Below are 142,479 nucleotides of genomic sequence, written 5' to 3'. Positions count from 1 at the left end.
TGGTGAATTTCAAGTCTTTCCGAGATACTTTTTGTTTTTGAGAAGAAAGTCAGCTCACTGTCAAAGTGCATCAGGGCAAATGGACCATTTCCTGATTTTCAAAAATTAATTAAAATTATTCCTTAAGAGATATGCGAATATTTCCAACAGATCCTTGTTCAGGGCGATGCCGACTATTATGATGGTGAATTTCAACTCATTCCGAGATACTTTTTGTTTTTGAGAAGAAAGTCAACTCACTGTTTTAACCTCATGTGTTGAAATGAGGGTATCTCTTTAGTACCTTTGGCATCTTGTGTGTGGCTGGTGAGTCCAGGCCCTGGTCGAAGCTGCTGGCCGTGTCGGGCTCTCTGTACTGGGCCTTGAGTTTGCCGTAGCGTTGGCTGCAGTGACGCAGGCTCTTCCTGTGCCATACCTGCTGCTTGGTCTCAGAGTCTTCGCCGACACCGAACCACTGCGCTGTGTTCCTGGGGGAGGTAGAGAAATAAGACGGGGGGTGGGGCTTCATCCACAAGCTGTCGTCACAGTTTTTCTAACGCCATTTTTTTCTTTTCTCTTCTTCACCTATCCTTTGTGTCCTAACAACATCTTCATGGGACTTTATTATTCTATGTTTAAAGAGCAATGAGCTGTACACGGTGATGGTGAACTGCAGGACAACATGTGCACAAACACTTAAACAACATCTGAAGCAACTCTCAGTAAACAACAAAGCAAAATCAATTGAGAACCTTTTTACAGAAGTGAACAAAAGCTTATGAATCAATTGTTAAGTATTATCATATTGCATATGTAAATACTGTACATCCGCCATATTATTATTTACTACGGTGTTTAAGTCCGTGCTCAATCATGATACTGATGAATGACAATTACAGATCCTAGTAGAGCTGCAAATTACGGTTATTTTCTTCATTAATCGATGAATCGTTTGGTCCCTAAAATGTCAGAAAATGTAAAAAAACATTGATCAGTGTTTGTCAAACCGGGAAATGACGATAACAAAGAAAATATTCACATTTAAGACGCTAAAACAATCAGAAATCTGATTTTAAGGTTATCAAAATAGTTGACGATTCATTTAGTAATCGATTCAATTGTTTCAGCTCTCGATCCTATATTGCTATTTTGGTTGTGAAAAGAATTCCACAGAGGAATTGGGTTGGTGCATGAACTAAGGGAAACAGTATCTGACCATAACGCACGACTTGAAACGGCATTTTACCTGCGGATACTCTGAGACAACGACGTCTGTCGCCCGAGCTTGGATCTCCGGTCTCTGGTTAAGAAACCCTGCTCTCCGGCTCCGCTCGTGCTCTCCGACACCGACGCAGTCGCTTGAGCGCTGTCGCTTTTCTTCAGGGACGGCCGCAGAGGCTGAGAAACAAGAAAAGGAGAAAGGACATTTAAGTACACTCCCGTTCAAATGTTTGGCCTCACTTAGAAATGTCCTTACTTTTGAAGGAAAAGCACTTTTTCAATGTTAATGTGGTAAAAACGTCTGGTTTTTAATGGAATATGTACATAGGTGTATAGAGGCCCATCTACAGTGTTCTAATGGTACATTGTGTTTGCTAATGGCGTTACAAGGCTATTGGATGATGAGAAAACCCTTGTGCAATGATGTTAGCACAGCTGAAAACAGTTTTGTTTTGAATAAAAATCATTATTTCTAATCTTGTCAATGTCTTGACTATATTTTCGCTTCATTTTGCAACTCTTTTGATGATTTAAAGTCTGACTTTGAATGGAAAACACAACAAAAATTGTATAGGTGAGCGCAAACTTTTGAACGGTAGTGTAAATTTTAACTGTTCTTACAATAACAGTGTGTGGTTACACAGGATTACAGACAAGGCAATAAATTACAGGTTGCTTGGAGACCTGGATAATGATTCTATGTATAATATGACTACAGTACTTTCCGAATGAATGGCTGTAAAACTCTGGATCAGTGACAGGATTTTAATTCTTCAATTAAGTTTAACGGATAATCAGTATTCGCTCTGACGATGCAGCCAGAGAATGAGCCTTTTATCAAGCTTATTCTTTGGTGAATTAGGTTTAACAGGAAATTAAAGACAGGAATAGTAAAAGAAAAAGGTGATTGTTGTGTCAGATGTCATAAAACATACACCCAGTGTGGCTCTGCTGGAAGAAACACAAACATAGTTGAATTATCTCTGCCTAAAAATGTCATGTTTTGTGTTTTATTCCAAATTTTACTCCCAAAACTTGAATAGTGACATAATGTAACTGAAACCTGTTGCACCTGCTTGGTAGAAACAAGGCTTTAGTAATGATGTAAATACCAGAACGAGTGGGCTGGAATGACCTGCCATGTTTCCACACTACATTTGCATGTTTATTACACCGGTTTAACTGCGGCAAACTGCTCAATTAAACTCGCTCCACTTCCGACGACTCGGTGAGCCGGAAACGCCATCATTTATGTTCCGAGCGTGGAGGCCACAAAGTGTGGCCGTGTGCCCATTATTTATGTTCCGAGCGTGGAGGCCACAAAGTGTGGCCGTGTGCCCATTAACTACAAGACAGCTGTCCAAAAGAGCGTCCTACACAAGCACATGGTTGCTAAGTACTGCCCAAAGTCTTTTCCCACTCATCAGCCCACGTAAACTTACTGCTTTCACTTTTACGAGGATATTTGACAATATCAACGGTTCCTGCAACTCCTCTTTTTGGAGTCCCTGCTCGATAATGACATGCCCAAACTAAATAGAGTAAATCTCTGCAGTTACAAGCTCTACGTGGATTATCTTGGTATCAAAATAAAGATAACACTTATGAGATTCCACTGTAGATGCCTCTGTGTCAGAGTAAATGGAACACAGCATAAATGAAGAATTTTTCCCCCCTTGCCTAAGGAAATATTGCATTTTAAAGTATATATCACCTTTAAAATATGCAGTAGGAGCTTATGGAGGTCATGTTACAACATGTGGACATGAGCTGTGCAAAGTCTGATGCTGCTAAAGTGAAGCAGAGTGAAATGACAGAGGTTTTAGTAAAGAGATAATGAGGCTTGTGGCACAGCTTGGCACCATCTGTGCCATTTGAGATTTCTTAGGTACCAAATTATTAAAACACATTTAATTTTATTTACATGTGGCTATTGGTCTAAAAATAACTTGGAAGAAGAGGCTAAGCATCTTAATTTAGTGTTATACATTTAAACAATCACAAGGTTTGGCCTTTTTGCTCGAAAATGACATGCCCACTAAACTAAATAGAGTAAATCTCTGCAGTAACAATCTCCATGTGGATTATCTTGGTATCAAAATAAAGATACCACTTGTGAGATTCCACTGTAGATGCCTCTGTGTCGGAGTAAATGCACATGGAACACAGCATAAATGAAGGATTTTTTTTTCTCCCCTCGCCTAAACAAATATTGCATTTTAAAGCAAATATCACCTTTGAAATGTGCAGTAGGAGCTTAAAAAATGCACGGAAGTCATGTTACAACATGTGGACATGAGCTGTGCAAAGTGTGGTGCTGTTGAAGTGAAGCAGAGTGAAATGACAGAGGTTTTAGTAAAGAGATGTCTAGGCGTTTGGCACAGCTTGGCACCATCTGTGCCATTTGAGATTTCTGATGTACCAAATTATTAAAAACACATTTTATTTCATGTACATGTCACTTTAGGTCTAAAAGGAACTTGTTTTTAACAAAAAAGTAAGAAAACTGGCTGTAAATCGTACTGGGGGCATCAGGGAAGAAGAGGCTAAGCATCTTAATCCGGTGTTATAAACGTAAAAAGAAGCATCACGTTGCTCTTGAACCTCACTTTGAGCCACATGTTACTGAGAATATGGTACGTTTTTTTTGCGTACCTGTTTGGCAGGGTCGTGGGACATGGCGACTTCAGGAGGAGGAATGGCGATGACGAGGCTGGGCGGCTTCTTGCTCTTCAGACGGCTATCTGTCGCACCGCGGTACGGGGGAGGAGGCTCCTTCTCCTGCGACGCCATCCTGTCAGACTGCTGCAAAAGAGACGCGCGTAAAACATCCTGGTACGTTCATCATCATCATGCCGCCATAATATCATTACGATAACAATATAGAGACGTAGGCGCCGCTGTGGGAAAGAAGGAAAATAATACGATCATTTTAAAGGATTTAATTTAAAAGGAACTTTTATGGCCATTTCAGGAGCAGGAGTGGTCGAAGAAATACGCTTTAGACGACGATACATGTTCTTCATTTATCAGTGGAAATAGAGGAAGGCTCAAGAGTAAAGTGAAAGGAGATGGCGTGGGAAATGTGCAGAGAAAAACAAAAAAGGAAACTGTCCACCCGTCTGGCTCTCGTCCAGTTTAATCTCCTGAGAACAATAGATAAATAAATAAATAAATAAATACTTTCCAGCTTTACTTGCCGTTTGATTAATTTGGCAATTTCCCTAAGTGAGCCTTGAAATAGAAGTGCAACAGAAACAGTTCACTGATTGAGGGGAAGTGTTTTGTCTTAAGACGAGGAAATAAAGCTGTAGCATTGAAACGGGTTGTTGAAGAGTTTGTTTATGTCTTTGCAAAGAAAGAGAGAGATTGAAGACGGACAACGGCTCAGATACATGTTTTTTTTTTAGCCACTTCTCACGTCATGGACTTATCTGTAAAGCACACAAAAGGAGAAACATGGCCTTGGATTCCAGGAACAGAAAGATAAGCAAATCAGATCCGTGTGTGTGTGTGTTTAGAATAAAAGTGTTTTAAACTAAACTATGCAGGCACGTATGAGGTTAAAGGTGAAGAATTCTACTGAATACGAGTTATTTTCCATTAAAGGGAGAAAAGACGAGAGAGCAAAGCCGTCTGCAATCCAAAAATGTCAATAAAAATCGAGACATAGTCTGGGAATTATGTCTTAATAGTTCATAAATGGTCTAAAATGACTGTATTGGCTTAATATTGGTATATACTCTTAATGGTCCCTAAGTACAGTACACTGTTAGAAATAATAGTGCTAAGTAGAACTATATAAGGTTCTTCAGCTTGTCCTCAAAGGAGAACACTTTTGGGCTCCAGGTAGAACCTTTTTATAAAGGTTCCACCTTCAACTCTTTTGGAGGGTTCCACCAAGAAACCTTTTAAAACCCTTTATTCAGGAAAGGGGTTTTAAAGGGTTCTCTGGATCAAAATGGTTCTTACTGGAACCATTAGTGTTACCAAGAACCCTTGGAAAACCCTTTCTTCAGGAAATGGTTTTTCACAAGCAAATGGTTCCCGGTAGAACCTCAGCCCTTGTAGAAGAACCCTTTTGGAACCCTTATTTCTAAGAATGTATGACTAAATACACTCTTAGAAATAAAAGTGCTAAGTAGAACCATATGAGGTTATTTGGCTTGTCCTTATAGGAGAACCCTTTTTGGCTCCAGGTAGAACCTTTTTATAAAGGTTCCACCTGGAACCCTTTTTGGAGGGTTCCACCAAGAACCCTTTGAAAAACCCTTTACTCAGGAAAGTGGTTTTTAAGGGTTCTCTGGATCAAAATTGTTCTTACTGGAACCATTAGTGTTACCAAGAACCCTTGAAAAACCCTTTCTTCGGGAAAGGGTTCCAGGTAGAACTTCAGCCCTTGTAGAAGAACCCTTTTGGAACCATTATTTCTAAGAGTGCATTGCATCATGTCAAATGAGTAGACTTTTAAATAACGATTGGCAGCAGCCGACCAAATTCACAAATCGATGCTGAACACCTAACGTAAAGAGCTGCAACGCTAATGAAAAAGCAACTGATACGTCAGCTGTTGAGTTGTTAGAGGGACAGCAGATCGATCTCTGCGATCATCAGACCAGCTCTTCTTCTTCTTCTTCTTGTAATCATCTAGTACAGTGTTTCCCAAACCCTGATCCTCAGGGAACACTGCCCTGCCATGTTTTAGATGTTGCCCTGTTTCCAAAAACACCTGATTCAGATGAAAGATGGCATTTAAAAAAAAAAAAAAAAAAAAGACAAAAGTTGAAACATAACATTTTTGAAAAAAATGTGTGGGCTTTTTTCCCCCAAAATTTTATATTTCAACTTTTCAAAAAAAAAAATTATGTTTCAACTTTTGTTAAAAAAAATCAAAAAAATTAATATTTCAACTTTTGTGATTTTTTTTTTCAAAAATGTATTGTTTCAACTTTTGTTTAAAAAAAATGATTCCCAAAAAATTCATGTTTCAACTTTTGTGATTTTTTTTTTTTTCAAAAATGTAACGTTTCATCTGAATCAGGTATTTTCGGAGCAGGGCAACATGTAAAACATGGCAGGGCAGTGTTCCCTGAGGATCAGGGTTGGAAAACACTGACCTAGGAGATGAAGCCTGTTTTTCCTTTTGAATAAGATCCTCGGCTTGTTTTAAACACACAGTGTTTGGATAAGTCCAGACGGGATCACGGCGTTATCGTCAGTGTTTTGACGCTATGTCAACAGCGTCTGTACATTCACACGCACACACACATAAAACACGAATAACTCTTCTTCACATGTCTCGAGAACATTTGAACTTACTCATGTGCCTTCAGGTCTTTACCAATCACAGTCGAGCGCGCAACAAGCAGCCTTGCAGTCTATTCCTGGAGTTCACAATCCCTCAAGTATTTCCAGAGAATTCACAGACACTGCAGAGTGTACCGTAAAACCAATAAAGTCACATAAAGACTCGAGCCAACACATCCATTATGCCATTTACAGTCTTGAGAGCCTTGAAGATGTTGTGGCGTTGTGGTTTAAAACTCAAATCGATGCAGGACCCCGGGTGTCTGCAGCAGCAGCAGCAGGAATGGCAGCAGCAGCAGAGAAATCCGACACCATCGCAAGTCAAGAGCCCAGTTTGTACTACAGAGCGCCAGGGCACGCTTCGACAGGTCTGAGAGCGCGCCGCTGCATTTCTGCAACGCTTTCACGGCAGTGAGAACGAGAATGGAACTTTCACTTCTGCCAACACCAACTTTTCAATTAAGTCTGCTGAATATTTCAGGTTTTTTCCAGAACACCGCCCGATTCGCTCGTCTGGAGACAGACTGGAGGCTGCTGCGGTGCAGTAGTGTAGTCGGTGGGTGTGTGTGTGTGTGTGTGTGTGTGTGTGGGCTGGGGCTGGAGCTCGACCCACTTAGATAATGAAGTCGCTCGGAGTTGAGCTTAATGGACTGAGAGCTGAAGTGCTGCTGACCACAGTGAGCCAACGCCAGACAAGACTAGACACTCGCTACAGGATCCACAAAGGGAAATGAATGGGGGACACAATGAGAGTGGATTCTCCAGAGGGAAGAAAATAAGAGATGCATTATTCATATTATTAATTATTATATAAATATACATATATATATATACACACACACACACATACATGTATACACATATATACACATACATACATATATATATACACACACACATATATATATATACACATATGTATATATACGTACAAATATACATATATATGTGTATATATATACATACATATATATATATACACACACATAGATATACATACATACATATATATACATATACATACATAAATATATACATACATATATATATACATACATATATATATACATACATATATATACATACATACATATATATACACATGCATACATACATATATATATACATGCATACATATATATATATACATGCATACATACATATATATACATACATACATATATATGTATATATATATATACACATATATACATACATACATCACTTGATTGGCACAAGCTGTAAAAATGTAAATAATAAAAAAAATATATATCTGCAAATGCATTTGCAAATGTAAGATGTAAAATAAAAAGCAAAAAGTGCTTTTCCTTCAAAAATAAGGACATTTCTAAGTGAGTCCAAGCTTTTGAATGGTAGTATAACTAATATCGGTATCTGTGGAACGGTCCCGTCCCATTTAACATATATATTTTTAATTTTCAATGTCGTAATTAAGCGTGAAATAACCCCAGTGTGGACCCCTGCACGTTAGGGCTGTCACTTTAAAATTTAAATATATATATTTTGCAGTTATACAAGAAAAACCAGCCCCAACCTTTTCCAATTCCTTTTTTTTTTTTACATAATTCCCTCAGCGTATCAAAGTGAAAATGGTACGGTACAGTCAGGGTGGAGCGTAAATTTACCATGGAAGAGCCACAGAGCGAGCAGTTGTCGTCAAGTGTATAAAGAATAGACATAATCGACAGCTGAAAACTAATTGGTCAATCTTGTTCTGAGAGATTTTAGTTATTTTCATTAAAACCACAAGTACAATTTTCCATATCTGTCTGAGGAAGTCGTTAGTATGCCGCAGCAGCAGCAGCAGAGGCACTGAAAGGGACGTTTGCTGAATAAACATGGATCGCTCCTAATCATTAACCCTCTGTGCAATCACTCCCATTGTACTAACTGTACTCAGTGTTAGTCCATGTTCAATTTAATTTAAAAAAACACACACAAAACATGGCAATCCTTTGGTGGAGACATTTCATTGATTATCAAACCTCTGATGTGTGTGTGGGGGGGGGGTCACGTGTCAGGACAAGGAAGACGCCTGTCCTCGATGACATCATCCATAACTAATGTGATCACATGACGTGGAACAAGTGCCTCTGAATATCTGAGCTTCTCTGTGGTCCACTGATGGACTGACACAGGTCCTTACTCTACAACAACCAGCTGTGTGTGTGTGTGTGTGTGTGTCTCTGTGTGTGTGTTTATAAGTGTGTGTGCGCCTCCATGTATGCATGCATGTATGTATACTATGTTGTGAGTTGGCCACATCTATCCCCTTTGTGCTTGCGGGGGATATCGTGTGTCACCATGGTTGAGTTTCTTCTCCCGGTGGAAAAGCCTGCCCTGTGAATGTGTCAGTGTGTGTGTGTGTGTGTGTGCATGTGTGTGTGTGTGTGTGTGTGCATGACGGGGTGTGTGTGTGTGTGTGTGTGTTTGAATTCCCCTGAGTGAAAGCAGTGTTGTCAACCTTCAAAACCTGACGGGGCTGGTCTGTACACATTCACAAAGAGCTGTATGTTTTGGACATAAACATGTGTATATACACACACACACACACACACACACACACACACACACACACACACACACATATATATGTAAATATATGTATATATATATACACACACATATATGTATGTATATGTATATATATATACTGTGTATATGTCTATGTATATATGTATACATATATAGACATACATACATATATATATACACACACATATATATATATATATACATATATAGACATACATACATATATATACACACACATATATATATATACATATATATATACATACGCATACATATACATATATATATATATATACACATACACATACATATACACACATATATAAACATATACACAAACATATATATATATACATATATATAAATATGTGTGTATATATATATATATATGAAAAACAAAAGGTCATGCACTATGATGATTATTATTACTAGACATTTAAAAGTCATAGTAGTCCTAACAGTCATTCAGTGGTCACTGACCATGTCACACTCATACATGTGTGTGTGTTGCTGGGCTGACACTTGACCACCAGACACACGATTACACAACAACATCCTTCCTTTTGTCAGCGATTCAAGGCTTTACTTCTCGACTGATTCACACAGATTCTTCAGCCTCAGCCGTCATCAACAGTTCCTCTCTGCTGCAGTTGCACCGTGTCATTTAGAAAATAAAGCAGCGACCTTTCTTTTTTATTCTGAATCAATAAGACTTTGTTTTCCTCGTTCAAAATGATTTCTAAAAGAATAAACGAGCAAACAACGTCACTGTCTATCAATTTCTTTTGACGTCATCTGAGTTTTGTGGACTTTGTAACTAGTGCTGGGCGCGTTAACGGCGGTTAACGGCGTCAACATCAAGGCACGTTAACGCATGACGCTTACATGTTTACGTGACTCTCGATTGTTAAAACAAGTCTCTTAAGTAACGCTAAACTTTAAAAACAGAGGCACACATACGCAGCAACACAGGTACGCTAACGTTATTTGTAGCGCCGCTTTTTTCCTTTAATAAACAGACCGCTCCAGTTCCACTGTGGGCGCGCTAACGGCGCTAAAAGGAGCTAATGCAGCTAACGGAGCTAACTGGTAAACGGTGCCTGGACTCCGGTGTCGTGGCACGTAAACATGACGTCACACGCGGTCAGTCGTCATGGAAACGCGTCGTGCGCTAACCTAGTGCCTAGCACTATAAGCAACATTTATCAAGTTGCTAATTTGTAATAATTGGCCAAATAATAAATAACAGGATCAGTTTAATTTCATAGCGATCACGTTTCTACATAAAATCAGATTAAAATGATCAGATCTTGCTGTTACTGTTACATCTGTTATTTTGCATATTGTTCAGTTCTAAATAAAAACCTTTGACATCAGCGTTTTGTCATAGTTCCAGTTCATGTTGCTGATGAAATCATTGTGGACGTTTATGAGACGTTGACATGAGGAACTGACCTTCAGAAAAGCGCTTCATCACTTCTTCTTCTCATTATTATTATTATGAATAATCTCCACCAGGTTTGAGGTGCGACGTCCTTTAGAAAGATCCTGACCTGGAAAAAACACGAGGAAAACACATGCGCAACTGTTAGTTTTCATCAATTTATCAACTACTAAACATTTTTTATTTAATCGGTTTAGGTTAAAGTTTTTTTTAAATAATTAAAATGAGGTTTTATGAATATTTTCTGGTCTTTTTGCTCCATATGACAAATAAATCATTAAGACTGAATACTTGTTGTCACATTTCATTAAGTTTTATTGGTTTAACGTTCCATTTTTTTCAGTTTTATTGTTTTTTATAGAGCTCTTATTCGACTTTGTTTCATATCCTGTCTGTTTTATGTATTTTTTACGACGTGCAGCACTTTGGTCGACTGAGTCTTTTTGCTCCATAGAACAAGTAAATCATTAAGACTGAATAATAGTTGTCACATTTCATACAATTTTATTAGTTTTAATGTTCTGTTTTTACTCTTTTATTGTTTTTATACTGCTTTTAGTTGACTTACTGCTTTTGAGACGTGCAGCACTTTGGTCGACTGAGCTTTAATGAATATTTTCTGGCCTTTTTGCTCCAAAGAGCAAATAAATCATTAAGACTGATTAATTGTTGTCACATTTCCAATCAAGAGCAACATTTTCTGACATCTTTACACACCAAAGTCCTATAGGAGTGTGAAAAAGCCTCACGTTAAAACACATATTTGTGTTTTAAAGGGGGTTTCAAAAGCTCTACATTACACCCTGCTGATGATAAACCGATAAAGTTCACACGTGTGCTTTCAAAGGGTGGACAACACGTCTGCTTCGGTCTGTCGGCCGCTGCTGTTGTAATGTGTGAAGGGTGAAAACCGATCATGACTAAGCAGGCTATTGTTACTCCGGCTAAATGCCACTAAAGATGTAGGCGAGTGTGAGTTTCATTGGTGTGTGTGTGTGCGGAAACTGCCTCAGAAAATGCCCACTCATTATTCACTCACAACCATAATCCCTCCTCTCATCACGGCCCAATTAAATTTAAAATACGTTCTTCTTTACATTTTCCAGAACTCTTATTCCATTTCAAAGCCATCAGACAGAGTTTAAGCTCTAGTTTACTCTTGAGGTTTCTCGTTTCAGTTAAAAACCCGACACCGTTTTACCACCAGTTAGCAAGTCCAAACCTGCAACCCAGTGAAATAATGATTACAAATACCTCAGACTCAGACCTGTTCCCAGTGCAAAGAGGAACCTCACAATCAGCTTCACTCGTGTGCAGAAACAAATGTCACTCAACGGCAAAGCCAAACCCAACCCCCATCAGAGGTTTGGTTAAGATAAATTCTTGGCAACGAGTCGAGAAGTTACAGACGGTTAAAAACCAAGATAGACAAATTAGCAAGAGTGCCAGAGTTAAAATACGAGTACAAATACTCTTTAGAGCAAAAAGTACACACAGAAATCCTTGAATAGTTTGTTTCTCTGGGTTTCGTGGGAGTACAATGGTTAATGGATTATTACACTGGCAGTTTTATATGTATTTATATTGTTTATTGACCTCCGCCAGAAGGTACGATATGTTTTTTGCCGGAGTTTGAAAAGTCGTTGATGGATTTGGATGAAATTTACCATGAAATGTCCGCAATGTGACCAGGAACAAGAGATTAAATTTTGGACGTCATACGTAGACGCTATCACTATTTTTATCGGTATTTTGTGAGGGGCTGAGCTGCCTCGGCGGAGGTCTGCGCTCTCCGAGTGCTTTTCAAGTTGACTTTGTTTTGTCTGTTTTATTGGTTTAACGTTCCATTTTTTACTTTTACTGTTTTTTTTATACTGCTTTTAGTTGCCTTTGTTTCATATCCTCTCTGTTTTATGTATTTTTTCGACGTACAGGTCAACTTCGGTCAACTTTAACTATAATAACTAAATGAACCGTCGATAATTTTGATAATCTGGTCTTTTTTATTTGCTGAATATGTTCTGGTTTCCTTGTTTGATGACAGAAAAAGTGATTTGAGAACTTCAAAATGTTTATTTTTAACATTTTTTGGACACAAACAACTAATAGATTACAAAAACTAGAAAAGCACTCAGAGAGCACAAACCTCCACCAAGGCAGCTCAGCCGCCCACCCCCACACCCCCCATGGATCATGCCCAAAATTGAACCACTTGTTCTTGGTCCTATTGCGGACATTTCCTGAAAATTTCATCCAAATCCGTCCGTGACATTTTGACAGACAGATAGACAAACAAACTTCGGCCAAAACGGAGGTCAATAATCGTTACTTGCGAGTTGCTGCCCTGGTTTCTGAGACAACAAATCACGCACTAATGTCAAACAAGGACTGGAATGGGAGTGCAGCGGGCAACGCGCTGCTCCGGTTACTGTGGGAATGTTATTATGAAAGAAAATAGGCAGCACGGTGTTTTTCCGAGCAGCTGAAATCACGGAGCATGCACCCACGTTCTTTGTTAGCGATAATGTTTTGTTAGCGGCTTAAACGCTACTTCTTTCGATGTTTACTATGAAATCCCAACACAGCTTTCTTACAGCAGCAATAAAGGTTATAATAAAGTACTTTCTTACAGTAACAGAGCGTAAACTTTATGACTGTATTCGCTTTCAGGTTCGACAGCCGGTGCACACACAGAGCGCCAGTTCAGCCATAAAAACACAGCTGGGGCAAAGCTGTCGGTACAATGTTATCCTCTGCTTTTATTCTTATAGGTTTCCTCTTTAGCGGATCGTCTTCACAGCAACAAAAGTCCAATATTCACTGCACATACGGTCGGTTATAAAAGTTTTTTGCCGTGCTGCAAGTGCACATACCTCTTGTGCAAACACTTGCTCCATCTTGAAATGATAAAAAAAAAGCATCCATCCACTTCATTGGATCCACACAAAAATGTAACGGGTTCTCCTTCGGGCCAAGCCCTCACACTTTCAAATTAAATAGTTTTTGAATAATGGCAAAATGTGTGTTTTTCTAGAAAAAAAACTGTGCAATATTCACCCATCACCAGACGCTGTGGACTTAAATGATGCTCCATTAAACATAATAGTCATACTTTTACTATTGGGGGGGAAGCGAGAAGGTTATTCTAAAGACGCACACAAGCCTCCATCCAACCACAACTCTTAAGGTAAAAGTGGTCGATAAAAAAATGTACTTGGCAGGATGTGATGCTTTTTCTTTTTCTGGTGCTAGATAAGGCAAAAAAATAAGAAGTTAGGGGCCGTTGTTATTATTATGTTTGTTTTCTTACTTATCGTCGTTACTGTGCTTAATTAATGCAAGTGGATTTCTATGTGCTTGGATCTATGTTTATGTTTGCGGATAGTGTGTATGAGTATAAGCATGCAAATCTACCATATTATCTTCCACTGCAAGCACTCATAAGCCAGTTGTTGTTTTGTTTTGTTTGCTTTTAGGGGAGAGGTTAGGGATGGGGGGGGATGTATTGTGTATCCTCAGCATTTGGCTGTATGTTATGTTATCCTATCACCTCTTATCTGTGAGGATTGTTGGACGTGAAGTATTGTATTGTAATTTCTACAAATAAATCATATACAAAAAAAAGAAGTCGGGGCCGTTCATATCCGGTGTCTAAATAAACATGAAACTTTTGTTTATAAAACTCAGTATTTTTGCAATACCGTATCGCAATAATATTATATGATCGTGGTGTAAAAACACAAGCAAAAAGCCAGAAACAGCTGCTGAGATGACTGTTTAATTAATTCAGCAACTCACTGAATTAAATAAACTAAATAAAAACAAAATTTATCGATCACAAGTAGCACTGCATGTCCCTCAATGCAGATTTGCTGTGTCGTGCATGTGCATCACCGACTGATTAAGGAAGTTCATCTAAATCATGGAAACGCCAGTTTGATCTACTTCCTTCCTCGCAGGTCGATCAATCGATACGGGCAACGCCATATAAATTGTTACAGAAACGGCGGCCAAATGAAGTGGGCCCCGACCGATGAATCTGTCAAAATATGCTGCGTAAGCACATGCTGCGTTAAAATAGGAGAGCTTTATTCATCCTGGAGCGCCACAGTGACTCGTGGCCATCACAACAACACTTGTGCTCTTGTCTGTGCAAGCATCTGTTATCTGCGTTTCAGTTTCATTTCGCACATGAACGGCCTCTTTGAGGATGAGCTGCAGCAGTTATCTGACCAATACCCGACTAACAGCGTATTAAAATAGTGTTCCTCGGCTAAAGCGAGCGACCGTTCACCACAGAGTTTAACGGTCAAAGAAGCAAAGTACAAACCTGATTCAGTTTAGAAAAAGGTATAAAGAATGGATTTCCATAAAGTATAAAGCGAAAGAAGGTACTCCATAATCACAGCTTATGAATATGTAATATAGAAATAAAAATAATAATAATAATAACAATGTGTACGTGTCATATAGCCGAAATAAAATTTGAGAATGGAGAAGGGTAGTATTATACAAGTTCTTCTTCTTACTACTCCTGTTAAACTGTATTATGTTGACCAAAAAAAAGAAAAAGAAAGTTATTATATATATTAATAATAATATTAAGTTATTATTCGTTGGTGTTTTTTTACTTTACTTCTTTCCATTGTTGTTGTTATTCTTCACATAAACTAAACTAACAGGGACCAGTACAAGTGTAGAGCTGCAACTAACGATTATTTTCATAATCGTTTAATCTATTAATCTGTCGATTATTTTGTAGATTAATCGTGTGGTCCACAAAATGTCAAAAAAAACGTTGACCAGTGTTTGTCAAACCTGGAAATGACGATGTCTTTTTTGTCCACAAACCAAAATGATTCCGTTTTAATGATTTCTTTGTTGTGTGGAGCAAAGAAACAGAGAAAATATTCACATTTAAGAAGCTAAAACAATCAGAAATCTGGTTTTAATCGTGAAAAAAGCTTCAAACCGATTAATAGTTTCAGCTCTATACAGAAAAAAGCAGTTACCTACAAATGAACTGCAACGATCTGTATGGAATAATACACTTGTTTTTGTTTCCCCGTGCATCTGTTATCTCACAAAACCCATTCAGCGGAAAAGTGTGAGCAACACATCCTCCTCCTGCTGCTGCTGCTGCTGCTGCCTGCACGAGAACAACAACAGACGCACTCGACAGCACAGGCGTCAAAGGGTTAAACATGACTTCATGCAATTGTGTGTGTGTGTGTGTGGCGTCGTGCTAGTGCTGGTGCGACGGTGTGAACGCTGGTGAATTTCACAAGGCAAACACTGCAATAGTTTTGCAATACTTAATATTGCAAACGATCGTCCACCACCGTTGTGAGGGCCTGCTGTGCCTCCGTGTGCATCATTTTCTCATTAATCACATGTCAATAGAACACGTATTGACAGGTCGACACACTTCAGTGCATCGGTCGGCAGCACATCGGCGATAACCCCGCGACCGCTGCGGTAAAAACTGCGCTTCACAACCTACGACCTACATCTTTAGAAACAACTTCATTAACGACGTATTATTCATACCCAGACACACACGCGGACCAAAGAGAGACATCTGACGAGATTAATATTCAACAGACAGGCCGATCTGCCAGTAAACAAACACATTTTAATTTTGTTTCTGCGCTCGTATTGAGATTGAGGCAGTCGCTCACTTTCCTTATTGATTATGTTGACACATGTACACACCAATAATGAAAATGCAGACATTGTTCTGAATAATGCATCGTCTTAATATTGATGTTTGGCTGATTGGCAGAGAGTGTCGTCACTGGACGTCAGACACAGGAATAAAACCAAACCGTTAAAAAAGACTTAAAAATCCCGACAGAATACGTTAATCTCCAACACTTAGCGAGGACATTTCTAAAATCCCAACATTTACTGAAAATATTGACCGTACTGGACTAATCTATTTAATGTAAACGAGCCTAAAGACGGGCTATGACGGTTGGTGTAGTGGTTAGTTTTAGACCATTGCGTGTATAAAATGACATTACGTCAGTTTCGCGCAACCACGTTGTCGTGACCCCGCCCACATTGAGGCGGGGTCACCGACCACCGTGCCTGGAACAGTTACCGAGCCGAGTCATGCTAGCCCATGCCCATATATACATATATTATATGTTATGTAAAATACTTAAAGGCGCCATATGTAAGAATGTGGCCAAAAACGGTTACTACATTCAAATTCAAAATACCGAGGTCTTTTAGGTTTTGTTTTCTGACGTAACTGGCAACCCGTGGGTTGCTCGGCAGCCGAGACTCTACTGACTGCAACGATTGGTTGACGCCGGTAGGTGGCGCCACATGACGCCAAAACATGATTTCAAAACATAAACATGATTTGCAGTCTGCAAAAAAAAATGTTTTAATGCAAATATTTTGTCTGTACTGTTGTTGTTGGTGAGTTCAGTTTGTTATATGAACATTATTCCTGAGTCTCTGTGACATATTAGGAGGATTTTATGGCCAGTTGCTTTAGATTTATTACATAATGCACCTTTAAAGGCTGGTAGTATATTACATTTTTGCCAACATGTGTTCCTAAATGTTACATTATCAAAATATCAATACAAAAAAATATGGAATTAGACCAGAGCGCATATATTGATGTAGTTCCTTATCATTTCACTAAAACTACTTGTGACATGTCATATTTGACTTATGACAAAAACAAATATTTAAATATATCGGGATATAACTTTTGGTCCATATCGCCCCGCCCTAATCGTGACGTCATCACTGAGAGCCCTCCCTCTAAATCAGATTACTATCAACATATCGATGCTCATGTAAACATAGACGCTGTTTTTTGTTGTCGAGTTGCTCCGTGTTATGTTGTTATGTAACACAGACAGGTTTATTTATTCCTGTCGGTTTCGGTTATGGAAATGAATGGAAGAATTCCGCTGAAATTTAAATATTGTAAAAATAAACTCATGTGTTTACAGTGAACGCTGGCGTCGGCGGCGGAACACGCGGACTACGGTCAACTTTAACCACATAACGTGGTTGAATTTGACGTGAACGGTGGACGGTGGTCTCGGCGGCGGGCAGAGCAACAAAGGGCTTGTTGGGACACGCTTCCAGCAGCGGGGTAGTCGGGTTTAAAATGAAAATGACTTTAAATAAAAAGTCCTTTTTAGACCTAAAATGAACTAGGTTAACAAATACTTTTTTTAAAAAAAATTGACGTGTACGAGGCGCATTTTTGTATTGGAAGTTCGACACTTTCACAAAATCCAAAATACCGAGTCAATTTTCTTCATTTTTAGCTGCATTCGCGTGAGAAAAATACATGTAGAGTGTGAAGAGTGTTCTTTCACTCACCTCCGGGAAGAAATAAGTGACTTTTTAATTCATTCGTGGTCGGTGTGTGTCCGTAATCCGGTGTCCAGTGTCACCACTTCCCTCTTTTCTGCCTCCACTCCCCCGGTCCTCCACTGCAGGAGGAGCAGGGGGCGGAGCTACGCCTTATCTGATCCACACGAGGGAGGAGCTGCGATCCCCTGTACACGCCCCCCATCTGCTGGACAATGGTGGTACTGCTGGTGGGCGACACCAATAAATTCACATAGCAGGGGGGGGTCTGCAAGCCATTTTGGACCCCACGCCGCGTAAGTAGAATTAATCTGGAGCCGCAAAACTAATTTGAGAAACAAAATGAAGATAACAATGTATTAAATATTCAGTAGGTGTCTTTCCAAGGTAAACTTTCTTTGGAATTTGCTTTCCTCACCTTTTTAATAATGCAGCTCCAAATTTAGCACGCTTTAGAGCAAACTCGCGGCCCGCCAGTCGATGTCCTGCGGCTCTACACTTATTGTAAATTATTGAATTCAACATTTAAATATACGCTTTTGGCCAAAAAGTCATACTATAGTATGTCGTCCAAAATTGGACCAAAGTCATTCTATAGCAAAATTTGACCAAAGTCATTCTATAGCAATATTTGACCAAAAAGTCATACTATAGTATGTCGTCCAAAATCTGACCAAAGTCATTCTATAGCAAAATTTGACCAAAGTCATTCTATAGCAAAATCTGACCAAAAAGTCATACTATAGTATGTCATCCAAAATTTAACAAAAAAGTCATATTATAGTATGTCGTCCAAAATTTAACAAAAAAGTCACTCTATAGTATGTGGTCCAAAATTTGACCATAAACACATAAAACAGTATGTCGTCCAAAATGTGACCAAAAAGTCATACTGTAGCAAAAAAAAGTCATACTATAGCATGTCGTTCAAAATTTGACAAAGTCATTCTATAGCAAAATTTGACCAAAAAGACATACATTGGTATGTCATCCAAAATTTGACACAAAAAAGTCATACTATAGTAACTATAGTATGACTTTTTTGTTAATTTTGGATGACTTTTTTTTTGCCAAAAAGTCATACTATAGTAACTATTATATGACAAAAATAATGCAGCTCCAAATTTAGTATGCTTTAGAGGGGTTTCAAACTCACTTATTTTAAATGATGGTTTGGGGGTTATTTTCTGTCTTGAGCTATATATCAAAACAAACAATTTTACTAAATATTTGTCATTGCAACATCATGATGGATTATCAAGATCATTTTTTAATCACTAAACCGTTAATTTTTCCCCGAATTGCTGGGACTTTTTCCACTCGACCTGGCCCCTCCTGACCAGACTAGAAGTTCACTGGCCCCCAGGTCATTTAAAGTACTGCTGTACTTCATATATAACTAATTAAAAGTCAAAAACATTGATTTTACAATGTATAACGCTTTTGTATTTGACTGTTACCGGCTTGACAAGTTATTCACTCTGTTTAACCACAGGATCAAGAGAGATCAACACAAAACAGTAATTACATAGCTTTTTATTTTTATTATTAATAGAAGTTAATATTATTCACCAACCATTAAAATAGCGAAAATCATCCCATTAACTTAATAAACGGCTTAGTCAATATACAGCGTACGGAAACATTATGCCCATGCAGCAGAAATCCAGTGATTAAAAAAAAGTAAAAGAAATGAAATGATAGGACTTTTTATGACAACTTTCTCCATTGCTTAGATAAGGATCATTCCTCCAGGACACATCATGATATTATATTACAACAAAACCCTCTTTATAGGTCATTAAAAGCCCAAGTGTGCTTCAATTCATCGACTGTTTGAGTGCTCACAGAGCAAACTGGACTCCTGCAGGGTTAGGTGTAAACCAAGATTCACAAATCCTGTGTTGTGATGCTTCTTTACATACAAAAATAAACCAAAAGAATCCTTCAAAGGCAGATTGTTTCATCTCTGTGACGTCACGTACGCGAACTGGAATTATTTAGTGCAATTGTCTGGATTGTTTGTTGGACTGTTTTCTCCAAAAGATGACAAAACAACAAACAGCACAAATTAAAATTCAGATTACACCGAAGCACATTTGAAGCTAATGTGTATTAGAGTTCATGTAATGTAATATAAGTTTCAAAACTTGTGGTTGATGTATTTCAATGCCTCCAAAACTATACGTGTATTTTTTTTTTAAAATTGCATTATTTTGGTCCATGTCGTCAAGGGAAACAACCACAACTGATTTTGCAGTTGGTTCACTCTGTGGTCATGTAACGCTGACAATAACAAATAAGGACAAATCCATCTTTAGTGTAAAAGAGTCATTAGGCACACTGCGAAAAAAAAAAACATGAGAACGGAAAACACGACGATTTAGATCCTTGATTTGTTTTTGCAGCATAATCAACACTAGGCTGAAAATATTAACTCCACAAAAGGTTTTTTTTACAGCAGATCTGACATCGAGTCCACCGTCTACTTTACAGTCTACACGATAGGACTTCCCTCTTAACGCTCATTAGTCGAGAGAACGAGCCTGACGTATCTACGTTAAAGTGATGTAATCCTGTTTTGTTTTTGTCTGTTAGTAGTGAATATGAGCACAGAGTAAAAATGATCAGAACCAGGATTCAAGGTGCAAAGGTCACAGCTCACAGTTTGCCCCGCAGAGGCTTCAGATACTTGTGGAAAGACTCGTGGACCTGTGGACGAGAGGAAGGGAATACAATGAGCTAAAATCATGCAATAAATGAACATAATCACCAAATAAACACACGCATACAAAACACATCTTAACGACATTTCTACAAGATTGTCATTTATCTCACGTTCATGTAACAGAAGGATGTAATAAGACTCTCACCTCAGTCAAAATTCTGCATATTTCTGTCAATATTTAAGTCCTTTATTTATTGTAAGTTAGTTTTCCTCTTACTATATTAATTAATTAAATAATGTATTTATGTATGTATTTATTTAATTAACTTATTATTTAATTAATGTATTTATTTAATTATTTAATTAACTAATTATTTAATTAAATATTTTTCTCTTACTATATTAATGAGTTAATTAATGTATTTATGTATGTATTTATTTAATTATTTAATTAACTAATTATTGAATTAATTAAATAATTAAATATTACTGTCAATATTTAAACATTAAAGTCCTCTATTTATTGTAAGTTAGTTTTCCTCTTACTATATTAATTACTTAATTAATTAATTAAGTAATTAATTAATTAACTAATTCATGTATATTTATTTATGTATTTATTTAATTAATTAATTAATTAATTAATTAATTAATTAATTAATTGAATGGAACACTGAATCAGCTGCATGTCTGTACAGAACAGTACTTCATCATAAACAATCACAGAACACATGGATTCCTTAAGAATCAACTAAAACATTTCATGATCCATTCCAAAGCATTAATGGGTGTGGTGCTTCTCATTCCAACCTATAAAACACATTTATAATTGGCTAAAAAGAAAAAGGGTCTGAATACCAATTTAATAAATGAATGAATATTATTTCACTGTGGCATCACTGACTGACCTCTGTGGCGTTCAGGGGAGAGCTGCGAGCATATTCAAACAGGTTCTCGTAGACGTTGCCGTCATAACGTCCCAGCACTGAATTCAGCTTATTGTCGTCGATGTCGAACGAGTCGACCAGTGCCACAGCGTTGGGTCTCAGCTGAGACAGAAGGTCCTTTATACGGACAGAGATCTGCAGCACCTGGGGCCCTCTCAGCAGTCCAGCCTGAAAGAGAAAGGAAAAAAGATGTGGCTGAAAACATGCTGCTGTATCTCACACAGTCATCCAAGAGTAAGAAAATAAACACTGACCAGGAGGAAATCTCCAGAGTTCTGTTGGATGCCGTGCAGGGCGTAGAGCAGAGCCAGTGTTGACAGTACTGAGTGTATCGCCGTGTCGTTGATCTCTCCAAGCTTCTCAGTGAAGAGCTTCACGACAACATAGTGACAGTGCGCCTGCGGGCAAAAAACACAGGACATATAACAGAAACAAATGAGATGGAAAGGAGTCATAATATAGTATGTCGTCCAAAATTTGACCAAAAAGTCATACTATAGTATATAGTATCCAAAATAAAATAAAAAAAAGATGAAAAAAAAAAGATCCAAAATTTGGCCAAAAAGTAAAAAAATTAAAAATGTCCAAAATTTGACCAAAAATTAAAAAATAAAAAATTGTCAAAATTTTGACCAAAAAGTCATACTATAGTATGGCGTCCAAAATTTGACAAAAAAAAATTAATACATTAGTATGTCGTCCAAAATTTGACCAAAAAGTTGAGGGAAAAAATGTACAGAATTTGACCAAAAAGTTGAGAAAAAAAATTGTCCAGAATTTGACCAAAAAGTAAACAATTTAAAAATTGCCCAAAATTTGTGCAAAAAGTAAACAATTTAAAAATTGCCCAAAATTTGTGCAAAAAGTAAACAATTTAAAAATTGTCCAGAATTTGACCAAAAAGTCAACAATTTAAAAATTGCCCAAAATTTGTCCAAAAAGTCAACAATTTAAAAATTGTCCAGAATTTGGCCAAAAAAATCATACTATAGTATGTCGTCCAAAACTTTACCAAAAAGTCATACTTTAGTATGTCAAAAAAGTCATAAAATGAGGGGATAACTGAAGCTTAAAATGACTAAATGACAATGACTGAAAATTTGTTACATATGAGATTTAAGAAAATATAGTATTAATATTAATGAAGACGATCACAGCAGGCTTCAGAATAGTATTTAAACAATTAAAGTGACACACACACACACAGGAACAGAACTTACATCTGAGGCTCGGACCAGGTCAGTGGCGCTGCAGTTCCAGGCGTCCGCCTGGCTCTTCCTGTTCTGTAATTCCTGCTGAATGCTCTTGGCTGCCAGCTGCACTAAACTACAAACACACATTCACCTGAATGAACCAAAAAGCTGGGATTGTTCAAAACGTGATATCTTTTTATGAGAAACGACGCCTTTGGACTGCGACTCGGCTCCGTTCCCGTCTCTTACTTGGCAGCTCGTAGCTTGTAGACCTCCACGAGACTGGCCAGGTCATTGATGTCGACCACGGTTGGTCTGGCGGCGACGGGCTGCGGCTGCACCCTCCTTTGCTCCGAGTCGCTCAGGTACGACACCGAGCCGCTCAGCTGCTGGCCGGCTTTAGCCTGCTGGTAGCTCTTCACCAGGTATCTGCACGGATAAACGGTTCGAGAAGGTCACGCACAGTGAAGGCTACACAACAAAAGATGATGTTTTAAGCCCGTATCAGTTGTAGGTTATTGAATTACCTCGCCGTCTGCAGCATCATGACCGTGTTCTCCCCCTCGTAGGTGCACATAGGTGTGAGCTCCACGTAAATGTCGGGCAGAGCACTGCTGCACGAGTAGCCGTGGCCGCCGCACGACATACGGCACACCTCCACGGCGCTGTTGGCCGCCCACGTGGTGAAGGCCTTCAAACCCGCAGACAGAGCGTGGAGCTGAGGATCGACAGACAGAGACACTACGTCAGTCTCAGCTAATCAGCGACCATACATGCATGCATACATGCATGAATATGTGGTCCCTACCTCAGGCATTTCACTGAAGTCTCCCTGGCTGATGTCTCCGCTGATGCGGTGGTAGGTTTCTCTCATATACTGGCCTACAATAGTGAAGGCGTAGGCCATAGCCAGCAGAGGGAAGAGCTTATACTGCTGAGTCTGGTAGTCAATGATCTGCGGCTCTGGCTCTCTTTGGGATGGAAAGACATACATGATAGCAAGACTTCTACAGGTTGTAATGTAAATAATAAAGATATTCATCTTTTTAAATGACTGACCCAGGCCGGATTTCAGACTGGTGGCGTACAGCGCTGTAGCGGATGGCGATTGTGCAGGACTTGGCGAGGCTCTGAGCTGCCTCGCCGACAATAAGCGAGCGGATGAACACCATGGTGCCGTAGGTCAGTTTGGCGCTCGGTGGCTTCATGTAGGTTCCGTCTGGGTCCACCTGGTTGTGAGAAAGAGTCATTGTAAGTCTGTGGGGCTCATTTTTCTTTCCCAGGTGCAAATGTGCACAAAACAAGACATGGCTACCAACGCAGCCATGTCTTTTGTTTGTTGTACAATTCAGTTTGAAAGCAGCGAAAAGTATGTTGTAAACATTTGAACAAAAAGTTAAAAAAAAAATTGTCAATTTTTTTTACCAAAAACTCATACTATAGCATGTTGTAAACATTTGACCAAAAATTCATAATTAGCATGTCGTCCAAAAATTGACCAAAAACTTAAAAAAAAATATGTCCAAAAAATGTTTTTAAAGTCAAAATTTTGACAAAAAAGTTTTAAAAATTGTTTTTTTTCAAAATTTGACCAAAGAGTAAAAAAAAAATGTTTTTCCAAAATATGACCAAAAAGTCATCATGTTGCCCTTTTGTATGTTGGACAAGTTGCCGGATGTGCGGTTTCTGCAACCCGACACAGCTGCTTTATACTGTACTTGCAAATCTGCACATCTGTCCTTAAATATAGTGACAAACTGCTATTCGCAGTATGCCGCTACAGTGAATCAGGATATTTGCAAACAAATAAAGCATCTGTTTTTCTAAATACATAAACACTTCTCTGTCAGTGATTCCCTCACGGTAAACATCACATTTATACATACAAACCTTGGCATATTTCATCAGCATGTTCTCCCGCGGGATTCGTACGTTGTCCAGTTTCAGGAAGCCATTGTCGACCTCGCTGAAGCCAAACTTGGGGCCAATATCGCCGACCACAATCCCTGACAAAGACGAGACGGATAAATCAGGATATGAAGAAACACTTCACTGCTGAGGATTTATGTGTGAGTATGCTCGTTACCTGGCAGGGGTACATGCGTTTCCATGTCACGGATTGGTACGAGGAAAGCGTGCAGACCGTGGCAATTCCCCTGAGTGTGAAGCTGGGCAAGGACGATAGCATGGTTTGAGGTCTTTCCAACTAGAACGAGAGAAAAAGAGAGTTCGGTTTTTTTTTTAATTGTGATGCACTTTTAGCATTGGCATGTCATCCAAAATTTGACCAAAAAGTAAAAAAAATTAAAAAAAACGCCCAAAATTTGACCAAAAAGTACAAAAAAATGTTTTCCCAAAATTTGACCAAAAGGTAAAAAAAAAGTCCAAAATTTGACCAAAGAGTCATACATTAGCATGTTGTCCAAAATTTGACCAAAAAGTTCAAAAGAAAATGTTTTCCCAAATTTGACCAAAAAGTCGTACTATAGTATGTTGTCAACATTTGACCAAAAAGTAATAAAATAAAATAAATCGTCCAAAATTTGACCAAAAATATTAAATAAATTGTCCAAAATTTGACCAAAAAGTCATACATAAGCAGTCATCCAAAATTTGACCAAAAAGTTTTTAAAAAAAATTCAAAAATTTGACCAAAAAGTCATACTATAGAATGTTGTCAAAATTTGACCAAAAAGTAAAAAAATTTTTTCCAAAATTTGACCAAAAAGTAAAAAAAAAATTGTCAAAATTTGACCAAAAGTAAAAAAATAAAATAAATTGTCCAAAATTTGACCAAAAAGTCATACACTATTATGTCAAAAAAGACGAGGGGATAACTGAAGCTTAAAATGACTAGATGACTCCTAAATGACACGCTGCAAAATAATGTACTCACGTCCTCCGGGCCACCATTTAATCGAGCTGACTGTGGGACTGTTAATGACAAACTCCTGTGTGGCTGGATCATATGTGGCAGTGGTCTCCAGACCTCGAAGGTGTGTGCCTAGAGAGAGGCAACATGTAAAAGCCCACACACACACATAGAATACACAGTGGGACATCATACAGAATGCATTAATATACAGTATGAACATGGAAAAAATAAACGACAAATAAACAACAAAAGCATGTTTAGCCCTTGAGAGTTTGAAATGTGCATCGATGTTAAAATACTACAAACATAAAGCAAAACGACGTATTTGACAGATCCAAAAACATCTGGTGATTCAGTTCATGCTCTACATGATCCACACAGTTTTCCCACAGACTCAGTAGATACTGCTCTGTAGACAAAGACAAATGTCAAGCCATGCGACAACAATCACGGAGAGTTAGTAAAGGCAACGTTGATCTCAAAAGCACAACACAGTCTATTCCAGAGATTGTATTTCTTAGTGGGTCAGGCTACTCTCTGTCCCCCTGAAAAAGGGGTGTTTTCAAAGTCAGCGCCACAGATGGTTACAAGAAGTTATGACCATTTGACTTATACACTACCGTTCAAAAGTTTGGGCTCACTTTTTGAAGGAAAATCACCTTTTTTCAATTAATATGACACATTTTGAGAAAGAAATTTAAATGCTGAGAAAAAAATAGATTTTTTTTTTAATGTTTAGAAGAAAATTTTCAATTTTGAGAAAAAATTAAATTTGAGAAAAAAAGTAATTTTGTAGAATAAAAAACAAATATTTGAGAATAATAAATACATTTTGAGAAAAAAAAAATTTGAGAATTTTTTTTTAAATTTTGAGAAAAAAAATTAAATTTTGAGAAAAAACAATTTTAATTTTGAAAAAAAAAAAATAATTTTGAGAAAAAAAAATTAAAATTTTGAAAAAAAATAAATACAATTTTGAGAAAAAAATTTTTAAATGTTGAGAAAATCTTTTTAAAATTTTGAGGAAAACACAACACAAATTGCATAGGTGAGCCCAAACTTTTGAACGGTAGTGTATACACAAATGATACTAATAAGAATACTTGTGTTCGACAAACAACAGACTTTCTTAGTAAAGTTAGTTAATGGAGGGTTTAGTACACATTGATGTTAGAAAATAAACATTTGTCTGACTTAAACATGTATCATCGGTCTACATTTAAGTGGCGCTGGCAAGCGTTTGGTGGCTCTTCAAAGCTAAAGCTACGTCCTGTTTATTGATGATGGATCAGTGTGAAAAGAAAAACAGGAAACCAGCTTGATATTTTTGGACTGCGCTGTTCGTTTTTTTTGTTTTTGTTTTTTTTACCGTGGCCCATCTCAGTTTGAGCGTAGGTGCCGACGATCTCTAGGTTCCAGGCGGGCATGAAGAAACGGTCCATTTGATCTGAGGTGGCCTGGTTGAGCAGTGTGGGGATGAACATGCCCAGGTGGAGATCCAGGGGCTCTGGCCTGTTGCGGTGCATACATCTAAGCCACGCAGAAAGCAGGTGGTCACGTGGTAAAGGCAAAGAGGGAGATACAGTAGATGCATCATTGTTTTTTTTGATGGAAAGATTAAAGCAGTGGGATTGCAGATGATAGAGAAAGGGGTGACAAAAAAATGAAGACAACTTGAGAGCATGCCGTATACATTGGTGATTTGTTTACATCAATCATTTAGATAGAAATCGTCAGAGGTTTCCTTGACACATGCACTTTGTGTTCAGACCTGGGATCAGACTTCTGCAGGTGGAGTTTGTGACCCATATATTTACCCATCGACTTGTCGTTTATCGCCTCCTGACGGCTTCGCTAGCTTAGGTGGACTTTAGGGTTTTATTAGTGTGTCACTACAATCCACGAGACAGACAAAGTTCACATGTGTTAGGACAGAGGTAGCTGCAACGATTAGTTGATTAATTAACATGTTGGAATATTAAGAAAATGATTATGCGTAACTATTTTTGTTAAGTGATTAAAAAAAAGTTTTTTTACAAGAAGAAAAACATCCAAAGAATTGAAGGTTCCTGCCCCTCGAATGTGAGAACTTGATATGTGGGTTAGGCCTTTGAGGCAAACTGTTGGACTATGTAAATTTGACTATTTGGATAACATGATCATTACGTCACCTTGTGTGTGGTAAGACACAGGGATGAGTGCTGTGTCAATAAAAATAGCAATAAAAACATCCCATGACGACTGACCGGAAAAAGACGCGCATGACGTTAGCTCCGTTAGCTGCATTAGCTCCTTTTAGCGCAGTTAGCGTGCCTACACTGGAACTGGAGCGGTCTGTTTATTAAAGGAAAAGAGCAGCGCTACAAATAACGTTAGCGTACCTGTGTAATGTGTATGTGCCTCTGTTTTTAAAGTTTAGCGTTACTTTACAGACTCATTTTTAACAATCGGGAGTCACGTAAACATGACGTCACACGCGTCTTTTTCCGGTCAGCGGTCATGGAAACGCGTTGTGCGTTAACGTTGATAAAAGGAGCTAATGCAGCTAACGTCATGCGCGTCTTTTTCCGGTCAGTCGTCATGGAAACGTGTCATGCATTAACGCGCGCTAACCTATTACCCTTCGTTAAACGCGTTAACGAAGGGCTTCAGCTTGAGAACATTGGCACCGACCTCTGCCAAGGCAGCTCAGCCAACTACAAAACAGCGATAAAAATAGTGATAGCGACTACGGATCACGCCCAAAAGTTCATCACTTGTTCCTGGTACCATTGCGAAAATTTCCTGAAAATGTCATCCAAATCCATCCAGAAAAACAAACAAACTCCGGCGAAGACATAACCTCCTTGGCGGAGGTAATTAAACAGCCTAACGTTCAGCTTGATCCTGTAAAAACACAGGTAATCTAAATATCTACTATCTACTATGACTAAACCCAAACTTATAACAACATCCACTTTAGTTTGGTGCACGTTCTCCTGCGCCACAGATTTCTCAGGCTCTCAAATTAACAAAGAGCATCATTCAGAGTCGGAGCCTCATTAAGGGCCTCGCGGAGCAGATACTTCTGCAGCACATAATACAGCTTCTCCCGCTTTTGATTCATGATTGAATGAAAAGGACAGGGTTTCTTGTTCTCTCATGCGCTAATCAAACAACAGAGGAAGAAGAGAAGAGAGCGGGCAGCTGTGACAGAAAAACCGATACCAATACCGATATCACAAACTCAAAGTATCTTCGATACAGACACCAAGATTAAAGTGAAGCCTTTGCAATTCATTATTGTGTTTTTGAAATCTGTCACACACTTTAATCCCTGAGATATAGTTATATATATGTGAGTTTACCAGGGCGGAAATCATCATTTATGGGTGTTTTTGAAAGTCAGTTGTCAGAAAGCACATGCAGTGATTTAGATTTAGAATTTTCCACAGATTTGGATCTGTCAAAAACACATATAACAAATCATCCGAGCTGTACCCGGCACAGTCTGTTTTAAGCTTCTCCTGTTCCATAATAATGAATTTGGGCTAAACATTTAAACAAATGAATTATAAACAGTTATAATATGTGTTATATATGTGTGTGTTATTACAGACTAGGTCCAGGACTGACCATGACCCAGCTCAGTTTGGGCATATGTGCCCACGACTTGGAAGGACTCTGCCAGAGGCAACCATTTCCTGGCCTGCTGGGGGTCGCACTGGCCGTACAGGGACGGGAGGAACATGGCAAAGTGTAGGCCCATGGCTTCGTGTAGGTTTCGTCTCGCAAAACTAGGTGAAGGAAATGATGTTGGTGATACACAATTGAGGTTAAGACTTGTCATACACCAAGTGACTGACGTATTAAAAGGGATAGTCCAAACCAACGTTTTTCGCGTCTCCGATACCGATATCACAAACTTGAGTATCTTCAATAGATATCAGAATTAAAGTGAAGCCTTTGCAGTATGCACTCCGATCCCTGTCTGGAATCAACATGTTTGAAATCTGTCACAAAATCCTTGACCTATAGTTATATATATGAGTTTACGAGGGCAGAAATCATCATTTATGGGTGTTTTTGAAAGTCAGTTGTCAGAAAGCACATGCAGCTATTTAGATTTTGAATTTTCCACAGATTTGGATCTGTCAAATACACGCATGATAACAAATCATCCGAGCTGTACCCGGGCACAGTCTGTTTTAAGCTTCTCCTGTTCCGTAATAATGAATTTGGGCTAAACATTCAATTATAAACAGTTATAATGTGTGTGTGTTATTCCAGACTAGGTCCAGGACTGACCATGACCCAGCTCAGTTTGGGCATATGTGCCCACGACTTGGAAGGACTCTGCCAGAGGCAACCATTTCCTGGCCTGCTGGGGGTCGCACTGGCCGTACAGGGACGGGAGGAACATGACAAAGTGTAGGCCCATGGCGTCAGGGTGGTTGCCGGTTGCAAAACTGGGTGAAGGGAACGATGGTGATACACAATTGAGGACTTCTCTGACACCATGTCACTGACGTATTAAAAGGGATAGTTCAGATTTTTGTGTCCCCAAACCCTCACTCATCCGGGGGTGTGTGTCATACAACTTAATCCGAACTATCCCTTTAATGTAATTTGATCACTTTGTTATAGACGTCTCAAAAAACAAACAAAAAAACAATGCGGCTGTTAATCTCACACATACAAATGATTTACATGTCTGGATGTTGCGCTGAATCATGGTTGAGTTTGTAATATATCATATTTCAACAGTGACGAGGTAAATAATCTAGAGCTGCAACTAACGATTATTTTGGTAATCGATTAATCTGTCGATTATTTTCTCGATTAATCGATGAATCGGTTGGTCCATACAATGTCATAAAATGTTAAAAAACGTTGATCAGTGTTCGTCAAACCTGGAAATGACTTGAATGTCTTGTTTTGTCCACAAACCAAAATGATTCAGTTTTAATGATTTCTTTGTTCATGTGGAGCAAATAAACTAAGCAAATATTCACATTTAAGAAGCTAAAACAGTCAGAAATCTTGTTTTAATCACGAAAAAAGCTTCAAACCGATTATCAAAATAGTTGCCGTTTAATTTAGTAATCGATTAATAATCAATTCATCGATTAATCGTTTCATCTCTAAAATAATCCTTCTGAGAATCTACATCACGCACACGGACGAAGCTCCAAAGTGAAGAAACACGGCACACACTTGACCAAAACACCCCAAAAATTGCACTTGTTGCCCAGTTGGAACACAAATAGCACCAATAATAATAAAATACTAATTTTGCATCATCATAATACACCTTAAGGTGATATTTTCTTTAAGTATTATTATCCATTACAACTGGTAAAACGCTCTCATACCCTCTAGCACAGTTATAATCTCACAATGAACTTTGCTCTCACTGAACCTCATCAAGGCCTCAAACTCAAAACACGTTCAAACTGCATTCATCCAACACCCTTTACTCCAGTTTAAGGACGAATTACATAACTTCAAATACTGACAATACTATACTTGAAAGTGCAGTTTGTTTTAAAATAAATACATGTAGTATGTATGTATTTAAGTGTAGCATTAAGTGTACAGTACATAGTCTGTTACATGTAGTTTTTGGCCATACATGGTGTATATTAGTATAAAAAACATCAACATATATGTTGTATGCAAACACACTTTGAGGCGTAAAAAACATATAATTAAATTACTCAGATTTTTGTGTTAAAAGAGAATTTTAAAACCACAACTGACTGGTTTGTTTATCTTTCATTGAGGAACAAACCACACATCTTTATCTCGCATATTTTATGATATTTAGACTCATTTGAAACTAGCTATTTCTTAGCTGTGATATTCCTGAGTTTGCACCGTGTGCCTTCTAACCACTCTATGTTTACTTATGAAATAAAAGTCAGGATAACATTATTATTAAATACAAAAATATCCCCCCACATTTTTTACCAAAGTCTGTGTGTGTGGAGCGCCGTGTTAATAACGAATGTTTTACCTCTTGTAGTAGTAGATCTCCTCCGGGTCTGTGATGCCGTGCTGCCGGAGCTTCAGAATCATGTTGACACTTTTCCGAACAGCCTGATCGTAGCGTTCGCTGCGGGACAGGAAGTTTGGATTCTCCTCCTTAAACTCGGGATCGTTGAAAACCAGCGACTCTAGAGTGGAGATTAGAAAACACAGGCACCCGTTAGACTGTAAAGCTGGATATACGGACATTCAAGACGAGGGGATGGAAAATTAAACTTAAATGTGTATGGATGTATAAAGATGCACTGAATATTCAGGACTTACACCAAGTAACCCATCTCCAGCTTGGACTAACACTGGAACCGAATATAGTATGTACTTTTGACAATGATTCAAAGCACATAGTTGTTCTTATTCCCAGCACACAATGAATTGCACCTTATGTAAAGTTAATGTATGTCAGAGAGCTCATCTAACTTGCAATGCACCTGTAAACCAATAACCATATGTAAAATAAACAAAGACAAACACAAAGCTTTATTGTACTATGTCGTATACTCCTATGGGGGATTAGAAGTTCAGCCTCTATTATTATCCAATCCAATCCAACTTTATTTATAAAGCACTTTAAAACAACAACAACAGCTGAAACATAGTGCTGTACATTAGAGATAAACAAATAAAACATACAAACGTGTGACCTGATAGACCTAAGAACAAACAATAAAACAAGAAAAATACATCATAAAAAAAACATTATGGGATGTTTAGACCAACTGGTCGACCCTCTTTGCCAATGTCACATTACTGATAAGTTATTTTACCCTGACATTAACATTGAACATACTATAACCAACGCCGAATTTACCACAACAACATAAACCACCAGACCGAGGTCATATCACAAATAACACCTTATATCGGCCCTCAGCTGAGATAAGGTTTAAATTTACGTAAAACTTTGGGTGCAATTCAGCAACACTGTGGAGGAAAGGTCAGCTAACTGTGTAGCTAGCAGCAAAATAGAAAAAAAAAACATTGTTTGCTAGCATTTCTCTGCACGTTAACACGTGTCACTGTCAACAATAACTGCTCTTATAATATCAAGTGTCGCCAGTGGAGAGTAAATTAACCCTTAATGAGTAAACTCACCGATTTCTCGTCTTCTTTTCGTCTTTTCTGGGCCTCGGTCCAGAACGTTGATCAATTTCTCAACGTCAAAAGTGGCATTCTGTCGCTCTTTGACAATATCGGGATTCATGGCTGTGTACCGCACAGAGAAAACAACACGAAACGTAAAAAGAGAGCGATTAAAATGTAAAAGTATAGTCGTTCTTCTCCTTCTTCTCCTTCTTCTTCTTCTCGCTCTACCGCACCTGACAAACTCTGACCACGGAGAAACGAGTTGCTTCTGCGCAGGCGCAGACGTGGTTGTGGCGGTGGGCGGAGCCTGATTTGTCACGTGATACGTATCCCGGAAGCACACACTTTTCCCCCAAAATCGGAGTTGTTGTTGTTGTCGTTGTCTAACTCTTTCATTTGTTTTGATGTTTTTGTTTTAACACTATGCTTCCTGCTGCTGCAGTTTTTCATTTTCCATGGGAAATAGTTTCTGGATCCATTCAGGAAGGAGAATCAGTGAGAACATTTGGCCGGTGGGTTTTATTTGTAAATGTTGATTTTATTCAAATTTTTTGTGCCTATGGAATCTTTCAATGTGCATATTAGGTATATATATTATACATAATCTATGTACTATGAGTACATAATAAAGTCGAAATTAAATGTATTCTGTATTAGCTTTAATTTACCCTATGTTAATTCCATTCCTAACTATGTACATTCTGGTCTTAGATAGATAATATGTTGTTTTTCCTCTGTTACGTATGGATTTTGACTAACTTAATACAACATTTCTGCCACCAAGTTCAACATTTCAATAGCAAAATGAATGCAGATTAAAAAGTAAAAGTACTATGAATTGCAAAAAACCTGCTCAGTAAATACATTTTATATTTTCCAGACTTGTCAGCTATCAGTCTGAGGAGTCCAGAGCGACGCTGTCAGCTCAGCATGCATCAAAAGAGCACAGCGTGGTTGTCCACACGTTGTTTGTGGAGCCCTTTAACCCAATAATTGGGGCCCAGTACATCGTTCTGGGTGAAACGGAAACTGCCGAGGGTAAGGATAAACTTTATGATCTCTCATAAATAACCACTGTTGATGGAGCAACTAAATTGAAGCATGTGTTACCTTGTTGAGTGACGCAGGCAAACAGGTACATAGGTAAATAAAGGCGTATATCTGATAAATGCTTAAATGCTGTAGGTGGAAATAAAACAATTATGTAAATTCTGTATTTTTCCGTTTGAGCTCACGGCAGGTAGAATCGTGTGTGTTTTTCCACCTCAAACTTTTGACAGGAAGTGACCGCAGACGTCTTCACCTAGTGTGTTATTTTCATGAATGAACTCTCGATCGCTATGCTTATTGAATTACCTCAAGGACTTTCTGCTCTCTGCCTACCTTCACTTCTGTCTTCTCATCTTTTCCAGGCGTTGGCGTAATGATCCGTGCCCGTCTGCTGAACTGTGTTGACGGTGTAAACATAGCCCTTTTACAGAAAGCCATCAATGAGCAAAGAGGATTCTTCAAAGAGAGGGAGTGTAAGCAGACTAAGGATGCACAGCCTGCAGATGCAACCTGATCAGGGAGTGAGTGTTCACTCGTCAAACTTTTTAGTTCAGTGTAAAATACACTGGATTACTTTTGCAAGTTTATGTGGTCTCTGTGTGTGAATAAATATTTTCTTGTAGTTATTTACTTTATTTTATTTACAGAATTTCATGTTTGTTAAATAAAGAACCGAGAAGTTATTCTGGATCTGTGATTTATTTCATTTTTAGTTCAAAAGTAATGTATACTAATAGCTTTTCAGTTATATTTTCTAACGTTCTCATTTGTGTTGCAAGTTTGTCATTCAATATTACGTGTTACAATAGGTATGGCATAAAGAAGTCATGTTAAACAGATTCAATGTAGAATTACTTCACTAACAGATCAAACACTGCATAGAGCAGTTAGTTTAGTTTAAAAAGGAAAACAGGTTTATCTTATATCGACCTACAGCCTTTTAAATGATAGATGATCTAACCCAAGTAGCATGAAGGTGCAGAAAGCTGGGGGTAAAAGCATGTGAAAATGTGCGTTTCATTTACAAGACGACACAGTGTAGAAAGTGAAGCAATCGAGGCTCTTTGACCATTATAATTTATTTTTTTATTGATATTTGTTTCTTAATAAAGTATCAAACAAGACTGAGTATAAAGTGAACAGTCAAGAATAGCCCATGAATAATACAGGATCAAATCAATCTTGGAAAAAGAGAATTGCACCATGTCCCAGAATCCCTAATACAATAATATCAAAGATAAACTGCATTATTTTATGTTCTGTTTTTTTTTTTTTTTTTTTTTTTTTAATTAGACCAAGTCAGATACATTTGGTAAACAAAGGCAACTCCGCAGCAATCATGTTAGCTAGATAGAAGCAGGAGAAGACATTTCCTGAGTCAAAATCTTCATTGTAATTAACGTCGAGATTCATATGTCGTCATTTTTTTTTTTTTACCACAAAAACAAAACAGACTAGATAATTCAAAGCATGTTGTAAACATATCTAAAATCTTGCGTATCTCGTAGAGTTGTACGTTGGAGTGTAACGAGAATCTTTGGAGGAGGCGGGCAGCATCGGTAAGCCCGATGCCAGGTCCGTCTTACAGCGATCCAGAGCTTGTTTGTAGCTGATCTTCTCCTTGGTGATCGGGTCGACGAGATCTTTAATGTGGGTCGACTCGGCCTGCAGCTCCCTCAACATCGTGCTGTCGATCATTTTTGACCCGATGGCGTCCAGGATGTTCAATCTGCGGCCAGTGTTGGGATCGACCAGGCCTCCGGTCAGGTGCTGTGCCTCCATGTAGCGCATGGAGGTGTCCTTGTGCATCCATCCCTTCTGAACGGCCTCACCGAGGGACAAACACTCTCTGGTCACTGGGTCCTCGATGCCGGCGAAAGCCTTCTGGGCGTTGAGTAGCCTCTGGAGTTGGCTGTCCTCAATCAGGCCTCTGGTCGCTGCCTTGTGAACGGTGTACTTCTCTTTGCTGTTGATGTCGATGATTCCGCCGGTTGCGGCCTGAGCCTCCAGCAGCCTCTGGGCGGTGGTCGGGTCGATCAGTTTGCGCAGGGTGGCGCTGCGAATCGTAAAGCAGGTGTCAGTATTTGTGTCCATGACTCCAGCAACTGGGTAGATTTCTTTAGCCGAGGAGAGCTCCAGAGGGGCGGACTTCACGGTTGTGGTGGACTTTGGGATGACTGAGTTAAAGCCGAGCTGCTTCTTGTTGTCACCCGCGACGAGCAAGGCAAACTCCGAGATGGGCATTTTCCCTTGTTTGTATTTCTGCAAATCGTATTCCGTCAGCCTCCCTTCCTTCATGGCCTTTTCGATGGAATACTGCTTGCCGCTCTTGCGATCCTGCAGCACCGACGTCTCGCCGTCGGGTCCCTGGGACGTGGTCTCCTCCCAGTCGCACTCCAGCTCCTGCAGATGGATGTACTGTTTGCGATCGATGAGGCCCTGCAGGTAAGCGTCGTAAGGGGACATGTCTTTGCCCGTCTCTGGGTCCAAAATGGTGATTTTGGTGGACACGTTGGTCTCTTTGGTCCTCGTCTCCGTGTGGTCGTCGTTCTGCAGCGTCAGCAAGAGCTCTCGAAGGGTGCTGTCTCGGAGGTGAATCTTGTCTTTTTCGTCCAGGATCTCCCTCTCCAGACGCTGCACGTCAGACTCCATCTTGATGCTCTTCTTTCTGCTCGTCTGTGTTCTCTCGCTCATCAGTCGGGTCTGCTGCTGGTACGACAGGGTGGTGTCATGTTTCTTGGTCTCGAGTGTCCTGAGCTCCCTGGTGAGGTTGTCCCTCTCCCGGTCCAGGGCATCTCTGTTCATAATCAGTGTGTTCTCTTCCCTTGAAGTGGTCGACTTGGTGCTCGACAGGAAGTTAATTTTATCCCTAATGCGTCTGATTTCATCCTCCACGTCCTGTCTGGCAAATCTATTCTGAGACACCTGCTCCCTCAAGCGATCCCTTTCGCTCTCGACGGCCTGGTCTTTCTCAACACGGACAACCTCTTTGTAGACCGTCTTCTCAATGGACTTTTCCCTCTGCAGGATCTCGAGCTTGACGGTGATGTTTCGGATGTCCCTCTGGAAACGCAGGATGTCCCTGGTTTCATTGTCTATATCTGATCGGACTGTATTTGTCAGCCGGTCCAGTTTGGGATCTCTCTCAACCTTCAGCACCTCTTCGACGATTATACTCTCCTCAACGGGAGGCGGAGCGTTCTCCAGCTGCGTGATGCGCAGACGGATCTCCCGGAGTTCAGATTCAGCGTGAATCCTTTTCTGGCGCTCGTCGCTCTGTCTGAGGATCCTCTCTTTGTCTTCCACCATTGCTCTTAGCTGCTGCAGCTCCAACTCCAGCTGACGCCGACTCTTCACTTCGTCGTCCAGACTCCTGCTGAGCCGATCGTGGTCGACGATCTGCCTCGGGTCCTTCTGCATACGTATGACCTCCTTCACGACCACCTTCTCCTCAGGTCTCTGCCTCTCCAGCTGGATGTATCTGTTCTGCAGATCGAACACCATCTCCTCCGTGGTGCGCCTCACCTGCGCTTCGTCCCGTACGTCTCTTCTCAAGCGGTCGGCTTCTTTCTCCAGCAGCGGATCGGCTTCGTACTTGATGAGTTCTCTGGTGACGAGTCTGGTTTCTATCTTGGACTTCTCAGCCTTCCACTCGTCCCTGTCTTTCCTGAGAAGCCTGACCCGCTCCTGCAGAGAGCTGTAAGAGGTGTGCAACAGGCTCACCTGATCATTTAGCCTCCGAATCTCTCTCTCGTTTTCAGGGCTCCTCTCCTCCTTGACCACCTCTTGGAGAACCTCCTTCAGCTCCACCTTGGGCTTCTGAGCTCGAAGGACGTTCACATCGGTCGTGACCGTAATGAGCTCCCTCTCCAGATCAGAGCGCTGCCTGTTTGTATCTTGTATATCTTTTCTGAACCGCATTATCTCCATTTCCGTGTTTGGGTCTATCCGGTAGATTTCGTTAACTATTTCCTTGACCTCCACTTTCGGTTTCCAGTCTTGAACTTCCCTGTAGCGGCTGTGGAGCTCCATCAGTTCGTTGGACAGCGTGGTGTTGGTAACCCTCTCGTCCTCCAGGCCTGTTCTAATCTTGCCAGATTCCGTGATGAGTTCAGGGTCTTGTTGAATCTGTAGCACCTCCTTGGTGATGATCTTAGGCTGAATATTTGGGATGATTTGCTCAAGGGCATTGATCTGACTCCTTGTTTGGAAGATGTCGTCATTGAGCGACTTAATCTTGTTGCCCTCATTCGAAAGTTCCACCTCGAACACTCGCACTTGTTTCACCATCTCTGGATCCTGCTCGACTCTCACCACTTCCTTCTTCACCACCCTCTGTTTGATCGGCGGCTGCTTCTGCTGGAGAATTGTGATCTCCGTCTTCATCTGAACCTCTTCCCCACCTCGCACTCGAAGTTCGTCCCTCAACCTCGCCAACTCGTCCCTGAGCTTACTGGCCTCGACGTCCAGCTGAGGGTCTCTCTCGAACTCGGTCACCTCTTTGGTCACCAGTTTGGGGGGAGTGTTTTTGATGGTGTCTTCCAGAGATGTGATTTTCTTGTTGAACACTTCGACGTCGGTGTGCGTGGTGCTACGCCTCAGCGACTCTTCGCGCAGACTCTTCTGCAGGTCGAGCAGATCGCTCTCCAGTTTCGGGTCGCGGTAGTACTGCAGCACCTCCTTCTCCTCGATGCGCTCCACGCCCCTGCGACTCTTCAGGGACAACATCCTGTCTTTGAAGGTTCTGAGGTTCGTCTCGGCGTGAACGGTCCTGTCCTTCTCCTCCTGCAGCTCTTTCACCAGAGTGCTGACCTCATACGCCGTCTTTTGCTGGTTTTCAAGCTGCACTTGCTGATGAGCCACCATTTGAACTTGAGCCTCATTTTGCTATAGAACGACAGAAAGAAAATGGGTTTATTTTGCAACCATTGGTAGAAGCACCTATCGACATTGAAGCAGTTAAGCCAGAGGGTTGCATGACGTTTTTAATGCTCCTCTATCTGAAGATTCTAGTATTCAATGCCTGATTAAATGATGATTTATTGATAATTCATTAATTTAGGGTGAATTCCAATTCCTTGCTTAACCCTCAATCTCAAAAATGTGCGCTCCCTCTAGAGCAAGTGCTGTCCCGATTCTCAGAAAAATTAAGTTGAGGGCCAAGTTTAAGGGCTGTATCGCCCTCAATATTGAGATTTTCCGAGACCACCCTTGGGAGCAAGGGCTACCCAGAATGCATTGCGCGTTTTGACATAACAAAGATGGCATCGAAAGCAGCGAAACGAGTACGCTACAAATGAAGTGTTTTCTTTGTTAATAGAGATATAAAAATGATGAAGACCCATATTATGGATTACTGACGTCATTGTTGCGTAACGTTTATTTTTATTTTACGATCTTTTGTGCGGACAAGCGATGGTTTGCTATGGTTTACTTTTCAATAAGCCGTGTGGTAACTGTCAGCTGAATATGTCCGTGGTTGTGGTATTTGTATGAGTATCATCTTATAACTAACTGACAACCTAATAACTTGACCGACAAACGGATCGTAATAAATAATCGTGACGTAAATGCGTTCTTCTTCTTCTTCTTTTTTGGAGTTGACAGACTGGAGTTAACGCTTTCGCGTTATTCTGCCCCCTACAGTCTGAAGACGTATCTGCATTTAAGGGGCGTCCCATTTCTAAGTGACAAAATAACCATCAACACTTGGTTTTGAGGGCCAGTTAAGATTAAGGGTTGAGCTTGAGGGTTAAGATAGGAATTGGAATTGGCCCATATATTTATTTCCCCATTGTCTTACTTGTGAAATGATATTCCTGGCCAAGCCCATCTGTTTTTGGCGTTGGGTGTTTTCAGCCGTCGCTTTGGCGTAAAGGTTCACCAGATCCTTTTCCTAACAACAAACGGAGGCAAAAAAAACGTCAGACACCAACCACAAAAAAATATATTTTTAATACATTTAAATGACAGTTGAAATAAACTGTTTCGGTTACCTCTCTTTGCACAGCTTCAGAGAGGGTGAGCACTCTCGGTTTCTTCGCAATGGTGGCCCCAGAATCCTCCAGTGTACCGTTGTATTTGTCCACGTTTGTATCGTACTCCTGCAAAAGAACGGGAAGAATTAAAGCAATCGTAGGTCATTCATTCACTCGTTTACACACGTTGTTATTTCATCCTTACATCGAGCAGGTTCTGCAGGTCCATGGACACGTCAGCCAGTCTGTCCATGTCGTCTCCCTTCCTCTTCAGGTCGTCCACTACCCTCTGCAATGACGTTCATTACGTTAATTACTGCGATACAACGCGTTCACATACATCGTATAAAGTACGTTTTGTAAAGTTCAGGAGAGATGGGGGTCTCACATCCTGGGAGCTCTGCTTCGACGCGACCTGAGACAGGTCATCGGTGGAGTTCATCTGGTTCGTCGGCAGCGTGTTCAGGAAGGAGTTGAGAGACTTGGACGTGGTCTGGAACTCCTGGTTCTTGGTCGCAGCTTCTTGTAAGAGGTTTTCTCTGATGTGAGATAGGGGTTTTTTTTGGAGTTAGCATCGCATCAAATGTCTGGTGGTTACCGCACATTTTTTTTTTTAAATCATTAATTTATTGTTAGTTAGCGAGGGGACCGTTTCTATGTTCCCCGGGTCCTATGTTCCCCGGTCACATACAAAGCGGGGAACATAGGACCCGGGGAACATAGAAACGGTCCCCTCGGACCCTTTCTCTAAAAAAGGGTCCTATGTTCCCCGCTGTTCACCCAAAGGGTCCTATGTTCCCCGCTTTGTATGTTCCCTGCTTTCACCCAAAAGGACACAGGGAACATAGGACCCTACCACTTACCCTTACCCGTACCCGTACCTGTACCCTAACCCTAACCCTACCCTAGTTTACTGTCCACTTGGGGGGGGGATTTGCACTGTCTCACTTTGTGAAACTCATGCTTGCATATAGTAACAGAAGTAAGTGGGGCTTCAACCTGAAGTCTTTTAGGTTTTAAAGACAAACTTATCATATTTAAAGTGTAGTTATTGTTATATGCAAAGTGTACAATCGCCTACAATCGATTGCATGAATTGTTATTTCTCATAACTCCATGTTTTTCGCTTTTAAAGGCGCCATATGTAAGAAGGCGGTTACTACACTCAAATTCAAAATACCGAGGTGTTTTAGGTTTCGTTTTCTGACGTAACTGGCAACCCGTGGTTGCTCGGCAACTGAGACTCTACTGACTGCAATGATTGGTAGACGGCGGTAGGTGGCGCCACATGAAGCCAAAACATAAACATGATTTGCAGTCTGCAAAAAAAATTTTTTTAATGCAAATATTTTGTCTGTACTGTTGTTGTTGGTGAGTTCAGTTTGTTATATGAACATTATTCCTGAGTCTCTGTGACATATTAGGAGGATTTTATGGCCAGTTGATTTAGATTTATTACATAATGCACCTTTAATATTTATATTGAAACATAGAGTCAGCTCTTCTAAGGCGGCATTTCGGATCACTGTGTTTTAATAAAATATATCCGAGACTAGGCCTGATTACACTTCCGTGCACCTGCTGTTCCAGAAAGCTGATGACACTGAACAGTGACTGGCCTCACCTCTCCTTCAGCTGGTTGTTGACGTTGGTGTAGCGGGTCTGCAGCTGCTTGGCTTGCGTCCTCTGGCGCTGGATGTCGGGGCAGTATTCCTGGTAGCCCTGCTGCAGGGAGCTGCACAGCTGCTCCGTGGTCTCCAGATCCTGGCTCAGCTTCTTCATGTCGTCCTGAGCCGCCGTCGCGGCCTTGCGCTGGTACTGAACGCAAGAACACACGGTACGCGTCAAGACACAGTCGATAAGCTTTTTTTTATCTGGGTAGGGGGGTGACGACGCCCTCACCTGAATGTCGTTGATGCTGTTTGGGATCGCGTTGTGCTGGTCGGGGATCGGACCGGCGTCGCTCAGGTTCTTCTCAAATCCAGAAACAAGACTGTCCACCGTGTTCAGCTGCCTCTCCAGATTGAGAGACGCGTGCGCTCTGGGCGTGATAAGAAAAACAGAATGAGATGGTGTGGAGCTCTGCACCTGTGTTCACAAACAAAAACTACTATAGACTCTTTACTTCTTGGTGTAGAGGTCAGCGAGCGCAGCAATGCTGTCGTGCTTGTTGTTGGCGGCGCTGAATTGGAGCGGCAGCGCCGAGGAACCGCCGCTGGACATCAGCGGCTGCAGCTCGGCCTGCGCCGCCTGCTTCTGCTGCGCCAGACTCTTCAGGGCATTGGCAGCTTGCTGCAAAGCAAGAAACGTTCATCCTTTCATTAATATGCAATCATCAAGAGGGATGCACCGTAATGTTCTATGCCAGGGGTTCACTGAGGGCCACATCAGCATCACGGTTACCCTCAAAGGGCCAAATGTAGCCGTCATACAGACTAAATGTAACCAAATATAACGTAAAATAAAGGTAACTACTTAGTAACATATTGCTAAATAACCTTCTGTATTTCTAACTTATTCATGTTACAAATGATGGTGTTTCTTGACAGCTCGGGTGATTTCTTCAGCCACAGTAAAGCTAGCTTTCACTAGCACCATCGTTTTTGGTTGTGGCTTTTTTTGAACACATTCTGCTGCGATCGCAGTCTCAATCTCAACGCAATCGCCATGCATTGTGGGAAATGTAGTTTATGGCCAATGCACGCCTTAAAGGTCACATAGAGTGGTCCTGTTGCACATATATGTTAGTTATGGAGGTCTACTTACATACATTCACTTGTTTTTATGCTCAAAAACCTCCTAGTTTGTAAACGAGCCGATAGAAATCTCTCTTTTCTGACGCTGTTTGCCAGCTGCGATCTTTCAGACAATCTCTCGGACCCAGAAGACAGAGTCTTGTGATTGGCCAATACATATCAGCACACCCGCTCTCAGAGGCGCAGCAGCTCCCCCCTCTGGAACGGTGGATGCACTGCTCCTCATTATCAAAACATTGTTTTAACAGTGTTTAAGAATAACTTCTTCACGACTCCCCGCCGCAGTCCCTTTGACGACCTTTGACCCAGAGTCAGAAGACACTGTCGCTCGTGAAACACCTCCACAACGGACGTTATTCTTCTTCTGTGGTTCAATGTACGCAACCGGATGTGCCCGGACTAGTGCCCGGAGCAGGAGGATCTGCTGTTCAGGAGAACTGCTGTTTACGTAACCGGACCGGGTTTTTTCAGAGATCTCGCTGAGCCCGAGATTACAATAAAACACAGCGTTCTCAGCAGTGGCTGAACTGTTTGTTTAGAACCTTCAGGGCTTCATAAACAAGGTAATGACGCAGATACACACTAAAAAAACAGCTTTAATAGGAACTTCTGGTCTAGGTCCGCTTTAAAGCAGCATAGACCTCTTTTAACACAGATTTTTAAGACCAATTAATCACTCGCGGGCCACATAAAATGACCCGGAGGGCCACATCTGGCCCCCGGGCCTTGAGTTTGACACATGTGGTCTATGGGATTACAAATCAATTGAGAACCAGGCTTGTTTTTTGCAGAGACTTCCATTCAAATGTGGGTTTGAGTTGTTGCCCTCTAGTGGCGGCTTCCGACACATACCTTCTGGGCTTCTGTGTGTGGTTTTGAATGTTTGCGTTGCTAGTTAGCTAAGAGCTAAACATTCGTTCATTAACCGTCTCAGCTCAAATCGGTGGTTTATTTTCCGCGCTCACCTCCTGCTCCCTCAGTCTTTTGGCCAGGTCTCCGGCCGGGTCACTGTGGCTCAGTGGGGTTCTCAGGCGGCTCAGCATGTTCTGCTCAGTGTTGGTCAGGTCGTTGTCCAGTTTGTCCAGCTGCTGGGACAGAGCTTTGGCTGCGGGGTCCACGGGCGCAGAGGACAGCGGAGCTGCACACAAGAACAACAGGGGAAGATGAGCTGACCGATGAAATCAATGATTTATACGACTGGGATGTTTCATCAGAAACTGATTTTGCACATTACAGCTGCTGCAAAACACCAAAGAAGAAGAATATTTAAATGTGTAGAGAATGACCTGATTGCAGGGACCTGGAAATATCTGCTTTGTTGTTCTTCAGCGACGCCGACAGAGCTGCTCGTCTCTTCTTGATGTCGGTCAGTTCACCGCCCAAACTGACGCAGAGGAACAAACGCATGTGCTGCATAAACGCCATGTTTTGAAAACATTTTTTTTTTTTTTAAATTGGCCTTAAAATTCCAGCTTTGCTTCACTTACAGATCCACCTTGTCGATGGCGTCGGGGTCAGGCGGCGGGATCTGGAAACAAACCCCCGGGAAGGTTTTGGTCGCTCCGTTGCTGGACAGGACGTTCCAGTTTTCGTCCGAGTTCGTCTTCAGGGTCAACTTCTCGCCTCGCGACAGAGAATCCTGGACATTAAAAAAAAACGGCGAGTTTAGACGATGAAGAAGAGCCACCGCTGAAATGATATCCGTGTCTGAACGCAGAGCTCTAACCCTGTCCATCTCCCAGTCGCACAGGGACTCCACGGTGACGAGCCTGCTGGGCACGACGCGTCGCTGCTTCAGGGGGGGAATGGTGGTGCTGCGGCGCCTCAGGTCGGCCAGCAGCTGCTCAGAGTTCTGCACGGCCTTCTCCTCTCCCTGAGGACCGAGGGTGGAGAGGGACAAAAGAATGGTTATCTTCGTCAAATACTGTACTTAGAAATAAGGGTTCCAAAAGGGTTCTTCTACAAGGGCTGAGGTTCTACCTGGAACCATTTGCTTCTGAAAAAACCCTTTCCTGAATAAAGGGTTTTTCAAGTGTTCTTGGTAAGGGTAATGGTTCCAGGAAGAACCATTTTGATCCGGAGAACCCTTTCAAACCACTTTACTGAATAAAGGGTTTTGAAAAGGGCTCCAGGTGGAACCCTCCAAAAGGGTTCCAGGTGGAACATTTATAAAAGGGTTCTACCTGCAGCCAAAAAGCGTTCTCCTATGAGGATAAGCCGAAGAACCTTATATGGTTCTACTTAGCACTTTTATTTCTAAGAGTGTACTGAAATATTCTACTCAGGTAAAAGTCTCACTATTTTGAACAAATTTGACTTAAATACAAGTGAAGGTCTCACTATTTACATTTTCTCTTCCATATGTTTCCAAATTGCTACACTCTTAGAAATAAGGGTTCCAAAAGGGTTCTTCTACAAGGGCTGAGGTTCTACCTGGAACTATTTACTTCTGAAAAATCCTTTTCCTGAAGAAAGGGTTTTTCAAGGGTTCTTGGTAACACTAATGGTTCCAGTAAGAACCATTTTGATCTAGAGAACCCTTTAAAACCCCTTTCCTGAATAAAGGGTTTTAAAAGGGCTCCAGGTGTAACCCTCCAAAAGGGTTCTCCTATGAGGACAAGCCGAATAACCTTATATGGTTCTACTTAGCACTTTTATTTCTAAGAGTGTAGTTAGTCATACACTCTTAGAAATAAGGGTTCCAAAAGTGTTCTTCTACAAAAGCTGAGGTTCTACCTGGAACCAGAAGAAAGGGCTTTTCAAGGGTCCTTGGTAACACTAAGGGTTCCAGTAAGAACCATTTTGATCCAGAGAACCCTTTAAAACTCCTTTCCTGAATAAAGGGTTTTAAAAGCGTTCTTGGTAACACGAAGAGAACCTTTTTGGTTCCAATCTGTTTGTTCAAGTTGGAACCAAAAAAGGGTTCTCCTATGAGGACAAGCCGAAGAACCATATGTGGTTCTACTTAGCACTTTTATTTCTAAGAGTGTAGTTAGTCATACACTCTTAGAAATAAGGGTTCCAAAAGGGTTCTTCTACAAAGGCTGAGGTTCTACCTGGAACCATTTGGAAAAAACCCTTTCCCAAAGAAAGGGTTTTAAAGGGTTTTTCAAGTCTTCTTGGTAACACTAATGGTTCCAGTAAGAACCATTTTGATCCAGAGAACCCTTTAAAACCCCTTTCCTGAAAAAAGGGTTTTAAAAGTGTTCTTGGTGGAACCCTCCAAAATGGTTCTCCTATGAGGACAAGCCGAAGAACCTTATATGGTTCTACTTAGCACTTTTATTTCTAAGAGTGTAGTTAGTCATACACTCTTAGAAATAAGGGTTCCAGAAGTGTTCTTCTACAAGAGCTGAGGTTCTACCTGGAACCAGAAGAAAGGGCTTTTCAAGGGTTCTTGGTAACACTAAGGGTTCCAGTAAGAACCATTTTGATCCAGAGAACCCTTTAAAACCCCTTTCCTGAATAAAGGGTTTTAAAAGCGTTCTTGGTAACACGAAGAGAACCTTTTTGGTTCCAATCTGTTTGTTCTGATTAGAACCAAAAAAGGGTTCTTCTATGAGGACAAGCCGAAGAACCTTATATGGTTCTACTTAGCGCTTTTATTTCTAAGAGTGTAGTTAGTCATACACTCTTAGAAATAAGGGTTCCAAAAGTGGTCTTCTACAAGGGCTGAGGTTCTACCTGGAACCATTTGCTTCTGAAAAACCCTTTTCCCGAAGAACGTGTTTTTCAAGGGTTCTTGGTAACACTAATGGTTCCAGTAAGAACCATTTTGATCCAGAGAACCCTTTTAAACCCCTTTCCTGAATAAAGTATTTTAAAAGGGTTTTCAACTGTAAAACATGAATATAATAACTTTAAATGCCTAAATGATCCGTGTTCTCCATGTTTTTCCCTTGTACCTCGAGCTGCAGCAGCGTCTCAGAGTTGGTCTTCTTGCTGACGGTCTTCGGGTCCAGGCTGTTGTTGAGTTTGGTCAGCGTCTCCGACAGTTGGTCCGTGTCCATTTGGTACTGGAAAACAGATTGAAGGTGATCGGGTGAGACGACGGAACCTCTGGAGCGAAAACAGCTCAGATCCGAGGAGAACCGAGTCATCGCAGGTGTCTTATCCTAAGTCACGGCTCTGGTTGCATAAGAATATGTGAGTAATTAAAACCTACTGAGTTGCTACTGTACCTTCTTATATTCCTCCACGTTATCCAGATGCGTCTCTTGGCAGATGCACAGGTTCAGGAACTTCTGCCACTCGCCTCGTACGGAATCTCTCTGAGTCTGTGTTCCGTTTAAAGAGTCACGATCGTCATGAAGGTTTTAAAACACGACTTTAAACACCGATAAGATAAAAGTTTGACTCGTACCTGTATGGTGGCACTGGCCGGATGCTTCAGCTCAATGAGTCGATCTCCTTCGTCCTGCAGTTTGTTCACCTCGGTCTCGTGCGACAGCAGACTGTTGTTCTTGAAGTTCTGATCGACAAAAAAACCACGCACCGTTCAGACTCGCATCGGTACTACGTTCACAGACGTTCTATCTCGTCAGCGACTGACCTCGTATTGCCTGCGGACGTCGGACGGATCCACCATGCGGTCGCTCCAGTCCTGCCTCTTGATCTTGTCCTGCTCCTCCTTCAGGAAGCCCAGCTCTTTGTTGCAGCCGTGCATGTATTCGCGGAGGCTGTTCAGGTAGTGACGGCGCCACTTGGATTTGTCCTGTGTGGGGAAAAAGATGGAAAAAGATGGGAAAAAAAGTGCAGACATTTCAAGTCTCCTTTAAACGACTTCCTTTCATCTTTTATATTCTGTTGCGAGTGTCGTTCCCGTCTTTGATTTGTGTACAAATCCCAGAGCGGGAAAGTGATACCAAACAAAGATGGGATGTGCACACGTTCCATGAGGGTAATGGAGGGAAAAGAAGACGCTTCAGGTGATGATGAAAGGCTGCGAGTACAGCTGCGTGTTGTGTTCAAGGACACGCGGTTATTAATAAATACACAAACAGGAGATCGTCCTTTTGTTTACGCCACACACACACACACACACACAGGGTCACGTAAAGGCACAGGTGTAAAATGCAAAGACCTGGACTGAACTGTACAATGTGCACCATTTTATTTTGCTACTACATCTATACACATATATACACATACATACATATATATACACACATATACATACATATATATACATATATATATATATTCACATATACATATATATTTATATACACATATACACATATATATATATATATATATACACACATATATATATGATTTCATATTTTTCTATTTAGATTCACATGTGACAGATGTCAGATGATATTATTTCAGACAAAAACATGGTATTTATACACATACATATATGCATACATATACAAATACACATAAATATATACATACATATATACATATATACATTTATACATATATATGTATATATATATTCAATTTAGATTCACATGTGACAGATGGCAGATTATATTATTTCAGACAAATACACGGTATTTATATACATACATATATACACATATATGCATACATACATATATACACATACATGCATGCATATACATATATATATATATATATATACATACATACATACACATATATGCATACATATACATATATATACACACATACATACATATATATATACACATATATACATTCATACATATATATGTATATATATATTCAATTTAGATACACATGTGACAGATGGAAAATTATATTATTTCAGACAAAAACATGGTATTTATATACATATAATATACACATATATACATATATATACACATATACACATATATACATACATATATATATATGTGATATCATATTTTTCAATTTAGATTCACATGTGACAGACGTCAGATGATAATATTTCAGACAAAAACGTGGTATTACTGTAGTATTATCTCCTTGCATTAGAAATAAGACGCATTATCACAACATTACCATCATATTACAAACGTATTACCATACTATTACTATGTTGTTTGTATATTATAATGTAAAGTGTCACATAGCTGCTAATTATCATTTAGTAAAATAATGAAATCTGAAAGTCTGTTTCATCCAAATCTAAAATAAACAGATCGTTTCATTCATCTTGTGCATTTTCTGTATTTTCTATCATCACAAAACTGGCTGAGTGAGTAAAATAAGCGAGTACTCACCAGTAAACCGTTGTATTCTTTCTTCAGGGCCAAGTAGTTGTCCTGAAATAATAATGGAATAAAAAAACACAGTTTTTACAAGAGGCTGCTGCAAAACACGACCGTGACGTCTGCGGTGTTTTCATGTCAACACTGGGTTTGGCGTTGGCTCTCTCTCACCTTGCTGCCTGCAGAGCTGGCGTTGAGCTGAGCGTTGTAGGCCTCGAGCTGCTTGTGCAGGATGTTGTGAGTGGCGATCTGCTTCTCCAGATCCTCCATGGAGGGCCCGAAGTCGTCCACGTCCACCTGTTTCTGTGAGACGCCGCAGGGGGGGAAAGGTGACAGGAAACAACGCGGTTTAAAGGGCGTATACGCTGACGTTCTTCTGTTGTGTTTTCATCTCGTTTGTGCCTGAACCTCTCGATCAGCGGTGTCATCGGCATAATTGTTACCCTCAAAGGGCCGTGATGTAACCGTCGTACAGAATAAATGTAACTAAATGTAACCAAATATAACTTAAAACAAGCTCACGTTATGGAAAAACTTGCGAAATGCCACGAAATTCACCAAATCCAAGATGGCCGACTTCCTGTTGGGTCGAGTTCGTGGTGTGAAGAGGATTTTTTTTTTGCTCGTCTCAGGCCGGGCAATATAACCACCGAATTTCAAGAAATTTGGCGCAACTAAATTTCGGCCCGCTCCATAGTGGGCCTGACCTGTGGGGGGCGCTACTGTTTTCAATTTTCGTCCGTTTTCACGCACGTTCAGGGGGGTCAAATTCAAGTTTCCGTGGAGAGAAAAATAATAATAATCAATAATAAAGGTAACTACTCTGTAACATATTGCTAAATAACGTTCTGTATTTATAACTTATTCAAGTTACAAATATGATGCATTTGCGGGTAACGCAATCGCCGTGCATTGTGGGAAATGTAGTTTATGGTCAACGGTCAGGGTATGAATACACTGACTGTCATTTCTGTGATATAGTTATTGCTTTGAATCATGTATATGTGTATATTCTACTATTCTATTGTTCTTTTTTGTGTTTTTCTGACTTTTACTTTTACTTCTTCTTATTATTATTATTATTATTTACGACGCCGCGTTCACTTACTTGCTTCTGGCTGAAAACGGGCGCCCAGTCGATTCTGGGCATCAGCGACACGTCGTCGATCTGCTCAAAGATCTCTCTGTAGAAGGCGCAGTCCTTCAGCCAGCGCTCGTGCAGGTGGATGACGCTGATAACAAGGAGCAAAAAGAGCTTTTGGTGAAACGGTTTTCATGATTTAAAGTCTCTCTCTTCTTTATTTATTTGATTGTTGGGATCGCGAACACCTTCAATTCAAAACTCATGTCGGTATCGGTCGAAATGTAAACAATCCAAAATACAAATCAGCAAAAGCATCTTATGATGTCTTTGAAATTACTCAGCACAACTAATATCGTTAGATAATGGAGTTTGTGATATATTAGACACAAAAAGACAGTTGAAATTCACTTATAATATATATATGTATATATATATATATATATGTATATATATATATAAATATATAAAAATCTGCTTTGCCTTTATTTGTCGTTCTATCCTGATTTTCTTTAAACAACAGCAGAGATTGTGTCCAAATGTCAAAAACTGGTAAACCTTTGTCATGTGCACACACACACACACACACGCACACACATGCTGCTGCTTCTGTTTTTAGATTTGTGAAGATGAATGAATGAATGAGTGAGTGAATTAATGAATGAGTGAATGAATGAATGAGTGAGTGAGTGAATGAGTGAACGAATGAATGAGTGAGTGAATGAGTGAATGAGTGAATGAATGAGTGAGTGAGTGAGTGAGTGAATGAGTGAACGAATGAATGAATGAGTGAACGAATGAATGAGTGAATGAATGAACGAATGAGTGAACGAATGAATGAGTGAACGAATGAATGAGTGAGTGAATTAATGAATGAGTGAATGAATGAGTGAGTGAGTGAATTAATAAATGAGTGAGTGAGTGATTGAATGAATGAATGAGAGAGTGAATGAATGAATGAGTGAACGAATGAATAACTGAATGAATGAATGAGTGAATGAATGAGTGAATGAATGAATGTAACTGACTCGTCCTCGATCTCTTTGACCTGCGGGTGTTTCATCTTCTTGGCTCGGTCCACGTCCAGAAACAGATCCCTGAGCAAACCCTCAGCCTCGCCCAGTTTGTCTGAGATCTCTGTCTGATGCTGAAACGGCAGCTCCCTCTTGTCGTTCTCCGCATCCTGGTGGAAAGAAGAGAGGGAAACTTAAGCATGATAGTGTGTGTGTTTGTGTGTTTGTGTGTGTGTTATTCTTGGTTATTCTGGTCCTGCTTCCCTCACCACAGTCAGCAGATCCTCTGCCCGGAGGATGTCTTTCTCCACCCGGTCGGCATTCTCCTGCATCTGAGCGATGAGGACGGCCAGGCCGCTCGTCTGGCTCCTGAAGAGAGTGAAAGGATAAGGAGCAAATATGATCAGATGCTGCTGGTTTTTTTAGGTGAAGGGTCTTTAAAATAACACATCAAAAGTATTTGTCAGGTGGTTTTTGACGTTGCCGTTTGTTCATCCCTTGGTTCTTCATTAAAGCTCCACTGTGTAACTTCTGCTAACGTCAGACTGACTGTTATCAGACGACCTCACTCGTGTTTCAGAGAACCATCAGGGTCAAGTCAAGCTTTGCTGCAGTCAGAGGCGCAGCTTGTGAACAGGCAGGGCAGGTAACCACTTAGGGCCCCCGAGCTGATAGGGGGCCCCCGATACTCGGACCCTGAGGGCTGTTTTTACTGAAATGTGCAGTGACCAGCCGCCTCCCCGTCCCCCTTTAAAAAACAATGGGCGATTTGCAATGACATCTCAGTAGTAAACCCCCCTAAAGGGGCCCCACCTCCCTAAAGGGGCCCCACCTCCCTAAAGGGGCCCCACCTCACTTTAACCTGTGTGAAGTTATCATTCTGCAAGTTGGAAAATGAAGAGGATTATTTACAGTGTAATGCATATCTTTTTTATTCAGTTTATATGTTTTTTTCCAGTTATTTACAGTTTTTTTATTGTTCTATATATTTATATTGTTTTATAATGTGGGTTCTTTACAGTGTAATGTTTTTTTTTAACTCATTTTATATAGTTTTTTAAAAGCTATTTACAGTATTTATTTATATTTTCACATACTTTCATTTATTTTGAAAAAAAAAAAATATTTTGAACTCATACATTTTTTCATTGGTGTCAGATTATTTGTAACATAATGGTGATGATGGAAGAAAGGGCCCCCCTGGAGTATGTTTGCTTAGGGCCCCTACAAACTCTAGAATCGCCTGTGGCTGCAGTGTGGCTGATATTCTGTCATAAAAATGTTTTAAAAAAAGACCAGAAAAACTATCAAATATGTGTGTTTTAATACACACTTTAACCTTTTTACAGGATTTCAGACAATGTTGTCAAACTAGTTTTCAGCATTATCACATTTTTTTGAGGCGGGGGGGGGTCAAAAATGCATTCTTCATCATCATCATCAGACTGATTTTTATCAAGATCAGGAAACTTTCTACAAAGCGAGGGTCAGCGTGAGGACGTGTGTGTGTGTGTGTGAGCTGTGTTTCAGCGAGCCACACCCAGAGAGAGCGTTTCTGAAATGTTCAGAATTCCCATCGTGCCTTTGCCTCGTCACTCCCTCCGTCCACATTTCACCCGAGAGAGAAAAAAACGTCAAACTGGTAAAACTGCGAGACGACGGCGAAACTACGCCCGTAAAAAAAACTTCAACAAGAGGCGTCTTTGTGACCGGAGCGAGTCGTCGTGCTCAAGTGTGAGACTTTTAAAGGTTTAAAGGCCTGAATCTGCAGCTAAATACACTTTTCAGCAGCTTTTCCTCTCTGACAAAGACGTATCGCATTAAAAAAAGCACATTAATTCATCTTTTCCATCTCCATATGCAGCATTTATCTTCTAAAAGCTAAAAAACATCAGTATATCGTTCCTTTCTCCTTTGAAAACAACACATTCCACAGAGTATTTCATGCATTATAGACATTTAAAAACAGCCAATCCTCTCATAGTTTACACCAGAGCCGTTTCTTGCTATATGCGGACTATGCAGCTGCATAGGGCCCCCGCAGCCACCAGGGGGGGCCCCCAAACTGCAAACTCAGACTCAGAATTTAAAGTACCTGTCTTTATTTGCATGTATTGGATGCATTCATTCATTATGCATATATTTGCAAAGCGTGTAAGTGTTTTGTCGAGTAAATCGACCCCCGGATACTTTGAAATCTCGCCTAAGAACTCATTTTTACTCCTTGGCTTTTAATACAGCGTGAGAGTTGTTTGGTCTCTGTCTGGCTTTTACTGCATTTTTATATTTCTTAGTGTTTTATCTGATCTTATGATTATGTTTTTTTGCCTTTTATATGCTTTTAATTTATTGTATTTTAACTTTTAACTTTCTTTATTTTACCATTTGGTATCTGTTGCGCAGCACTTTGGCAACTTTGTTGTTTATAAAATGTGCTATACAAATAAAGTGGATTGGATTGGATAAATCAGAAAAAGTTGGGAATCTCTACCTCGAGTTTGAAAAAAAAATAGGGCCCCCCCCCCAAATAGTATCTCGCATAGGGGCCCCCAAAAAGCTAGAAACGGCCCTGATGACGAGGACGCTGAGGTCCATTGAGGGTCGCAAGCCCTTTAAAAATAGGGGCCCCCCCAAATAGTATCTCGCATAGGGGCCCCCAAACAGCTAGAAGCGGCCCTGGTTTACACAGCGATGGATTGCACAAGCGTTTTCATTCATTCGTTCACTTTAAAGTCTGCAGAAATAACGCAGATGTCACTTTATTTGACCGCGTGCCAAAATGTTTCCCTCAGAGAACAAAGACGTCTCTCACAAGCAGGTCGTCGTGTTTATATACATGTAGATTTAAAAAACTATGATGATGATGATGATGATGATGATGGTGATGATGATGGTGATGATGATGATGGTGATGATGATGGTGACAGGGCCACAGAGGAATGTGGAAAACCTGTGTTTCTTCATGAGCTGATTCTGGTTCAGCGAGTGTCTCTGACAAAGGCTTTTCCACCTCTGACTGCTCTCACTCAGCAGGAGAGACAGGTATGTGCACATGCACACGCACACACACACACACGTACATACACACACACACACACACACACACACACACACTCATTGTCACTTGTGTAGAGAAACTTTGTCGTTATCGTTGCTCTGATCTGAGCGAAACCGTACGATAATGTGACTTTTAGGAGTTTTGTCAGCGTTTGTTTATTACGTCGTCACATCGTGACACTTTAATGTCGTAACGTCAGAGCTGCGGCTAATATTAGATTATTTTACGTAATTGATTATTTTCTCGATTAATCGTTTGTTCTCTAAAGTGTTTGTTTTTGTCCACGAACCAAAATTATTCACTTTTTAATGATTTCTTTGTAAAGAAACGCAGAAAATACTTACATTTAAGAAGCTAAAACAATCAGAAATCTGGTTTTAATCATGAAAAAAAGCTTCAAAACAATTCAAAGATGATCAAAATAGTTGACGATTCATTTAGTAATCGATTAATCGTTTGTTCAGTCGTTTGATCAATGATTTCTTCGTTATGTGGAGCAAAGAAACAAAGAAAATATTCACATTTAAGAAGCTAAAACAGTCAGAAATCTGTTTTTATCATGAAAAAAGCTTCAAATCGATTATCAAAATAGTTGACGATTAATCGAGTAATCGATTAATCAATTAATCGTTTGTTCTCCAATGTATTTGTTTTGTGCACGAACCAAAATGATTCAGTTTTTAATGATTTCTTTGTTTATGTGGAGCAAAGAAACGCAGAAAATATTCACATTTAAGAAGCTAAAACGATCAGAAATCTGGTTTTAATCGTGAAAAAAAAAGCTTCAAAACCGATTAATCGATGATTAAAATAGTTGACGATTAATCGAGTCATCGATTAATCGCTTCAGCTCTAGTTCATGTGTTTAAAACAGGATTGTGTGGAAGATCAAGATCAAAAGCGGTCGCGTTACGTCTTCATCGTCAAATCAGTGCGATCTCAAACGCCTCAGGAAGTTGCATGACAGGCCACGCCCCCCTGGTCACGCCCCCTGGTCACGCCCCCCACACACACACATCACTGTGATTGTGTGCTACTATGAGTTGTGTAGAGCGAGATGTTGCCTTTAATTTCACTGTCAAACTTTATGAAACGGTGCAAACGCTGCCTTTCAATACATAAATATGTATTTATATAGATATACATATTTATATATATATATATATCCGATAACTGGATAACCTACATCTAACCCTGAAGAACGCTCCTCTTTCCTTGGAACACTCTCACGTTTCCTCCTCGTTCACTGTTTGCATTGTGAATTTTGAGAAGGCCACAAAAAAAAAAAAAAATCTGCTTCACCAACTGTGATTTTTTTTTTTTTAACATGTGTTAATGACTCGTTATTAATTCATCTTCCTTAGCGTGATGCTATCGTGACGGACAATATTGTAATAATAAAAAAGGTGTGCGGTCATGTGACCAAAGGTGTGTCTGCAGAACTCGAGAGGAGAGAACTTGACCTTCAATCAGAATCTGACACACACACACACACACACACACACACACACTCTTGTACTCGCTGCTTACTGAGGACCAGTATTTCCACTTTATAAATCAAGACACTTCTAGACTGCTTCTATAAAGAACCTACTGGGTGCAGTACCATAAAATGTCTGCAGGTGGAACCAGGTTTTTGTACCGAAATTGAGGACCTCTGTTTTAAAAAAAAGTATATTCCTTAAATGTTTACAATTTAAGAAAGTGATTTCGATGTAAACAAAGTGAGGATCAGGCAAAATGTCCTCACTTGGTAAAAATGACCTCACTTTGTTGGTTAAAAACCCTCACTGGTCCTCAGTATGCCACAAGTACAAACACACACACATTCTTGTACTTGCCACACACTGAGGACCAGCATTTTCCACTTTTTAAATCAACACAATTACAAATATCTGCTTCATGAATGACATCTATATATATATATATATAAAAAAACACTACTGAGTGCAGTACCATAAAATGTCTGCAGGTGGAGCCGGGCTTTTGTACCAAATTGAGTTTGTTTAAAATTTGACTGTTAAAAAAACAGTAGTATAGCACGTTTGTACAATTTAAGGAAGCGATTTCAACGGAAACAAAGTGAGGACCGGCACAAAAATGTCCCCACTTTGTAAAAATGACCTCACTTTGTTGGTTTAAAAAAGCCCTCACTGGTCCTCAGTATGCCGCAAGTACAAACACACAGTCAGGTTTCTTCCAAGATTTCATCTTTAACACATTTACGTAAGAATATCTTTTGTGTTTTTGACACTTTTTAAATCATCACCTGTGGATTTTCAGAATAAAATCTGAGTTTTGACGTCACAGAACGATGGAAATGTCAGATTAAAGCCGTATATAAAGGGGGGGGGGGGGGGTGTCACACCTGTTTGAAAGCAACACCGACAGAAAAGCAGGTGCCCAGCCCTCATCATCATCATCATCATCATCATCATCATCAGGTGAAACCGAGGAAATAGAACTGTTAATGCACCAATGAATGAATGAACGAATGAATGAATCGATCAGTTTTTATCCGATCAGGTGAAAATGAGCAGAGTTTTCCAGCTTATTCTGCACATATTTTTTGGCCGACTTAGTCGTCTTTTAACTCCCGGTGTCGAATTATGTAAGACGTTGGACGTTGGCCCTTTAACTCTGAATTCACGAAGAGCAGATTATGTGATTATCTCCAGTCTGGGGACAGATATGATGTCTTTAGACGTGTTGAAGTGTTATTTTAAATGCTTCAATCTTCCCGACTTCCCTTGTGCACAGTGTCCGACCTCATGTTGACAAGGTAAACCTGACCTCAGGCTGTGTCAACACCTCACTAATCTAATGCTCTGTTTTAACCTGGATTAACCTCAGAGACTCAAATCAGGGAAGAATTCACCTGCAAACTTCACCTGTTCTTCTTTAAATAATAAAACAAGCTGCAAAATAACAAGAAAGGAAACAGAGAGAGAAAGAAAGAAAGAAAGAGGACAAAGCCACGCAAACAAGAAACATGACACACGTGTGAGCTCTTTAAGAACAGAAGGATAGAGTCACCTCACACACACACACACACACACACACACACACACACACACACACACATATAATATAATCTTAATATAAAGACTCACTTGCTGAGCTTGGTGCTGTCATTGGTTTCCTTTTTCTTAAACATCCTGCAGGTTGTGTGTGTGTGTGGGGGGGGGGATGAGTCGGGATCCCACAGAAATCTCTCTTGCTCTCGGTGTCTCTTACTCCTCTCTGTGCCTCTGTCTTCCTCTTCCTCTTCTTCTTCTTCTTCTTCTTCTTCTTCTTCTCTCCGTTCTCCCTCTGGTTCGTCTCACACTCACTCAAACGTACACATGGAACAGCAGCAGCAGCTCCTCCCAGACAGGTTATCCTGTGTGTGTGTGTGTGTGTGTGTGTGTGTGTGTGTGTGTGTGTGTGTGTGTGTGTGTGTGTGTGTCACCGCCCAGAAATCCACCCTCACAGACTGGACCGACCTGTTCCTCACACTCTCCCTTTCCTCCCACCCTCTTGGTCCTGCCCTTCCTCTTTCACCTGATCTCTCGTCAGCTCAGCAGGGGCTCAGCTCAGGGGGGGCCCGGCTCGGGGGGGGGTTCAGAGGTCCACATGGACGCGCAGGTCAAATCAGGGTTCAGTTCGATTCCTGCAGAATCGTAAAAAAAACACAAAACACGCACGTTTTAATAGACACAGGGTGTTGTTAGAAGATCCTATTTAAAGTACAACAAAAGTAGCTTGTTTTAAATGTAGTCAGAGTAAAAAGTTACTTTAATAACAAGCTTGAGGTTCTTTCTTGTGTCGTGCAGAAAAGAAAAATGTAACAAAAAATGTTTTAATTAAAGGCAAAACCTTCACAATTTAAAGTGCTGAGAAAAATAACATTTAAATATGTAAACACACATGATGTGTCAGTCAAAATGGGTCAAAGGTCACAAATGCTTTAACTTTCTCACTCACTCAGGGACTTTAACGCCAATTCACCTGTCCTAATCATTCACCTGTCCTCGTCGTTCACCTGTCCTCATCATCGTTCACCTGTCCTCATCATACACCTGTCCTCATCATTCACCTGTCCTCACCATTCACCTGTCCTCATCATTCACCTGTCCTCATCATCGGTCACCTGTCCTCATCATTCACCTGTCCTCACCATTCACCTGTCCTCATCATTCACCTGTCCTCATCATCGGTCACCTGTCCTCATCATTCACCTGTCCTCATCATTCACCTGTCCTCATCATCGGTCACCTGTCCTCATCATTCACCTGTCCTCACCGTTCACCTGTCCTCATCGTTCACCTGTCCTCTTCTTTCACCTGTCCTCATTCACCTGTCCTCTTCTTTCACCTGTCCTGGTCGTTCACCTGTCCTCAATCACCTGTCCTCATCGTTCACCTGTCCTCATCGTTCACCTGTCCTCACCGTTCACCTGTCCTCATCGTTCACCTGTCCTCTTCATTCAACTGTCCTCATCATCGGTCACCCGTCCTCATCATACACCTGTCCTCACGTTCCCCTGTCCTCGTCACTCACCTGTCCTCGTCGTTCACCTGTCCTCGTCGTTCACCTGTCCTCATCGTTCACCTGTCCTCATCGTTCACCTGTCCTCTTCATTCAACTGTCCTCATCATCGGTCACCCGTCCTCATCATACACCTGTCCTCACGTTCCCCTGTCCTCGTCACTCACCTGTCCTCGTCGTTCACCTGTCCTCGTTGTTCACCTGTCCTCATTCACCTGTCCTCTTCCTTCACCTGTCCTCGTCGTTCACCTGTCCTCGTCGTTCATCTGTCCTCGTCGTTCACCTGTCCTCGTAGTTCACCTGTCCTCATTCACCTGTCCTCTTCCTTCACCTGTCCTCGTCATTCACCTGTCATCATCGTTCACCTGTCCTCTTCCTTCACCTGTCCTCGTCGTTCACCTGTCCTCGTCGTTCACCAGTCCTTGTCGTGAACCTGTCCTCATTCACCTGTCCTCATTCACCTGTCCTCATCGTCGTTTAAAAAAAACATTAAAAAAAAGTGAAACTACTTTAAAAAGTACACATAGAACCTACTGAATTACAGTAACAGGTGTATAATTAATGGGTTTGGAAGGTTTATATAGACACAAGGTATAATTAAGATCATATTTGAAAAGTAAGTCATTTAAAATGAGTAGGATTCTTTAAAAAGTTATATAATGACACCATTTTATTAAAGCCCCCAAATTTGTAATATCCTTAAAGAGACAGTAACACATTTCAGTGGTTATAATAGTATTCTAATAGGGTTGTTATATTATGGTAATACTATGTTATGTCTATGGTAATCACCAAGTATTAACGCGGTAATGATGAGCGGTTGCATTCCAACTTTATGATATGGTAATTATCATGACCATATTATTATGCTATATTATCATATTGTTAAGATGTTTTACAAAGTTTAACACTCAAATGCATTTTCTCCATGTTAGATTATGGGATGTATATTAATAACGTTTGATAGTGACAGTGACACGAAATGACACAGTTTAACTTTGTGGATTTAACGTCTCCTGATGTAAAATTGCTTCTGTGGACTTTGGCGCGGGGGGAGTGAGTGATTAACAAAAACAGTGAGATTAACATATTCTTACAGGTGACAGTGACAACCACTACGTCATACAACTGGCATTTCAAAATAAAAGCCTAACGAACCCTCAGATCAGGCTCAGACTGACGCGACAAACCCGGACGCTCTGTGTGTTCAGTCAACACCAGATCACGAGTGTCTCTCGGCCTCTGGACCTGTGAGACACTCCATTACATCATGCACAGAGAGAAAAAAAGAGATGCCACAGTGTCGATGATAAAGAAAAACAACAATAATGGCTCCATACATACTGCAGGGCGCTCGCTACGCATCAGCATCCACAGGCATGACAATCATTCAGGATCAGGGCGTCTCTTGCAGCGGATCGACAAAAGGAAACCGTGGTGCGGAATGCAGCCGGGCGGCTTTCTCTGGAGCGGAGTGGGGAACAGCACATTTTTCACGGGTCCAGTCATCCTGTCTCTGTGTCTCTGGGTGCGTCCGCCTGTCTGGAAGAACAGATACTGGTTATTTACTGGTTATTTACTGGTTATTTACTGGTTATTTATGGAGGATGCACGCGTGCATTTGTACTGTAATGATGCACAGAGCGGTGGTTTTTAATGAGGGGCAAAAAATCCTTGTTTTTATAACATCTGAAACACGAAGATACTCTCACTACACTCTTAGAAATAAGGGTTCCAAAAGGGTCCTTCTACAAGGGCTGAGGTTCTACCTGGAACCATTTGTGGTTCTGAAAAACCCTTTTCCCTGAAGAAAGGGTTTTTCAAGGGTTCTTGGTAACACTAATGGTTCCAGTAAGAACCATTTTGACCCAGAGAACCCTTTAAAAGCCCTTTCCTGTATAAAGGGTTTTAAAAGGGTTCTTGGTGGAACCCTACCTGGAGCCAAAAAGGGTTCTCCTATGAGGGTTTTTCAAGGGTTTTCTAATCCCCCAATAGCCTCCTAACGCCATTAGCAAACACAATGTACAATTAGAACACTGGAAATGGGCCTCTACACTCTTAGAAAAAAGGGTTCCAAAAGGGTTCTTCTACAAGGGCTGAGGTTCTACCTGGAACCATTTGCTTCTGAAAAACCCTTTTCCCGCAGAAAGGGTTTTCAAGGGTTCTTGGTAACACTAATGGTTCCAGTAAGAACCATTTTGATCCAGAGAACCCTTTAAAACTCCATTGCTGAATAAAGGGTTTTAAAAGGGTTCGTGGTGGAACCCTCCAAAAGGGTTCCAGGTGGAACCTTCATAAAAAGTTCTACCTGGAGCCAAAAAGGGTTCTCCTATGAGGACAAGCTGAAGAACCTTATATAGTTCTACTTAGAGTGTGTATTTAGTCATACACTCTTAGAAATAAGGGTTCCAAAAGGGTTCTTCTACAAGGGCTGAGGTTCGACCTTTTGGAGGGTTCCAGTTAGAACCTTTTTAAAAAGGTTCTAACTGGAGCCAAATTGTTGTCCTATGAGGACAAGCTGAAGAGCCTTATATGGTTCTACTTAGCACTTTTATTTCTAAGAGTGTATTTAGTCGTACACTCTTAGAAATAAAGGTTCCAAAAGGGCTGAGGTTCTACCTGGAACCATTTGCTTCTGAAAAACCCCTTTCCTGAAGAAAGGGTTTTTCAAGGGTTCTTGGTAACACTAATGGTTCCAGTAAGAACCATTTTGATCCAGAGAACCCTTTAAAACCTCTTTCCTGAAGAAAGGATTTTAAAAGGATCTTGGTGGAACCCTCCAAAGAACCTTATATGGTTCTACTTAGCACTTTTATTTCTAAGAGCGTGCAGAGTTTATTTAGCAGCTGTTCTGGAACCTTTCCTCCACAGTCCATGATTTATATCCAGTTTCATCTCAGTTTTTGTCTCCTCAGTGGAAAACAAAAAGGTTCAGTGAGTTCCAAAAAGAAGGAATTCTCTTAAAATATCAGACTTTTAAATAAACTACTGCACTAAATCCAAACAAATGTGTAGAAAAGACAAAGGCAGAGAAGAAACTAAAGGGTGATTGAACAATAATGTGAAAGAAGCTCAAGAGCAGTCAGAGCAAATATACTCACATTTCACTTAAGCTCTTTTTCGACTCATATTTAAAAAAACAAAAAAAAAACCAGGAAGCACAAAAGCTTCATCAGAGCATTAGACGTGTAGAGTTCCACTGGTTTAAGATCAGCCAGAGCTAAATGTGCAGGAACTGTGGAACAAAAGGAAAAGAGAGGACTGATTCAGAATCAGTGTCATGCTGGGTACACACACACACACGCACGCACGCACGCACACACACACACACAGGTGTTTCCAATGTCACAATCACACAACAGGTCGAGGGGAAGCTGTCAATCAACGGCTGTGACCACGCCCACGTCAGGTTCGATCAGACAGTACCTGTCGAGTATCTGAGCGGAAAAGTCGAAATAAAAGACTTATCGTAGTATAATTTTCTCATGTAAAACGTTTTAAAAGTCTCTGTGTGTCCAGGGTGTGACCTCAACTTTCACCCTGTGTCACCTGGGATTGGCACCAGCGACCCCTGTGGAGGATAAGATAAGATTAGACGAATGGTCGATATCACTAATTGGCTTATGTGTGTGTGCAGAAATGACTCATTCTAATTCTAAGAGGATGAAAGAGGGTCTCATTGATATCTGATATTAAAATAATTCTCAGTGATCTGTGTTCGCACCTGATGTTTAAATGCTTCCTGGTTCTTGGATTTTTTTTTTTAGACTGCAGCCCATATTGGATTTAGATCAGAATCTGATCTTCCTGACCGACTGTTCACATTATATAGTGATCAGAATCCGATCAGCGTCTCGTCTCCCAAATGGATTTCCATAGTTACAGGCCACGCCCCCCTGGAAAAACAACTTATCTTAACAAATTAAAGGTCCATATGTCCATATGTGGTTTGAATCAGATTTGCAATAAATGGGATCTTGTGTGATTTTAATCTGTCCACAATATGTAAGTTCTTAAAAAAACAATTTGGGCTGCAGCTGTCTTCGCACGGACTAAAATGTTTACCCGGTGATGAGGGATAATATTGTGGCAGCAAATAAAAAATCAACAACAACAAACGGTGAAGCTCCATCTTTCTCAGATAATCTCAACTGAGGACAGTTTCTAATCTGTCCTTCATGTAGCTCAGACACAGCGTCCTCGCGCCACCTCTGAACGTGGTTCTCGTGACTGGATCCGAGGACAGATTTCGAACGATAAAACCAACCTCGGTCATTGCTGATAGTTTTGCTTGACAGAGCCCGTATTACATCATTTTTGTTGACAAAAACCAAACAGATCGACAATCGGTAAAACTTTAAATGGGGGAATTGTGTCAAATCATGCATGGTCGGCATATCATTTTATGAATGAAATTGATTTAACATTTTCTGCGCAAAAACAGTAGTAAGAGAAACTAAAATATACGCAAAATATCTGATTTTAAAGGTGATGAAGTTTGCAGGAGAGCGTCGGAAATGAACCGTGTGCTGCGAGAAAACAGCTGAGCAGCACAGTGAGGGTGTGTCAGTCACACACACACACACACACACACACACACACAGTCAACAAACACAGTATGGCTGACTGGTTCACCAAAGTCAATATGAAAGTCTGACGAACGTTTACTGTAAACTTCTGCCTTTACTTCAAAAAGAGAAAAAGTTAATCTGATAATATTTTCCAATTAGTGAAGTGCAAAGACAGAAATAAAGTCAAGCATCCTGTTTTATTATTAGCACGAGTAATTTGCTTATATAAGATAATGAGTAAGGCAAAAAAAAAAAAAAAATCATAATGTCGGGTTGTGTTTACGTAAGAAACGCATTCATGAAAATGTACATATGTAAAATAAACCTAAACAACATTCACGCCCTGCTGAGGAATCTGACGCAGCCACACCTGACACTGATGCTCACACACACACACACACACACACACACACACACACACACACACACACACACACACACACACACACACACACACACACACACACACACACACAGATTCTTCCGTCTCCTTTTACTCACTTAACCACAAGGATTGAATTTACACCTTGTTCCTTTCATTCATGTTCCTGGGCCCAGATAAAAAAATATAAATGTCGCAACACGTTTCCACAAAAGACTCATAAATCATAACGTAGAATCATAAAGAAGGACAAGTGTTTTTTTGTTGCAAATATATTTAATGACTAACCTGGAAACTAAATAAATCAAAATCAGATCATACATTTATCATTTATCATGACTGGTCATAATAAACAATAATAATAATTGTTTTCCAGTATGTTTTTGGAGGTGAAACAGCACCTCTTAATCTTAATTCATCAACATAAAACAGAATATATGGATAAAATTAGAAAGAAAAACATGAACGTGCGACCGATGCTACGGAGGAGCGACGTGAAGATGGTGACCGAAACATCTTCAAGCTCCTAAGATTAGCATTAGCTAACGCGTACATGGAAATGTCAAAATAAAAGCATGACGGAATAATAATAATAACACAGTCGTTTTGAGCGTCACAGATTCTACACCGATGCAGTTGGACCCTTTGTCGTTCGGTACCAAACGTGTCACGGTACGACACATCGATTCGTCGATTTGAAGCTTTGTTTTCATGATTAAAACCAGATTTCTGATCGTTTTAGCTTCTAAAACGTGAACATTCTCTTTGTTTCTTTGCTCCACGTAAACAAAGAAATCATTAAAAAACTGAATCATTTTGGTTTGTGGACAAAACATCGTCATTTCTCACGTTTTTTTTTTTTAGCATTTTCTGATGATTTTATGGACCAGGCGATCGATAAATAACGGTTAGCTGCAGCTCTAAACCACTGATATTCATCGGTAAGAAATTCATGTTCCTCCTGCTGCTTTATTCCCGTCCATCACACAAGCTCACGCATGATTAATCACCATTACCGGCCTTTAATAGTTTCTTTTTCTTTCTTGAAGTCGACGAGGAGGGAAACGCCGCGGTAAAAGGTAAACGAGCGTGACGGAATGCAGCCGCGCGGCGATAGACGTTTGATAAAAGCGGCGGTCGCAGCTCGCTAACTATCTGTGGTATTTAAACGAGCCGAGTCTGCACTTTGTGGCTATTTGTGTTGAGCAAATCAAAACTGTTGACGTGAATAAACGAAGGCGCTTTAAAAACAACAACAATTAAATAAAATAAAATAATAATAACAGCGATGCCAAAGAAGCGTTTTTGAGTTGAAGGTTGTTTTTTTTTCTCGACTGACCACTTTGGCTGAAGGCGACAGGGACCACGACGCGGGAAAACCTGTGAAACCTGAAAGTCAGAGACGTCTCTACAGCTGTGATTAACGAGGGAGTCGGTATGCTAGGAACCCACGCGGCGTTGATGATGTCACTACTAAAAGGTGGACTTGGACCATATTGCTTATTTAAGACGCTGATTCCAATTCCACCGCGTTTCTATAATCCTTCCTAAGAACTGCAAACGGAGTTCATCTGGCACCACAAAATCAAAAAAAAATAAAGTATAATTAAATTATTGTAATGACTGACTGAACCAACACAACGCAGACAGGGCCGCGTGGTTTCTCTCAGGGTTTTTGATTTAGCTGCCGAAGCCAAAGATGCCCTTGATGTATCCGGTCAGGCCGCCCTTGCCCTTCTGCTCCACCTTGTCGTCCAGCGGCGGGAAGGCCACGTGGTTCAGAGCCAGGTCGAAGAACAGGGGCTTGCACGGGATGGGCTGGAAGTCGGGAGGGAACTGGACCAGGTGCGGCTGCTTGCCCACGAGGGTGGGGTCGAGGCGGAAGGTGTCCAGGTGGTCACAGAGGGGCTGCGTTGGTGGAGAGAGTCATGAATGAATCATCGATACGATTACACTTTTTTTTGTCCCAATACCTCACATAACCCTATATTTTGCGCCTCTGATGCAGGCTTAAAACGAAGTGGAAAATGAAATTACCCATGATGCTTTGCGATTTCAGCAAGCCAACTGATATTTTTCAACAAAGATGGCGGCCACATCTGCAGAGGAACATTTTCGTAATATATTTTCACAAATAAGCGCATTACAATGTCAAAACGTGTTGGAATATGTTGGTTTGATATACGTCCACAGGAGCTTTGAACACTAATGTCAGAAAATAACTGACCATTTATGAAAGCAGCTAGCGAACTAGGCAGCTAGCAAACTAGCGAACAAGCTAGCTAGCGGCTATTTGCTGAGTGCTCCGAGAGAGTATGCCCGTCATGAAGAGCTACATGACGGGCATGATGCTTTGCGAATTCAGCGAGCCGGCTGATCTTTTTCAACAAAGATGGCGGCCACATCTGCCGAGGAACATGTTAACGTTGTAATATATTTTCGCAAAATAAGCGAGTGACAATGTCGAAATGTGCTGGAATATGTTGGTTTGGTATACGTCCAAAGGACGGTTGAGCTTTAAACACTAACGTCAATGAAAATAACTGCCGATTTATGAAAGGAGCTAGCTAACTAGGCAGCTAGCGAACTAGCTAGCTAGCGGCTATTTGTGTGTGCTTCGAGAGAGTATGATGCTTTGCGAATTCAGCGAGCCGGCTGATCTTTTTCAAAAAAGATGGCGGCCACATCTGCCGAGGAACAATTTAACGTTGTAATATATTTTCGCAAATAAGCGCTTTACAATGTTGAAATGTGCTGGGATATGTTGGTTTGATATACGTCCAAAGGACCGTTGAGCTTTGAACACTAATGTCAGAAAATAACTGACCATTTCTGCATTTAGCTAACAAGCTAGCTAGCGGTTATTTCGAGAGCGTTTGCCCGTCATGAAGAGCAACATGACGGGCAAACGCTCTCGAAGCACTCGGCAAATAGCCGCTAGCTAGCTCTGCTGCATCTGGGTAGTTTTGTCAGAGTTTTGGATGCGCGTACCGGCGTTCACGTGAACACGAATACCCTGGACTTGTCAGATTTCGATCAAATTCGCGATATAGCGCTTACGAGGACGGAGAAAAACAAACAGCTGGATCCGCCAGCATTCCACCGGTAGGTTAGCACGTTCGCTACGTTCAGTGCGCTAATTTGCATGTAGTGGTGTCCCAATACCACTTCCCTCAACGAGGGGAATTTCAAGGGGGAGATATTGGGACGGAGCCAAAGTTGTTTAAATTCACAGGCAAAATTTGACCTGACTTACCGTGTTGTCTTTGACGTGCTGCTGAGAAGGAACTTCAGCAGTCTCCTCGGTGTCTAAAACACAAACGTGTACACTTCATGTAGCAGAACAGACAAAAAAACACTTTACGTTTACTCATACAGTAAGAAAAAGAGTCCCTCTCACCTAAAATGGCAGCAGCCTGAAGTGAGTATTTCTCAGCGTTGACGTCGGCGATCAGCTCCTGAACGTCAGGCAGATCCTACAGGGTTCAACAACGGATGTTAATGATGATCACTGTGCTGCAGCTCTTTCCGTTAGTGCACGCTTTACCGTGTGAAACCAACCTTGAGGCTGTTGTTCAGGCTTTTGGCTTTAGTCTGGACCTCTTTGGCGTATTTCAGCACTCGCTCATAGAGCACTAGAGCCTCGCTCCACTTCTTCACCAGCACGTAAGACTGGGCTATGAAGAAACACCTGGACACAGGAGGTGGAATAACAAAGCGTCATTTATCAGAGGTCAAAAAGTGGCCCTGCAAACAAAATGAGTGACGTGTGGTCGACTGTGAAGAAAGATGGGACACCAACTGACAAAAACGTCCATATTATTGTACTAGCCGATGCCGTTTGTGTCTTTATAAACCCTAAACGTCACACCTGTAAGCCTTGTAGACCAGTGTCTTCAGGGACACCTCCTTCTGGAAGGTGTGGTCGTTCTCCAGACCCTGCAGGGTGGACAGCTCAGCCAGACTCTGCACACGGGACGGTTGACGAAGCGTTACGAACGACGCGCGGCCAAAAACATCATTTCATCACCTAACGTTCCTGACGTTTACCTGCAGGATGATGTCATAGAGGCGGATCAGGTCCTGTGGACGAGGACCCCTCTTGTTCTCGTCGGTCTCGGGCTCCTTCAGCTTGGCCTGAAGGGTGTGAGCCATGCTCTCGTTCCTCTTCACCAGAGTGCACAGCTTGATGTAGGTCAGGTAGCTGAGAAGAGAAAGAAGCAGCACATTATATTATATGAATCACTCACTCACAGACAAAAGGGCCCTGGCTACGTGCTATCATTAGCTGTAATTAGCCGCTAGCAAGTACCAAACCTGACTGTACCATGATGGAGACACCAGTTTCTCTTTCTCTTACCTGTGCAGGAACTGCAGGTTGGATACTTTGCCGCTTTCCCTGTCCCAATACCTCCCCTAACCCTACTAGCTAGCTAGCGGCTATTTACAGAGTGCTTCGAGAGCGTTTGCCCGTCATGAAGAGCTACATGACGGGCAAACACTCTCGAAGCACAAAAAGCGCAAATAGCCGCTAGCTAGCTCTGCTACATCTGGGTAGTTTTGTTTTGGATGTGTGTGTAACGGTGTAATGGCTCACAGACAAAAGGGCCCTGGCTACGTGCTATCATTAGCTGTAATTAGCCGCTAGCAAGTACCAAACACCAGTTTCTCTTCTCTTACCTGTGCAGGAACTGCAGGTTGGACACTTTGCCGCTGTCAGCATCAGAGCTTCTCTCACGCTGTTTCTACAAGGACAGTAAAAAAAGAAGAAGAAAGAAATGTTAGCTGTACGTAAAACGAAACTTATATAACTTTGCGATATTAAAGAAACCAAACAAACATGGCGTCTTACCGCCTCGCTCTTCAGTTCCTCCCTCACAGCCTGGATGGTGTCTCTGCACTCGGCCAGCAGCGTCTCGTACAGATGCTCTTTGGTCTCCTCGTTGGCAGCCTGTGTGACGCAAAACAACAGCTACATTTAAACATCATTATTACGTTATATTATTACAATATGTCGTCTTATGTTTATCAAGATGTTGGGTAACCAAGTAGAGACATTCGTTCATGAGCCTTGTTTTGGTTATTTATTTGGATTATTTTATGTCTGTATGTTAGGGAAGAGGATTAGGGCCACACAGGAAAAACATATTTGAGTTCTGTGTTTTAAAGTCAGAATTCTGACTTTATTCTCAGAATTCTGACTTTAAAACACAGAATTCTGACTTTAAACTCAGAGAAGTCATACTCTATACTCAGAATTCTGACTTTATTCTCAGAGAAGTCTGACTATAAAACTCAGAATTCTGATTTTATCCTCTGAATTCTGACTTTATTCTCAGAAGTCTGACTTTAAAACTCAAAATTCAGACTTTCTGACTTTGAACACAGAATTCTGACTTTATCCTCTGAATTCTGACTTTATTCTCAGAAGTCTGACTATAAAACTCAAAATTCAGACTTTCTGACTTTGAACTCAGAATTCTGACTTTAAAAAATAGAATAGAATTCTGACTTTATTCTCAGAGAATTCTGACTTTATTCTCAGAGAAGTCTGACTTTAAACTCAGAATTCTGACTTTGAACACAGAATTCTGACTTTAAACCCATAATGCTGACTTTATCTGTATTCTGACTTTATTCTCAGAAGTCTCACTATAAAAAGCAAAATTCTTTCTGACTTTAAACTCAGAATTCTGAATTTAAACCCATAATTCTGACTTTATATCCTCTGAATTCTGACTTTAAACTCAGAACTACGGGTACCCAGAATTCTGAGAATATGGTCAGAATTTTGAGTTTAAAGTCATAATTCTGAGTTCAAAGTCAGAATTCTGCATTTTAAAGTCACTCAAATATGTTTCCCCCTGTGTGGCCCTTATCCTCTACACTAGTATGCAAAGACAAAACATTCACTCTTGTTTTCCTGTTCAAAAAAAGTGGGGTAAACAGGTTTTTTACATTGACAGGAATTTTGGAGTTCTTTGCATTTCAACATTTTTTTAGACAACAAACCTGAACCTGGAGGTGTTGCCTCCAGATATGTAGCACAATATTGTAAAACGACGACCGTCGAGAATTAACAAAACGTAGGGACAAGCACAATGATGTTCCATCCGGTTACAGCTGCACAACCATGCAAACCTTTCTTTCCTTTTCTTTTCTTGCACATGAAGTAGTAGTAGTAGTAGTAGTAGTACAAAGAGCAACAGTTAACGCTGGAATGTGACCGTGGCGTACAAGGGGGAAAGACGGAGGTATGTGGCTCGGCAGGCTGCAGATGCATTCCTGCACACAAACTCCTCTGTAATCAGACACGCTGCAGTTTCAGGGTTCAGATCTTTGTTCACCTGACCTGCCTTTCATTGACACACTTGTGCTTATACGAGTTATGCTGCAGTAAATGCTAAGGTTTGCGTTGAAAAGACGCCATTAGCATAAAAATGTCTGTGTTTCTCGACAAAGACACAATTCAGATCTCGTAAATAAAAAAAAATACGACGACACTTCATTTGAATGACATGAATTGACACATTTGCAGCTTTAAAGAGCGAGCTAATCCTCCGGATGCCTCAGCGCGGAAGAATGTTACGATGAAATTCCTCACGAGGGATAATTGGTGAAAGATCAAGCCCGCTAGCGTCCACCCAGACAGCTGATGTTATGTGCTGCTGCTGCGGCTGCTGCTTACACACTCATGCTAACGACCCGGCAACGCCTCGCGCGACCAGCTCGACCTGTTCTTCGGCGTCTTCTGTTGTTCAGGTGCAGGGTTTAAAGAGACTACAGAGTCAGCCGGGTGTCGATGGAGCTCTACAACCGTGATTGATGGCGTGACCCAACCCCAGGGTTTCCTGTCCCCGTCGGGGCCAAGAGAAGTGGGTTAGGCGTAACGCCTGGGAAAGCCTCGCATTTTCATACGTTTGACATGCTATCAGGTAGCATGTGAGGTCACTACTTAATGATTAAAACAAATGTTTCAGTCTCTGTGTATATTAAGGGGGAAGCACCATTTTGAAGCCTATAGTTTCACAATTTGAATTTGAGCAACTGGAAGTTCATCACCAGCTTTTATGGGACGATATTTGCTGTCAAACTGGCCACCTATTATTTTTGAATGTCCCATTTTCCTGTAAATCGTTAGCCTAATAGCATAGTTGCTAAGTCATATTTGAACAATTTCAGAAAACAAGAAAAAACACATTTTTTAGCAAGCACATTGGTTAAGTTAGGCAGATATTAAAATTACCAAAAAAATGACTTAGGCAATTATGCTATTAGGCTAACGATTTACAGGAAAATTAGCAATTCAAAAATAATAGGTGGCCAGTTTGACTGCAAGTATCATCCCATAAATGCAGGTGAACCAAAACTTATTATAAAACTAACATTATGCACTATTGATTAAATCTCCAAGTAAATGTTAATTAATGTTATAAATCCAGTGTAAATCCAGGCTAATTTTCCCAATTAATTTCAGATTCAGATTAGTTTGAACAATGATGTTCAGATTACCAGACTGAAGCTATTTTATTATACCGTCTATACTCAGATCTTTTCTTTCTTTCCAGGGCTGTGTGGACGCAGCGATCTGATTATCAAATCAGATTTGTGTCACTTCAGTATGTGGTTCTACATCAGATTAATTCCCAATGCATCTACGCGACTCGAGTCCGAACTGGGGGCCACGTCAAACGCATTTGCCGAGCGTCGTTGTCATCGACCTGCGGCAGCAGTGTGACAAAATCAAACAATGAAGAGAGACTTGTAATCTGATTGCATCCATGCAGTCTTAATTATTTACAGTATCTTAAGTGGCTCCAATACAATTCAATTACAGCACTATTACTTTAACAATGACAAGCGGCAAAACAGTGGAGCGTGAAAGACGTTTCAAGAAGACAATACTGGTCTGTCCACAGAGCCGTGCTGGGTGTAGCCCCGTATTCATGTGTGGGATGAAATGCACAGAATGCAGTTGTGCGATGAGCCAGGCTGCATGCCAGAGACCTGAGTGACTGTGGGTGTGACAGGTGTGTCAGGTGTGTCTGCAGGGTGTGTCGAGCGTTTCGGCATAAGGGAAAAAAAAAAAAAAAAAAGCAGGAGGAAGAATGATGAGCTGCTGGTGTCACTGAGGAGAGACGTGTGAGACGGTAAAGAGGAGAGTGCCACCTACTGAGCGTTTGAAGGACCTGTACGTGGTACAAGGATATTGTGTAATAGGTTGTGATCTTAGGTGCCACAGATCTAATCCTGACTGATCTCTCATTTCACTCTGACACAAAACAACCAGTACACTGAAACCAGAAGGGTAAACTGGATGTAAGTAAGTGCAAGCGTTTCTCATTAATTATCTAGAGTGTAGTGGCGTACCATGGTCTAATTTGCCCCACCAGTTTCATAATAATAAACAAAAAATATTTTTCTTATCCAGGTATTTTGCCTTCAAATGCTAGTTACCCTGTGTTGCTGCATTGCAGATCCATGTGCAGTGCTATTATGATGTGTTTTGATGCACTTGTTTACACATTCATTCAGTGTTATTGTATAGGGATTTTGGAGCATATTGTCACTAATAGGGATGGGGCCGATCCGATCCGGTCCGGTATCGGGTTCCGATACAGACGTAATTGACGTACATTTCTTTTTTAAAAAGACAGTGGATTTGTTATCCTAAGTTGATTATTTATATTAGTTACACATAAATTAATGTGCAAAGGAAACTGAATAATTTCAACCATATACATTCTAACTTAATTTATTTGCTTTTTTATTGCTGATATACTTTTGTTCATGTACGCTTGTTGACCCAGATATGAACTAAAGCCATTCAGTCTAATTCTTACTTCACCAGTATTATGTTTATCACGCACCAAACAACATTATAAGTAATTAATAAGCATTTATAACTTGTACAAATACATAATAATAATAATAATAACAATAATAACAATAATAATAATAATAATAATAATAATAATAAAAAAAAGCCAGTGGTATCGTGATACTACCCGGAACCGTGATACTTTGTCTGGTATCGTACCGTGGTTACTCATTTTGGTATTGTGACAACTCTAGTAATGATGCACGATCCGTTCAGGAAATCCCTTCCACAGTTTACAGCCAGCGAGCATTATTAAAGCATTACATTTAGATGGATCCCACTCGTGCGGCAGAACTGTGTGTTCTCGTAGTATTTACGTTTATGACATAAAGTCGCTAGATTTGTCACTGTATTTAAAAATAAAAAAAAAATAAAGTCACCAGGCGTCTTTGCTGTAAAGTCGTACATATTATACTTGCCTGTATAAAGGAGTTTATTTATTATTATTAAAGCCTTGTATAAAAGCAACAATAATGATGATAATAATATTATTTGTCTTCCGTTTTTTGTTTGCCTAGATTTGTCTTATTTTTATCTTAACCTAATATGCACCTTATTTACATTCACTCTTATCTTATTTCTTTCCATGTACAGTTTTTATAATATTTTGTAATTGCTTATCTGTATACGAAGCTGCTGGAAACCATGTTCTCTCCCCACTGTGGGATAAAGCTATCTATCTTATCTTATTTAAGCAAACGGAGCATCCATATCGGAATTGTATCGGTAATGGCAGATATCCAAATTCAGGTATCGCATCGGAAATGAAAAAAAGTGCATCCCTAGTCACAAAAGTGGATTAAAATGACATAATAACAATCACACTAACCCTGCACCAAGATGATGCTCAACGTACATGTATAGTTTGAGCTTTAGATAACTTGACAATGGAGTCAGTTCATCTGAGCAGCAGCTACTTGCCTGAGCGATGGCGGCCTCGTTGTCTGCCAGACCCAAGAGGAAGATCCGGGCCTTGTCGATCTTGACGGGCACCGTCCGCCCTCGCCACACCACTTCGCTCATGGTGGCTGCCTGTTTGGTTCTGGCCTGCGTGATCAGGGACTGAAGAGGGAAAACGACCAGTGAATGAACATTCCGTGTCACAAACCGAATACGACAATCTCCAATACATGAACCAGAAAAGCTAATTTTCACCTCCAGTTTCTCAGCCATCATGCCTCCTCCTCCTCCTGTCAGTCTCATCTGCATCAAGTCATTAATAGCATTCTGGTCACCTGCAGTCGGAGGGGAAACAACCAGTTAACTGTATGTAGGAGGACATGAGACCCTGGACAATATCTCAGGATGACTTCTAAACTGCGATGAATCAGTACAAGAGTACCAGTTTTGTGTACTCACCAATGTTGTAAGCACAATAGCGGATGTTCGGCGAGATCTCGTCCACGCGCTGACGGTAAAGAACGGCCAGCTCCTCAGTGAACGCGCTCGCTAGTTTCTCATAGATGGTCCTGAAAAGACAACGATGGGGTTGTTTTACATTTTTTACAAACTACATTAAAATCACGACTAAAAAAGTAATCGTGATAAAACTCACTTGCACTTGTTGAAAGCTTCCATGGCAAGTTTCCACTCCTGCAGCTCGAAATCCACCATGCCACTGAGGTACGCAGTGTAGGCCTGGAATCAGATATGATAGTGATTATTATTATTGGCTGTTGTAAGCATTCGTTTCACATGTTGATGCTTCTTTAAATAGTTATTCTGCATAACAACATTGTCTGTAGTTATACGCATCAAAAGGTTGAAAAGAAGTTATCATCTATACACCCACGATGTGCATTAACTCAAAAGTATCAATAGCTGTTCTATAATTTATAATAGCACGTGCTAAACGTATAATAGCGCTATATAAATAAATCATTGTAGTATTTCTATTATGACGCATCTTTGCATCCAGACTAACTAACTCACGGTGAGCGTCTTTCATACCTGTGCCTCAAGTTTGGTCTTGGCATCGACACGAGGGCTTTCGCAGAGCTTCTCCAGCTTCTCGCTGTGTTTGGCCGCCTTCCGCAGACGCGACATCAGGTGGAAGCGCTTGCGCGGCTCCGTGTTGGCCTCCTGCTTCAGCTGCATGGCGTAGCTCCACGCACGCTCTGCCTCCATCAGAACCAGCAATAAATACCTGATGGCGGAGATGATGGGAGTTACATCACAGCGAACACACACTTGAATATGTACATGTGTTATATCCCTTTAAGGCTAAGAGCGCTATTTACTGGACACATTCGTCCACAGCAACATCTCTCACCTGCTGTCAGAAAGCATCTCCACTGTTATTTTCTTCCCAACAAACTTGTGTCTGTTTCCCATCTTGAAGCCAAGAGTCTTGCGCAGGCGCCGGAGCCTCCGGGAGCAGTAGCCCCTGGGAAAATAGAAAAACACAGTCACATATTATTAATCTTAGTTTTTCAGAATTACCTCCACCAATGAGGTTTTGGCCACATTCGCTTTGGTAATTCAGGATTACATTCAGTGGATGAAGGTTATGAGGTTATTCAGAGTTTCAAAGAGATTTGGATGCACTTACAGATTCAGGATTTTTGAAAAAACAATAGTTAACCTTGAAGGAAGGGGAGCGCATTGACACTGTGGGAAACTGGGTGTTTTCTCTAGTTATTCAATAAGCTCTTAGTACTATGGATGATATTAGAGCTGAAACGATTAATCGATGAATCGATTACTCGGTTTGAAGCTTTTTTCATGATTAAAACAAGATTTGTGATTTGTTTCTTTGCTCCACATAAACAAAGAAATCATTAAAACTGAATCATGTTGGATTGTGGACAATACAAGACGTTCAAGAACACCGTAATTTCCAGGTTTGACAAACATTTTCCTACATTATGGATGAAACAATTCATCGATTAATCGAGAAAGTAGTTGACAGTTTCATCGATTACGAAAATAATCGTTAGTTGCAGCTCTAGATGGTATTATTGTTCCATCCGTCGTGCTAATTTGGTAGTTATTAATATTCTGATGTTCATATGTGGTCATGCTTCATCACTTTTTATATCAACGAAAATTAAACTGAACCATGAAAAAAATGTGTATTGCAAATATAAAAGGGTGATATTTTCCAAAAACTAACTGCAATAAGATAATTTCTGCAAGTGGTTGAGACCTAAACCATAATCATCCCTATCAATACACCAACTGTCTGATAGGAACCATATGGCAGCGTAGATTCCCATGCTTACAGCTCCCTCTCAAATTGCAAAATAAGAATTTATTCCAAAGACACACATATTGTAATATATAAAAAGCATAATTTAATCACTATTTAGAGGGACAATTGATAGGTGTGGTCTTTGAACGTCTCTGCATGAACAACCATAGAGTAATAAGCAGGCATCTATGCAGAAATGTGCACTTATATATTAAAATGTAGGTTCACCTGTATCTCTGGTAGTCTCCGTGTCTGAGGCCATGCTGCTGCTGAGACTCCTTGATGATTTGCAAGACTGTGGTTTCACCGTTAAGGAGAAAGCGTTTTTTCCACTATTATCACTGGCTGTATACTGTCAGTGGTGTTAGCATTGGTCTGCTGCTAAAATTCAAGAGGTTATAACAACAAAAAACAAACAAATCGACGAAATAAAACACACACTACTCATTATTAACTCGGTGTACCTAAGTTGACGTGACATAATTGAACATTTTTGCCTTTCCTCTCTGCTTCAGTATGACACGTCGCCTAAAAACGTTATCCCCCCACTACCCGTGCTAGCTTGGAAGCTAACGCTAGCTTTTGGAAACGAACACACATTCGCTGTGGTAAAATTATAAAACAATAATAAAAACAAATGTCATTTCTGGTGCCAAGAAGGATACTCTCCAGTCCAGTCCCTCCGTCTTGTAAATTCTCCTTATTTTCATCCGTGGGGGAAAGTTTAGCTTCGTTTTGCTTGTCTGCGGCCATGTCTGTATGCTAAAGGCTAAGCGGCAGGAGCACACACACACACATGCACAGTCAGGAGTTGAGCCAACAGGGACGGGCTAGCCTGGTTCTCGTTGCTACGTTCAAAACCTCGCGAGATTTGGCAACTTGACCTGTGGTCACAAATTAAAGTCGTATTCAACACAATTGAAACATAAATATGTTTGTTACCAAGTCATAATTATGAGTTTAATAAATATATAAAATAATAATAATAAAAAATCATCACTATTATAGATTTTACAACATGAGAAACATCAACCCATTTAATGCACAAATAAAAACTTTTATTTTTTTACTTTTACGTAGAACATACAATGAAAATGAATTGCAGAACATAGTTCAAGGATGGAAACTGAGGTAGCACGATATCCAGACTGCCGTCACTGCACGTCTCTCTTCAGATTTTGTCTGCAGCAGAAACGTGTCTCGAGACAAAGTTCCTAATCTCAGAGATGTGCATGGTTTCCTTGATGGTGGTGTCTCTGCTGCGAACCTGAAGGAGGCCGCTCTCCATAGTGCTCTCGCTGACCACCACAGTGAAGAGCACTCCCATCTCGTCGTATCTGCAGAACGACGTGAGAAAACAGACATGAGTCCACAGCGAGAGAGAAACATCACTGCATTCATCACAAACACCTGATAGCACTTTACTTGGCATGAAGCTGCTCCATCGATGTCGGCATCGTTTCAAGGTAGCCAGGCCACACAGTGATCTTAGACTCTGTGAACTCTTGGAGAAGGCCTTCACAGACCTACAAAAGCACATATGTATTCATCAGTTAACATCATTGTTTCCCAACCCTGGTCCTCAGGGAACACTGCCCTGCCATGTTTTAGATGTTGCCCTGCTCCAAAAACACCTGATTCAGATCAAGCATTCCATTTTTGAAAAAAAAAAAAATAAATTCACAAAAGTTGAAACATGAATTCTTTTGAAAAAAAATGTTTTTAACAAAAGTTGAAACATTATTTTTTTTTTGAAAAAAATTTTTTGGACAAAAGTTGAAACATGGTTTTTTTGAAAAAAAACCCATGTTTTTAACAAAAAAAAATGTTTTTAACAAAAAAACATGTTGTTTTTTTTTAAATGGACAAAAGTTGAAATATAACATTTTTGGGGAAAAAAGCCCACACATTTTTTTCAAAAATGTAATGTTTCAACTTTTGTACATTTTTAAAATAAACTTATATTTCGACTTTTGTCATTTAAAAAAATGTAATGTTTCAAATTTTATCCCAAAAAAACAAAAATGTAAAGTTTCAATTTTTGTGATTTTTTTTTTTCAAAAATGTAATGTTTCACCTGAATCAGGTGTTTTTGGAGCAGGGCAACATCTAAAACATGGCAGGGCAGAGTTCTGAGGATCAGGGTTGGGAAACAATCAGCAATTAACTGTCAATCATTGATGTGTACAGTTTTCTGACCTGTCTCAGCTCCAGCGTCGCTCCTCTGCCGATGTCTAAAGCCACTTTTATTGGAGCCAATACTGGATTCAACTTCATAACCTGAAACGAGCAGAGAAATTATACTCGACGACAGAATTATACTGTTATAAGAAAACAATTTGTGCTATAAAAACCATCATTACTTGTCTCTGGTGCAGCCTCTGCTTGCTGTCTTTTTTCTTCTGCAGCTGCAGCGAGTTGGACAAAAAGGCCATCGCGCCACGGTCCATGTTCCCGGTGACGGAAACGACATGAGGCACGGACTTGCGCTCATTTCGACACTGAAACATACGCAATAAACAACAACAATACAATAACTGCTTAGTTTTTCATACACTTAACAAATGTATGTCAACAACCAGATCTTAATAATCAATCAAAATATTATTTAAGACAGTTTCCCAACTGTTTCCCAACCCTGGTCCTCAGGGAACACTACCCTGCCATGTTTTAGATGTTGCCCTGCTCCAAAAACATCTGATTCAGATGAAACATTACATTTTTGAAAAAAAAAAATCATAAAACATGAAACATGAATTTTTTTGAAATTTTTTTTTCAACAAAAATTGAACAATATATTTTTGGGGAAAAAAAATCACAAAAATGTAAACATTAATTTTTTTGAAAAAAACTTTTAACAAAAGTTGAAACATTAAATTTGTGTTTAAAAAAAATCACAAAAATAGAAAACATTTTTTTAGAAAAAAATGTTTTTTTGAAATTTTTGAAAAGTTGAAACATGGAAATTTTTCCCCACACATTTTTTTTTCAAAAAGGTAATGTTTCAACTTTTGTCCATTTTTAAAATAATCTTATATACTTTGTCATTTAAAAAAATGGATTGTTTCAAATTTTGTCCCAAAAAAAATATTTAAAAAAAAGTAATAGAATATTAAAATTGTATAAAATAGTAAAAAAGTCAAAAAAAATAAATTTTTGTTTCAACTTTCTTTTTTTTTCAAAAATGTAATGTTTCTTCTGAATCAAGTGTTTTTGGAGTAGGACAACATCTAAAACATGGCAGGGCAGTGTTCCCTGAGGATCAGGGTTGGGAAACACTGATTTACGAGACTCCATGGGTGCTACATTGAACGTTGCAATGACAACGCAAATATTCAACAAAAGCAGTGTAATAAACACAGACTCATGTGTGACTCATACTAAAAAAGGGTGCGTCACAGCAAACCAACCTGAAGTTTCGATCGCACACCTTTGTGCGTCTGCAGCAGCTCAGCGTCTCCTCGGCTCCACAGCGTCTCCAGCGGCTCTTGTCCCCACGGGAAATTATAGACGATTCTGACGCCACGGGCCGCCGCCTCCGCCGCGAGTTCTCCCTCCGGGACGTCGCTGCTGAAGTCGGAGGGAGTCAGTGAAAACTGGATTGCAAGAAAGGAAGGAAACGAAGGGAAAACGTGAGTTGACATGACTTTTTTTTTTGTGAAAAGCACCAACTTAAATACTGACTTTTCTCCACCACTTCAGCCTCTGTCGAGCCCAGTGATCGAGCCACTGTGCAGATGTGCGAGGAGAGCAGAACCACGCCAGAGACGTCTGGGTGACCTCCTCAGCACTGCCAGCAAAAAGGAAAGAATTATTATTTATAAAATGTTATAAAATATGACACGAGTATTAGCTAGGACTGCAAGTATCACCTCAAACCACTGAGGACACTTTGCCCTCTAGTGGTTAAGCAACAATAACATGACATAACAGTAATCCAGTGTTTCCCAACCCTGATCCTCAGGGAACTCTGCCCTGCCATGTTTTAGATGTTGCCCTGCTCCAAAAACACCTGATTCAGATGAAACATTACATTTTTGAAAAAAAGAAGTTGAAACATGTTTTGTTTTTTTTACATTATTTTTGACATTTGAAACATTCCATTTTTAAAAAAATTTTTTTTAAATGTGTGGGCTTTTTTCCACCAAAAAATATATAGTTATATTTCAACTTTTCTAATTAAAAAAAAAATTGTTTAAAAAAACATTTTTTTTTTTCAAAAACAACAACCCTGAGGATCAGGGTTGGGAAACACTGACCTAATCTGATCACAGATAATCTGATATGCAGACTTTGTACCAATTGTAATGCCAAATTTGAATTATTTAATCTCTTTAAAATACAATGTCATACAACATACAGTGTACTCCCAGAGATGGATCAATCTGCTTAAGATTTAAGATTTGTCAAATCTAATGTTTTACTGATGAAAAATAGCACACTAGAGCAACACACACACTGTGCATCCTTGTGACGCCAAAGTCTCACTTGGAGAATAATAGCATTTTATATTATACATTTCACAAGCTTGCTTCTACACCAATAAAGAGGCAAAAAAATTGAAGACAGCAAATGAAACCTCACCAACCAGAAGCGTCTGAAGGCTGGAAGCACAGATTGGTCTCAGCCAGGCCAAAGGGCAACTTCCTGTTCACCAGCTCCAACAACGGCACAAACTGCTCCAAGGCACCTGAGAGAGAAGAGAGGCATTAAGGTCATGGACCAAAAGACAAAATGATTAGATTCTGATGGTGACCTGGACACAGAATTGGATTAAAATGGGAAAAGTGCAGCAGTTCACCTTGAAGTAAGTTAGTTCTCACAGACGGGGACCTCTGAAGGAGCGTTTGCACCTCCTGGACGATCTGCTCCTTACTCAGCTCTTCCTGTCCAAGTATTTGTTTCAGTCTTTCCGCTTCAACCATCCTCAGTGCTCTTCCTCCTCCTCCTCTTCCTCCATCAGTGTCCGAGTCCCTCCTGCTGCTCACAGTGTTTATCCCAAACACCTGAGCTGACGAGGAGGTCACAGAGCGCCACCACTGTTCCAGCAGGTTCCTCCTCAGCTCCATGCCCAGAGGCCCATAGCTGCAGCTCACGCCGCGGCGGAACAGCTCCACGTTGGCGTGACCGGGTGAGACGAAGTGTCTGTCCACGCAGAGCTGCAGCAGAGTCCTGACCTGAGGAGGAAATTCACTTTTACATGTATTGAACTATAACTGTATATTAAAGGTGCACTATGTAATAAATATATAAAGCAACTGGCCATAAAATCCTCCTAATATGTCATATAGACTCAGGGAATAATGTTCATATAACAAACTGAACTCACCAAAAAACAACAGTACAGACAAAATATTTGCATTTAACAAAATCTTTTGCAGACTGCAAATCATGTTTATGTTTTGAAATCAGTGTTTTGGCGTCATGTGGCGCCACCTACCGCCGTCTACCAATCATTGCAGTCAGTAGAGTCTCCGTTGCCGAGCAACCACGGGTTGCCAGTTACGTCAGAAAACGAAACCTAAAAGACCTCGGTGTTTTGAATTTGAATGTAGCACCCGTTTTTGGCCACAATGAATAAATAAATGGAGTTTTGTAACTTGAAATATTCAAAACATTAGAAATAGAACAGGTCCTGACCTGATCAGCATCCACGCTGCCTGACGCACTGCAGCGCCCCCTAGCGTGCCACAGTGTTCGTGTCGACAGGACATGTTTGACGCGCACAGGTAACATCAGCAGCACAGGTGGGTCCACATGTCCAAAGATCGTCTATTAAAGCGATGAATCCTCACGGTATAAAAAAGCGGACACGCTCATGAGAGGCTCCTTCCATTCAAGTGCTCCTTAACTGGTGACACTGGCACATAGTAAAATGAGCTCGGCTTCGCTCTTTCGAGTTAATGTTCTTTTAAAAAAACAAAACAAAAAACGAACACACACAACCAACAAGCTGCTTACGTTTACAAACCGCGAATTTTATACGCAGTCGTTTGCAACTCACGCTCAGTGAGAAAACTTTAAATTTCACAAGACAAACGTGACCCGGAAGTTTAATTTTAACATCCGGGTTATCACGCGTGTCCAAACCGGATGTGACGTATTAAAACATTAAAACTTCAGCCCAGGTCTATTGTATAGGAATTTAGTTATTTTTAAACTGAAGGAAATCTATATTTGGATGAATTTATGTCAAAATACAATGATGGCCCTTATTCAATAATTTAAAAAGAATCAATATATTTCGTAATATTTTAGGCACAATATATTGTTTTAACAGACTTGTGTGAATGAACAGTGTAACAAATATTCTTCATCTTAAAAAAAAACTCCACACACACAATATTTCAATTTTTTTTCATGGGCCACACACCCCCCTTTTTTTTTAATGTTCTTCATTAACATCACTTTCAACATAACACCAACTGAATACACTGCATTACCTAGTAAAAATAAATTACTGAGGAATGTAACAAAAACAGTCAAGGAAAAGTGCAGCAATCATAAGTGCACAACAGGAGAAGACTTTAGGACTCCTTTTAATGCTCTGGGTTTACTGAATAATTCCAACCCTGCTGTAAGCAAAACCAAGTTAAACATTTTAAAGTATCATAACAACAACAACAATAATAATAATAATAATAATAATAATAATAATAATAGTCATACCGTAAGATTCAAGACTGATCAAAAATCACATTGGTTCCCATATACTGTGCGTATGTTATTTCTACTGCGGGAAAGGCGGCGGCATGGGGTAGGACCCCATTGGCGGAGGGGGCGGAGCCTGTTGAGCCTGTGGCTGCGGCGGCTGAGAGTTGAACGCGAACGGCGGGTGGTTCATGCCGTTCTGAGCGGCCCTCTGCATGGCCCCGAACTGAGGGGGGCCCTGAAAGCTTTGGTTACCAAAGGCACCCACCTGATTTGCCGGAGCGCCGAAATTACCCTGTCCATTGCTGTTGCTATAATTGCTGTTGCCATAGCCGCCGCCAGAGTTACCACTGTTGCCTCCATAGCTGCCACCATTCTGGGCCTTGCTGCCGCCAAAGGCAGGTTTGGGCCCATTGCCGAACCCTCTATCGCTGTCCCTATCCCTGTAGCTACTACCACCAAAGTTGCTCCTCCCACCCCCAGAATACCTATCGCGGCGGTCATCCTTGTAGCCACCTCTTCCCCCCCTTCCGCGACCTGGAGATGAAGAAAATTGAATAAAGGAGAGAAGGAAGTCAGTCTTAAAACTAGTACACAATGATTAAATATGCTTATTAACGCCAACATGTGTCAGATCTTACCTCCTCTGTCCTCTGCCATCTGGATCAGCTTGGGGTTTATGGCCTGGTTAGCCTCACGGAGCACAGAGATCAGGTCACTGGCTTGTTTCATGTTGTTGGGGGTGAAGAAGGTGTAGGCTGTGCCCGTTTTTTGACTTCGGGCAGTGCGTCCAATGCGGTGGATATAATCCTCGGAGGAGTTAGGGTAGTCATAATTGATGACAAATTTCACATCCTCCACATCTGTGAAAGTGTTGCAGTGTGGCAAAACAAAACATCGAGGCCACACAGGATTTTGCACACCACAACAGCCAGATCAAAGGGAAAAGTTAGCAACTGCACAGGGATGGGGGAAGAAAATGGTCATCGCGCTGTGGAGGAAGCCAATTAGTGCAACAACATAATCGTGTACACATCTTTTCCATGGGAATACTACTGTGGGAAGAGAGAAACGAAGCACACTCCAATTGCTTAACATAATCAAAAAGATCCAAAAGACATTCACTCTCCCTTCTGTTACCAAGGGAGACAGAAAAAAAAACAAAAAATGATTTTAGTCTTACCATAAAGGAGTATGCATTCACTAGTCCTTTCCCAATGCAGCGAAATCCCCCACAAATTGTCAAGTGACATCCAGGAGCTTCTATGCAGTTGGGCCTCGATATGCACTGGGACGTCCTCATATGCCAATATAGGACCACTGACACTGGTACATTTTTGCAGGTCCATGTTTCCCAGTACACTCTCAAAAGAAGCTTGATTAAAGGCCGCACTGCACGTCTTGCCAAGACAAAATAGACTAAGTTCTAATTTGAGCAGGGGCCCCTCAAAAAAATTAAAGGCCCAACCACTGGACTCTGTAGGACCCCCTCAGCGAGCAGAGAACAATGCCCCCACACCCTTCAGTCTCATCAAGGCAAGATCTTCCAAGAAGCCAATGTTCACTTGAGAAAATGTCTCTCGTTGGCAGGTCTCGACATGACTATAAAACGCAGGCGAGGGAGGAACTTTGGTTTGAGCTGTCTCACTCTCTTTCTCCTCAGACTACCCCCTACACACATGTGCCAGGTCTCGTCAATTTGCAGAGACAAAATATTTCAAACTGCTCTCTCCGTTTTCAAGAAATCCAGCACTTTGACGGGAAAAGAGGACAACTGAAGGATTAGACGGGCTCCCAAAAGCACCCACGCTACGTGGGACCAGCTCCGAAAGGTTAACAATCATTGTTCCAAATCTCAAAACAAGTGACTTGCAATACAGCGATCTCTAACACAACAGCATGCAAGGCAAAAGTCACACCATCAAGCATATATCTTTTTTCTTTTTCTTTTTTTTTTTTTTTGGAGTTGAAAACAGCTGGATGGCGTTTGTTGGGTGAGATCCATGGACGGAGAACAGATGCGTGTGTATTTCAAAAACATATCAGAGACAAAGGCTTAGCCACACAGCCTTTTGAAGATCACTGGCACACAAGAGCTTTCACCTCTCTAGGCCCACTGGGTGGCAAGCCAGTTGAGCACTTCCAATATGTCATCCTTCTCCCTCTCGAGGCCTGGGACTGTCATGCCTAGCGCCTGCCACAAAGACTCCACCTTCAGGTGAGAAAAACTCAGAAAATGCATAGAAAAGTTAAAGAAAGCACAACCACTTTCTTTAAAAATAAGTGCGACACTGATCAGTCAGCGGTGATACTCAACAGCATACTGACCTAAACCGCGGGAGGCCACGTCTGTAGCAATGAGGATCGGAGCTTTGCCATATCTGAACTCTGAGGAGATGGACAGCAGTTCATTTAATTTCAGAGCAACTTCACTTTTTATGACTGAGGAATCAATGCAACGTCATCCTCACCATTAAGGACCCAGTCCCTCTCCTGCTGGCTCTTGTCTCCATGAATTCCCATTGCGGGCCACCTGTGACAGATGAAGCTCAGTTCAACTTAAGTGGACTTGTGTCTACAGGGCCGTTTCTAGCTGTTTGGGGGCCCTATGCGAGATACTATTTGGGAGCCCCTATTTTTTTCAAACTCGAGGTAGAGATTCCTAACTTTTTCATATATTCTGTGATGATGCAGCAGGTAACAAGGTAGCATAACAAGGTGGCATAACATAAAACAGTTTTAACCCACGATTCAAAAACAGTAAAAAATAATAAAATAACTAAACCTACTTCTAAATAAATATAATGGATTATAATGGAATTTTTACCTGATTACCAAACAAACACTTACATGCTTTGCAAATATATGCATAATGAATGCGTGCAACACATGTAAATAAAGACAGGTACTTTTAATTCTCAAAAATATAATAAAATATGAGTCTGAACTTGCAGCTTGGGGGCCCCCTGGTGGCTGCGGGGCCCTATGCAGCTGCATAGTCCGCATATAGCAAGAAACGGCTCTGTGTGCCTAATAACAATTCTTTCAAACGCGCTTTAAAATGGATGGAAATTCCTTACCCATCTCTTCTCATCCTCCTGGTGAGTTCATCACAACGCCGTTTCGTCTCCACGAAAATAATGGTCTTGTTCTCCTTTTCGCTCATTATCTCCTCCAGCAAACGGATCAGTCTGATACAGAACACAAAACACACGGTTGAGTCAAAAAAACATTTTCTCTCACCGTTTGATCGACGAATACAAATAACGGCGACTGACTTGTCCTCCTTCTCCATGTCATTGCAAACATCGACTATCTGCAGGATGTTGTGATTAGCACTGAGCTGCAGGGCTCCGATGTTGATCTGGACATAGTCCTTCAGGAAGTCCTCAGCCAGCTGCCGAACTTCCTTAGGCCAGGTGGCGCTCCACATCAGAGTCTGGCGGTCTGGCTGGTAAGGACAAGAGAAAAGACTCATCGTTGAGCTTCGAGATATATTGGACCAGTAGCGTGAATACTGCAGCGGTAATAATGCCCATGTTATCCTTGTCAGAAGGACTGCCACGTCATAGAAAACAACATCACTTACCCTGATTTGCTCAACTATCTTGCGGATCTGAGGTTCAAATCCCATGTCCAGCATGCGGTCAGCTTCATCCAACACCAGGTAGGTGCAACGACGCAAATTAGTCTTACCGCACTCCAGGAAGTCAATGAGACGACCAGGAGTGGCGATGCAAATCTCAACGCCTACAACATGAAGAAGAAACAACATCAATCAGTAACTTCACTGAACGCAGAAATGACATTGATACCAGGCAAAGGTTTAGGTACACTTGCATAACAGCAAAGACATGCCAAATGCAATGATTAATAGTGAATGTAAGAATTAAAATAAAGATGTATACCCCTCTCAAGGTCCCTGATCTGTGGTCCTTTGGGTGCACCACCATAGATGCAGGTGCTCTTAAGACGGGAGGCCCTGCCGTATTCAGCTGCCACTTGCTGCACCTGCTGAGCCAGCTCACGGGTTGGTGCCAGCACTAAGCACTGAAGAAAGACGTAGAATATGCTTTTTAAATAAATAAAACTAAATCAGATATATAAAACACAAGTATGTTGGGCATTTACTGCAACTTTTGGATCACAAAACTGTTCTTACAACCAGGTAACACATACAATAGAATGAAAACAAACAAATGTACTGGTTTCTAATTTGTTGTTCGCACAATATCAAAAGGGTAATTATTTAAGGTGTCCATATTATTCTGTCCTATTAAAGACAACATGGTATCACAAACTCCAAATGCAGATGTTGTAGCTGTAGTACTTACAATTGGTCCGTCTCCATGCTCCAAGAATGGCTGATGTTGGATGTGTACAATTGCAGGCAGAAGGTACTACAAAAAAAAGAAAAAAAAGATATAAATATAGACAATTTTAACTCAATTTCTCATCTTGTATATTTATTTTGTGCTATTCAAACTAAGCTAGTAAAGGGGATGAAAATGAAATGACATAAAAAACACTTACTGCAAGAGTTTTCCCAGACCCCGTTTGGGCGATGCCAACCATATCTTTGCCACTAAGAGCAACTGGCCACCCCTGAGACTGAATCGGAGTTGGTTCAGTCCAGTTTTGTTTTCCAATTACATCCATGACATAGCCTTGAAAAGCAAGACGAGAATGTTCCATCGATTGATGTCAATAGGGACGATGAAACGGTCGCATGTTTTCCTAAAAATGCATGAATTTCAACTCACTTGGAAACGCCGCTTCGTGGAATTTAACAAGTGGTTTGGGGCATTCTCTGCCTTTGACCGTAACTTCTTTGTTTCTGCGGTACTGCTCAACATCTTGCTGGGGTTGGGAGAAGAAATGTAAAAATACCATTAAAAAATGCAAGAAGGCATAACAACAAAGCCTTTGATTAGCAATTTAAAATATAGTAATTATCTTTTCTTAAAATTAACTTATCTCTAGGATTGTCTATTAAAAAAAAAAAAGAAGGAAAAGACCCAATGGGAAGCCATTCTTACAACTGGTCTGTGGGTGACATCTGGGTGTTCCTGGTAGAAATTCTTCTGAAACTTTGGAAGTTCATCGAGGTTCCAATGCTTCTTTCGCAGCCTCTCACCAGGGTTACCAAACTTTCCCGGAGGAGGTCCACCCCTACTGCCTCCACCACCACCGCCGCCAAAACGAGGGGGTCCTCCACCATACCTAGGGTAAAATGAACACAGAACATAAAGTATAAACAAATATTGTATTGTTTCTAAATTCAAGAGGCCAGTAAACCGACATGGTTATTTCTATTCAACTTGGAAAACTGTTCAGTTTATGGCCACAGTGCCTTGCAGACATACTGCCAACACGGTCATATGTTTCAACAGTTATTATCTAAATAGATTCATTCTTAGGGATGGCACGATACCGATATCTCAAATTCAACCTGGAGCTATATCCAGACAATAATGTATATTAAAATATACAATTGCACCGATTTGTAAATAGTGCTGAAACAATTATTCAATACATTTTTAAAAGTATCGTCAACTTGTTTTTAAGCGTTCCGTTCTATCAACTTCTGAAATGTGAATATTTCTGGTTTATTTGCTCCATATAAACCAGGGGTTCTCAAAGTTTTGATACCTGAGGGCCAATTAAGAACCCAACCTTGGACTGAGGGCCACCAAAGGAAAAAAAACCCAGAAAGAAATCCCATTTGTAATCATTTTAATGACCAGATTGCAGTTCTACAGTTTACACTTATTGGTCTGTATCCAGTAATGTCCAATAAACATTTCACAAGCTTAGTAGCTTCTGGATTGAAACCATCAACTGTAATTCATTGCGGGGGCGCCAGAAATGTTTCTGAGGGCCGCCATTGGCCCCCGGGCCTCACTTTGAGAACCAATGATATAAACAAATAAATCAAACTAAATAAGTTGGGTTTGTGGACAAACATCGTCATTTCCAGGTTTGAGAAATGTTTATCAATATTTTTTTCCACATTCTATGGACCCAACAATTGCTCAATTAATCGAGAAAACAATTGACAGATTACTCAATTATGAAAATAATCGTTAGTTGTTAAACTTCTGATGATGATGATGCTGCTGAGGTCCATCGAGGGTCGCAAGCCCTTTAAAAATGGTGGTTGCAATAATTCAAAATATGGGAATAATTTAGAATCCCCGTAATAAACCCGGAATTCTTGCATATAGATTCTTTGAACGGTTAAATGCCGCATTTTAAACGAGTATAATGAAAGAAAACACATATTATTTGAGATGTAGAGAGTGCGTTCTTCTTTCTTTGTAAATACACGGGGATCCTTCGATGTCAACGACAGTAAAAACAAATATGGCTATATACTTAATTATAGAAAGAGTTACGAGCCACTGGTTGAGAGGGTATAATTAAAGACATTGCTCCTGGAAAACGAGCCGTCGAAAGGGGGGACACGACTGCGTCACAGAGCCAGACAGCAAACCTCCACAGACACAGACGTCCGCTGCCATTTTACCTCTAATCGGCAGAGGATCAGATAACGCAGACAGGGACGCCAAACAGCATAAAAAACAACTTCTTCTCTGAATACACGTCCTCGTATATAGCTAAATGACGAATAAAGTCACCAAAAACACCGCAGCGGACCTGTTCCGACAACACGGACATGACAGCGTCAACACCGCCTAGCCACCGCTTGCTAAGCTAGGAAGGCTAACACTAGGAAGAAACACCGCGGCGGACTCTTTGACTCACCCTCTATCTCTGCCACGATCCCTGTCTGAAAAGCCAGGCATGGTGTAGCAAAACACGGAGGGCAAAACGGGCTTCGTCTGAGTCCTTGTAGCCGGCAAAACAACACTGCAGATGAGCGCAGGAGATTGTGGTCGGCACCGAGAAAATAAAAAGAAAATGCCGGCAGACAAAAGTCTGACTGAGAGACGGATGTGACGTCACGCGAGGCGAATAACTCGCATGGTATCATTGCGCGTCACTTGTCAACATCCATGGCACTATTTTACTTCCATAACACTGGCAAAAAAGATCATATATGTATATTTAATATAAGTTTTAATAAAAGAAGACGAGAAATGAAGGTTTTATAAACATTTTCATTGGAATGATGAGTCCTTTTAAGTGTTTCAAACTAGTGCATGCATTCTCTTGCCATTTATTCTTAATTCTACACAAAGCAACATTCCACATCCATCAATAATAACTTCACATTTTTACAAATATCCAGAGATAATTATGTTAAAAATGAATGCACAGCAATATTAATTTAATCATTGCTTTTTGTTGAATTATTAAAGGTGCATTATGTAATAAATATAAAGCTAAACTTGCCATAAAATCCTCCTAATATGTCACAGAGACTCAGGAATAATGTTCATATTACAAACTGAACTCACCAACAACAACAGTACAGACAAAATATTTGCATTAAAACATTTTTTTTGCAGAATGTAAATCATGTTTATGTTTTGAAATCATGTTTTTGGCATGTGGCGCCACCTACCGCCGTCTACCAATCAGCCAGTAGAGTCTCAGCTGAACAACCACGGGTTGCCAGTTACGTCAGAAAACGAACCCTAAAAGACCTCGGTATTTTGAATTTGAGTGTAATAACCGTTTTTGGCCACATTCTTACATATGGCACCTTTAAATAAATATTTATCCTATCAATCAGTTCTTTTTTTAATCTCTCTTTATAGGACACAGTGGAGAAATCATTAAAAAAGAATAAAAAAAGTAATTTGTTTCCTCTGTGATCGTGTTGTTCCAGCCACTCATTCCTTGTCTTGATCATCACGTAAGAGTTTCCTACATCTCCTGGGCTTTGGCTCTGTGAGCGAAGAAGAGACATCAGAATTAGCCCTGTTGTTTTCACATCAGATATTCAGTTTTCTAAACCTGTAAAGGTGAGAAAATGTCCATTAAACATTCCCTCAGTGTGATGTAACGACAGATACGACAATAGAGTATAAGCAGGAACTCACGACAAAACGTCTTCCACAGTAAATCTCTGTCTTCTCTGAGGTCGGCGTTAGTGGAGTTCAGTTGGTCTGTCGTTTTCTGCAGATCGGCGTAAACTGACGACAACTGCTCTCTATCTGTGTCCCACTTGGATTTGTCTTTGTTCACTGTTGCAGCAAAGACAAACAACAACAACATGAACTGAAATACTCCCTCGCTGTATGTTGCATTAAAGGCGCCATATGAAAGAATGTGGCCAAAAACGGTTACTACATTCAAATTCAAAATACCGAGGTCTTTTAGGTTTTGTTTTCTGACGTAACTGGCAACCCGTGGTTTCTCGGCAGCTGAGACTCTACGGACTGCGATGACCGGTAGATGGCGGTAGGTGGCGCCACATGACGCCAAAATATGATTTAAAAACATAAACATGATTAGCAGTCTGCAAAATATTTTTTTTGAATGCAAATATTTTGTCTGTACTGTTGTTGTTGGTGAGTTCAGTTTGTCATATGAACATTATTCCTGAGTCTCTGTGACACATTATGAGGATTTTATGGCCAGTTGCTTTAGATTTATTACATAATGCACCTTTAAATTGAGTGTTGTTGTGGCTCCAAAACTGTGGAATTACATTGATTTATCGTTTATATGTATATTTATTATATGGTAAAATCACATGTATTTAATTTAAAGGCGCCATATGTAAGAATGTGGCCAAAAACGGTTACTACATTCAAATTCAAAAACCGAGGTCTTTTAGGTTTTGTTTTCTGACGTAACTGGCAACCCGTGGTTGCTCGGCAGCTGAGACTCTACGGACTGCGATGACCGGTAGACGGCGGTAGGTGGCGCCACATGACGCCAAAACATGATTTCAAAACATAAACATGATTTGCAGTCTGCAAAATATTTTTTTTGAATGCAAATATTTTGTCTGCGCTGTTGTTGTTGGTGAGTTCAGTTTGTTATATGAACATTATTCCTGAGTCTCTGTGACATATTAGGAGGATTTTATGGCCAGTTGCTTTAGATTTATTACATAATGCACCTTTAAATTGAGTGTTGTTGTGGCTCCAAAACTGTGGAATTACATTGATTTATCGTTTATATGTATATTTATTATATGGTAAAATCACATGTATTTAATTTAAAGGCGCCATATGTAAGAATGTGGCCAAAAACGGTTACTACATTCAAATTCAAAATACCGAGGTCTTTTAGGTTTTGTTTTCTGACATAACTGGCAACCCGTGGTTGCTCGGCAGCTGAGACTCTACGGACTGCGATGACAGGTAGACGGCGGTAGGTGGCGCCACATGACGCCAAAACATGATTTCAAAACATAAACATGATTTGCAGTCTGCAAAATATATTTTTTGAATGCAAATATTTTGTCTGTACTGTTGTTGTTGGTGAGTTCAGTTTGTTATATGAACATTATTCCTGAGTCTCTGTGACACATTAGGAGGATTTTAAGGCCAGTTGCTTTAGATTAATTACATAATGCACCTTTAAGTAAGTCAAGAATCAAGAAAATAAAACCCACTTTTGACTCCAATGCCGATGATTCCAGCCAGGAGGAGAAGACACGCTGCTCCCAGAGCCACACGACAACTTCTGCCCTCACAGTTCCTCTTTCTCGGGTTTTCACTCATCACAGACACTTCAAAACAAAACAAAACAACAGGGTCAGAATTATCATCCTTAAAAAAATACACTGAATGCATGGTCGACCGTACTTGCAGGTCCTGGTACATTTGAGGACACGCTCTCCACCCAGGGATTGTCATATATTCTCAGGCTCTCTGCGCTCACGTAGACGTCCACTTCCCTCCCCTTGTCGTCCTGAGCAAAGCGAACCTTCTTGATGACGCCGGGCTCTTCGTACACGTGCATCGTTTTTCTGAAGCATTCAAAAATAATAATAATAAAAAAAAAATTATAATAATGAACAAATATTAAATGGTGATATGTAAAAAAGTTGCTTGTTCTGAGAGAGGTTTGACAGTTGGACTGATGATGATGTGACAGAGAAGAAGAGCAGAGCGGAAAAAGGGGAAGTCAACGCTTCCACCTCAGATCATCAGTGACAGCTCTGACATTTGATTTATTAAATTATTAAAAATTATTATTATTATCATCAGCTCGAGATGTATGGAAGCAAATAAGCGCCATTATCCAAATTAAAATGCATGAACAGAAATGCTTTTGCATTTTTCAAAATGGAGCTGCATTTTGTGGCTCATAAATAAAACGGATAATCAACATTTCAAAATGCATTTTCATTTTTCAAATTCAAGACCGCTCATTCTGTGACTTAATTAAATTGATAAAGAAAATGACATTTAACATTTCATGTTTCAAAACATCCTCCGGCAAAAAGGTAACAAAACTCTATTTGAAATGTCAAATTTGAAAATTTGACAAAATGCATTTTGAAATATTGATTATTCATTATTATTTATGAGTCACAAAATGGAGCTCCATTTTGAAAATGAAAAAGCATTTCTGTTCATGCATTTTAATTTGGATAATGGCACTAATTTGCTTCCATAGAGATAACAGTCAAGTTTCAGTGCTTATTTATTAAGTGAAAAGCAAACGCACAGATTTATATGAGATTTAGAACTTACTTTTATTAAATGTTGATGATTTTATTCCACCCTTCAGTGTCCTTTGACATTCTAACCTCATTTATTGATATATTTCGTGACTTATTTTAGCTACGGATTCACTTATCAGTTTCATTACATGTTATTTGTTATGTATTTAATTTCTCTTTTACCTGCTGTTTAGGTCACTGATGAGTATTTTAGTCTCTCCGGTGTTTTCCCTCAGCAGCTGTTTGCCATTTCCATGATAGCGCTTCCTCATTCCTCGATTCCTTCACTCTTGCTTTTCCTTGATTCCTCACTTGCCGTTGAGGAGCAGAAGAGTAAACATTTTTATTCATGAGTGGGAGTTAATGGTCATCAGCACACAAAGTCAAGTTTTTTATGAATGATGTTCCCATATAGAGGGGAAACAGTAGGGCTCAAATGAGTGGACACCAGCGTGATTGACAGCTGGTATCGTCCAATAGGCGACTGTCAATGTGAGATTGTTCAAAACTGCTGCAAAACTGTTGGCTGTAATTGAAATGATCTGAGTCACGTCCTCAGATCATCTGATCCACACTGAAGTGTCAGAAATCCACTTACACAACTGATAAATGTGAAGAATAACACATTTATTTTGACAGGAGAAAGCCATAATAGTTCCGTTTGTTACACACTCGACACAAAATACAAAAAAAACAGATGTGGGAACAATCCAAAAGTGAATCGTACAAATTCATCAACGTATTTTCCCGCAGACTACATATTCATCAGTGCAGCGGTAGTCTTCACCAATGGAGACGTCAGGATTGGGATGGAAGTACAGATTCTGAAATTTCTGTAAACAGATTTCATCTGGAGATCCTTGATCTGGCGGTCCAATTGGCTGGATCCTAGAGATTATTATTATATTATTATTATTATTATTAGATTTATTTCCATAGCTTTCCATACATTCATTTTAAATGTACCACAGCCATAAATAACAACGTGGGAAATGTCTTACAATTTGTCGACCACTGTTCCCTTGAGCCATTTTCTAAAACGGGTCCTTTGCTCTTTGTTTAGTTTATCATTCCAGACAAACTTCATCCTTGATCTTCGATCTGTCTACAATGAGAAACATTGAGATAACTGTAAATTATGCATAATCACACACACGTCAGAAGGAAAACTTAAGATGTAAATATATATACTTAAATACAAACAGTCTAAACTTTCTCTATTCCATTATTTCTGTTTCAGCGCCTCGTTTCCATCTTGCAGTTTTGCAGAAGTGACCATGGATCGTTCTTCCCCTTTTTTCAGTCCACAGACTGTATAATGTCCTCATATTAGAATATTAAAACACTGAAGAGGAAGCAGGTTTTTATGTTTCATGCCATGTGTACGTAGTTCGTTTTCCTCTCACCTGTTTCTTTAGGGTGGAATTAAAAAACAGCTCCGCACCGTGACTCTCACAGAACGACTTCCTGTCAGTGATCGACTTATAAGGCCAGATTAAAAAACAGCCACTTCCAACCTTCTTCCAGTCAGCAGGACAGGACAAGTTCTCTGTTCAACAACAACAACACGGCAAATTCATCTGTCACAAAAATGCACGTATTATGACAATAAAGTCCAGCCAAGCTCCGGAATTCAAAAATTGATATCATAGAAAAATGCTTACAAAAATGCTTACAAATGTAATATATATGTTCTATCTATCTATCTATCTATCTATCTATCTATCTATCTATCTATCTATCTATCTATCTATCTATCTATCTATCTATCTATCTATCTATCTATCTATCTATCTATCTGTTAGCTTTAAGTTATTTATCTGTCTATCTATTAGCTTAAAGTTATCTATCTGATAGCTTAAAGTTATCTATCTATCTGTTAGCTTAAAGTTATCTATCTATCTATCTATCTATCTATCTATCTATCTATCTATCTATCTATCTATCTATCTATTAGCTTAAAGTTATCTGATAGCTTAAAGTTATTTATCTATCTGTTAGCTTAAAGTTATCTATCTATCTATCTATCTATCTATCTATCTATCTATCTATCTATCTATCTATCTATCTATCTATCTATCTATCTATCTATCTATCTATCTATCTATCTGTAAGCTTAAAGTTATCTGTTAGCTTAAAGTTATCTATCTATCTGTTAGCTTAAAGTTATCTATCTGTTAGCTTAAAGTTGTCTATCTATCTATCTATCTATCTATCTATCTATCTATCTATCTATCTATCTATCTATCTATCTATCTATCTATCTATCTGTTAGCTTAAAGTTATTTATCTGTCTATCTATTAGCTTAAAGTTATCTATCTGATAGCTTAAAGTTATCTATATATCTATCTGTTAGCTTAAAGTTATCTATCTGTTAGCTTAAAGTTGTCTATCTATCTATCTATCTGCTTGAAGTTACCTATCTGTCAGTGTCAATGTTGTTGTACTTGATGTCTCTATTTATATGTATTTACCGATCAAACAACGATCAGAACGATAACGATTGTATATTATAACCAACAAACGTCCAAAATGTTAAAAATCAATATGACAGTAAATCTGTATTCTTATGTCCACTCACTGATCTGCTCTTGTAATTTGTCTTTCTCTTCGTTGAGGTTGTTTTTATCGACCCTCAGAAGGTCAACGTCATTTTGCAGCTGGCTCGTCTTTAGGGTCAGGTTCACGTGGCGACTTTTCATTTCATCGTTACGCGTCCGAAGTTCGTCTCTCTCCGTGGTCAAGTTGGCGTTGATCCGTTTAATTTCATCGTAATCTGCCCTCCGGCTTTCACCGTGAATCACTGCCACGGCAAGAAGTCCAACAGGTTAGCAATCGAAAACTCACGTACACGTATTTAGCGCTTAAAGTCGGTCATTTTTTTGGAAAACTTACCAAAGACCACCAGGACAGCGACTGCAGTGAATGCTGCCAGTAGGAGAAGACACAGCAGCAGCAGATAGACAGTGGTCGGCCAGGACAGGGTTCCCCTAATCGGAGGTTCATTGACTGAAATCAAGGAAAGGACACACAATTAATGGCTTTATATAGAAATAAGGGTTCCAAAAGTGTTCTTCTACGAGGGCTGAGGCTCTAACTGGAACTATTTGCTTGTGAAAAACCCTTTATTCGGGAAAGGTTTTTCCCAGATGTGGCCCGCCACGTCATTTTATGTGGCCCGCGAGTGATTAATTGGTCTTAAAAATCTATGCTAAAATAGGTCTATGTTGCTTTAAGGCGTGCGTTGACCATAAACTACATTTCCCACAATGCATGGCGATTGCGTTACCCGCAAAATGACGGCATCCCGCCACTAGATCACAGTGTATCATTGTATATGCATCATGTGACGAGTGATTGAATTGAATAAGTAATAAATACAGAAAGTCATTTAGCAGTATGTTACGGAAAAGTTACCTTTTGTTTATATTATATTTGGTTACATTTATTCTATATGACAGTTACATCTGGCCCTTTGAGGGTAACCATTATGCTGATGTGGCCCTCAGTGAAAATTGGACACCCCGGATCTAGAGAAACCTTTAAAATCCCTTTCCTGAATATAGGGGTTTAAAAGGGTTCTTGTTGGAACCTTCCTGGAACCTAAAAGGGTTCTCCTATGAGGACAAGCCGAAGAACCTTATATGGTTCTACTTAGCACTTTTATTTCTAAGAGTGTATGCATTTGTCAAATCAGTAAATCAGATTATATCTATGCTTCACAATGGTCTTATACTATAATACTGGTTGTATTCCAGTAAAAACAACTGAGGACCCAAATACAGGTTGCCAAAATGAACAAAACAAGTCAAAAAGGCAAAAAAAAGTAGAGTAATAAATGGGCCTTACAGGTGAAGTAAGTAGTTTATAGTGCCATCTAGAGGAGAGGCTGAAATTTACAACAAAGAACTGCTCCTCTGCTCACCCCCTCCCTTCCCTGAGCGCTACGGTATCCTCAGCTGGTCAAATGTCGTCCTCGTCGTCTTTCTCCGTGTCAGCAGATGAGGTTCGTGAGGCGAGGGAGAGGGGCGGAGCTACCGCAGCCGTAGCAGACAAAGCAGAGAGAGAGGAGGCGGGACTTCCTGCTACATGTAAAGAGACGCTTGATTTGTTCTCTCGCGTTTGTCCTTACAGGCTCCCGTAGAAACATGGCGTCTCGCTGCTAACAGTGGCTATGCAACCGCGGCCCGCGACCGTGTTATTTTACATGACTTTTTTAAAACACTACGAAAATGAAACAAAAAATATTATACAGCGACTAGACAATGCAGGAGCACATAATATGTATAAAAAAGTGGATTGGGTCATATAAACCCATAAATACTACACAGTGTCCCTTTAAGACAAAAAACAGTCACGTTGTAATGTTTTGTGGTGACAAAAGAGCTTGAATGTCCTCCTGAGCAGACAATCGCGACACGAAAGCAAAATAAATTGGTTTGTAGAAGTATTTCTGGTTCAACGACAGAATCCAGGTGAGCGGTGCAGACTGGAAGCATTTCACGGTCATCACCAACATCTCACACCATTCTTGTTATCTGACAAACAAACAAACACACACACATACGTACTTTGCTGTTGAGCCGTGGTGGTGACGTCTGGTAACCCTGGCAGCTCCGCTGTGCAGCCGTTGTCGTTAATCGTCACATTATCTGTGTTTCTGCAGGAATCTGCTTTTCTGCCGTCCTCCTCCTGCTTCTCGCTCTTCTTAAATCGAACTTTCTTGTTGTGGTCTGGGGTGGGATAGACGTCAGCAGACTGTCTGTCTGCTCCTATTTTGTCACGGAAAAAATCAACCTTTATCAAACGTACACTGCAATCTATCAATGCATCTATCTGTTAGCTTAAAGTTATCTATCTATGTATCTGTTCGCTTAGTTATCTGTTAGCTTAAAGGGACACTGTGTAGTATTTATGGGTTTATATGACCCAAAATCCACTTTTTTATATTATTTGCTCCTGCATTGTCTAGTCGCTGTATAATATTCTTTGTTTCATTTTTGTAGTGTTTCAAAAAGTCATGTAAAATAACATGGCCGCGGGCCGCTACTGCCTTGCCACGACGCCATGTTTCTACCGGAGCCTGTAAGGACAAACGCGAGAGAACAAATCAAGCGTCTCTTTACTTGCAGCGGAAGTCCCGCCTCCACTCTCTCCGCTTTGTCTGCTATGGCTGCGGCAGCTCGGCCTCTTCTTCGCCTCACGAACCTCATCTGCTGACACTGAGAAAGACAACGAGGACAATATTTGACCGGCTGAGGACACCTTTCGCGCTCAGGGAAGGGAGGGGGTGAGCAGAGGAGCAGTTCTTTGTTGTAAATTTCAGCCTCTCCTCTAGATGGCACTATAAACTACTTACTTTACCTTTAAAGTTATATATCTATTTATCTGTTATCTTAAAGTTATCTATCTGATAGCTTAACGTTTTCTATCTATCTATCTATCTATCTATCTATCTATCTATCTATCTATCTATCTATCTATCTATCTATCTATCTATCTATCTATCTATCTATCTATCTGTTAGCTTAAAGAGATATTTCACCGCTGGGAGTTAAATGTCTACTAAAAAAGGATTTGTCTATGGAGTAGAAATGTGAAATAATATTTGAAGATAGTGCCTTCTTGGCCGAGAAAGGCAGAAAAATTTATTCATCGCTCATGTACATAAACGATAACAACTCCCAGAATGCTCTGCGCGCGGCACTCACTTCCGGCTTGAAATCCCGCAGCAGCGATGACAGCGATGATGGAGAGTGGTGTTGGGTAAAGTTTATACAGCTCACGTCTTGATGAATTAGTTGGCGAATAGTACATTACGGATCTGCAAGTCACACCGTTTCTTTCTATGGTGCTAAATTGTACCGGGACGTGCAGTAAAAACAACGAAATGACAAGCAGTAAGTTCCCATTATTTACCGGTAAGCTAAGCTAAGCTATGCTAAGCTATGCTAAGCTTCTTCACCGAATGATTTACGATCTCCATTTCGAACAGGAAGACGTCAGTGAGAGGTAAGACTGACGCTGAAATTCCACTCTATTTCTGCTCATAGTATACAATATGATATAGTTGTCGGCAGTGAAGCGACAACGTAAAAGTACCTTTGATAGACAATTACACACACGTGATATACACGTAAACTGCAAAGTAAAGCCACCTTGCTTTCGCTGGAGAATAATGTCAGTGTTGTCAGACGCCTATATAGACAACAGTATAATGTTCACAGCTCACCCGGTTGGTATATTTTGCTGAACGGTTTGTTTTCCTGGAAAAAAAAGAAGTAAAATCTTCGTTCATATTTTATGTGTAATTGTATTCCTTGTCCTTTACAGTTGAAGCATGGTTTAATCAAGTCTTGGAGAAACTCTTCACAGCATCCAGCTCTGCTCCTCTTCACCACTGTGTCCTCCAGCTGTCCCACATCAGATTCTGACGCCGCTCTGCACGTTTCATTATTTATTTTTTTATTTTGCATATTGCGTTAGACATGCTTTTAGATTTGGCTCCTAGTTGATTTTAACTTTATACTCTTGAATATGATGGTAAAACGTTTTCCTTTGTGAACAATAAAGTTATTTTTTCACCTTCACACCTTGCATGCATTTGTACACTTGTGTAAAGTAAAGAGTTGAGTAGGTAAGCAGAATAGTGACTGATTTTGTTATATTTTTATACTAGACAAGTTAGATTTACACAATAAAAATGATGTTGTTGTCATCAGTAAACAAAGTAGCTCCAATTCTGAAGTGTTTATCAACCCTTTTCTCCAAATTAAATCACTTCTCATCTAATAATACTGTAATGGAGGAACACTAAGGGCTAGAAAAGAAACCACAACATATATGAATTTACATTTTAAATATTAATAGTCATAAAAAGACAAATCAGACTTGGCGTGCAGCTCGGCCAGAGCTGCTAGCCAGAGCAGCCATTCAAAACATAAAGATGATTTGCAGTCTGCAAAATATTTTTTTTAATGCAAATATTTTGTCTGTACTGTTGTTGTTGGTGTGTTCAGTTTGTTATATGAACATTATTCCTGAGTCTCGGTGACATATTAGGAGGATTTTAAGGCCAGTTGCTTTAGATTTATTACATTATGTGTAATATATTGATATATATTATTACTGGGTTGTGGGTTTACCACTTATTATACTGCAGGGAGTTCTGACAAGGTTATGTCGTCATATTATGTGCGTGTGTTTACGGAAGCGCACATAGGCTACGTACTTTACGTACGTTGGTACGTGTGTTGTTGATATCCGAGTAACATCCACGCTGGTGTCCCGTGTCCCTCACTACACGACTAAACTTAGAGACGAACCCGAATAAATTACAGTGGCGACGAGGATGGGATTCCTCCTAATGTCAGAGAATCCCTGGGAAGAAGCACAAAGCCTGACAAGTAGATTCTAAACTTGTAGCTCTTAAAAGAAGAAGAGGCTAACGAGGAAGCTAGCGTGAAGGCTAACGCAGACGGAACTACACACCGCCGTGGCTGCTTTTCCAAATCGGTGCGCTTGGTGGATATAAAGAGGGACAGGAAGATTTTGAATCTTACCTGGAAAGACTGGACATGTGGATTTATTGCAAACGATGTGCCGGACGAAAAACGGGTCAGTGTGTTCCTTGCAGTAATAGTAGCTGAGGCATATCGACTGTTGAAAAGCTTGTTAAGCCCGGATAAACCAAGCACCAGAACGTACCGACGGCTACACTATACTTCTCCGACTGCGTATGCGTTATCCGTCTGCGTCACCACTTCTGCGTCGTGGTGACGGACACTCGCTGCAATTTCCCGCCCGATCAGTAGGGGTCGCTGCGCAAGGTTGTTGTGCTTCTGGCTACATTGAGCAATGGCGTCCGAGAAAGAAAGAGAGCGAAAGACTGTTGTTGTTGAAACAGTGGCCGTTTCTCACTTTTCTGTGTCACGGAACGCAGTTTTAAGATAATTTGAGGCGAGAAATTGGCCATTTAGGGTCTAAACATGTGCTGTGTGTGTATAGATATGACGTATTTATAGTTTGGCAGCGGCGTTATCGGCGGGGATCAGCTCCGCCTCTGTCAGGACGCCCGGAGCGCACTGAGAGCCGGCACAGAGCAGCTTAGCTCAGCCTGTCCTGAGGACCAATCGCAGCTCTTGCCGTCTCCGTAGTCCCTCGACGGAGTGACGGACACTTAAAAAATATTCCGTGCACCCGGAGACGACGCAGAGGCTCTTCGACAGTCTCTGCGTCGACGCAGAGTCTCTACGTAGCCTACGCAGAGCACTTTACGCAGAAGTATAAATTGGGCTGAAAGCCCTACACCCATTGTAATTGTGGAAAAAGATTCCGGTTCCAGAAAAGAAATCAACATGATGGTGAGTCAGTTGCTGACTATGTAGTTGCATCCAGTCACACAAGTGATAATAAATGTAAAGAATAACTCATTTATTTTGACAGGAGAAAGCCATAATAGTTCCGTTTGTTACACACTCGACACAAAATACAAAAGACACAGATGTGGAATCAATCCAAACGTGAATCGTACAAATTCATAGTATTTTCCTGCAGATCACATATTCATCAGTGCAGCCCCAATATTTACCAATGGAGACGTCAGGATTGGGATGGAAGTACATATTCTCAAATTTCTGTAAACAGGTGTCATCTGGAGATCCTTGATCTGGCGGTCCAATTGGCTGGATCCTAGAGATTATTATTATATTATTATTATTATTATTAGATTTATTTCCATAGCTTTCCATACATTCATTTTAAATGTAGCACAGCCATAAATAACAACGTGGGAAATGTCTTACACTTGGCCAAACAATGTTCCCTCGAGCCAGTTTCTCAACTGGGTCCTTTGCCAGTTGTTTAGTTTTTTAGTCCAGACAAACTTCATCCTTAAGCTTTGATCTGTCTACAATGAGAAACATTGAGATAACTGTAAATTATGCATAATCACACACACGTCAGAAGGAAAACCTAAGATGTAAATATATATACTTAAATATAAACAGTCTAAGCTTTCTCTATTCCATTATTTCTGTTTCAGCGCCTCGTTTCCATCTTGCAGTTTTGCAGAAGTGACCATGGATCGTTCTTCCCCTTTTTTCAGTCCACAGACTGTATAATGTCCTCATATTAGAATATTAAAACACGGAAGAGGAAGCAGGTTTTTATGTTTCATGCCATGTGTACGTAGTTCGTTTTCCTCTCACCTGTTTCTTTAGGCTGGATTCAGTCAGCAGCTCCGCACCTTGACTCTCACAGAACGACTTCCTGTCAGTGATCGACTTTGAAGGCCAGATTAAAAAACAGCCACCTCCAACCTTCTTCCAGTCAGCAGGACAGGACAAGTTCTCTGTTCAACAACAACAACACGGAAAATTCACAAAATGCACATATTATGACAAAAAAGTCCAGCCAAGCTCCGGAATTCAAAAATTGATATCATAGAAAAATGCTTACAAATGTAACATATATGTTTTGTACACTGTACCTTTAAATAAATGAGATACATAAACATTGATATATATTTTTTAACAGTTTTTTAATCTATCTGTTAGCTTAAGGTTAACTGTTATCTATCTATCTATCTATCTATCTATCTATCTATCTATCTATCTATCTATCTATCTATCTATCTATCTATCTATCTATCTATCTATCAGCTTAAAGTTATCTATCTGATAGCTTAAAATTATCTATCAATCTATCTGTTAGCTTAAAGTTGTCTATCTATCTATCTATCTATCTATCTATCTATCTATCTATCTATCTATCTATCTATCTATCTATCTATCTATCTATCTATCTATCTGCTTAAAGTTATCTATCTGATAGCTTAAAATTATCTATCAATCTATCTGTTAGCTTAAAGTTGTCTATCTATCTATCTATCTATCTATCTATCTATCTATCTATCTATCTATCTATCTATTATCTATCAGCTTAAAGTTATCTGTTAGCTTAAATTTATTTATCTATTAGCTTAAAGTTATCTATCTGATAGCTTAAAGTTATCTATCTGTTAGATTAAAGTTGTCTATCTATCTATCTGTTAGCTTGAAGTTATCTATCTATCTATCTATCTATCTATCTATCTATCTATCTATCTATCTATCTATCTATCTATCCATCTATCCATCTATCTATCTATCTATCTATCTATCTATCTATCTATCTATCTATCTATCTATCTATCTATCTATCTATCTATCTGTTAGCTTAACGTTGTCTATCTATCTATCTGTTAGCTTGAAGTTATCTATCTATCTATCTATCTATCTATCTATCTATCTATCTATCTATCTATCTATCTATCTATCTATCTATCTATCTATCTATCTGTTAGCTTGAAGTTATCTATCTATCTATCTATCTATCTATCTATCTATCTATCTATCTATCTATCTATCTATCTATCTATCTATCTATCTATCTATCTATCTATCTATCTATCCATCTATCCATCTATCCATCTATCTATCTATCTATCTATCTATCTATCTGTTAGCTTAACGTTGTCGATCTATCTATCTGTTCATATGTCCATATGTAGGCTATTTACCACAACGATCAGAACGATAACGATTGTATATTATAACCAACAAACGTCCAAAATGTTAAAAATCAATATGACAGTAAATCTGTATTCTTATGTCCACTCACTGATCTGCTCTTGCAATTCGTCTTTCTCTTCGGTGAGGTTGTTTTTATCGACCCTCAGAAGGTCAACGTCCTTTTCCAGCTGGCTCGTCTTTAGGGTCAGGTTCACGTTGCGACTTTTCATTTCATCGTAACGCGTCCGAAGTTCGTCTCTCTCTTTTCCGGAAAACATACCAAAGACCACCAGGACAGCGACTGCAGTGAATGCTGCCAGTAGGAGAAGACACAGCAGCAGCAGACAGACAGTGGTCGGCCAGGACAGGGTTCCCCTAATCGGAGGTTCATTGACTGAAATCAAGGAAAGGACACACAATTAATGGCTTTATATAGAAATAAGGGTTCCAAAAGTGTTCTTCTACGAGGGCTGAGGTTCTAACTGGAACTATTTGCTTGTGAAAAACCCTTTATTCGGGAAAGGTTTTTCAAACGTACTTCGTAACACTAGTGTCAAAAGCGCACGTGTTAAACTCAAGGCCCGGGGGCCAGATGTGGCCCGCCACGTCATTTTATGTGGCCCGCGAGTGATTAATTGGTCTAAAAAGTCGTTGTTAAAATATGTCTATGCTGCTTTAAGGCGTGCGTTGACCATAAACTACATTTCCCACAATGCATGGCGATTGCGTTACCCGCAAAGTGACGGCATCCCGCCACTTGATCACAGTGTATCACTGTATATGCATCATGTGACGAGTGAAATTGAATAAGTGATAAATACAGAAAGTTATTTAGCAATATGTTACGGAGTAGTTACCTTTATTTTGTATTATATTTGGTTACATTTAGTTACATCTGGCCCTTTGAGGGTAACCATTATGCTGATGTGGCCCTCAGTGAAAAGTTTGATACCCCTGATCTAGAAAAACCTTTAAAATCCCTTTCCTGAATATAGGGGTTTAAAAGGGTTCTTGGTGGAACCTTCCTGGAACCTAAAAGGGTTCTCCTATGAGGACAAGCCGAAGAACCTTATATGGTTCTACTTAGCACTTTTATTTCTAAGAGTGTATGCATTTGTCAAATCAGTAAATCAGATTATATCTATGCTTCACAATGGTCGTATACTATAATACTGGTTGTATTCCTCAGGGTAAAAAACAACTGAGGACCCAAATACAGGTTGCCAAAATGAACAAAACAAGTCAAAAAGGCAAAAAAAAGTAGAGTAATAAATGGGCCTTGAGACAAAAACAGTCATGTTGTGTTGTTTTGTGGTGACAAAAGAGCTTGAATGTGCTCCTGAGCAGACAATCGCGACACTTAAACAAAATAAATTGGTTCGTAGAAGTATTTCTGGTTCAACAACAGAATCCAGATGCAGACTGGAAGCATATCACCAACATCTGACGGCGATGCATCGCCCAACACTGTGAATAAAAAGGTCATCTTGTTATCTGACAAACAAACACACACACATACGTACTTTGCTGTTGAGCCTTGGTGGTGACGTCTGGTAACTCTGGCAGCTCCGCTGTGCAGTCGTTGTCATAAATCGTCACATTATCTGTATTTCTGCAGAAATCTGCTTTTCCGTCGTCCTCCTGCTCCTTCTCGCCCGTCTTAAATCGAACTTTCTTGGTGAGGTCTGCGCTGGCATAGATGTCAACGGACATGCTGTCACAGTCTCTAGCCTCTGCTCCTGTTTTGTCAAGGAAAATCAACCTTTATCAAACGTACACTGCTCTCTGGGACATGCAAATTACTGACAGCTGAAAGTGATAGGCTTGTTTTGTCAGAAATATGGTAGTGAATTCCCCTGAAGGTAGGAGGAGTAGGAAGGAGGAAGTAACAACAAATCTATCCATCTATCTATCTATCTATCCATCTATCTATCTATCTATCTATCTATCTATCTATCTATCTATCTATCTATCTATCTATCTATCTATCTATCTATCTATCTATCTATCTATCTATCTATCTATCTATCAGCTTAAAGTTATCTATCTGATAGCTTAAAGTTATCTATCTATCTATCTATCTATCTATCTATCTATCTATCTATCTATCTATCTATCTATCTATCTATCTATCTATCTATCTATCTGTTAGCTTAAAGTAATCAACCTTTTAGCTTAAAGTTATCTGTTATCTATCTATCTATTAGCTTAAAGTTATCTATCTGATAGCTTAAAGTTATCTATCTATCTATCTATCTATCTGTTAGCTTAAAGTTATATGTTATCTATCTATCTATCTATCTATCTATCTATCTATCTATCTATCTATCTATCTATCTGTTAGCTTAAAGTTATCTATCTATTTATCTGTTAGCTTAAAGTTATCTATCCGTTAGCTTAAAGTTATCTATCTATCTGTTAGCTTAAAGTTATCTATCTATCTGTTAGCTTAAAGTTATCGATCAGTTAGCTTAAAGTTACCTATTAGCATAACGCTATCTATTTCTATATCTGTTTCACCGTGTTGTGTTACTTATTGGAAACACAAGTGCATGCACATTTTTAAGACTAAAGCACTGATGTTAGTTGCTTATTAAATCCCACAAGCTTTAACTTTCAGTGGAAATGTACATGAAACAAACTGGTTGAGCCAAGACAAGACAGCTGCAGAAACTATAAAACAATGAGCTGAAAGGTGCAAGACACGAGCCACTGGGATCATCATCATCATCACAAATAAAACCTTTAAAATAAATTAATAGACTTTTAAGACCGAGTTCCTGATCTCAGAACAGTCTGATTTTATTCAGTGCAGTTATGAAGCTAACTGGAGTAATCCTGCATTATAATACAGACCGCTGGTGTCGGCAAACACCAAACAAAGACGATTGAATTATCTGAAGTCATCTCGGGCCTCTGAATGTTATCAGTCTATCTAAAAACAAAGGGACTCATCACGTCCACATTCTTAACTTGAACACATCACTGTATGTAAACCCAGGTCAGCAGATAAAGAGACGGAGAGGCCATGTGTGAAGGTGTTGAGAACAAAGCGAGAGTGTGCTTTAGTGTTGACACATGACCAGGAGCCACAAAAATAAGGAGCCACCAGAGCAACAACACAATTGAGGCCTATTTCACACTCACTCAGTCACTTATAAATTACTACAAACAAAAAAAAAAAAAAGGTAACAAAGATCATTTATGGCAAAGAAATACTTCAAAAAAAAGAAAGAACCCTGCTTGACAGAGTCAGTGTCTCTTCATTGTCTTGATTTGTCGTTTTTGCTTAAACGCGCTCACACACACACACACACACACAAGCACGGACTAACTGCCTTTCACCAAAAAAAACAAACAGTAAACACAACTTGAGATATTAAAAAAAAATCAAATAAAAATAAAGCAACAGTTCATCAGTGGGGCCTGACTCAGAAAACTGTTGCCTGGCAGCCAGCTCATCACCTGGACACACACAGAACAGTGAGGACAGACTGTTCCAGGTAAACAGTGGTAGCATAAGGGCCCCCTTCATATTACGGGGGGGTGGGGAGTACAGTCAAAGTGTGTGATTGTCTCTGGGTTTAGGCCGACACACCAAGTGTGCAGAGAAACGACAGGGATGAGATAATGGATAAGACGAGTGACTTTTCTTGTGTGGAAGAAGTTTCCACTGGAGTTCCGCGTCATCGTCGCCCTCCACAGCCTCTAGTAAGGATCCAGAGCACCAAAAAAAAAGCACTGGGGGTGTATTTTTTTTTGGTGGAGCGTGAAACGCAGGCAACATATTAAAAGTGTTTGTTTCTCCACGGTCAGAACGACGCCGCGTGCCTTCGATTAGGGAGCGAAACAAAGCGAGGAAAATTCCAGTTGTAGCCCAGAACTCGGTTCAAGAGTCCAGTCTCCAGGTCTGGCTCCAAAAGCAATAACGCTGCCCGTCGCTGGGTGTCCTCCGACTTTCCACCACAGGCTTGACAGTGTGTTCAATGGCGACTCCAACGCTGGATTTGTAAACAAGGGTGTTTCATGGTGGATGTGGTTACGTGTGGGAGAACGAGGATGGACGTGAAAAAATCGTTGATGCTACTCTGTAAACAAAAAAATTGGGTGAGGGGTGTCGTCAGCCACTGTGGTTCTGTGACGAGAGCTGGGCAGCGGTGGTGGTTTAAGCTCGGCTGGAGTCAGGCTAATCCGGTCTGAAGATCGGGATCTTAGGTAGAAACTCTATTAGGATGACCTACAGACAATGAGAGACAAAGCAACGAATCCATACGTCAGTCCAAACTGTGACACAACTGTGACGGCACTACCGCCAGACAGAAATATGCAATAATGTGATTAAGTGGCTGCTTACGAAACATGCTATTTATAGTTGTTAAATGAGAAAAATCACAAGATGTACCATGAAAAAAATACACAGAAATACCAAAAACACAGCCTCTCAGTTTACATGCATGTTAAAAGTCTTTTACACATAAATTAACGTAAATTTTTGTCAAACTAAGACAATAATTAGATTTTCTTAAAGGTGCCATATGTAAGAATGTGGCCAAAAACGGTTACTACATTGAAATTCAAAATACCGAGGTCTTTTAGGTTTCGTTTTTTTGACGTCACTGGCAACCCGTGGTTGATCGGCAGCTGAGACTCTACTGACTGGTAGATGGCGATAGGTGGCGCCACATGCCAAAACATGATTTGCAGTCTGCATTATTCTGGAGTCTCTGTGACATATTAGGAGGATTTCATGGCCAGTTGCTTTAGATTTATTAGTCTGACTAACATACCTAGATCATGTGAGTCATAGTCCGATTACTCCAGCACGTATACGCTGAGACCACAGGTGAAATCAGGGTGAATAAAATGTAAACATCAGACCCTCAACTTTTTGTATTAACAACGAACAGATGAACAAACTCTTTTCCACAGAACATACTTACATATTCCATCATATTGTTGGTTTCACACTTCCTTTTGCTTAGTCTCCAATGCAAACACAACTGCAAAACAGAATGCAAAAGAGGAACGGGGGAGTTTGCAAAACATAATACACCGCAGTACTACGTAGAATAGGTGCTCTTTGTCTCTGCTCACCTTGTGGTAAAGTCTGCTGTTCTCCCAGTCCAGCAGTTTCTCTAGAGATCGTCTCGTCTGTCAACGCAAAGCCACAGTCGTATTCAAATAAGTTATGTTTGGTTCTTAACCAAATGTTTAGAGCTAAAGATATCTCACCCTCTTGCTGAGGCAGATGACGGGCCACAAACTGAAGCCCAGTGTGCAGCAGCAGCACAGGCAGCCGCACAGGAGCCAGCGCACATTCACCGGCAGCGTCTTCTTCAGGCAGCCGTTCACACGGTTGATACTGGCTTTAAATTCCTCTGGGGCAACCTAAAGGAACCACAGTTATATGTACATTTAATACTATTATATGTATTTACAAAGAAAGGCCATTGTGATAAAATTAATCAAACGTGAGAATGGGTCTGCACTATAGTTAATGTCAGCAGGAAAATACTCACCTTTCCTGTAAGTGCTGAAGGAAATTCGGACTCAAATTTGTTACTAAGCCCAAACCTGCGGAGGAGAGATAAAGAGATAAATAAAATATGTTTTCAGGTGTCATCAAGAAATCACAACGGTGTTTTCAACAATCATTCAACAGTTTCTGTTAATGTAGCCACAATTTGTATAATTATAAAGGGATAGATATTAAATTACAGGTACATGATGGTGGAGCAACACACTAGGACTAAACAGGATCACTGCCAAACTGAAACTACGGTAAAAAATCAGTTATTACGTTCCAGGACAGTGCTGCAAAATCAGTTAGGCATCAGTTAGGGCAACAAGACATTATTATTTGTCAATAAATTTAAACTGGATAAGGAAAAAAAACCAATTTATTTCTATTCTAACCTCCACTACGAGAGTAATGCTTTTATGCATCTCCATATTTGCAGTCTCGCCATTAAATGTCACCAACTCTCACAAACTGGACCTTTAAATCTTAACATTATGTAGGATTTATTAAGACTGTTATTATTTATTATCACTCTAGTTCAATATAAACATTGGCAAAACGCTGCTTAATTACTATTAAATTGATGTGTGATTGATTTGTTTTCTACACACAGGCACCAGTTATATTAAATTACTTAATTTAATTAACTATTTTAAATTTGCCATCTGTACTTTAAGTGAACATCCCTGTTCCACAGTTTGGACACTTACTTTTCTGACATTATTTGTTGTTTACGTGGTTGTAAACATATTTTAATATCAATGGTAGTTGCTGGTTGAATGAAGGTTATACAAATAACATAAAAAGGTTAAGGTAAATAAACAAAACTGAAAGCTAAATCAAAATCAGCCACTCCTCGTCTACTCAGTAGCTTAGCTCAGTGCTAACTTTAGCTAGCGGGGCTATGGTAGGTCACCGGCGGCGGCTAACTCAGCTAGCAGCCTGCTAACCGCGGAGCTCCGCCGCTGTCGGTCCCGTCACGGTAACGGCGAGGTCGCCGCTCTGTGACAGTGAGCCACGCCGGTTGCTTACACAGTGACGTGGCCAGATCCCCGCACCACCACCGGGTCCGGAGCGTACTTGAGGAGCTGCTCCTCCGCGGCCCTGTCCTCGTCCTCCTCTTCCTCCTCCTCTTCGTAGATCTCATCAAAGTCCTCCATCATCGCACGACTCGGCTGCGCGCTTCCCGGGACAGACACCGGGAGAGACACGATGCCGACGGACGACGAGAGACCTCGCCGAGGAAAAATCACCGGGAGAGAACCGTGAAGACAAGTACGATAAAAAAAGGAAGCCCAGTCTGTCCCCGAAACGATTTACTTCACATCGTTCAGATCCGAAACAAAACATCAACATCCGCCGCAGTAACAGCACGACACCGGAAGGGGGATGTACACGCTTACGTTTTATTTTGTTTTATTTTATTTTATTTCAATGTATTTTATTTTACGTGATCCATCTATGACAAACGTTTTTGTGCTGCTTAGTACAGGCTGTGTACCAATATTCTAATATTTTAATCCAGTGAATATTAAATGGATTAAAATAACTTAAATCTGTCAACGTGGGGCTAGTTTGTTAGCTTGACCATAGAGTGGATATCTGTGACAGTCAGTATATAAACGCTTAAAAATAAATTTAAATAAATACATACAAAGTAAATTACAAATACATTGCTTTCAATGCTTCTACAATTACGTACTATTACCTTAAAATTAAAAAAATATACAAAAAACAATAATATCGTCTTGGCAATACTGAAACGGAAGTTGAGCAAGGTTACTTTCAAAATAAGACGTGAACGCCGGCAAGTTGTCACAGTTGTCCTTCTTTTTAACCCAAAATGTCCCAGTTTTTGCCGTTTTGGCTCAAGTGTAACCTATATATAAGGTTATTCCGATTGTTCTACACATCGGCAGAATATTTTAATCAAAATACTTTCCACCGCGAGTCATTGTGTTTTATTTTTGTAAGGTTTGACCGGAAAAACAACAAAGTTAGCCTGTACAACCATAGCCCGTCTCGTTTAAACTTCTACCGCAAGAAACCACACCACAGCGGTTGTTTACGCGTTGTCGTCTAAAAATAAGTAAATAATGTGATTTACATTTTTTATCAGTCTAACGCGATACGTTTAACGAAGACTGGAGAATCTGATGAGACAGTACTTCCTGGTTCGGAGGCGTGGAGAGCGAAGTAAAGCGTCGTTGGTGCGTCTTAAATCTCCCCTTAGGCTAACACGCTTTTTGTAAAATGGCAAAAAGACATTACTTAAAGATGCTGTTTCAGGTCGTTAAAGGCTTAGTTCCGGCCGTCACCTGTGGAGTTGTAACCGTGATCCTGTCGTCGTGTGTCTTGTTTGGTATTCAAACGTACTTCCACTTAACCCAGCGGCTCAGCGTCGGTGCCTCCGTCTTCAAATACGGACACATCCACAAGCTCTTTATTCATCCTTTCTATCACAAAACCTTGGATCAGCTTCTCCTGCACGCCACAGCCCTGGTGTTCCTCAGCGGCAGCTTGGAGAAAGGTTTCGGCACGGTACGGTTCCTCTTCGTCTTCCTCTTGCTCTCCACCACCACCGGCTGCTTGTACAGTATCCTGAGCCTCGTGATGCCTGGGAGCAGCCAGGCTGAAGGCTTGGTCCCTGTGGCTCTGGCCTCTGTGGCTCTGACTACAATGCACACAAAGATGGTTAAAGGATTCCTGTGTGGAGTCAGTTTCCCCACCATGGTTCTCCCCTGGGTGCTTCTCCTCCTCATCACCGTCCTCGTTCCCCACTGTGTCCTTCCTTGCAACATCATCGCTATCCTGGTCGGGTGGACATTCGGGAAAGGATGCTTCTCTCTCCTGAACATGTCCGAGGCCAGGGCTGGAGCTCTGGAGAAGAGGATGCCTTTCAGGTTGCTGAAGAGCATCGGCGGCGGCACGTTTGTCCCCGCTTCCACGGAGGAAAGAAGGAAAACTCTGCTTCCACGCATCGCTCCGACACCTGGGTCCTACCCGGTCCAGGCTTATGCTCCATCATCCAGCATTAAAGCCACCATAACATATGAAGGCTGGCATAACTCGGCCAGTGCTCTGTCTGGTCCCACGCCACCTCTCCATCTTCATGGACATGGGCCAACACATGACTCTGGGCTGAATCATGGCCATAATCATGGTCATGGCTGCAACCACAGCCACCACGGACATAGTCATGGTCAGCTTTAGTTATATTCTCTTACTTGGATGCTATACGACGTGCTGCTAACATATACATGAGCCCTATTTTAGTACTACAGATGTATTTGCTACAGCTGCATCTCAATTCTCGGTAGTAAAATAAACTGTCAGCTGTTAAGTGACTTTCGTACACAAGTTTTTTGTAAAATACATTTTCTTTTGCATATTTTTTTTGCTTGTATAAACTTTAACATGACATTATATCCTGTATAGAAACACGACCATGTTAAATAAAGGACAAGGAATAATGAGATATTGATGCAAAACAGATAGCATCCTGCTGATACCATAGTCAATTTTTTTTATTGTTTGCTATTTTTGTTTATGTAACACAACTTGTTTGCTTAGAGAATGCAATTTGCACGTGAAAAGCAGTAAAGAATTAAGTACCGACATTAAATTTTGGGTTTGTTATTTACATTTAATGCTCCTGAAGTATCATTTGTTTTAAAATATTGCAATCAATAACAAAGCACAGTGTTGGAGAGTATAATTCAAACATGTTTGGTTTAATTGACTCATACTGATACCGGACTCACAGAGCTTCATGGCACCCGAGTGAGCTGCACATGTATTATTATCACATCAGTTCAGTAAAGGACTCATTCCTCCCAGGTGTCTCCGTAGACGTTCTTTTTCTCTGTAAGAAAAAGAAAAAAAAAATCACAGATCACAGCATGTGTTTGTTTTTTAACACACATTTGAAGTCGTGCCTTACCATTATTCTTGGGTCTTTCTCGTTCCTTCTCGGGTGTTGATCTGTGCAGCGTCTCAGCCTTCTGGGTGAGTGTGACTTCATAGTTTTCTCTGTTTTTCAGCCTCAGGTCCTCATAGAAGATATTAGGCTTCTTCTGAGGCTCTTCCTCTTCCACGTACGACTGGGCTGAGGCTGACGGGAACAGAGACGGAGGGTTCGAAGGATGAAAAAAAAAATTCTATAGCTGTGTAGCGTGCATAAGTTAGCAGGAGGTTTGATATTTTCGCTGGATATTCGTTTTCGAAAGACATTTTCCCATTCTGATTGCTGTAGTAGTTGCCAATGGTGGACAGCTACTTACTACAGGTGAAGTTTTGTTGATATCTGCCATTATTGTGAAATAGTATGAAATTAAATATTTAAAATATTAACCAAAAATCAACAGACAGACATTTTCCAATTCTGATTGCTGTCATAGCCAATGGTAGACAGCTACTTACTACAGGAAAAGCGCTGTTGTTAAATATATAACTTCACAATAATGGCACATATCAACAAAACTGCAACTGTAGTAAGTAGATGCCTACCATTGGCAACTACTACAGCAATCAGAATGAGAAAATGTCTATTTGCAAATATCAAACCTCCTGCTAACTTATGCACACTTAGCTGTGTTTACATCTCACTCTCCACTGTCCATCTCATTTGAGTTCAAACTCAGTTCAAACGAGGGCGAATACGGGGGGGGGGGATACCTGGAGAACTGAAGTCATCTGCTCTGCTCGTGTGCGCGGGCGGCTCCTGACTGTAGCCGTATTCATCGTCTCTGGTGAAGCCGGCCATCTGGTTGGGTGCCTCTGCTGACGGGTCAGACTGGGTCTGAGTGTCTGGGTCGCTCAGCTCTGACTGAGGACCCGTGGAACTATGGATGGATGGAAACAAATCAAGTGGTAAATGGGTGGCGACAGGTAAATGCATACACGCAGTAAAAAAAATAAAGTGTATGTGATGCTCACTATTGTTGACGACTCCTCTGTCTGAGAACTTCTCCCAGAGGGGAGTTCTCCAACCTCTTGAATTTCTCCTGGCATGTCTTCATGTACGACATCTTCCCAGCCACATAGCCACATAAGCCAGCGACTGGTAAGACAAATACATTATTTACACATACTGATAGAGGCACAACCATTATATACGAATGTATACAGTGTGTATCTGCTCAACATTCAAGAACTTACAGGCCAACTTTGGTATAGATCCAAACCGTGGAGAAGCAGACAGAATCCCTACAATTTAAAACAGGAAAGTGATATTTAAACATTTAGTATGAGTTTGCATTTAATTAACCGGCGTTTGGTGGTTAATTCATTGATTTACCTCTGGAAATTAGGCCCTGAGTGACAGCCATGCCAGCCACAGAGAAAGGAACCGCTGTGAAAGAAGCACGTTGACGAGTCAAGCGGCTTAAATTAGAAAATTCCACCATGTACTTTTACAACAATAATGCGATTTGCACATGCAAAGACATCAGACTTACACCTGTACCAAAAGCTCTCGTTGTTGCATTGTTTAAACACTGTCTTCTCATCTTCTGTGGGGACGTAGTCCAAGCCTACCGGCTGACATCACACACATAAATAAATAAACAAACACTATCACAAACTAATTTCCATGAAAATCATAAACTAAAGAATTATTCAGTCAAAAGTTAAAACAACAATTATACAAAAAAACAATATAAGAATCAATCAAAACTATTGTGACCCAAGTGAAAATATTCATGATTTCCTCCAATCACGATTGTCCCGATAATGCCATTTATTTTATGTACCTACAGTAATTGTTACTGTCTTTTATTTTGGGTTTTTTCCTCACCACTACTACTGCTTTCGTGTTTCTGCAATGACTGCATTTCCCTATCATGGGATTAATAAAGTTTTATCTTAAATCATGGAGAAGTTCCCTCACAGAATAAGTAATTTGGAGAATGCATGTGAAATAAAGTGGAATATGGTCGATGGCAAAGTGTTAGAGAATCGAAATTGATCAAATAGAGATGTTGACTTTGTTTCCCTATTACTTTTAATGTATTTGTTTATATTTCCTTTTCTTGTATTCTGTTTTTATTCAGTTTAGAGCAGTGTGGACAATCATATTGATACATTACAGTACATAAAATACAGTATAAAGGGATATAACAGCAGTATTAACCCAAAGTCCCAAAGTTCATGCTAACTAGCATGCTAACACGTTAGCACACAGTAAGCTCCCTGTATGTGTGTGTGTGTGTGTGTACCTGTGCTCCTCTGCGCTGCTGCTGCTGCTGCGGCTGCGGCTCTGAATAACCCGACGTGGTGGAGGACATGTTGACGTGTTAACGCGTCACCTTTCACTGTATGAGGAATAATAACGAACTGCAAAACACCGAAACCTTCAGCGCACGGCACAGTGTCATTGCCACAGTCAACACAGTCAGTGACGCAACCCGGAAGTGAAAGAAAGCACGGGGATTTGTAGCTTACGTGCAGCTAAGGAGGAGTTGTTTTCATTTAAGGCGAACGCTTACACCGAACAACGGTGGTAAATTAGTATTTTTTATTTAATTACCTACCTATTACATACATTATAAAACTGTTTTATTAAGGGTTCAAACTCCAAACAGAGTAAGCGCATAATTGAGCTTTAAACCGGATGTCTTATTTTGAAAGAGCTGGGGGGTCATTGTAAAAGCATTGAAAAGCAGACTTCCGCCCCCTATTGGTCATACAAATATCGACACATTATTTATGAAATAAAAAACACTCTTTCCCATTCCAGTAACTGGCCTTACTACACATATTACATAGAAATACACTGTTTTAAGACTACTTCATATATCTTTATATATATATAGATATATTAAGGACAAAAATAAATAATAATAATAATAATAAAAAAAAAGTATATATATAGACATATAGCGCTATCTATATATATGAATTATATGCATTTGATAATATTTCATAGGATTGTCATTATGATTATAATGTGTGTCTAATTATGTTGTAATAGCACTGCATGGTGTCTAGGTGATGCTGTTGCACTTAAGAGTGCTGACTTAAACCTTCATGTTTGCACTCAGTCACAACCCTGTGTCGGTTCAATATCCAGGTCCAGGGAGGAAGAGACCGAGAGGAAATAGACAAGATTCCAGTCAGAAGAAGTCTATAACATTCACTGATAAACCTCTTAGTCATGAAGATGTCATTTGTTGTGGCGTGTGTGCGTCACATTTGAGTGAATATTATCGAACTTTTCTCTTTCCAAAACAGCAGTGTGGATTAATTAGCTCTGTCCTTAATCAGTAAACATACACTCAACAACTGCTTCCTTATAGATCTCTTATCAGCCAATCACATGGCAGCAGCTCAATGCAATTTAGGCATGTAGTCACGGTCAAGAAGACATGCTGAAGTTCAAACGGAACATCAGAGTTTTTCAGAAACTGCAGATCTACCATTCTTGAGGTAAAAAAAGAGGTAAATATCAGTTCTATGGGCTAAAATGCCTTGTTTTTAAAGTCGTCTTTTCCTTTCACCCCAACCGGTCGAGGCAGATGGCGGCACATCTCTGAGTCTGGTTTATGAAATAACATGGAAAAACCTTGTAATTTAAAAGTATGTGAAATGAGCAATAAAATACTGTAAATAGCTTTTAAAAACTATATAAACGTTGTAAAAAAAATACATTACACTGTAAAGAACCCACATTGTAAAACAATATAAATATAAAGAACAATAAAATACTGGAAATAACTGGAAAAAACATATAGAAACTGAATAAAGAAGATATGCATTACACTGTAAATAATCCTCTTCATTTTCCAACTTCCAGAACGATAACTTCACACAGGTTAAAGTGAGGTGGGGCCCCTTTAGGGAGGTTTACTACTGAGACGTCATTGCAAATCGACCATTGTTGTTTAAGGGGGACAGGGAGGCGGCTGCTCACTGCACATTTCAGTAAAAACAGGCTACGAGTGTCGGGGGCCCCCTATCAGCTCGGGGGCCCCAAGCAGTTGCCTGCCTTCCATGTTCACAAGCACAAGTGTTTCAATAGAGAACTGAACATTATCGCTTTTATAGAGGTAAATTTGGCGCCGTGCCACCGTAGCTCAGTGCAACTGAGTGTCACCAGTGTTTGGAAAAGGGTCATGACCGGGATACATGAAGTTAAAGGCGCCATATGTAAGAATGTGGCCAAAGACGGTTACTACATTCACATAAATTCAAAACACCGAGGTCTTTTCGGTTTCGTTTTTCTGACGTAACTGGCAACCCGTGGTTTGCTCGGCAGCTGAGACTCTACTGACTGCAATGACTGGTAGACGGCGGTAGGTGGCGCCACACGACGCCAAAACATGATTTGCAGTCTGCAAAATATTTTTTTTCAATGCAAATATTTTGTCTGTACTGTTGTTGTTGGTGAGTTCAGTTTGTTATATAAACATTATTCCTGAGTCTCTGTGACATATTAGGAGGATTTTATGGCCAGTTGATTTAGATTTATTACATAATGCACCTTTAAATAAAGGGCACTTTTGCATTTATATCAGGGGTTCTCAAAGTTTTGATACCTGAGGGCCAATTTAGGAACCCAACATTGGACTGAGGGTCGCCAAAGGAAAAAATTTAATGACCAGATTGCAGTTCTACAGTTAAGCGTTAAGTAATATAAGCGTTAATATAATGTAATTTAAGTATTAATACAATAACGCTTTATAATTTACTGGGTAATTACCCAGTATTTTGGCCATTGTTCTTACCTTCTAATTACAGGTTAATACCAAGTAACACATTTCTGTTACCATATATTTACTGGGTAAATAGCTAGTAATTGGGGGCTGTAGCTACCTGCTTATTACCAGCTTATAACACAATAATACACTAAAATTCACCATATAGAAACCAGGTAAATACCCAGTATTTTTGTTTACACTTATTGGTCTGTATCCAGTAATGTCCAATATACATTTAACAAGCTTAGATTAAAACTATCAACTGTAATTCATTGCAGGGCCGCCAGAAATGTTTCTGCGGGCTGCCATTGGCCCCCCGGGCCGCACTTTGAGAACCAATGATTTAGATGGAAAAGCGCAGACAGACAGACAGTTGGACTCGCTTCACATTGTCAGGTCACACTGTCTGACTCAAACTCTCCAGTCTCCACCGTCACCATCATTCGGGCCTAAAACTAAAAGTAGCCCGTTGGTATCTTTAAATATTGATCCGTGGTTCAGTCGTATTCACCGGATCGATCGGGCCGCAACCAAAATATCAACTCTGATTGTCTGATTGACACACTTCCTGTGTGTGTGTGTGTGTGTGTGTGTGTGTGCCATCCCCCAGTACCAAGCACATGTGGTCTATGTGCGAGTGCAGCCGTCATCCCGGTCACCGCTCTCCACCGCAGCATCTCTCCGAGGCCTCACTAGACTTCTTTAGATACCGCAGATTGGACATGGAGATAAAGTTAGATGCAAAATCAGTGATTTTACAGGCTGATAAGTGCGGCCGTAAGCAGACTAGGCTACTCCAGCCTTATCAGGTGCAACGTTGAGCCGGGGGGGGTGAGGGTGAGGGTGAGGGTGAGGGGTTGCGACACGACTTCAGAGCCAGATTACGCCCGAGTCAGGGAAAGACTTATCGAGGGTTGGAAAGGTGTGTCCCGGCTTATCTTGTGAGATGGAGGAGTTCCTGGTGATGTGACGGCTGCACATCAGCCTTCGCGGATCAACCCACCACCACTACCCACAATCCACCTCTCCAGTGCACCTGTGCGGAGGGAGCATTTGTGAGAGCGTGACACTCAGGTGAGCTCAGCGGATCATGAACGCACAGGTGAGTACGGGCAACGGCCTCTTCCATCATTCTGCATGCAGACGCAAACGATCCACTTTTGAATTAAATCAATTAATATTAAGATTATTAATATTAATACCTGATATGGACAACTGAGATTATGTTTACAGTTGTAACAACCAGCAACAACATTTATTTTAAGCTAAGAATTTCAATTTTTACAATTTAATTTGCATTGGTTATAAATAATCAACCATTTCGGCTGCTTAATGTGCTATAAAACATGGGTATGGTGATAATAAATAATACACAAGTTAATAATGTTATAACATAACATATTTATAAGATAAGATAACTTTCAAATGACAAACTGCAAACAGAGTTTTCCAATTGATTAAACCACTGGTCGCGTCACAGTGTTGTGTGAGTGTGAATGGAATTTTACTGCAGCTCCACCATGTGACAAAATCAATACTGTGTGTGTGTGTGTGTGTGTCTGGTATAAACATTGACCTTGTCAGGACCAGTAGTCGTCCTCGTGGAGACCAAAACCAGGTCCTAATGAGGCACAACCTATATTTCTGAGGATCTGGGGCTAATATTTTAAATTCTTAGGGTTAATGTTAGGGATAAGAACTATTTTTCCTGGTTTAAAAAGATGCTTTTTCAGGACGAGCAGACCTCAAAACATCATTTCTGAGGCTCTAGTCTGGGTTAAGATGAGAATTGGAGTTAGTTTATATCAGGTTTTTACTGGTGTTAAAGTTTATTTTACAAATTAACTGAAGTCAATGCATCGTCCCAGCAAGAATAGTGTGTGTGTTTGAGGTATTACTCCTGTCGTGGGGACCTGAATCTGTTTACACAGTCACATTATGGGGGTATGTTTTCCTTATGGGGACAAAAAAATGTAAATGATTAAATTACAAGGTGAAGACGTGTCGTATGGTTAGATTGAGGTGTGTGTGTGTGTGTGTGTTTAAGCAAATGAGTAAACTTTGTGGATTAGGGTTTAAATATCTGGAAGTTTGAATCACCGTGATGAAGAATCGCTCACTTTTAGGTGATATGTGACTACATTACTGCAGTGTTTCCCAACCCTGATCCTCAGGGAACTCTGCCCTGCCATGTTTTAGATGTTGCCCTGCTCCAAAAACACCTGATTCAGATGAAACGTTATATTTTTGAAAAAAAATAAAAATAAAAATTCCAAAAGTTGAAACATGATCTTTTTGAAATGTTTTTTAAAACAAAAGTTGAAACTGTACTTTAAAAAAAAAAAAAAAATACTTTGACAGAAGTCGAAATATAAGATTTTTTTTTAAAAAATGGACAAAAGTTGAAACATTACATTTCTAGAATTTTTTTTTGTTTCCCCCCCCCCAAAAAATTTTGTTTTTTTCCCCCAAAAAATGTATATTTCAACTTTTTTCAATTTTTTTTCAAAAAAATTAATGTTTCAACTTTTGTCAAAAGAAATTGTAATGTTTCAACTTTAGTTACATTTTTTTTTTTTTTTTCCCAAAAAATTCATGTTTCAAATTTTGTGGTTTTTTTATTTTTTCAAAAATGTAATGTTTCATCTGAATCAGGTGTTTTTAAAGCAGGGCAACATCTAAAACATGGCAGAGCAGAGTACCCTGAGGATCAGGATTGGGGAAACACTGCAGTCTTCAACACACAGCCCCTAGAAACAAATTCTCTGTGAAAAATATACGAGATTCAGAAACAAATACACACAATTATTGTAAAACAAAACCTTATAAGAAGGACTTCTTGTGTATTTTTCTTCCCCCTTAAGCAGCAAATGGCTCTTCAAAACCAACAAAATGGAAACAAAGGTACTTTCATATCATATGAAATATAATATCAAACAGAAACGTGTACAGAAAAACAACGTTTTTGAGACGTTTTGTTTTTCCCCAGATGTCAAAGCGAATTCCACCGTCTCGTTGGTTGAGGACGAGCCTCAGGACTCAGACCCGTGGGATATGCCCGAGCTCAAGGACACCGGGGTCCCGTGGTCAGGTGAGCCGTGAATAATCTACACCCAGTTTTACTATACGTCACTTTCATTTTAATAATAATAACAACAGATTAAAAACACACGAGGAGAATCAAAACAGCACATACAACGGGCAATACAATGATACATGGATAACAGCAACATAATAATATGAAGAAAAATACATATATATGATGTTTAAGTGAGTAAAAGTGTCCTTGTAGGTTCACTGGGTTGTTGTCTGAACTAACCCTTGGTCCTCATCTGTGGAAAAGCTAACAGCGTCTTATCTGAAGATAAAGTTCTGTGTGGAAAAACAAAAAAAACATAAACACAGGAAAGCTACAAGACGACAATTATTATCATAATGCATCTTAATGAACCTCCGAGATGTGTTTTTATTTAAAAAATTATGAAAACAACAGCGTTCTATCATGAGTCGAACGTGTAAGTCGTGTTTTTTTTGATTCGTCTTCGTTAATGTTGTTAAAAAACACACTTCTAAAAAGGCAGAGAACGCGTTCTAATCAGGCCAATAATAATAAAACTGTGTCACCTGATTATTTAAAAAGCACCGAGGTCATAAATAATAACGTGAGATAGATAATAACAAGTGACTCACTGAAGTAACACGAGGCGAACCAGTTTAAAAAGCTGTAAACGGTGACCGATATAAATGTGTAATCTTTATCTGTGATTATATTAACAGGAGGAATTAATGTCAGAGGGTTAGAGCTTTTATTCATTTATCTCTTTACCACAGGGGCGTAAATCTCAACGCCACAGCTGTAAATTATGATATGGTTATTTTGATAATAATGTACTTTGGATTTACAGCGTTGGACACCAAAGCAAAGGTGCTGAGAGTCCTGGGGTCAGTGTTGAGGTTTGTGATGTTGCTGGGTTTCCTCTATTTGTTCATCTGCTCCCTCGACATCCTCAGCTCAGCGTTCCAGCTCGTCGGAGGTAAACGTTACAAACACGACAGATCAATGGTAAACACTATTGTTCAAAATTTGGGGTCACTTAGAAATGTCCTTATTTTTGAAGGAAAGGAAATCACTTTTTTTTTTCAATGAATATAACACATTTTGATTAAGAAATAAAAATTTGAAGACCAAACAAAAAAAAATGTTGAAAAAGAAAAATTGAGAGAAAAAAAATCCTGAGAAATTTTTTTTTGATAAAAAAAATTTTTTTGATAAAGAAAAAATTTGGGAATAAAAATTAAGTTTTGAGAAAAAAAAATATTTTTTTTAAATTTTGAGAAAAGAAAAACATTTTGAGAAAAAAAAATTCATTTTGAGAAAAAAAAAATCATTTTGAGGAAAAAAAATTAATTTTGAGGAAAAACTTAAATTTTGAGAAAAAACGTATTTTCTTAATTTTTGAGAAAAAAAAAATTTGAGAAAAAAAAAATCTTTGAGCATTTTTTTTTAAATTTTGAGAATTATTATTATTTTTTTTAAGTTTCCTTATTTTAACATTGTTAATGTGGTAAATAACTATTCTAGCTGCAAACGTGTACATAGGTGTATAGAGGCCCATTTCCAGTGTTCTAATGGTACATTGTGTTTGCTAATGGCGTTAGAAGGCTATTGGATGGTTAGAAAACCCTTGAAAACCCTTGTGTAACTATGTCTTGACTATATTTTCTATTCATTTTGCAATAAAAGTGTGACTTTTAATGGAAAACACAACAAAAACTGTATAGGTGACCCCAAACTTTTGAACGGTAGTGTCGTAAATGTGAAAAAACTCTAAATTAATATGTGAAAAACAACACATACATGTTCCTCTGTTGTCGTGTCGTCCAGGTAAAACAGCAGGCGACATCTTCAAGGACAACGCCGTGTTGTCCAACCCACTGGCCGGCCTGGTCATCGGGGTTCTGGTCACGCTGCTGGTGCAGAGCTCGTCCACGTCCTCGTCCATCGTCGTCAGCATGGTCTCGTCTGGACGTGAGCGACACACAAGAGAACATGAGAGGGACACGACGCGGTGTGGATTAAAAACAGATAAACCATGATGCATAAATGTGCTTTTTTTTTTTCCGGCAGTGCTGACGGTGCAGTTGGCCGTCCCCATCATCATGGGTACAAACATCGGGACGTCCGTCACCAACACACTCGTCGCCATGACGCAGGTTGGAGACCGCAGCACATTTAGAAGGTAATCACGAATTACTGTATATCACACACACACACAAACACACACAATATGATCTTAATGTGTGGTGAATTATAAGAATACGAGGAGCTCAGGAATTTACAAACTCTGAAACACTTTTACAAACTGAAACAACTTTACAAACTGAAACAAATGTACAAACTCTGAAACACTTTTACAAACTGAAACAACTTTACAAACTGAAACAAATGTACAAACTCTAAAACAAATTTACAAACTGAAACAACTTTACAAACTGAAACAAATGTACAAACTCTAAAACAAATTTACAAACTGAAACAACTTTACAAACTGAAACAAATGTACAAACTCTGAAACACTTTTACAAACTGAAACAACTTTACAAACTCTAAAACAACTTTACAAACAATGTACAAACTCTGAAACAACTTTACAAACTGAAAAAACTTTATTAACTGAAACAAATTTACAAACTCTAAAACAAATTTACAAACTGAAACAAATTTACAAACAAACAAATTTACAAACAAACAAATTAACAAACAAACAAATTTACAAACTGAAACAACTTTACAAACTCTGAAACACTTTTACAAACTGAAACAAATTTACAAACAAACAAATTTACAAACAAACAAATTAACAAACAAACAAATTTACAAACTGAAACAACTTTACAAACTCTGAAACACTTTTACAAACTGAAACAAATTTACAAACAAACAAATTTACAAACAAACAAATTAACAAACAAATTTACAAACTGGAATTTTTTTACAAACAAACACATTTACATGCACGAACACGAGGAGCTGACATGACCGCTGATGAATTAAATCAATCTTTATTGTTGTAGCAATCAGGTGATTAGCCTGTGATAAAATATACTCATTAATTTGATAACGAGAAAAGTGGACATCAACATCAAAGTTCAACATCACAGAATCACTGTGTAATGTATGTAAAGTCATTTTTTCCATGAGCCAAGAGGAAAGTTACAGCCCTTATTGTATAATCTCTCAAATTAAACCCCTCTGTTATTTACGACGGCCTATTAATAACCAATTTTACCTCGATAATCACAACCAAAGGTCATTTTTCACGTCGCCTTTTATCACATTTATCGACCTCCTTTAACGCTGCACCCCTGCAGGGCGTTTGCAGGAGCCACCGTGCACGACTTCTTCAACTGGCTCTCGGTGCTGGTGCTGCTCCCCCTGGAGGTGGCCAGCGGGTATTTGTACGAAGTCACCAAGCTCATCATCGACGCCTTTCAAATCGAGAGCGGGGAGGCCCCGGACCTGCTGAACGTGATCACGGATCCACTCACAGAGTCCATCATTATGGTAAAGTCTTGAATAACTCTTAACGCTTAATTGTCATTATGGGAGAATTATCATGAATTATTGCCCTTAAATGTTAGCCCTTTAGTGCTCACAGGTGCACCCTGGGTAAATTGCAGTGTGAAATAATACACCACTCTTATGTGGACGTCAGGGTTCTCAAACTCAAACGACCTGAGGGCCACTGAGCATCGAGTCTGGTCAATTTCCCAAAATCCAACTTTTTTGCTGTTTGTGTTGTGGCTTTTGTGTTTGTTTTGTGGCTTTTGTGCTTGTGTTGTGGTGTTTGTGTTGTGGCTTTTGTATTTGTGTTGTGGCGTTTTTGTTGTGGCTTTTGTATTTATGTTGTGGCTTTTGTATTTGTGTTGTGGCTTTTGTATTTGTGTTGTGGTGTTTGTATTTGTGTTGTGGTGTTTGTATTTGTGTTTGTGTTGTGGCGTTTGTGTTTGTGTTGTGGCGTTTGTATTTGTGTTGTGGCTTTTGTATTTGTGTTGTGGTGTTTGTGTTTGTGTTGTGGCTTTTGTATTTGTGTTGTGGCTTTTGTATTTATGTTGTGGCTTTTGTATTTGTGTTGTGGCTTTTGTATTTGTGTTGTGGTGTTTGTGTTTGTGTTGTGGCTTTTGTGTTTGTGTTGTGGCGTTTGTGTTTGTGTTGTGGCTTTTGTATTTGTGTTGTGGCTTTTGTGTTTGTGTTGTGGCATTTGTGTTGTGGCTTTTGTGTTTGTGTTGTGGCTTTTGTATTTGTGTTGTGACTTTTGTATTTGTGTTGTGGTGTTTGTATTTGTGTTGTGGCTTTTGTATTTGTGTTGTGGCTTTTGTATTTGTGTTGTGGCATTTGTGTTGTGGCTTTTGTGTTTGTGTTGTGGCTTTTGTATTTGTGTTGTGGCTTTTGTATTTGTGTTGTGGTGTTTGTATTTGTGTTGTGGCTTTTGTATTTGTGTTGTGGCGTTTGTGTTTGTGTTGTGGCTTTTGTATTTGTGTTGTGGCTTTTGTGTTTGGCCTGATACATCTGGGCCACCGTAAAGTTAGGATTCAGTAATAATGATAATTGTGCAGAAGTCAATTTTTCTTGTATTTTTGTTCATAAAAACAAATCAAGCTAAACTAAATTTGAGTACTTTTTGCTCAGGAATCAAAAATTGTCTATAGGTTGTGCTGAAAAAAGGTACATAAGACACTATATTACACGTTTTAACATAGTAATGGAGATAAACGTGACCTACATGCTGTGTGTTCTAAGGATTAACAAGAAACGGGGAGACCTTTAACACCATTACATGTCACAAAGTCTGGTCGTATGAGGCGTCGACACATTATCAACGCTGACTTTGCTGAGTGCGGCGTCGCCACGGTGTCTTTGAACCGGCTGCAGCCGCTCCCTCTCTGTCCTGACGCAAAAACATCACATTCAGCCCCCGAACAAAGAGATGTGCGCGCTCCGTATTAAGGATGCGTTTCGGCAAACTTCTGTGGCTTTTTTTCTGCAAAGTCTGTCAATTATTTTCTCCCCAAACCAAAGTCCAGAGAGAGAAAAATCAATGATTTCACACGACGGCAAACGACGTTGTTTTTTAAACCACCGAGAGCTTCTTCGAGAACACAATTTTCATTACGTGTGTTACGTGAAATCTGTTCCACGTAACTTATCATTTGAGCGTCACAGAGCGCTAAAAAAAACACGGAGTTTCTCTGTGGACTTTGGTGAGTTCAGGTTCCAGAGTGGTTTCATGGAAAAATGACAGCACATTGAACCAAAGACTAGAACCGTAACGTAGGATGTCAACACTGTTAGATAGCTAGATAGCAAGATAGCTAGATAGCGAGCTAATGGCTAATAATCTAGATGATTTTGAAACTAATATTTTTGTTTTGGAAACTGAGCTAAACGTCAGGGTTGATTCTGTTAAACTTCAACAATCACTATATGGGACAAAAAATATTAATTATATTGTAGTATTTTTCAACAGAGATGATGTAAAATGAACAAGAAATACATGAAACAGTTCATCAGAAACACTAAAGATCAAACGTCAGATTTTAGTGACTTTTAGTGAGTTTCTGAGAACAACAATGTGTAATTTTTAATAACCGGACGATTAATCAATAACAAATTTGATCTGATGGATATTATTTTTTATATATTTATTTCACTAATGTTACTATCATTACTAGTCATCTCTTTAAAGGCGCCATATGTAAGAATGTGGCCAAAAACGGTTACTACATTAAAATTCAAAATACCGAGGTCTTTTAGGTTTTGTTTTCTGACGTAACTGGCAACCTGTGGTTGCTCGGCAGCTGAGACTCTACGGACTGCAATGATTGGTAGACGGCGGTAGGTGGCGCCACATGACGCCAAAACATGATTTCAAAACATAAACATGATTTGCAGTCTGCAAAATATTTTTTTTTATGCAAATATTTTGTCTGTACTGTTGTTGTTGGTGAGTTCAGTTTGTTATATGAACATTATTCCTGAGTCTCTGTGACATATTAGGAGGATTTTATGATTTATTACATAATGCACCTTTAAGAAATTGGTTATACTGAGAGACAAAGATGCTCTTGTATCATATTTGTTGTCTTCATTGTGGTTCCACATTCATTGTGGTTCCCTTTATGACTTCAGTTGGACAGTAAAGTCCTCAGTGGAATCGCCACTGGAGACCCCGACGCCCGGAATGCCAGTCTGATCAAGAGATGGTGCAAAACGTTCACCAACACGGTAAGACTAAAGAACAAATAAGACTAAATAATAAAATAAAAGATCAAAAACTTCACCATTCTGTGTTTTTTTATTCCAGACATTAAGGAACGTCACCGTTCCTGGTCCAGAGAACTGCACCTCGACAGAGTTCTGCTGGAGCAACGTCAACTACACGTATACACTGAAGAACATTTCTGACACAATCAACTTACAGAAGTGTAAGACCACACAATTCTCTGAATTTCAGCTTGTCCTCATAGGAGAACCCTTTTTGGATCCAGGTAGACCACCTGGTCCACCTGGATAGTGTCACCAAGAACCCTTTATTTAGCAAAGGGGTGTTAAAGGGTTCTCTGGATCAAAATGGTTCTTACTGGAACCATTAGTGTTACCAAGAACCCTTATATCCTTTCTTGGGGAAAGGGTTTTTCAGAAGCAAATGGTTCCAGGTAGAACCTCAGCCCTTGCAGAAGGACCCTTTTGGAACCCTTATTTCTAAAAGTGTACGACTAAATACACTATTAGAAATAAAAGTGCTAAGTAGAACCATATAAGGTTCTTCAGCTTGTCCTCATAGGAGAACCCTTTTTGGCTCCAGGTAGAACCGTTTTTATAACGTTACATCTGGAACCCTTTTGGAGGGTTCCAACAAGAACCCTTTATTCGGGAAATGGGTTTTAAAGGGTTCTCTGGATCAAAATGGTTCTTACTGCAACCATTAGTGTTACCAAGAACCCTTGAAAAAACCTTTCTTCAGGAAAGGGTTTTTCAGAAGCAAATGGTTCCAGGTAGAACCTCAGCCCTTGTAGAAGAACCCTTTTGGAACCCTTATTTCTAAGAGTGTAGCAACATATGGAAGGGAAGATGTAAATAGTGAGACTTTTACTTGAGAAGAATATTTCAGTACACTCTGAGAAATAAAAGTGCTAAGTAGAACCATATAAGGTTCTTCAGCTTGTCCTCATAGGAGAACCCTTTTTGGCTCTCCAGGTAGAACCTTTTTATAACGTTTCCATCTGGAACTCTTTTGGAGGGGTCCACCAAGAACCCTTGAAAAACCCTTTTATCGGGAAAGGGTTTTTCAGAAGCAAATGGTTCCAGGTAGAACCTCAGCCCTTGTAGAAGGACCCTTTTGGAACCCTTATTTCTAAGAGTGTAGGAACCTTCCTACAGCTCCAACTAACCACTGAGCAGCATCCAGTGACTAATTCCAGTGCCTTTGCTCAGAGGAAACTGATGTTCTGACAGAAACTATAGAACCCTCTGTACTTTCCCACGTGTTCTCAGGTAAACACCTGTTTGTGAACGTCACCCTCCCTGACCTGGCCGTGGGCCTGATCCTGCTGGCTCTCTCTCTGCTGGTGCTCTGCTCCTGTCTGATCCTCATCGTCAAGCTGCTCAACTCCATGCTCAAGGGTCAGGTCGCTGTGGTCATCAAGACCATCATCAACACGGGTGAGAAAGCAGAGCCCTGCAGCACATCAGCGGAGTAAAATCAGACGTACAGCAGTAAGGGAGGAATATTTCATTGTTTTCCGTGTGTGTGTGTGTGTGTGTGTGTGCAGATTTCCCATTCCCGTTCGGTTGGGTCACCGGTTACATCGCCATCCTGGTCGGAGCTGGAATGACCTTCATCGTGCAGAGCAGCTCAGTCTTCACTTCTGCCATAACTCCACTTGTCGGCAAGTTAAATTCTCATTCCCGTCCAATTAGTGCATTGGTTCTCAAAGTGCGGCCCGGGGGCCAATGGCGGCCCCGCAGAAACATTTCTGGCGGCCCCCGCAATGAATTACAGTTGATAGTTTTAATCAAGGAGCGACTAAAGCTTGTTAAATGTTTATTGGACATTACTGGATACAGACCAATAAGTGTAAACAAAAATACTGGGTATTTACCTGGTTTCTATATGGTGAATTTTAGTGTATTATTGTGTTATAAGCTGGTAATAAGCAGGTAGCTACAGCCCCCAATTACTAGCTATTTACCCAGTAAATATATGGTAACAGAAATGTGTTACTTGGTATTAACCTGTAATTAGAAGGTAAGAACAATGGTCAAAATACTGGGTAATTACCCAGTAAATTATAAAGCGTTATTATATTAATGCTTAAATTACATTATATTAACGCTTATATTACTTAACGCTAAACTGTAGAACTGCAATCTGGTCATTAAAATGATTACAAATGGGATTTCTTTCTGATTTTTTTTCCTTTGGCGGCCCTCAGTCCAATGTTGGGTTCCTAAATTGGCCCTCAGGTATCAAAACTTTGAGAACCCCTGAATTAGTGCATGAATTATCCTTGTCGTTTTTGTCGTCGCTGTCGTTCCTCAGTGTTTATACAAATGTATTCTGCAGCATTTGGACATTTGAGTCAGTTTAAATGCAGCTTAAGATAAGATAAGATACGATACGATAAGATAAGATAAGATAAGACAGTCCTTTTTGTTACGGCATCATTACATCGTTACAGCAAAGACTGTAAAGATGAAGATAATAAACATGCATTACCATCATTTTTTTTTTTTTTTTTTTTACAATATATAAAGATATTAACACTATGACTATAAAGGTTTGCAGAATACACACAGTAAATACACTAATGTACATTTACAGTTTAGGTCTTAATAAAGCACACAGTGCCAAACATGAGTGTGTAAATGTTTATGTGTGTGTGTGTGTGTGTGTGTGTGTGTGTGTTCTCTGTTTGTTTAGGTATCGGTGTCATCAGCATAGAGAGAGCATATCCACTGTCTCTGGGCTCAAACATTGGCACGACCACCACAGCCATCCTGGCAGCCATGGCCAGTCCTGGAGAAACTCTGGCTAACTCTCTGCAGGTCAGTGAGTCACACGTTAAAGTCACGAGTGACACATTTAATTTAAAGTTTGAAGGTTGATCAAAAACTATTTTTTTTCCCCAGTTTCCTGTAATATTAAAAGTTATTTAAAGTTGTTTGCATCGCATAAATATTTATTATGTGTGTGTGTGTGTGTGTAATTGTTAGAAATAAAATAAAAAATGTTTCTGTAAAAATAAATAATATAGTAGAAAAGATTATGACTATATAATATGTGTATATATGTTTGTATGTATATATGTGTATCTATGTACAGTATGTATATACAGTACGTATATATACATATATGTGTATATATACACATGTATGTATATATACATACATGTATGTATATATACATATGTGTATATATACACACATCATACATATATATACACACATATATACATACATATACATACTGCACATACATGTATGCACAGTATGTATATATATAGTATATATGCACATATGTGCATATATTATATATACATATATCCACATATGTGTTTATATATATACACATATATGCACATATATTATATATACATATATGCACATTTGTGTATATATACATAAATATATACACATATACAAATATATATAGATATACATACATATACACATATATACATACACATACATATATACATACATATATACACATATATACATACATACACATATATATAGATATACATACATATACACATATATACATACACATACATACACATACATATACATATATACATACATACACACATACACACATACAAATATAAATATATACAAAAATACATATATACATACACATTATATAGTAGAGAAGACTAAAAAATTATATTTTCTACTATATAATTTATTTTTACAGAAACATTTTTTTTTAAAGTTACAATAAGAAAAAACTAAAAACATACCAAGTATTTTCTTTTTCTTTTCTCGATTCCTGCAGATCGCCCTCGTGCACTTCCTGTTCAACATCTCGGGCATCCTCCTGTGGTACCCGATCCCCTTCATGCGCGTCCCCATCCGCTTGGCCAAAGGCCTGGGCAACATCACCGCCTCCTACCGCTGGTTCGCCGCCGTCTACATCATCTGCTGCTTCTTCGTCTTCCCGCTCTTCGTCTTCAGCCTGTCGCTGGCCGGCTGGCAGGTCCTGGTGGGCGTGGGCGCGCCTCTCGTCGTCCTCATCGTCCTCATCATCATCATCAATGTCATACAGAAGCGCAAACCCGGGTGTTTGCCCCGGGCGCTGAGATCCTGGGATTTCCTCCCACTGTGGGCCCACTCCCTGGCTCCCTGGGACAAAGTGGTGGGCGTGTGCACGTCCAAGTGCTGCTGCTGCTGCAAATGCTGCCAACTCGCTCCAGAGAACCTGGAAGACCCGGAGGACGTCAAACATCACGCGCACAGAGAAATGTACGACAATCCCGCGATGAGCGCGGAGAAAGAGGTGGAAAACGAGATTCAGGCAGATCTAAATGTTCAGAAGATGACCCGGCTTTGAGGGTTTATATACGCTCAGGAACACTTTCCGCTATATTTATCTGAAAATATTCTTCATAGAGATTGTTTAGTGTAAGATAGGAAATCACTGTATGTTTAAAGGTCCAGTGTGTAACATTTAGGAGGATCTACTGCAGTGGTTCCCAAACCCTGATCCTCAGGGAACTCTGCCCTGCCATGTTTTAGATGTTGCCCTGCTCCAAAAACACCCGATTCAGATGAAACATTACATTTTTGAAAAAAAAAAAAAAAAAAAAAGTTGAAACAAGATTTTTTTAAACATTTTTTTGAACAAAATTGAAATATTATATTTTTGATTTTTTTTTGACAGAACTTAAAACATTCAATTTTTTTTTTTTTTTTTAAGACAAAAGTCAAAATATAAGATTCTTTTAAAAATTGACAAAAAAATGTGTGGGCTTTTCCCCCAAACATTTTCCATGATTCAACCTTTGTTAAAAAACAAAACAAAAATGTAATGTTACAACTTTTGTAAAAAACATTTTTTTTTCAAAAAAAATTAATGTTTCAACTTTTGTTCAATAATTATTATATTTTTTTTAAATTCATGTTTCAACTTTTGTTCCCAAATTTTTTTTTTCAAAAATGTAATGTTTCATCTGAATCAGGTGTTTTTGGAGCAGGGCAACATCTAAAACATGGCAGGGCAGAGTTCCCCGAGGATCAGGATTGGGAATCGAGCTACCCATCAGTCTGTGTGCAAACAAACATTTGAAAAAGAAAGAAAGGCAGAGACAACCGGAAACCATCTATAAAAAAGTTTATTTACATTGAATCAACAGCGTAAACTTAAAGCAAGCTGCTCCAAAAGTAGCTGATCGGCCTACGAGATCAAACCAAGCTTATTTAATTTATTCATCTATCCTTTATTTATCCAGGTTAGTCTCATTGAGATTAAAACCTCTTTTACAAGAGAGACCTGACTAACAGAACACTTTACACATAAAACACAATGCAAAATACAATTTCAATATTTAAGGTGCATGATGTAATAAATCTAAAGCAACTGGCCATAAAATCCTAATCCTAATATGTCACAGAGACTCAGGAATAATGTTGATATAACAAACACCCTTACTCCACAGGAGAAAGAATCACACGTACCTTTGCGAACAAAGAGTGAGGGAAAAAAAGGATTGAGTGGAGAAAACAGAGAGAGTTCCCATCCAAGCTTTTTGGATGGGAACAGTTTGACTGTTGAATTGGAGACACCTGCAACAAGCAGAATGGGGGCGGAGCCACAAAGCACACGGCAAACACACCTGGGAACAGTTCCCTGATGTGCATTGGACAAAAAAAAAAGAAAAAAAAAGTAGTTCTCTGCAATTTCACCATCAGATGTCTTTATAAGTCTTACACACTGGACCACATGGGCTTTAAAGGGTAACACGGCAATATATTAGCGACATAATTATATATATATATATTTTTGGACGTGTATTTGAGAGTAATAAGGTCCAGGTCGATCCTGAGTCATCAACATGAAAACTGTGCGCGTTTCGTACATTTTATGCGACCGACTAGCGTTAGCATTAGCATTAGCATTAGCATTAGCGTTTCAACGTGGACGTCAAACTCGAGCCAGCATCAAACTCTGTACGAATTTTGAATCACACAACTATTCATTTGATGACGTTTAGGACAAACATTCATGGTTCACAGGCAAAGAAAAACCTCTGCACCACCACTACTTTTATCAGTTTACATCCAAACACTTTAAAGGTGCATCATGTAACAAACTGAACTCACCAACAACAACAGTATAGACAAAATATTTGCATTAAAATAAATATTTTACAGACTGCAAATCATGTTTTGGCGTCATGTGGCACCACCTACCGCCGTCTACCAATCATTGCAGTCAGTAGCGTCTCAGCTGCCGAGGAACCACGGGTTGCCAGTTACTTCAGAAAACGAAACCTAAAAGAAATCGGTATTTTGAATTTGAATGTAGTAACTGTTTTTGGCCACATTCTTACATATGGCACCTTTAACTAAAATGACATCCCCGTAACCATAATGAGGCACTTTGACGATAATGCTAAATGCTAAGTGCTAATATTGCTGAAGACTCTCCACCAGTGGACGTCAGCGACTTTTGGGATTTAGCTTTTTCGATATTTATATAATGCTAAATGCTAAGTGCTAATATTGCTGCAGACTCTCCACCAGTGGACGTCAGCGACATTTGGGATTTAGCTTTTTAGATATTTAAATGGCATTTAAAGACAACAAGGACAGTTTTAAAATCTCTGCTCTGACTCTGACTTATCGTATTAACTTTAGCTCTAAACGGACAAACTACAGATCAAACAATAATTATTGAATTTCACAATCAAACATTTGATGAACCAAAAGACTGAACCAATGCAGAGTGACTGGATTATACTGTGTGTGAATACTTCTACATGTGTTGTATTTTTACAGACCAAAGAAAATCTTTCTTTGACTGTGTGTAAGACATCGTTTTATGGTGTAAAAGAAATAAAAAAATAATGCATTTTGTAATTGAGATGGATAATTGTATTCAAGGAATATGTAAATGAACGTGCATCTAACTTAATAATGTTTTTAACCGCTCATGTTTACTGTTTGTATATTATCCCCTCCCCCATGATACCAAATATAAAATAATATATAAAGATTTGAAAGTTTGAGAACGTGTTTGTTGTTTTTTAATTTCTTCATGTGTGTGAGTCACATATAGGAGAAAATATATAAAGCTCTCTTATCAGTCTTATCTCAGCATTTTTCTGAAGGTGGTGGGAGAAAAAAACCCGGAATGATTCCAGGAAGTATCATCGTATTTCATTGTTATCATAGTCCAGGAATATCGGGAGTTCAAAGTAACACAAATACACTTAACCTTAATCAAAATGAGTCATATTAGTCATACTAACCCCATTGTTGACATTTAGTGAAATGTTTTTTTATTAAATATATATAATAAATATAATATAATAATAACGAGATAGATTTTGTAACATTGGTACAAATTAGCTAAAAAAACGCCTCGGTTTTCGCGTTCGATCCAAAATGGCGGCCTTCCAGTAGGATTCACAGGACACTCGTCATCGACTTTTATTTACAGAAGAACCTAATGAACGCGTGTACCGAGTTTCGTTCACGTACGTTAAACCCGACAGGAGATGACCTGCTAGCACTTTTTTTGCGCCGGTTTTTAGCCCCTCCCACTTCCAATTTTCCACACTTTTTCCACCAAACCTTTTAGCGACCACACCAAGTTTGAAGGTGATCGCTTGAAAACTGTAACCTACGACTAGTTCGATTTTGTAGCATTTGTCCGAATTCGGCAAAAACGCCTACGTTAGCATTGGTGCAAATTTGCCAAAAACGCCTCAGTTTTCGCATTTAATCCAAAATGGCGGCCTTCCTGTAGGATTCACAGGACACTCGTCATCGACTTTTATTTAAAGCTCAACCTCGTGAACGCGTTTACCGAGTTTCGTTCATGTACGTTAAACCCGACAGGAGACGACCCGCTAGCACTTTTTTTGCGCCGGTTTTTAGCCCCTCCCACTTCCAATTTTACACGATTTTTCCTAAAACGGTTGGAAAAATCTGTGAGTTTTGGGGCATGGGAAAGGCCTCAAAAATGCGATTTAGTCCGCGGAATAATAATAATAAAGAATTCCTTCACTTTCAATAATATTATTGAATTACTAATACTAATAATATAATACATTTAAAAACATTTAAATATACATTTAGCTTATTTTGTAAGGGTGCGGGACAAAAAGGCAGAGTCATGTGCGTTATCAATATGTCTGTACTGACAACCACCAATTATTATGACATAATCTCAGGATTATTTCACAGAAAAAAACATGGTATAGTCCACATTAGATGACAGGAAATGCTGTGATTTGTTTACAAATAACTTAGACACCATTAGGAACCATTGAAGTGGGTGAAGTTAGTCATTTTTGTCACTTAAATGGTAAATGAAGATGGGGGAAATATCCAAAAATATCAGAATAAATGAACATTTTATAATAGGTTTTTAATTTACGTCATGTTAATGACTCACACACACACACACACATAGACAGTCTGGTTTCCATGGCTTCACAGGACATCACATCACATTGACTTACAGAGACTCACTCTAACTTTAACCATAATTACTACCGTGGCCTGAACCCTAACATTAACCCTAACCTAACCCTAACCACGACATGTCTTCACCTTTAAATGTAATAATTCATGTTACCGAGACTTTTTTTTGTCCCCGTAACGAAGACAAGTCCCCATAACGTGAATGTATGTTAATAAACACCATCGCCCTCTGACCTTTGACCTCCGTGAACCCATAAAAGAGACACTTGAAATGAAAGACAGGCGTCGATTTGACCTCACAGTCTACGACACACACACGCACGCACGCACGCACGCACACACACACACACACACACACACACACACTTCTCCGTACTGTAAATCCTTAATAATCTTATCTGCTGTCACTGTGTGGGCTGTTTTTTAAACTTTGACAATGTTTTACTGACTTGTGACATTCACATTCCACACACACACACACACACACACACACACACACACACACACACACACACACACACACACACACACACACACACACACACACACACACACACACACACACACACACACGAGGCTATATAATGTTTACGATGTCGGGTCACACCAGTTTGGAACATCTGTACGTAATAAGTTCATTTCTTTTACCTAATATCATTGAGTCGGGGGTTATTTTTGTGTTTAAATCGCTCACACGATCCCTGAAATTATTCTAATACGACTATTAGGAGATGGAGAGAAATTTAATCTCTAATCTTAATCTCTTTCCACTTCAAAATCACCTCGATAACATCTTCAAAACCCTTAAACTGAAGCTTTCTTTGTGGTCAGATTGTACAATCTCGTCAACCTGAGCAACACTGACACCTAGTGGTGAATATGAAAACACCAAAAAAAAGGACAATAACAACAAATTTGACAAAACAAAAATAATTTATTATTTATTTTTTTTAGACCTCAGGCACTTTGTGATTACAGTCATTACAGATAACTGATCTTTTCTTTTTTTTTAATATATATATTTTAACGACTACTGTACATTTCTTGCCACTACTGCGATCATCGCTGCTAAACCTAAGGAATCATCACAACGTCTACTGAAGCACGATATTAAAAAACTACATAAAATATACATATACAATACATTTGCACGTGTAGCACCATCGGATTTGGATTATACTCAACGTATCTGGGCCACTGTAATCTTCACAGGCTTGTGTTTCCATGTGCCTTCTCTCGGAAGCCTGTGTGTGACATATATATATATATATATATATATGTATATATATACATATATATATATATATATGTATACATATATATATATGTGCCAAATCTTACTCTAGCATCATAAACACTTTCCCGAACCCATTCTCTTGTGATGGTTCTTTCCACCTCTTTGGATTAAAAAGGGGGGGGTTTATTTATTTATTTATTTATTGCACAATTTTGATGAAAACAAAAGAGGACAAAAGAAAAAAATCATTCACACGCGGATTCGGACGAAATTAGAACGGAACGGGTCCATAGAAGGCGGTGTAGGCAGCCACGATGCCCGCGGTTTCGGCCATCTCGTCACAGGCCACGTTCACCTCGCACACCTCCCTCAGACTGCAAGAAACAAGAGTGACTTTAAAGGCGCCATATGTAAGAATGTGGCCAAAAACTGTTACTGCACTCAAATTCAAAACACCGAGGTCTTTGAGGTTTTCTGACGTAACTGGCAACCCGCGGTTGCTCGGCAAGCTGAGACTCTACCGACTGCAATGATTGGTAGACGGCGGTAGGTGGCGCCACATGACGCCAAAACATGATTTCAAAACATAAACATGATTTGCAGTCTGCAAAATAAATTTTTTTTTACAGATACGTTTGATCTGTAGTTTGTCCATTTAGAGCTGAAGTTAGACAAACGTCGCTGACCTCCACTGGTGGAGAGTCTGCAGCAATATTAGCATTTAGCATTTAGCATTATCGTCAAATTGCCTCATTATGGTGACGGGGATGTCATTTTAGTTAAAGGCTCCATATGTAAGAATGTGGCCAAAAACGGTTACTACACTCAAGTTCAAAATACTGAGGGCGTTTTAGGTTTGTTTTTTCCCGCCATTTGTTCCTCAGACCTAGATAAATATATAGATAGATACTTTATTCATCTCACAGAGAAATTCACAATAGGGTGAGCTGCCTGCATTGGGCGGCGCTCGGTGAACAGTGAGGGGGTTAGGTGCCTTGCTCAGGGGCACTTCAGCTGCGGACTGGTCGGGGATCGAACTGGCTACCCTGCGGTCTCAAGCTCGAAGCCCTAACCACTAGGCCACAGCTGCCTCCTCTTGTTTTCTGACCTAACTGGCAACCGGTAGTTGCTTGGCAGCTGAGACTCTGCTAACTGCAATGTTTGGTAGACGGCGGTAGGTGGCGCCACAATACGCCAAAACATGATTTGCAGTCTGCAAAATATTGTTTTTAATGCAAATATTTTGTCTGTACCGTTGTTGTTGGTGAGTTCAGTTTGTTATATGAACATTATTCCTGAGTCTCTGTGACATATTAGGAGGATTTTATGGCTTTAGATTCATTACATAATGCACCTTTAACTCGTTTTGCCGAATTAGAAGAACGAAGGTGTAAGAGTAAAAGAGTTTACCTTTCCATCTGCAGAAGGGTGAGAACTCCTGCAGGAGCTGCTCTTCTCCTCCTCAGGAGAACAGAAGCCAGGTCTCGCTTCATAATCACAGGAGACGCTGCAGAAGGGAAAACATGGGAGTTTTTGTTGTTTACGATGAAAACACGCAACACAAATATATCAGAAGAAGAAGAAGAAGAAGAAGAAGAAGGTGCTTTACCCTCAGTGCCCTCAACTGACTCTGATGAAGAAGAAGAAGAAGAGGAGGATGAAGAAGAAGAAGAAGAGGAGGCAGAGGAGTCAGCAGCAGAGTCGGACTCGGACGAAGAAGACTCTGAGGAGGAAGAGGACTCGGTCGACTCGGAGGATTCTGAGGACGAGGACGAGTCGGAGTTGGAGTTGGAGTCGGACGCCGAGGAAGAGTCCGAGTTGGACTCGGAGGACGAGGAAGAGTCTGAAGCGGCGGAGGATGAGGAGGAGGAGGAGGAGGCGTCGGTGGGGTCGACAGGTGCAGCATCAGCTTCAGCATCAGCATCAGCGTCCAGGTCCACGACCACCTCTGGTTCCACCGCTGAGGATGACAGAAAATAACAGTTTGTCGTGTTGTTGTTGTTGTTACAGAGCAGCTCATCATCATCATCATCATCATCATCATCATCATCATCGTCTTACCTCCCATGGACCAGCACACTGACAGCAGAGCACAGAGGGCGAGCGCGGTCAGAGTCCTCATGATGCCGGTTTTTGGTTCGTTCTTTCTTCCTGTGCTTTCGAGAACAAAGCGACTTTGACGCAGCTTTTCTCTTCCTTTCCCCACCAAAAGCCCGAGGGTGATTATATACACGAGTCCACATCCTGAGTCCAGACCAGACACGCCTCCGATTGGACGGACGACGGATCACGTGTGCGTCGACGTTTTTTTCCGAGGCTTTTCCGCTCGTGGAAGTGGCGGACGCCGCCTCCTTCACACCCACGCTGCCTCTGCCTCGACCGACGCCACAGAACTCGTTCACCCGCTTCACAAACTGACGACCACAGACATTCTGGGTCGTATGTGGACATGTGTGTGTGTGTCAGTGTGTGTGTGTTCTTGTACTTGCGGCATACTGAGGACCAGTGAGGGTTTTTAACCAACAAAGTGAGGTCATTTTTACGGAGTGAGGACATTTTGGCCAGTCCTCATTTTTGTTTTCATTGAAATCACTTCCTTAGGTTGCTAAAAATTTTGGGTCAATTTTTTTTTTCAAATTTGGGTACATTTTTTTTCTTCTATTTGTGGGTCAATTTAAAAAAAAAAATTGGGTCATTTTTTTTTCAAATTTTTGGTCAATTTTTTTTTTCAAATTTTGGGTCAAATTTTTTTTTTCTAATTTTTGGTTCAATTTTTTATTCAAATTTTGGACAACATAGTATAGTATGACGTTTTTGTCAAATTTTGGACCAAAAATTTTGGGTCAAATTATTTTTCAAATTTTGGACGACATCGTAGAGTAAGACGTTTTTGTCAAATTTTGGACAAAAAAATTTGGTCCATTTTTTTTTTCAAATTTTGGACGACATATTATAGTATGAAATTTTGGTCAAATTTTGGACCAACAATTTTGGTCAAATTTTGGACCAAACATTTTGGGTCAATTTTTTTTTTCAAATTTGGGTACATTTTTTTTCTTCTATTTGTGGGTCAATTTTAAAAAAAAATTGGGTCATTTTTTTTTTCAAATTTTTGGTCAATTTTTTTTTTCAAATTTTGGGTCAAATTTTTTTTTTTCTAATTTTTGGTTCAATTTTTTATTCAAATTTTGGACAACATAGTATAGTATGACGTTTTTGTCAAATTTTGGACCAAAAATTTTGGGTCAAATTATTTTTAAAATTTTGGACGACATCGTAGAGTAAGACGTTTTTGTCAAAATTTTGGACAAAAAATTTTGGTCCATTTTTTTTTTCAAATTTTGGACGACATATTATAGTATGAAATTTTGGTCAAATTTTGGACCAACAATTTTGGTCAAATTTTGGACCAACAATTTTGGTCAAATTTTGGACCAAACATTTTGGTCAATTTTTTTTTTCAAATTTTGGACAACATAGTATAGTATGATGTTTTTGTTAAATTTTGGACCAAAAAAAAAAAAAAAAATCGAAAAAGTTTTCCAGCCCTTTTTGCTCTGGGGCTCCACCTGCAGACATTTTATGGTACTGCAACCAGTAGTTCTATATATATGTCATTCATGAAGTAGATATTTGTAATTGTGTTGATTTATAAAGTGGAAATGCTGGTCCTCACTTTGTCAGCGACCCAGTCCTCAGTATGCCGCAAGTACAAGAATGTGTGTATGTGTGTGTGTGCATGTATGTAGGAATGTAAAGCATGCACACAGGCTGACGAGGCGAGAAGGACGACACGAGAACTTATATGACCTGTAGCTTCATGTGTGTTTAATCTGAAAATACTTCCTGGCTGTTGGAGAAAACCCTTTATTTACGTCTGTCGTGTGTCTGTCAATCACTCTCTGAGGTCAGAAGTCTTGTTTACCAGGCCCTTCAACACATTCCTTTCCCTCACCATATTTACAATGCTCTAACTACTACAGGTGAGTTTTTCATAGGAAAAAACATTCAATATGGTCGTATTTTGCATTTTATAAATGAAATTATTCACTAAAAATCACTAAAATTACTTTTTTACCATTCTGTTTGCTGTCATAGATCATATTTTCAATGCTCCAACGACTACAGGTGAGTTTTATCTGGAAAACATTTTTTATATGGACATATTTTGCATTTAATAACTGAAAATATTCACTAAAAATCACTATAATGACTTTTTACCATTCTGTTTGCTGTCATAGATCATATTTGCAATGCTCTAACTACTACAGATGATTTTTTACTGGAAAAAAAAAACACTGAGTATGCACTTAATAACTGAAAATATTCACTAAAAATCACTTAAATCCCCTTTTACCATCATGTTTGCTCTAGTAGATCATTTTGCAATGCTATAACTACTACAGATGATTTTTTAACTGGAAAAAAACATTTTATATCGACATATTTTGCATTTAATAACTGAAAATATTCAGTAAAAACCAATAAAATTACTTTTTCCCATTATGTTTGCTGTCATAGTTCATATTTTCATGCTCTTACAACTACAGGTGAGTTTTATCTGGGAAAAAAAACATTCAATATGGTCATATTTTGCATTTAATAACTGAAAAATAGTCAGTAAAAATAACTAATGTCTTTTTACCATCATGTTTGCTGGAGTCTGCCATCTTTGCAATGCTTTAACTACTACACGTGAGTTTTTTCTGGGAAAAAAACATTCAATATGGTCATATTTTGCATTTAATAAATGAAAATATTCACTAAAAATCACAAAAACGACTTTTTAACCATTATCTTTAAAATTCCACACCAACTCTTGTTTACCAACCCCTTCAAATTCCTCCCTCTCCTCACCCCTGATCACTGGAGTATAAATAATGAAAAGAATCCAAAGTGCCAGGGTTGACTGATTTCTATTTTTCTAATTTCTTGGAATTGCATCTTAAATCAAAGACACAGACAGAGACAGACTTCGCTCACGTCTCTCCAACATTCTGCCATCGACAGGCTGCTGTTGTGTTACTGTACTCTCTGCCCCAGATGTGATCTCCCACCCCCGCGAAACCTCAAACTGCAGCTCTGCGCCCGACCACAGGCTACTAATCGAGTGACACGGAACAGCAGTCGGCCTCATTACGCGACAGCGCTTGATTACAGTGTTGCACGGTCTCCCACCAGAACCACAGGCAAGTCACTATTTACAGACCCAGCTCGGTCCAGGTTCCCCCCGGCGCGGGGGCCAGGAGCCCGGAGCCCGGAGCCAGGAGCCCGGAGCCAGGAACGGCCATGGCTTACCGACGGCAAACCAGTGGCCCAAACGCACGGCCTCGGTTGATGTATTTCGGCGCATGTATACGTCTAAACATAGGAGCACGTCCCATGTGTTGGACGCTCAGCGTTGTGCATGTGGGTTCGGTTCAACTGTGGTGTTTCGAGCTGTGGCTTTTTCATCATAAAAGAATGCCACCCCCCCAAAAAAAATGGCATTTGGAGTTCACAGCTCGGAGCAAAACTCTATAGCGACTTAAATACCGTGCAGAAAGATTTATTTTATCCCCCACCCCTCTCTCTCATACACGGCTTCATTTACAGCACAGTGAGAAACAGCAGTGACCTCGGCGTCTGGTGTTATTCTTGGTGACATGGATTTGTCTTGGACCGTCGCTCCGTGTAATTTCGATGTCTGGTTGCAGCAGCAGCAGCAGCATCCAAACAATCCGAAGACACAGGAAACACCGAGTCTGTGTTGGACTCTGCTGCGTTCTTGTTGTTTTGTATCTTGGCTCGGAAATCACCAGACGTCGCTCGCTGCTTTTTTTTTATTTTCACTGTCCTGCATTGACACGTTCTCTCGTCTGTCCGAGCAGACGCCGGAAAACATGCGACACGCTACACACGTGTGTGCTCCAAAACATGACCGTTGGTTTGTTATTGGATACTGGCTGGACATTCGGTAGGGACCGTCTGCCAATTACAGGAAAAATGTTCACTAAAAATCAATAAAATTACTTTTTACCATTCTGTCTGCTGTAGTAGATCATATTTACAACTACTACAGGTGAGTTGTTTTCTGAAAAAAATATTTACCAAGGTAAAGTTGGTTTGTTATTGGATATTAGCTTTACATTTGGTAGGGACCGTCTGCCAATTATATGAAAAATGTTCACTAAAAATCACTAAAA

At 39.9% G+C, this 142,479-nt stretch overlaps 13 protein-coding genes across 14 annotated transcripts in view; 3 read left to right on the top strand and 10 right to left on the bottom strand.

Annotated features, from left to right (window-relative positions):
- LOC310943915 (inactive rhomboid protein 2-like) overlaps nt 1–3,999 on the bottom strand; it is a 17,506-nt gene extending 13,507 nt beyond the window's left edge. Inside the window, exons 1-3 of the mRNA XM_083909599.1 lie at nt 3,856–3,999; nt 1,226–1,377; nt 284–467 (exon numbers count right to left, since the gene is read on the bottom strand). Coding sequence (XP_083765725.1) covers nt 284–467; nt 1,226–1,377; nt 3,856–3,993 — 474 coding nt within the window. The 5' untranslated portion in view covers nt 3,994–3,999. The remainder of the gene's footprint in view (nt 1–283; nt 468–1,225; nt 1,378–3,855) is intronic.
- Nucleotides 4,000–19,434: 15,435 nt separating this feature from the next.
- On the bottom strand, nt 19,435–32,870 carry acox1 (acyl-CoA oxidase 1, palmitoyl). 2 transcript variants are annotated; one of them, XM_083909557.1, is made up of 14 exons: nt 32,663–32,870; nt 31,539–31,698; nt 26,910–27,070; nt 25,562–25,669; nt 24,752–24,871; nt 24,556–24,671; nt 23,725–23,894; nt 23,474–23,636; nt 23,193–23,383; nt 22,915–23,094; nt 22,693–22,798; nt 21,727–21,870; nt 21,434–21,640; nt 19,435–20,569 (listed from the first exon to the last, which is right to left on the bottom strand). In XM_083909557.1, the coding sequence occupies exons 1-14, from the start codon at nt 32,769–32,771 to the stop codon at nt 20,519–20,521; spliced, it is 1,986 nt and encodes a 661-aa protein (XP_083765683.1). In that variant the 5' UTR covers nt 32,772–32,870; the 3' UTR covers nt 19,435–20,518. The 2 variants fall into 2 exon arrangements, with proteins under 2 accessions (XP_083765683.1, XP_083765684.1); XM_083909558.1 differs by lacking the exons at nt 26,910–27,070; nt 31,539–31,698; nt 32,663–32,870 and adding an exon at nt 29,156–29,309.
- A 155-nt stretch (nt 32,871–33,025) lies between these two features.
- ten1 (TEN1 subunit of CST complex) lies at nt 33,026–34,292 on the top strand. The gene is made up of 3 exons (XM_083909415.1): nt 33,026–33,165; nt 33,534–33,691; nt 34,066–34,292. The coding sequence occupies exons 1-3, from the start codon at nt 33,077–33,079 to the stop codon at nt 34,215–34,217; spliced, it is 399 nt and encodes a 132-aa protein (XP_083765541.1). The 5' UTR covers nt 33,026–33,076; the 3' UTR covers nt 34,218–34,292.
- Nucleotides 34,293–34,811: 519 nt separating this feature from the next.
- On the bottom strand, nt 34,812–56,967 carry evpla (envoplakin a). The gene is made up of 22 exons (XM_083909550.1): nt 56,876–56,967; nt 50,974–51,073; nt 50,720–50,874; nt 49,719–49,842; nt 48,782–48,913; nt 48,623–48,664; nt 46,990–47,151; nt 46,801–46,908; nt 46,619–46,714; nt 46,343–46,453; nt 44,164–44,310; nt 43,925–44,076; nt 43,724–43,821; nt 43,403–43,575; nt 41,807–41,973; nt 41,584–41,722; nt 41,306–41,499; nt 40,070–40,220; nt 39,887–39,970; nt 39,700–39,807; nt 39,507–39,599; nt 34,812–38,590 (listed from the first exon to the last, which is right to left on the bottom strand). Exons 1-22 carry the CDS (start codon nt 56,917–56,919, stop codon nt 35,189–35,191), a joined length of 5,982 nt encoding a protein of 1,993 aa, XP_083765676.1. The 5' UTR covers nt 56,920–56,967; the 3' UTR covers nt 34,812–35,188.
- Nucleotides 56,968–63,537: 6,570 nt separating this feature from the next.
- On the bottom strand, nt 63,538–76,126 carry srp68 (signal recognition particle 68). Its single transcript, XM_083909464.1, has 16 exons — nt 75,985–76,126; nt 75,548–75,614; nt 74,399–74,512; nt 74,077–74,272; nt 73,682–73,764; nt 73,486–73,595; nt 73,282–73,361; nt 73,048–73,188; nt 68,098–68,196; nt 67,926–67,990; nt 67,296–67,449; nt 67,117–67,211; nt 66,807–66,936; nt 66,646–66,721; nt 66,502–66,554; nt 63,538–65,153 (listed from the first exon to the last, which is right to left on the bottom strand). Exons 1-16 carry the CDS (start codon nt 76,070–76,072, stop codon nt 64,926–64,928), a joined length of 1,779 nt encoding a protein of 592 aa, XP_083765590.1. The 5' UTR covers nt 76,073–76,126; the 3' UTR covers nt 63,538–64,925.
- Nucleotides 76,127–76,490: 364 nt separating this feature from the next.
- Nucleotides 76,491–81,055, bottom strand: polg2 (polymerase (DNA directed), gamma 2, accessory subunit; the record flags this gene model as incomplete). Its single annotated transcript, XM_083909652.1, has 9 exons — nt 76,491–76,656; nt 76,745–76,845; nt 77,519–77,599; nt 77,683–77,820; nt 78,730–78,915; nt 79,004–79,109; nt 79,904–80,009; nt 80,121–80,496; nt 80,960–81,055. The coding sequence occupies 9 exons, from the start codon at nt 81,053–81,055 to the stop codon at nt 76,491–76,493; spliced, it is 1,356 nt and encodes a 451-aa protein (XP_083765778.1).
- A 656-nt stretch (nt 81,056–81,711) lies between these two features.
- LOC310943801 (putative ATP-dependent RNA helicase DDX5) lies at nt 81,712–88,884 on the bottom strand. Its single transcript, XM_083909463.1, has 13 exons — nt 88,739–88,884; nt 87,010–87,193; nt 86,734–86,830; nt 86,504–86,637; nt 86,305–86,370; nt 85,879–86,020; nt 85,560–85,720; nt 85,249–85,421; nt 85,051–85,161; nt 84,442–84,503; nt 84,299–84,358; nt 82,612–82,833; nt 81,712–82,507 (listed from the first exon to the last, which is right to left on the bottom strand). The coding sequence occupies exons 1-13, from the start codon at nt 88,777–88,779 to the stop codon at nt 82,050–82,052; spliced, it is 1,911 nt and encodes a 636-aa protein (XP_083765589.1). The 5' UTR covers nt 88,780–88,884; the 3' UTR covers nt 81,712–82,049.
- Nucleotides 88,885–93,208: 4,324 nt separating this feature from the next.
- Nucleotides 93,209–100,228, bottom strand: LOC310943815 (uncharacterized protein). The gene is made up of 7 exons (XM_083909482.1): nt 100,128–100,228; nt 97,137–97,337; nt 95,461–95,574; nt 95,147–95,368; nt 93,971–94,113; nt 93,566–93,669; nt 93,209–93,452 (listed from the first exon to the last, which is right to left on the bottom strand). The coding sequence occupies exons 4-7, from the start codon at nt 95,265–95,267 to the stop codon at nt 93,299–93,301; spliced, it is 522 nt and encodes a 173-aa protein (XP_083765608.1). The 5' UTR covers nt 95,268–95,368; nt 95,461–95,574; nt 97,137–97,337; nt 100,128–100,228; the 3' UTR covers nt 93,209–93,298.
- Nucleotides 100,229–105,954: 5,726 nt separating this feature from the next.
- chic2 (cysteine-rich hydrophobic domain 2) lies at nt 105,955–109,955 on the bottom strand. Its single transcript, XM_083909479.1, has 6 exons — nt 109,672–109,955; nt 108,638–108,692; nt 108,351–108,506; nt 108,213–108,269; nt 108,059–108,118; nt 105,955–107,355 (listed from the first exon to the last, which is right to left on the bottom strand). The coding sequence occupies exons 1-6, from the start codon at nt 109,800–109,802 to the stop codon at nt 107,305–107,307; spliced, it is 510 nt and encodes a 169-aa protein (XP_083765605.1). The 5' UTR covers nt 109,803–109,955; the 3' UTR covers nt 105,955–107,304.
- A 961-nt stretch (nt 109,956–110,916) lies between these two features.
- rhbdd2 (rhomboid domain containing 2) lies at nt 110,917–111,986 on the top strand (the record flags this gene model as incomplete). Its single annotated transcript, XM_083909651.1, has 1 exon — nt 110,917–111,986. One exon carries the CDS (start codon nt 110,917–110,919, stop codon nt 111,850–111,852), a length of 936 nt encoding a protein of 311 aa, XP_083765777.1. The 3' UTR covers nt 111,853–111,986.
- A 151-nt stretch (nt 111,987–112,137) lies between these two features.
- LOC310943809 (OCIA domain-containing protein 1) lies at nt 112,138–115,036 on the bottom strand. The gene is made up of 8 exons (XM_083909476.1): nt 114,858–115,036; nt 114,099–114,180; nt 113,939–113,992; nt 113,800–113,847; nt 113,578–113,701; nt 113,317–113,483; nt 112,583–112,753; nt 112,138–112,504 (listed from the first exon to the last, which is right to left on the bottom strand). The coding sequence occupies exons 1-8, from the start codon at nt 114,924–114,926 to the stop codon at nt 112,467–112,469; spliced, it is 753 nt and encodes a 250-aa protein (XP_083765602.1). The 5' UTR covers nt 114,927–115,036; the 3' UTR covers nt 112,138–112,466.
- Nucleotides 115,037–118,428: 3,392 nt separating this feature from the next.
- On the top strand, nt 118,429–130,957 carry slc34a2a (solute carrier family 34 member 2a; the record flags this gene model as incomplete). The annotated part of the gene is made up of 13 exons (XM_083909650.1): nt 118,429–118,440; nt 120,203–120,242; nt 120,328–120,429; nt 121,244–121,372; nt 122,224–122,367; nt 122,467–122,578; nt 123,711–123,903; nt 126,529–126,624; nt 126,704–126,824; nt 127,894–128,061; nt 128,172–128,288; nt 129,323–129,447; nt 130,403–130,957. 13 exons carry the CDS (start codon nt 118,429–118,431, stop codon nt 130,955–130,957), a joined length of 1,914 nt encoding a protein of 637 aa, XP_083765776.1.
- A 5,608-nt stretch (nt 130,958–136,565) lies between these two features.
- On the bottom strand, nt 136,566–138,469 carry bglapl (bone gamma-carboxyglutamate (gla) protein, like; the record flags this gene model as incomplete). The annotated part of the gene is made up of 4 exons (XM_083909477.1): nt 138,356–138,469; nt 137,904–138,254; nt 137,705–137,801; nt 136,566–136,668 (listed from the first exon to the last, which is right to left on the bottom strand). Exons 1-4 carry the CDS (start codon nt 138,414–138,416, stop codon nt 136,566–136,568), a joined length of 612 nt encoding a protein of 203 aa, XP_083765603.1. The 5' UTR covers nt 138,417–138,469.
- Nucleotides 138,470–142,479: the final 4,010 nt, after the last annotated feature.

The sequence above is a fragment of the Microchirus variegatus genome (assembly GCF_963457635.1).
Source record: "Microchirus variegatus genome assembly, chromosome: 23".
NCBI lineage: Eukaryota > Metazoa > Chordata > Actinopteri > Pleuronectiformes > Soleidae > Microchirus > Microchirus variegatus.
Note: the sequence above shows the minus strand (reverse complement) of the source record. Positions and strands in the feature narration are given on the sequence as shown.

What these genes read in the sequence shown, in the direction of transcription:
- LOC310943809 (XM_083909476.1), bottom strand. Translation starts at nt 114,926, where the DNA reads ATGTCCTCCACCACGTCGGGTTATTCAGAGCCGCAGCCGCAGCAGCAG. An exon ending in AGCAGCGCAGAGGAGCACAG is followed by an intron (nt 114,181 to 114,857) that starts GTACACACACAC and finishes GTGTGATGTCAG; the next exon opens with CCGGTAGGCTTGGACTACGT. An exon ending in ATCTATACCAAAGTTGGCCT is followed by an intron (nt 113,702 to 113,799) that starts GTAAGTTCTTGA and finishes TTGTCTTACCAG; the next exon opens with TCGCTGGCTTATGTGGCTAT.
- acox1 (XM_083909557.1), bottom strand. Translation starts at nt 32,771, where the DNA reads ATGAATCCCGATATTGTCAAAGAGCGACAGAATGCCACTTTTGACGTT. An exon ending in GAGATCTACTACTACAAGAG is followed by an intron (nt 27,071 to 31,538) that starts GTAAAACATTCG and finishes TGCGTGGCTTAG; the next exon opens with ATGTATGCACCGCAACAGGC. An exon ending in ACTCTGGAGATTTCCTCCTG is followed by an intron (nt 21,641 to 21,726) that starts GTCAGTGTTTAT and finishes TTTCTCTTTCAG; the next exon opens with GCTGGACTGCTGAGAGGGCC.
- ten1 (XM_083909415.1), top strand. Translation starts at nt 33,077, where the DNA reads ATGCTTCCTGCTGCTGCAGTTTTTCATTTTCCATGGGAAATAGTTTCT. An exon ending in TCAGTGAGAACATTTGGCCG is followed by an intron (nt 33,166 to 33,533) that starts GTGGGTTTTATT and finishes TATATTTTCCAG; the next exon opens with ACTTGTCAGCTATCAGTCTG. An exon ending in TGAAACGGAAACTGCCGAGG is followed by an intron (nt 33,692 to 34,065) that starts GTAAGGATAAAC and finishes CATCTTTTCCAG; the next exon opens with GCGTTGGCGTAATGATCCGT.
- LOC310943801 (XM_083909463.1), bottom strand. Translation starts at nt 88,779, where the DNA reads ATGCCTGGCTTTTCAGACAGGGATCGTGGCAGAGATAGAGG. An exon ending in CCACGAAGCGGCGTTTCCAA is followed by an intron (nt 86,638 to 86,733) that starts GTGAGTTGAAAT and finishes TTGCTTTTCAAG; the next exon opens with GCTATGTCATGGATGTAATT. An exon ending in GACATGGAGAAGGAGGACAA is followed by an intron (nt 85,162 to 85,248) that starts GTCAGTCGCCGT and finishes GTTCTGTATCAG; the next exon opens with ACTGATCCGTTTGCTGGAGG.
- evpla (XM_083909550.1), bottom strand. Translation starts at nt 56,919, where the DNA reads ATGTTTAAGAAAAAGGAAACCAATGACAGCACCAAGCTCAGCAA. An exon ending in AGACGCTGCTGCAGCTCGAG is followed by an intron (nt 44,311 to 46,342) that starts GTACAAGGGAAA and finishes CTCGGTCCTCAG; the next exon opens with GGAGAGGAGAAGGCCGTGCA. An exon ending in AAAGACTGAGGGAGCAGGAG is followed by an intron (nt 41,974 to 43,402) that starts GTGAGCGCGGAA and finishes CTTGCTTTGCAG; the next exon opens with CAAGCTGCCAATGCCCTGAA.
- srp68 (XM_083909464.1), bottom strand. Translation starts at nt 76,072, where the DNA reads ATGGCCGCAGACAAGCAAAACGAAGCTAAACTTTCCCCCACGGATGAA. An exon ending in ACGAGGCCGCCATCGCTCAG is followed by an intron (nt 68,197 to 73,047) that starts GCAAGTAGCTGC and finishes TGCGTCACACAG; the next exon opens with GCTGCCAACGAGGAGACCAA. An exon ending in TCTATGACATCATCCTGCAG is followed by an intron (nt 67,212 to 67,295) that starts GTAAACGTCAGG and finishes TCCCGTGTGCAG; the next exon opens with AGTCTGGCTGAGCTGTCCAC.
- chic2 (XM_083909479.1), bottom strand. Translation starts at nt 109,802, where the DNA reads ATGATGGAGGACTTTGATGAGATCTACGAAGAGGAGGAGGAAGAGGAG. An exon ending in TCATCTGCCTCAGCAAGAGG is followed by an intron (nt 108,270 to 108,350) that starts GTGAGATATCTT and finishes TTGCGTTGACAG; the next exon opens with ACGAGACGATCTCTAGAGAA. An exon ending in ACAGCAGACTTTACCACAAG is followed by an intron (nt 108,119 to 108,212) that starts GTGAGCAGAGAC and finishes TCTGTTTTGCAG; the next exon opens with TTGTGTTTGCATTGGAGACT.
- LOC310943815 (XM_083909482.1), bottom strand. Translation starts at nt 95,267, where the DNA reads ATGAAAAGTCGCCACGTGAACCTGACCCTAAAGACGAGCCAGCTGCAA. An exon ending in ATTCCACCCTAAAGAAACAG is followed by an intron (nt 93,670 to 93,970) that starts GTGAGAGGAAAA and finishes TTCTCATTGTAG; the next exon opens with ACAGATCGAAGATCAAGGAT. An exon ending in GGAACAGTGGTCGACAAATT is followed by an intron (nt 93,453 to 93,565) that starts GTAAGACATTTC and finishes AATAATCTCTAG; the next exon opens with GATCCAGCCAATTGGACCGC.